This window comes from Haemorhous mexicanus, chromosome 4, assembly GCF_027477595.1.
Source record: "Haemorhous mexicanus isolate bHaeMex1 chromosome 4, bHaeMex1.pri, whole genome shotgun sequence".
Classification (NCBI taxonomy): Eukaryota; Metazoa; Chordata; class Aves; order Passeriformes; family Fringillidae; genus Haemorhous; species Haemorhous mexicanus.
This window is the reverse complement of record NC_082344.1, coordinates 6,977,200-7,121,378: the sequence shown is the minus strand read 5'-3', so window position 1 is coordinate 7,121,378 and position 144,179 is coordinate 6,977,200. Positions and strand designations below refer to the sequence as shown.

The window sequence follows — 144,179 nt, the reverse complement described above, 5'->3', positions numbered from 1 at the left end:
ATTTAGAGTGGATTTGATATGCTGGTACATTAAACATGGCAACTAATGAAATAAATATGAACAAATGTCAGGTTAGAACAGCCACAAAAATAGCTAGAATTAAAATCTTGAAAATCATTAGTAGAAAAATAAGTAATACAAATGCATGCTGTTATTAACCATTTTTTGTAATGAATCTATCAATATTATCAAGGAATTTTGTTCCAGTAATAACATTTCATAAAAATTGGAAAGCAAAAGTTGATGAGGACATTAGTTTTCTAATTTATGATTTTTTACTTGAATAAACACTGGTTTTAATTCTATCCTTTTAGTTAGAACAAAGGCAGTGAAGAAAATGGACGATTTTTAGAGAAAAGCAGAACTTTTGTAAATTTGCTAAAAGTTGTCTGTGACAAATTTGGTACACAAACTTGGAGGGAAACCCAGACAACTAGAAAAATAAAAATGTTTTTTGAAGTACAGAGAGCAAAGAGAGGCATGTACCATTAAAACACTGAAATGGTAAAAGCTTTCTGATATGTCTGATTGAGGCATTCACCACAGAAGGAGGTGAAGTCTCCAAGCTCTTGAACATAATCAAGTAAAGAAGCAAACAACCAGTAGAATTTAATATTTACAACTTCTCACACACCCTCACCTCCTACTTGGAGAATATTTGAAGAGTTCTGTTTTATAAATGCACACTTCAGAAAACTACTGCAACCATAGAAACTGAGCCCTCCTGTGCAAGCTATTTTATCTTCAACATTACAGTTTATAGAGAAAAAACAATTAGTATCAGCACAGCAAACTTATTTCATAAAAACTATTCTTTGAAAGAACAGATCTGGTAATGATTCCATATTTAGGGTTAAAGCTTTTCCCATGGGAGTTATTTTAATATTTTCAGTGTTTTAGGGAGATGGAGGTTATTATTCTAATAAAATGTGAAACATCTTTCTTTCTTACTGTCAACTGTCCTCATCATGATGAAACTTGAACACTGATTTAGAAGTTCTGCTTTGCCACTAATGAAATCAAGAAGATAGTGTTTATAATCTTCCTTTGAACTCTTGATTAAAATACATACATAAATAGATATTTATATTTGTGAGCATTTGATGGTTTTGATCTACACTCCTGACACTTTGATCCCACTTAACTTTGAAGATGATTTAAAAAAGAAATTTCTAACATGCTCCAGTACCATTATTTGCATAGGACACCCAGAACTACCACCAAAACAGAAGTCATTCTACCACAAAGGCAATTATTTTAAATCAATTCACACTTTAAAACAAAATTACAGCAATTGGTGTTTGTGGAGTCCCTTAGACTGCATTTTTTTTTTTCATTTGGAATCCATCACATCTGACATTTCATTGCATTCCAAAATTATTTTAAGAGGTCAGCCAAGCAGCAATGGTGATGCAGGAACAACGCTTAAGTCTTGCTTAATGCAGGAGCAAATAGCTTAAGTCTTCCCAAATATTTACTCAACACTGAGGCACTTCCACACACCAAACATACACATCTATGTGTCTCTTCAGATCTTCTCCAGTGCCCAACTCCAAAGGAGAGATTACTTACATATTCTTGTTTGCTCTTTCAAAAGGTGCAGTGCTCAATAAGCTGAATCCCTAAGAACTGCAACAAGTGTTTGTGAAAAGCCAACGAGCAAGCACAGCCTCCAACCACTGCAGCAAGCTTTCAAAAATGTGATGCACACATTAAATAGCTGCTTCCTGATTAAATGGACCTTGCTGCCACTGCTGTGTGCTGAGGGCTAGAACTAGATTTGCTATGTGAGCAGCATAAAGTTAAGATTTTGCATTCATGAAAACAATTCTGCTTCAAAAAAAGAGTTGCTGACTTATTGTCCTTTGCCTCTAAATATTTATTCCCTACAATGAGAATAAGTACACAACAAAGAAAAAGAATCTAAATACCTGGTAATTGTATGAAAACATAAACCTGAAGTCAGATCACTCAAGAGTTGATCTCAAATTCCCCCAGAGGACAAGAACCTGTTGGTAGTGTGGGGGAAAACTTGATTGCAAAAACAAGAAAGCAGTTTTACATGAGAGTCAACTATCCCTCAAGGCTTCCAAGACTCTGTTGCAGGGAAACAACAACACCCTCCCTGCCACGTGCTGAGCCTTTACTGGGTGTTCCTGAAACAGCCTCAAACAAGGACAAACACTGACTAATTAATGGCTTTCTTGACAGTTTCACTTTTGTAAGACTGCTTCCCTCATATTTTGAACAAAAACTTTGCCAGGAAAATTATATTCTTCATGATATTATCTATGAGCTATAATATAATTTGATATACTACTATATTTACTTAGACTATTTTTTTCTGCTTTTTTACATCTCTATCTCCCTTCTATTTTCTCCAACTAAACAAAGTTCCCAATTTACACATACACACACATAGACTGTCTCAGACATAGAATCTTTTTTCTGTTCTCTTCAAAAATTAAATGCGGAAACTTCTCCTCTGTATTACCCACTGTACTAAGAGCAAAGAAGTAAAGGCAGAAGTGCAGCAAGCCTGTTTTCTCAGAGTGTGTGTCTGAGCAGCCCTGAAGAGAGCAGCATCAGATCCCCTGCAGCCACTGAGAACCAGAAGGCAGTCAGGACTCACTAAGGGCACAGATCAGCTCCATCTTTTGCATTTCAGGCTATCCTCTGCTAGGAAACATGTAATTGGTGATGCCTTTTGCATTATTTCTGATCAGGTTCACATTTGCATTGTAAATAAATCCATTTGGCACTTCAGTTGTTCAGCTCTGAGTCAATGTACAGGGCTGAGAGGGCAGAAAAAACACAATAAATGGTGTCATGTCCAGGTTTTATCACGAGGAGCTGAACTAAATAACTTACAAGTCCAGTCAGTTCTATTGAGTTATGAACTAGCTCTTCCTCCTAGAGTAAATTAAAATTCTTACAGCACACAAAAAGCCCAGTGAACACATTTTATGACTGTTGCAGGAAGTGCAGAAGTAATGAAGGTAGAGCTAAGGTAAATATATAATCCTATGCCTCTCTGGTGAATTGTTTGCTAAACCTTGTAATTTTATTCACTGGTATTTGAATGTTGCATTTTCTGCCTGTGTATCCAGAGGGCTCAGTAGAAAAACAGAAGTTGCTGGGACATGGTAAAATAAGAGCTGTGTGATGACAGAAAAACCTACTGTCAACAAGGAAAATATCCTAAGAGCAATGACAATTTTCTGCTACATTTTCCAATAAGAAATCTCATCCCAATTCAGGTACAGGTATTTTACCTAGCATCTGGGGAAAAGGCAGAGAGCATAAGGTAAGAAAAACTATGTAAATGGCAAAATTATAAAGTTTAGATAAAATGGAAGCTGGCATTTTTTGTGTAATATATATTCAGGATTTCATAAATATACACTCAACTACAATAATATATATTTACAATAAACAGAGGAACACACACTTGAAATTATTACCAAAGAGCAAGGCCAAAATCCCCAAATGGGATGAGCATGACTGTGTGAGACAGGGCTGTGGACTGAGAAGGGTGGCTGCATTATTCTCAAGTTATAAGAAGGTAACAGGCTAAACTTCATCCTTCTGGCTGCAAAGTTCTTAGTAATTTCATCAGGTCTAGGATTCTGGATGAAGAAGACAACTTTGGCCATAATTGAAATACATTGACTCAGTGATAGAGAGACAGAAAAAGCATAAAACTTATTACTTGTCCACTGTAAAAGCCCTGGCCCTTGAACAAAAAAACCCCCAACACTTTTTTTCCTGCAATGAGTAGATGAATCTACCACCATGCCATGCATGAATAACAAAATACATTCAAGTGACTAGTTAATAAATATAGAAGTGAAAAATAGAATTGCTGGCTGGGATCCACAGAGGGGCAAGGCTAGAGGTAATCCCATAAATTAAATAATCAACAAAATAAGATCCTGGAACTCACTGGGCAGGACTTCTAGCCTAGCTTTTGAGGACAGCTCTTGAGAAGAACAGGATAGTGTAACTAATAGGACTCAAATACAGAAAGATCATGATGCCAATTCAAACTCAGCAACACAAAACAAGTTAATTTGCAGATATCTGATCAAGAATGCACATTCACTAAAAATATAAAGCAGCATGAAAAATCAACCTCTATTACATACCTGCAGTCCTGGTTAAAAAGATTTTTGCAATTGGAGTAAATAAAAAATAAATAAATCCTGCATATAGAATAAAGCTCAAGCAAGCCTCAGTAGGAAATAATGTTACAGGTGCCATCTTACAGAAAGTGCTGGAATTTAAGGAATTGAAAGTCTTCTGGATTAAGATAAATATGAATGCCTGTACAAGATGTGAAATTTTTTTACAACCTAAAATGGAAATTAAGACAACTAAAGAAATTTGGAGGAGTGCCTCATGAAAAGCTTTCAAAGACTAAAATGTTTGAAAATGCACCAGAGAAAGCCAAGAAGGGATGCAGAGGATAAACAAAGGTGTTCAAAGTAAACTTTAGGAGGCAAACACAAGCAAGCAGGCAAAAAGTTGGAAACCAGTTCACTCATCATAGAGCAATGTGTTCAGGGAAAAGAGCCCAAGCTATAGTTACACATGCTCACCTCAGAAAGAGGAGTCAAAGCTCAAAATCTAAAAGTCACCCTTGCCAAATTATTCTCCCCAGACAAACCAGCTGAATGTGCAGAACAGGCCAAAACCAAGAGAGACTTTGAGCATTATGAGAAATTCTGTGAAGAACAAGGCAAAGGATCCATGCCTCAACAAATTTTATAGAGAGACCTAAACTGGTCAAAGGCAGCTCAGAAGGATGTAGCAGAGCTGGGAAAAGTAAGGAGAAAGGAGGAGGTAATTAAAATATTCAAAGGGTTGGAGCAACTTCCTTGAGAGAAGAGAGTGAAAAGGCTGGAGAGGAGTTCCAGAGGAGAAGACAAGATTTACCAAATCATGCAAGAAACTTGCAGAACTACATTTCCTCATCTCCCTGCAACACCACAACTGGGAGGTACTGGGTGAAACTGAAAGGGGATTCATTTTAAAAAGATAAAGAAAGCATTTCTTCCCACAGTGGATCCTCAAGTTCTGGGATTTGTTGTTATATGAAGTTGTAGGGGAAGACACTATCAGGCAGTTTGGAAAGGAATTAGACAAAATCATAGACACCAAAGCTTAAATCATGGCTCAAAGGACCAGAAGGATATAAATGAATAATAAAAAGCAGCTTCAAGCACGGAGGAAGAAACTGCAGACAGTCTGTAGTCTTTCATGCTTCATCCAAAGTTGCTTCTCTTTCTGTCATTGGGAAACAGGCAAAAAAAGCTCTGCCACAGAAGTGAATGTGTTTAGAGAAGCATACTTTATAAACAAATTTAACTTTAATTCTCCCTGCATTTTAATGAAAAGGAGAGAATATTCTGCAAACCAATTAAGGAACTGGAGCACATACTCTGACAAAAAGTCTCATTTTACTCTGGGCATTTTTGGTATCATCAACACAGCTGCATCAGTTGTGACACCAGACAGAATGAAGTCTGGGATTTGTGGTGGATGTTTCAGAGCAAGGCTCTGCTGGCTTTGACATCTCCCTCTTCAGTGGTGGGCTGAGAAAGTGCAGCCTTAGAGGGATCCAACATCCCTCTGCTGCGTGCTTGCAGAGTCCTCATCAAACCAAAAAGTGAGAAGGCATCCCTCCACAGAGAGGGAATGAGCCACCATTATCAGAATAGCTACACATGAAAGACTTCATTTAAAAAACCCCAAACCCACACACACACCAAAAGTACACACCAAGCCATGGCCAAGGACTTCTTTGTCAGCTCTTACTCTCTGCAGATTGCAAGACTCCGTGAGGCTCACAGTGTTTGACTCAGCACACAGAGGTTCAGCATGATCTCACAAAGGCTTTCACAAAGGTAGAAATTCAGGTGGCCTGACAGTCACACACTTCTCACAACTGGAACAACACAGATCAGATCTCAGTTTTGGCAAGAGCACTGCCTAGATCTTGCTCTTATAATTGGTCTGAAGAAGGACATCTGTAAATGAAGTCCAAGAATAAGCCCTTACTGCAAACATACTTCGGATTTTTCATCAGTCTAAGGTCTTGCTTATTTCACACATTCAGAAAGAGGATTCCTTCCCAAAACCAGCTAGCTAGCTTGGGAAGTAGCCTACAATCAGGCTGTCTGCTCTCTGGGGAAAAATACTGCTGTGCTTTCAATGTCACACTAACCTAGGAATGCAAAGCCTACTCCCTACTAATTATTTAGGTCACTCCTTTCTGGCTTTGGAATTTTTCATGGACCTACTCATGGAGAGCCTTTTCCTCACTCCTGTGAGCTCACACTCATTTATGCTAACCATGCCTATATCAATCATTTCAGGCTTTCCTAAGAGCTGGACTAAAGGAAGCTGAGATATTCCTCAAAAAGAACCAGATGTAGCATCCACAAGAAAAAGAAATAATTATCACAGTAAGGAAGAATGTCAATTCAATCAGTTTCTATTCAGGCACTGCTCAGAAAAAAAATCAGTCTTAGCAAGTCAACTCCAGGAAATGCTGAAGAATAAAAGATTATACTCTCATAAGACACTTTTCTGTTCTCAGGTGACCCATTAGTCATTCCTCCCAAGTAAAGATTTCCTACTTAGCTATTTTGAAAAGATCCAACCAGGAATTTCTTCTTTCCTTTCATCTTGATAGCTTTTTGTGTACACTAGCACCACAAATTCAGACCCAGCCTAAAATTGATGCTACTTCATTTCCTCTCACCAATTCCCAGTTGACATCAGATTTTTTCATTTTTTCCTTATAGCCACAATTAGGACAAAGGATCAAAAATGTCCCAAGGAGCTGTTCTTCAGGCACTACACAGCTATCTCCACCATATATTGCATTATCAATAAAAGAGGCCAGCAGTAACTGCTATTTCTAAAGGAGAACCAAACAAACAAGCTCTCTTTATAGGACAGCCAGCAGCAAGATGACTTTTCTAATAGGTAACAAATTGCCACTCTGATTGGAGCCAGCTGCCTAGCAAAAAAATTGGAATCATGCATTGATATTTTGGAGTACTTGCTTTTGTAAAACATTGTCTGGGTGCAGCACTATTTATATGCAGCTCTTCTGCATGCTGTATTCCAGATGAAGTGACAGCCACCATCTTCAAGCAGCTGCAAATTCATCTCTGACACTGAATCATATCAATCAGGGTATATTTTTTTTTCTGAATTCCTTTTGGTTTAATTAGGACAGAGAAAAAGCACAGTCCAGATTAAACAGGTATACTAGCCTACCATTCTACATGGCAGTTTTCAGGAAAACTCATTCAGCTCTTATGTTTATGCTATTCTATTTCAACTACCTTGTACCAAAATTGCCATGGCAGAAAAATTGACCCTTTTTGAGCTCTCCCACCTTGAGGTTCATACAGCCTGATAAGGGGAGCCAGGGTGGGGGAAGGAAAGCAGAGCAGAAGGGGCATCATTATCCAGCAAGCTGGAAGGTTCCTTTTCCAGGTTTGCTACTCCTTACCCCAGTTACACCTCTACCCTGCAGATGCCTAAAGAGTTTTCAAGCTTGAAAGGACAAGAGCACAATATGCCCAGTTTGACTGACTCTCCTCATGCCCCTACACAAATGCAGATTCCTGTCTCCATTATCAGCACTAGATTGGGAAGTGCACAGCTTCCTTCCTGCCTGGAGCTTCTCCATCCTTTCCTGCCACCAAGAGATAATGGTTATGCTCCATGCCTACACAGTCTGATAGAGACACCCCATCCTGCAGCAGCCTCTGATCCAGCAAGCAAGAACAAACATCTCCATCTGGCAGCAACTGCACCTTCTGCTTTTCACAAGGGAGGCCAAAACCAAAAGCAATACACAGATAGTGCTTGAGAGAAAAAGTTTTCTTGTCACAGCACATGTCACAGCCCAGACAGCCACAAGACACAGAGTACCATCACACAACTTCAGAAAACTTCAACCCACACAGAGTAACACCATATCACTTCAGAAAGCTTCTAGCTTCTGCCCTTCTTGCCCTTCAGCCCAGCCTTTTATCCCCTCCTGTTGATGCACTGCAGCTGTGTGCCCTCTGCTCCCTTGGGTGGTTGGTCAGTGCCCCTGGACACTCCATGGCTCAGTGCTGTCAGTGCTGCTCACACCTGTAGCCCATCAGCCACTCCCAATTACCACAAACTGTGAGCCTGCACCAAGGTTCAGTCAGAGAGAGCATCTGAGCAATATCTGTATCTTAAAACAACTAATTGTGACACACAGCAAAGTCCAACAAGTGTCTTCAAGACCAGATAAAACCATCTAGATTACAATCCACATGAAAACTACTGTATCTCTTACTAAACCATAAAATGGATACATCTGCCTGGGAAAAAAAAAAAAACCTTATAGTGCAGTCACAATATTCCTTCCTTTTCACCTTATTTACCTAATCTGAATGGGAGAAAAATACCGCAAAACTCTATTTTACAATTGAGGCTGTAATGTGGACATGGCAAAGAAAGCCACTTGTGCACTTAGGGTAGAATTGATCAGAACAGAAACTCAAAGCTTGGTGAAAGGCACTTGTCACAAAATGCAGAACATTAATTACTTTCACAGAAATGCACACAGTTAAACAAATCCAATGGTCAGGATATGCATGCATGCCTAGAGGACAAGTCCCAAAGCAGTGTTGTGAATTCTACATTACTTAATTGATTATAAAGTAACAGTTCTAGAAACACATGCCCTTCTGCATTCCTCTTCCCCACAAATGGCCCCAGAAACAAATCAAGTCACTTCTGACTTACATGTCTGGTAACAACAGCAGCCAAGGGTGGAAGAGGCGATTTGGCTTCCCAGTATTCCCAGCTGGTCAGTGGTGGCACGTGGCACAGTTGAAACGGGCACAACACACAGAGTAACACCATAAAATTCCAGAAAATTCCTACAGAGCAACATCCTCTCACTTCAGAAGGCTGCAGGCATCTGCCCTTCATGCCCTTCAGCCCAACCTTTTATCCCCTCCTGTTGATGCACTGCACCTGTGTGCCCTCTGCTCCCTTGGGTGGTTGGTCAGTGCCCCTGGGCACTTCTTACCTTCAATGCTGCTCACCTGTCCTGCACACCTGTAGCCACTGGGGATGAGGCTCAGCCACAGCCCCATTCCCAATCACCACAAACTGTGTGCCTACACTTTCTGGCACTGGATTTCATTTCTTTTTGGCCCCTGTAGACACATATTGAAATTTGGTTTGTGATGTAGGTGCTTTTCATCACTTTCTGAATAAATAAAAACAAAATGGAAAACAAAAATATTCAAAGCTCTTGAGGTGCACAAAGTAAGAATTTCTAGCTTCAGCAGACTTGTATCTGAGGGCAAAACCAAGGATATCATTAAGGTTCCAGTCAAGTCCAAGAGTTAAGGCCACAAGACTAAGGATGAACAAACTGTCCTCTGAAACATGAACATTGTCTCTTAACCACAGCAAAACCTCTTCTCTCCTGAAATTGTTTTCTTTCCAACAGCATGATATGTAGACATATGTCAGTGACATTACAGGCTTAAATCAAAGTGAAAGGATAAGATAGCCTGAAGAAGTGACACTGGTTTAGTAACTGGTGAGGGTCAAAGGAGTTACAGATGTGCTGCTGGCTTCCTGCGCTCATGGCTCTCGTTTGCCAGAAGAAGACAACTTCTGGCAAACCACTCACTTCTAATAAACTTCATTTAACAGAACAACTGTTCTCAAAAAACCTAGCCAAAAAGTGGGTTGTCTGCTCACATTACTATTTTAGCATTCCCAAGTCAGTTGCATAAACTTACAGCTTTGCAGAAGGAAAACATTTCTTGAGTTAGAAAACAGTCACCATGTTCTGGAATTTTGGACCACATCCTGAGCCCTTGCATATCTGAATAGCCAGAAGTGTCCCATAGACCTAATTTTAACCTTTATTTTTTGTGAAAATTCAGGGTAAAAGAAACAGACTTTTGGAGTAGCAGTAGCCCATATCCTTACCTCTTCCCACCCTCATTGTTATCACCTCGATATCACCACCTTTAGCAAAGCAGTTCTTTCCAAACTTACAAGCCTGGACTTCGAGGACATTTATTTTACTCTTTTCATAGGAAAAAAAAAAAAAAGGTGAAGCATAAAAAAAACCTAAGACTGGCTCAAGGTGAGCTAACAAAAAAGGGCCCACAAGAGGCAACAGTCAAGCACAGAAGTTTTCCCTAAACGTAGGAGCAAGGAAAGCATCTCCTAGCAGAACCATCTTTTTGTTGAAGGTATATCAAGAATGGTGACATTAGTGATGTTGTGCAGTCCTGCAGGATTCAGGCTGACTCAACTCATTCATCACCAACATTTTAAATGCCACCAGTTTTTTCTCCAGAACATTTTTCTTACACTCTCACTAATAAGAGCCAAATTTGAGCTATTTCAGGAACTTAAGGGACTTCCTCACAGTACTAAAATTCAGTACTTACAAAAGGAAATGCTACATTGTTAAAATATAATGTTCTCTGCATTTTTCTAACTCAGGGAAGAGCTTGAAGATTTGAAACTAACAAAATCATATAATATACCAAGGAAATAAGTTCCTAAAGGTTAGTCATTATTTTACATAAAGGTCTTAAAGAAGAGGTGAAATTTCACCCACAATTTGAAAGAAAATAATTTGAAAATGTCACCACTCTCCTGAGCTTTTAGGGGAGCTAAACACATACAAAAGCAGCTGGGAAATATTTCATTTTCCTTGTGCTCAATAATATGAAGATAGGCTTTTGCAATAAATAAGTTAATAAAGGCATTTAAATGAGAGAAAGTGAGACTCAAGCAACAAAATATGATTTTTTAATACTTTCACTCTTGTCATGTCCTCCTTTTGTCCCACACTACACCACACCACCTACAGATTCCAGCTGTCTCTCTACCAGACCCCAATTTGGCAAGAGTTTCCAAGGACTAAGAGTAACTACCAGTCCACCTGCTCTGCAGTTTTGTGCCTTGAGGTTTAGGAGAGCTTTTACTTCACAGAGACAAACATCCACCCCCTAATATCAATCCAGGCTGGGGATGAGCAGATGGAGAGCAGCCCTGCCCAGAAGGACTCGGGAAGGTGGAGGAGAGGCTGGGCATGCCCTGGCCATGGCACTCACAGCCCAGAGAGCCAAATATATCCTGATCTTATCCAGAGAACTGTGGGCAGCAGGAAAGGGTCAGAGGGAGGGGATTCTGCCCCTCTGCTCTGCTGAGAGCCCACCCACAGCCAGCTCTGGGCTCCCAGCACAGGAAGGATGCTGGAGCAAGTCCAGAGGAGGTCCCTGGAAGAATTAAACTTATTCAGTCTGGAAAAGAGAAGGTGACCTAATTGTGACCATCCAGCACCTGAAGGGAACCTGTAAGCATGGAGAAGGACTTTTTGCAAGAGCACAGACAGGAGGCAGGAGAGTAGCTTGAAAATGGAAGTGTTTAGATTGGATATTAGGGAAAAAAAAATTTACTGTCAGCGCAGCAAAGCACAGGAACAGATTGCCCAGAGAATTTGTGGATGCTCTATCTCAGGAAGTTTTCACTGCCAGGCTGGTTGGTGCCCTGGTGTCCCTGCCCATGGCAGGTGCTTGGAACAAGGTGATCTTTAAGGTCCACTCCAACCCAAACCATTCTGTGATTCTGAGATGTAGTAAACAATGACATCCTTTTAACTTCTACCCAGCAGCAGCTCTCCCTCCAAATTTATCACTGCCTACACGTGCCAGGCACTCCTTGAGACACACCTACACTGCAATCCTGGTCCTACAGACATCCCTAAACCAGTGGCTCCCAGCCAGCTCAGGTTCTGCTGGCAGAGCCTCTGTGAATAAAAAACTCAGCACAGGTTGCAACACCCAGCTGCCCAGGCTCAGGCTGTTTGCTTTCTGTACTGGCAAAAAAAAAAAAAAAAAAAACAACAACCAAACAAAACACCAAGCTGCTTTTTTTAAGGCAAGCTAAGCCCTTCTGAAGGAGCAATAGTCACAGTAGGACTGCAATGCAGATATACTTCAAGAAACTGCACCTGCAAAGGCCCCTCAGAGAAAAAAAGGCAATTAATTCCCTACACCAAAATGGATCCCTGAGGGTCTGAGCAGAGGTCAGGAAGTTCTCTAATGCACCTCACAGCACAGTAACACCAACAAGGAAGGAGCAAGCTCTCAACAGCTTCCACAGTATGAGAGGGATTTGTGTGAAACAGAAACCTCACATCAGTGGCACTCAAACTCCTTTTCACAGGATTCCTAAGTAAGGGCAAAAGAGGTTCTACTGAACCTTTTTGTCTCTTACCAGAGAGAAAATGCCTGCATAGTACAACACTTCCTCTGGAGGAAATAACCACTGGTTACACCTTAGCAAAAAAGTTATTTTTGCATACTTGTCACTGTTATATTTTCTGGAAAAATCCCTTCACCAGGAAGCTGAGAAGCCTTAGAAAGAAATGAAAAAAAATAATCATCTGACTGTTTCTCATGTGTTTGCTGCTTTGGAATGTGGTCTGGGCATTGTTTACCAACTGGTCATTGTTTGATTGGTTTCATGTGAATTGTTTTCACTTAATGACCAATCACCAGCAGCTGTGTCAGACTCCAATGAGTCAGTCACAAGTTTTCCATTATCATTCTTGTTAAACCTTCTGTCTGTATCCTTCTCTTTCTTTAGTATAGTTTTATTACAGCATTCTTTATTATAGTATCAAAATAATAAATCAGCCTTCTGAGAACATGGAGTCAGATTCACTCATCTCTCACCAAAAAAAAAAACCACACAGTCTCAATGTAGTGATTGTTCTCTGTGTTGCTGGAGCCAGTTACTTCATTCATTTGCTACCACATAAAAATAATTCTACAGCATTTTCTACATTCAAAAAATGCATATAATAACACTGACAAATATAATCTCAATGCACTAGTAATACAAAGAAGCAATTGCATGTTTTTCTGCCTCCTAGGTAGTTAACACTGCTTTTAATTTCATCTCTGTCCTTTCACATTATCATCTGCAGAAGCTCATGGCCAGGAGTTTGCCCTGGTAATAGCTGACTGTTCTCTTTGATATCGCTCCCTGCTCTTTATGGACAGCCCAATATCCATTGTGATTAGCAGGGGACAGCCCTGTCTGTCCAGATAAGTCAGGAGTGCTTCGCAGGTCACTCCCTGCATCACCACTAATTGCTGTAAGAGAAAATTCTTGCATTACTCTTTTAAACAAACAAACAAAAAAAATACCATAATTATCTCTCCAGGGATGACAATAATGCTTCACCACAGTTGGGAAGAATTTGTTTCCATCTGTAATTCCAGGAAACAACACCACCTTTATCAGCTTTTTTATATTTTGTCTGAGATTTAATGTTCCATGAACCTGTACTGAAATATTACTTCCTAAAAAAGTCTCAGAAAGGTATTATCAGATGGCTCATGGTAATTTCAATCCTAGAGCTGCACAACCATGCATTCCTCCATGATAATCCTACAGGAGAATGGAGCAACAAGCACAGGAATAAGTGTGGGAGAGTGTCCCTGACTACTACTACAAAGATAGAAAGATACTATTTCTATTCTCAGTTTAGATAATGTTCTTAAAAGAAAAAATAACCACAACATATTTAAGCTGGCATGGTTTTAACTTAGTCCATATTTGTGGAAGACGCTGAAAATCTCACTCAAACTTTTAAAAGGTCATTACAGTGGCTCACATGCTCTGAGTCGGATAAAAAACAAGATCTTCTCAGGTGGTCAAAACAAGGAAAAACTTTTTTGGCAAGCCCAGAAAATCAGAGAACTTTGTCAAAAGGTTTAGAGCAGCATTCAACCAACATGAGCTACTTCCTGAAGCATTTAATTTTAACTATTCAACTCCACACACTAAGTCAGTCCCATTTTAAGTGACTCAAAAGTTCCAAAAGAGAATAAGTAGGAGAAAGAGACAGGAGACACCAAAGAAGGAGCATAACTACCAGTCCTGGTTTCCAGCAGTGTTCAGCTAATAGAAATTCCAAGAGGAGGTAGGGTGAAAACACATGCCTGCCCCATGTTCTGCTTGAAATATTCCTTGGCTTTCCCGAGCTCCTCCCCCAGGTGGGATTTCTGGTCATTTGGGCACTCAGGAGCTGGGTTAGGGGCTCCAGAGGAGGGTGTGGAGCATTGCCTCTGCGGTGCCAGGCTGGGATACAGGCTCTGGGGGCAGTAGGGCATGTATGGAGCAGAGCATCTCCTCACCAGAGCAAGGCCCAGCCTGCCCCTTCCCCTTACAGACACACATGAGATGTTTTGAGCCATCAGTCACTCCAGTCACCCACTAATTGGACAGACTCTCTGTGAGAAATTTGTTTTCTCCTCACAAGTTAGATTTATAAAATTTTACTTTGAAGAGACATTTTTAAAACAAGTGGGAGATGTGGATTTGTTCTGTTGACTTTTCTTCTTTGAGTTTTAAATGATCTGCTCTCAAAATGTGTCCATGGCAATCTTTCTGGTTTTGTTTCTGATGGTGACTGACATGCTTAAGGGAAAACATGGCCTATATATACTGAGCAAACTAATACTGAGCTGATATCAAGAGCCTTTTAAAATATTCTTTCATAAATATGACATTTTACATCCCCATTTGTTAAAGTAAAAACAAAATGATGCTATGTGCAATCACTGCATAAATCATGTACATCCCATTTTGCCATAGGATAATTGTGTTGTCTCAGTGAATGCTTTTTTCCATCAGATTTTTTTTTGCAATGAAAGAAAATTTGGCTAAGACTGGTTTAGAAAATTTTATCTGTGAGAAAATTGCTGTTGACTGATACAATCTCCTTCACCAAGAGCAATCCTTCTCTAGGACAGCACTTAAAATTACATTTCTCAGTTGAAGGAATTGTAAATGGGACAAAGTACGTCAGGTGAACAAATATTTTTCAAAAGCCACTGTAGAACCATCAAGGGTTTTACAGACACTTTCACAGAGCTGAAGGCAAGCAAACAGAAAGCTTAATGCTAGGTTCACACACATGCCTTCCTTTGCCACAGCTGCCAAATATCATGACCATGCCAGCTCCAGACAGAAACTCCTGTTCAGGCTAAATTTCTCTTTTGGTGGTTTTGGCATGAAAATGAACTGGTCACAGAGCTGCCATATGCAGTAAATCCTTCCAGTCATCAATAGCTCTCACCCTATCAGCAAACAGTAAAGTCCAGAAAAGTAATTTCTGAAGGGAACATCAGTAAGTACTCAGGAACACTCCTTTTATTCTGCTTTGTGGTTTTGGAGGGCAGACTTTTTTTTTATTTGCCTTTTATTTTTTCCCCTCCAGACTTCCTCTAACTTGGTTCCATGGACTGAATGCTACTTAGTGGTTGTGATATGCTAGGTTCCCTCTTGGACAGCATCTTCCCATCCGGGTTCATCCCAAAGGAATCCAGTTCTCACAAACAAAGATCACTACATGACACAAACCAAAGCAGAATGAGTGGGGACTACTGCAGGTTTCCCTTCTTTATCTGACCTAAACATGCACTCAAAGTGACTTGAAAAAAAAGACAGCTTTTGTTTCCATGAAAGTAGATTTATGCTCAAAATAATTCAGGTGCAGAAAGTTTTTTGTTGGATAAGAACATCTTTTAAAGAACCTCCCTTAGTAAGTTAGTGAGGAGTTAATAACAAACTTTCTGGCAAGACTTTTTTTAGCTTAGCTTTTCACTGAACCTCTGGCTGACACAGCAAAGGGACACTTCTGAAAATGTCTCAGTCAATCAATATATGAACATCTAAAGAGAATATGTAAGGAAGATTTCTGTGTCCCAATTAAAGTTTTGACATGGAGTCACCATTTAACATCCACCATAAGCTATTTTGATCACTATTGTCAGACTCCACTCAGAAGATCCAAGCCATGCAAGCAGAATATTTAAGATCTTTCTGCTGCTTTTATGTAAACCTGATAATGAATTCAACCTGCTAATTAACCAACTTCTAATTAATTCCTGTGCAGTCATTTATGATCTGTCACTCTAGCACCTACATATTACATTAGTACTTGCATTGTTACTTGGCTCCACATTTTTCTAGGAGGAGCACATTGTGAATTTTATTTCCTATTGGAAAGCCTTCTTGGCAGTGTCTTCATGTACAATGATGTCATTGAAAATACACATTGCCTAATCATTTATAAAGTCAAAGAAAAACTTAATTCAGAAATTCAGGGTATTTATTTTTTTGCAGCTGCTTCCATATTGATTATTCTTGCATTGTCCTGTACTCTTAAAAAATCCTAATTGTTTACAATACATCTTTGCATAACTGCTGCTAACTGTAGGTGGACATTAAGTCCATGGACTTGTTTGAAGAACTGGGGCCTTAGAATTCTTAAGTACAGTATTTTTAACTTCAAATTAGGAATTTGATCATTAAGATGGCATTTTTTCTAATTGATACCATGCCTGTAGCCCCTTTAAACCATAACTTTTCCCCCTAAATAACGAAACATGAATTAGAAAATTAAAATAGGGTTTGCCTTTCATTCTAAAACATCTGTTCTTCTGGAAATAATTAAGGACATGTATCTTCCAGCTTCCCTTTTGTTGCTTTTTTTTTTGTGACTATGCTGTAAGATCTATTTTAAGACATTTTCATTGTGAGGATTCTGATCATCAGCATGACAAATTCAGTGAAGAGGTAATTTCTGGGTTGTTAACTGTAAGTTCAGACTGTTACAGGAGAGAGATGGAGTACAGGTGAGACTTATGCACGTTCCTACTCATCTGCCACCAACCATCAGGGTCTAGAAAAAAAAATAACAGGTCAGTCTTCAGCTGGATGTTGATGATGACACCCTTGGTGTGGCTGAGACCTACTAACGAACATTCAGCAGCCCTAACAAAGTCCAGGTGATTTTTACTCCTGTTTTCATCCATTTACAGAGGGAAGAAGCTCAGTAAGAACAAATGGACATCTAGGATGAATGGCCCATGATTTCAGCTCTATTTCATCAGCAGACATTAAGCTGCACCTTAACTATTGACTGCACAGGCAACCAAATGCCCAGTGAACCTGTGCTGAGATTATTCCCAGCTCCAAAGCACAGTTCTTAAGGTGGTGTTTGAGATGCAAGCCTACTTAAAACAAGTATTTGTTTCCTCTCTTATCTTCTCACTAATCAGAGTGCAATTTGGTGGGTTTGGAGCTATAGGGTCACAGAGATCTCTTGGCTACAAATACCTAAGGGTATTTGTATGATAAACTCTTCACTGCATAGCTGGTAATTCTTCCTGTCTGTTCTCTAATTCCTGATTTTTGGAATTCTAATCCAGATCCTTTGGCAGACCTGTGAGTAGATGAGGTTTTGGCCTTCACACCCACCAAAAACTTCTTAATAAACCAAGAACCATGAGAGCATCCTTGATGCAATACTGCCAGGTAATTTGGAAATTATATTGGAGTAAAATAAAAAGCAATAAATGAAGTTGCAGCCTCCCTGTGCAGCTCTTACTACCTATATCACAGCATGGACTGATACAAGCAAAAAAAGACACTCCATGTTTCTGCAGTTCAGGGTTCTAGAAGTGAAAACAGATTTTTTTTTTCCCATATATGTTTTTGAGACCTTTTCACATAAATTGAGTGACACCAAAATAAATTTAAATAAATATATGAAAATCATTTTCCCAACTGACTCCAGTTTCTCTCAGAGGTTTTTAATCACTTATCTCCAGTGCCAAAGAAATGTTACCTGCCCCATTATGAAACCCCAAGGGAGGCACAATGCTCTAGTTTTTCACAAGGAAGACTAAACAAGGTCACAGATATGGAGGCAATGAGGGCTGGAAGGAGTGAAATATATGGCTATGACAGACTAAGAACTAATGGAAGAAACTACTTACTTTTACCTATGCTGTGATTTTTGCAGTGTTGGCATATATCACTTATCTTGCTCTAAAAGATGAAAAATAAATCTTCTTAATGATGAAGACAGTCTAAATTCACTGGGAGTGAGGCACTGTACAGCAATTTGCACAGCTAGCAATAGTTTTAAATATCTTCCTCCAGGTTAGGCTTTCATAGCACACTGCAAATTCACTTCTGAATGGATGTGAATGTGTGACTCCAACCAAGCCTGATTTTAGGGAATTCATTTCTGAGACAAATGACCCAATTGAGTCTAATGGCTCTGTGAGGCTGCCCAGGGTAAAGCATATGAGTAAGAGATGGCATGTTTGAGGCCTCAGACATTAAGAAACTTAGTGCTGCTACCCAGTGATAGCATCATTAATGCAGCCATTTATTGGTTTATTTTTACTTAGAACAGGAGAAAATGCATGGCCCTTCTGAGACCATGAGAGATCAATATACCTCCAGCTTTTAATAACATGATCTAAAACACTTCCTATAGTCTGCAGCAAAATCTGCTGTGGGTATATGATGCCCTTCATTCTCACAGCAATATTATTTCCATTTTAAAAGACACAAGACTTTAGTATAGCCATAATTAAGCCTATGCTACACTGCCTAAAATGAAAATTATAACTATTAAAAAGCCCACAAAGTTCTTTTAACATATTTCTTTTGTAATAAAGAAAACAAATAGTCACCAAAACCTGTATAAAATGTTGTGCAATCACCAACTTGCAGCAGCAAAGTTTCTATAATAGAATGTCATTGACTACAGTGTTTGTAAAAATGACAAATAACCCATTCCATAGCTGCTTATTGGACCCATTGATACTCTATTTTGAGAGGATCCACTGCTACATATTAACATTTTCCCATGTAATTTTCCCCTGAGCATTAAGCTCAGCAGGATGAACACTTTCAGAAGCATTATGCCTCCAGAAGAAAGGGCAGCACTCCTTAAAAACAGGGATATGTTAAGGCCAGCACACATCACCATTCCTGAACCACCAATGCCAAAACCTTGCATAAGTAATTTATGTTTGGCTTTATTTGAAATCATCCTTATCCTTTACTATTCTCACAAGAGCTGGGCTGGAATTCAAAGAAACATCACAGGTTAATTCTGCAGAGCTCATGTGTGAAACTGTGGCTTTGGAGGTATTCTATTTTAGAAGCTAAAAACTCATAAATACATCTGTAGTAAATATAGCAGGATAACTGGTAGTGGCTCATCAGTCTTAAAAAGGATTCATTTGGAAAAGGTGTAATTAAAAGTAAATTGTTTGAAGAGCAACTTGAGTACAACACATATGTTGTACTCATTATTTCACTGAGTACAACATAACAGCCTTCCCCTGCTACAAATACTTGGAACTCACTGTTGAAAGAGCTTTATCTTACTGGCAACATTTATTTTTGATTTACAGCCCAAGAAAAGACCCCTTTTCTACCATAAAGTTTTTTCTGCCTTTCAAGTACACCAAATCAAGTGGACAGGTGTTTTACTTGCTTGTACCAGCTGTTTCACCCCCATTTTTAGGGCTTTTGTAATGTCTCCAGGGTTCAAGAGAACTAAGAAGCTCTCAGAATTCTCATCTGACAAGGTTATCTTAAAACTCTTAATATTCTAACATACTAATTCAATTTCTCTTTGTGCTTATAATTTAATAGCTGACATCCAGGATAATGCAATTGGATTTGTTCATTTTGGCCACAGCATCAAGTGATGATACAAGTGCTGCAAGCTCCACCACTGAGCAGGAAGTCTGTGGGACTCCTCGTGGGCAGACACCATGCTGTAGGAATATATTTCCAAAACCGAGCCAAAAAGTGATAGGAACAACTTGATTCAACCCAAAGACAATGAGTAAGTATCTGTAATATTTATTTTTCTCTCCAGGCAAGTGAATGATGAATCGCCATCACAACTGGCCATCACTTAATCCAACAGATTGAGCAAGCATGCTCAGCATCTCAGCTGCTGCAAGCCCCAAACCTTGGTGCCAACCAGTGACATAAAGGGGATTGCAGCTGACATCAACTCTGAACCACAGGCACTGAGATATTTGCAAATTTAAGACTTGGATAGGCTGAAGAAAACCAGGAGAACAGAGCCATCTTCTGACTCTCATTTGCTGGCTAGACTGGGCTTTGTGAAGAGAGATAGCTGGTTCTATTTGCCTTTAGAGCTGACAGTAACAGTGGTTCTCCAACAGTGGTACTCAATTAGGAGGCACTGTGTTTGTATTGTTAAACCTTAATTGAAACAGTCAGAGAGAAATGCTTTATTACAGAGAGAGAAAGGACTTTTTTAATAAGACTCTAAGGAGACTTGGCTTTAATGATGCTTAGCACAACGTTTTAAGCCACACGTTAAATCTACAGACCATTTCTTGTTAAATGTTGGTTGTTTAACAGCAGGCTGGCATCAGATTGCCTGCTGAGGATGGTTAGGGCTGGCTTGTGCAACTTCTGACAGTCTCAACATTGATGAAAGACAGCACCAATTTCAATTCTTACAATGTTTCCCTTCCTGACACTTTCTTTCTCAGGCTGCTTTTTAGAACAGATGTTCTTCACATGGCACAAGCACAAATACAATCAATTGTATCACTTGAAACACTAGGTAAGAGACCAGGGTTATAAAAAGTAGGTTCATCTGTTCCTCAGTGTTTAACACGAACTTTTGATATGGATATGAAAATACAGAGGTAATTGAAATAAGCACTCTCATCCTTAAAACCTTTTAATCACAAGTCAGCAACTGAAAAGAGAAACCATGATATAGGAAACCAATTTTTGTAGTATATTAGTAAATCAGCTTTTGTTTATAAGGATGTTAAGACTAATAGACATCAAATAAGAATTTTTTTCAGAAAAATCTATCAAAGTATGAGTTTTCAGTTAAGTTCTTTAGCCACAGTTCAGTTATATTTCAAATCAGTTGACTACCTTTATTTTTCCAAGGGGATTTTTTGTCCCTTATCCCACTTGGGGAATTTGCACAGTCTCCATTTAGAGAAGGGGGATGGAGGGGTTGGATTTTGGGGGGGGGCAGCATTTTGTTGTTAGATATTTTTTTTCCTTTCCCTTGCAAAAGAAAATTTCAAATTCTGTCACAGATGAAGACAAATTTTTTTTCTGTAGAAAATTGAAATATAAACAAAATCAGATGGAACCCACTACAAAATTCTACAGCATTAAAATCTGAATCCTTACCCTTCATACAAAGAGCAAATTTTAAAGCACGATCATTTTAAATATCAAAGTTGCCTCTTTGCCAAAATGTACATATTTTTTGTCTAAATGTGGCAACATGTATGCATCTGAGGAAGCTGTTCTATACACACAAAGAAAAGGTGACAGTTCAAAGGGTAATTTCACGGACTGAATATGGTATTTCTGCCCAGCTTTGAATAAGAAAAAGCACTCACAGTTCTGCACTAGTTCTGATTTTTCCCCATAGCCCCTTTCTAAAAGGCAGGAACACCCTCAAGGAAATGGGAAAAAGCCAAATCAGATGAGGTTGATAAGGTGATTCAATCAGTCACAGGGGCTGATATTAACAGTGGCAAACAAGGTTGTCTCACCCAAACCTCAACCTTCAGCAAAGAGGCACAAGTAATGAATTAACCTAAAACCCCAAAAATCCACGAGTGGTTAGGCAAATCTAACAACCAATTACTGTATTATTGATGCTGACTTTCTTGCTGTTGGATCCAACAGGGAAATCTGCATTTTCTGGTAGAAAGAACTATCTATAGGCAGTACATAAAATGAAGTAAAACATCTCAAAAATCCCAGCACCATCAAAGACTTACATGGTGAAGTAAACACAGCATAAAGAGGTAAAAGCAAACAGCTCACATAACCAAGGTCACAAAGTACTTTCTGTCATGTTTTTTGGTGAGCAGAGATGAAAAATTCAATAGCACATTGAAAACAAAAATTCTTTTCAGATTACTAGAAGACACACAAAAAACCAACCAACCAACAACAACACCCAACTGAACCAGCCAAACAAAATCTATAAAGGAAAAGTAATAGCCAAACTTCAAATATTTCAACTATGGAATGCTTGCAATTCCATGTACGGAAAAAAAAGTTAGCAGTGAATGTCCACAGTTGCCTGGCTGGGAAAAGGAATGACTTCTTACTGAAAAGCCAACTGAAAGTCAGCTAGAACCCTGAAATGCATGGAGCACCTGACAATATGAATGAAATACAGAGCACCAGAAGCAGGATGAGGGCAAAACCTTGCATTGCCATCTTGTAGGCATTCTTAAGTCAAACATTTATATTAGCAGACAGCAACCCCACACACAGAACCTATCTTTTTCAAGTATTACTGTGCTCATTCTTGCATAAATACACACAAGATCAGAGCTAAAAACACCTATGGTGCATTACACAATTCTCTCAAAATGCCTGTCCATTCTAGCTTTCACATTTTTAATGCTTGGAAAGCATTCAATTTTAAATTCTCCCCCTAGTAGATTCTCTGCAGTATTTCTGGGATGGCCATTCCACATCCTAAAGTATTTGATTTTCATTTACCTTTTTTGTTCTCCTTTTATTGCTATTCGCAATTTTTTTTTTAAAGTTACTTTTCTGCAGTTAATTTACCCTTTTGTTTTCTCTGAGCTCCATTTAGAATTTCTTCTCTATTCAAGCATTTGAGATGGTTATAGTATCCCTTCAGTCACAGTGTCTCTGATTATGCCTCCCTTTTTTGGTTGGGGCTCCTCCCTCCCTCCAAAACCAAATACATCATCTTCCATTGAATTTTGCCTGCATGAAAAGGGTACAATGAGACCATTTCATCTTCCCCCACTAATTGGTCTCTTCAAATCTCCAATCTCTTTTAATAGGGTTTTTTTTCCCTGAGCTCCTTTCAGCAAATTCACATTTTGTTGTGCCAGCTCCAGCAGCACAAGCACACATCCGGCTAATGCAGGACCCTTTACATATTAAAAACGTACATGCAAATGTTGAGCACAAAATAGAATGACTTCAAAACACATTTTAGACAAAATCACACACCAGTGCAAATCCTTTGGAGAACACCCAAGTGTCCTGGAATTAAACTTTTCCCCCAGGAAACAGCTAGAAGCATGTGGTAATATAGAACACTTGCATGATTTGGGTTGGGAGGGACCTTAAAGATCACCTGGTTCCACCTCCCTGCCAAGTGCAGGGACATCTTCCACCAGATCAGGTGGCCCAAAACCCCAGCCAACCTGGTCTTGAACACTTCCAGGGATGGGAATACATGCCTAGCTTGAGCAAGAGAGGCAGTAGAACAACACCTGTTTATGTCTTAACAAGATCCAAGCAGAATGTTTCCAGCATTTTACAGTTCTGATATAGATAGACACATCATTAAAGACTCTCATGTCTCAGACACAAAAGCCCCAGTATTTAGATTTGGAAATTAGACAATTAATACACATATTGCAAAATGCTCTCATACCAACACATGCTGAATTTGAAACCAGCTGAATGTCTCTGAACTTGCACTACAACCCCATCTTACACTATGAGGTAAGGAAAGAGGGAACAGCTTTCTTCAGAACCAATCTGTTGAAACTAGTCCAAAATACATTTGGATGAAAATGAGCTTAAAATATCACTGCCTGCTAAGGGTACATCCATCCAGAGAGGACAGTAATCCTGTAATTTCTCTAACCCCACACTTGGGTATTTTTAGTTTGGACATATCAAAAGCACTAAAATATTCCAGCTTGGTGCTTGCCAGGTGAAACCTGGAGCCTAAAACCATCTCTGCTCACCATGGACTTTTGGACATCTGCATTTCTGCCCGTTTGAGCTTCTCACCCAGAAAAATTAATTCTGCTGGGAATAAACAAATTTACTGTGATACATATATGCTGCACCTTAACCTTGTGCCACCCTCAGGTAATTCTCCATGCTGATTTGTTCCAGCATGACATCTCTGTGTGCTAGGATTTAGGTTAACCTCTTGCATTTCCCTAACAGATGCTCCATACACTCCAGTCAGGGATTTTGTTAATTTCTCCCCCTAATGGTGAGGACATCTCAACTTCAAGGGATTAGGAAAGAAGGAGGAAATCTACAACAGGTGAATTAGAAGCGGATCAGACGCTTCCCCATTGGAAAAAAAATGTAAATGATAAAAGCTAAGTTTGATCCTCATGTTCATGCATGCTTTCAAAATAGGATTTGTCGATTGCAGATGCAAAGCAATTTCAATTTTATATTAGTCACTTTGTCTAGTTTATATTCTGAAACATTAAAGCTGCATAAATGACCTGCCAAGTATTGATGTAAGCTTATTGACAAAACAGAATGCTTTACAGTAAGGGCATAATCTCACAAGGCTCCACACAGTGACTCTGTAATTACTGTTTCAGTCTCTGCACAGCACATCTCTAATATGCTCTGCAAGGCTCACCAAAACTTAAAAACAAAGAGCTGATTTGTGTAGGAATAAATTATCTGACAGAAATACTCATTGAGAACAAAACCAGAATTACTATAAAATTATCAATTATACTTCTTACGCTAAGGTTTAGAAATAAAGAGTAAACTCAACAATTTCTTTATAAATTCATGAAATCCTTGTGCAGTAGCACATAGATCCCTCCCACATCCTCTAGAAAGCCACAGCAGTGCAACAAAGCCTAAAAAAGAAGCACAAGAGAAGAGCTGTTTTCCCAGCATTCCGTGTAAAATGAGTAAACAAACCTCTGTATGACAGGGGATCAGATACAGCCAGAGCTCCCATTTAGGACTGGGCAGGAACAGAACCATCAGTTATTTCACAGGGACAGGGAGAGAAAAAAAGTAACAAAAATCAATACCAGGTTCAACTAGACTTGTCTATTTTAAGTCCATAAATTATGCCTGTATTTAGTTTTCTTCTCTTGACTTCCACTGTCATCTTGTATGTGCTCTCTGCATTCCCACTTCCCCTGTCCTTGCTTAGCATCTTGCACATTTATTCTATCAGGAATAGTTTCATTATGCTCTTTCTTGATAAGAAAATAAAGTGGAAATAAAACAAAATCTTAAATGTTTTTAATAATCTGTGAAATGCCAACTATTTTATGCAAGTTTTTGGGACTGGATATTACACTTGATTTTTTTATCAGAGAAAACATCCCTAACAATTGGTTTGTCAAACATGTATATTTTTGCCTGGTTCTGGTTGCTTGTTGGTCAACCACTGCATAAACTTGCCCCAAACACAGAGCCCAAATTAAAGACCCAATTTAATTCATTCTGCTGGCATAAGAATGACCACTTTGAATTTTGAAGGCTGGCTTAGCAATTGAGAACTTGTTCTATGAGGATTCTCTCCTCTACACAAAGGGCAGGCAAAAGCTGGATCCATACTTATGGATGCATTGCTCAATAATCTATAATTTTTGATTGGCATTATTTTTTTGAATTGTGTAATCCTTCTTCAGTTGCTCCATTTTAGAAAACTTTTCTTCAGAATTCCTTCAGGTTTGTGCCCTATTAATATTCATCTACAAGAATGATTCCTTTAAATACCAATAACCGCCACTCTTCATCCATAATTTATCAATTTAACACAAAATCCATAGGTTTGACTTTTTGCCCCTTGACCCCAAAAATTAAAGCCAGAAAAAGCTACAGGGAACATCATAGGAATGTAACTATCATTTTCTGCAAAGACATCTGCTGTTTATCTCAAGTTTATCTTTTTTCACATCTGGGCCAAAATGCTATTAAAGGCACCCTGTGGTTTGAGATCAATTTTATTTATTTTATTTACATTTTAACAGTGTTTGACAAGATAAACCTCTTAAGAAATATTGTATCATTTATGAGAAAGGTCACTGAACCTTAAGAAAGAAGATAAATTGAACCCTTATTAAGGCTTCTCTCAAAGGGATGTTTTCATTTAAGTCACTGTTGTCTATCAAAAATGTGGCTTTGTTTATTATGTGGAGACTCAACTTCAAAAGAAAGACTAACATGGAAATATGAGAAAAAGCTTTAAATAAGGATTTATTTAAATAAAGACAAATAAGGATTAACAAGAGGCTGGATAATCAAGCATTTCAGAGAGAAGGCAGAAATCGAGTCTGTAATTCAAGGTGAGAAACTTTTTAGAAGCATTTCTTAATATGGACACAAACTTATTTACAAATTGAAAGATTTCATTCCTTTTGGTGTCTTCCAAATCTAAAGAGCATATAGAGCAGATTATATGGTGTGGAAGACAATGTTAACCAAATGTTAACACTGATTCTGAAAGATAAGGAAGGGCATTAGGTATGAGCCAATGAGCCTTCACAATTGTGTCCAGCACATATAATATTGAATGAGTGCATATATATACACAGTGATATGTGTGAAATACTAGCACAAATATACATATATATATCCCTGCCTGAAATTCCATTTTTACAAATGCAGATGGTCATGAAGGACTGGACTGTTTTTCTGTAGATTCTTCTTGTATTTCCCAAGAAAAGACACATTATCTCACATCTACAGCAGCTCAAAAGCATGCAGCCCAGAGATGCCCAAACTGATTGAGACCCAAACAAACCAGCCTACACTTGGAAGCCCAAAAAGCACCCCAGCCATGTTCTCAAAGCACCAAAACCAACCCTAGAAAGCCCTGCTTCCTGGCCCTGTGCTTACACACATACACATATCCCAACCCAAGCTGGCATTACTAACCCCAGCAAAGCTTTCCTATCTACAAACCATCAATATTTATCAATATCAACACAACTACTGCTGTCTTAGCAAAGTAGAAAAAAACAACAGCTCAATACCAAGCTGTCAATTTCAACATCCTTCATTTTCTTACCATTTTATAGTATTTACTATCAGGATTTCAAGTAGTCCCGTTTTTCTATAATTCTGTCTTACTAACATAAAATCATGCCAGTTGATTTAAATCCTGCAGCCTTGGTTTACAGGCTGGATTTCACTTTCAGCAGCAAAGCTGAACTCAGAAATCAGAATATACTGATTTATATAGAAATTTAGAATATGTACTTGTTTAAAAAGAAAATCAAACAATGAAATTAGCTCTCATGCTCAGCAACAAAGACACAGCAAGAGAAGGGCAAAAGCAGATATTTTACTAACATAATCATTCTTCTTAACTTCTGATTTTTCAGTGACATGTTAAACTATTCATTTTCCTGACCATGCTTTACAAATATGGATAAAGATGGTGTATACAGACCAAGCACCTCTTTACAATGCAAACTGTGCTTAATATAGGCAATCTCAGCACAGCAAACCTTGATAATTCTGAACAACAAAGCACTGCCCAAGAAGACACCACTGAGTAATCCTATGACTTAGGTTTTGATGGTACAGGGGATGGGTATTACCACCAGGCTTGGAGAGGGTAAAAAGGCAGACAGAAATACTACAGGCTTTAATTTGCAATAAAAAGGGGCTGAATGGTATAGCCACAAATACTTTCTTTTATCAAAAATTCATTTTAAATGCCATTTTTTGGGTAGATCAAGTAGCTGTAGAGTGTTACTTTCACAGCTTCAGGTGGGGTATTTTTACAGCTGGTGGATTCAGGCTATCAAATTTAAATAACATTATGTTACTCTGAAGCTTGCCCTGTGTTTCCTCAAAGGGATTGCACAAGGACTTCTAATCAAAAATATTAAATATCACATTTTTCAACCTCTCTCATGGCAATTCTTTGAATTCAGAGATGACCAAGCTGTCAGAAAAGCATACTCTGCAGCTCATGCTGAACATGCACAGATCACAACCTGCAAGGCTATCTGTGCAGACACACACACATGCACACAAAATCAGCCAAATTGTTCCAACAAGGCTTGCATGAAGCCAATTTGTGTGATGTGCACTGATAACACATCCTATTAAATGATTTGTGTTGATCTGATGGATTTCCTCAAAAAGAAAAAGCTCCCCAGGGAAAAGACAATAAAATTTTATATTTAACTACCGTGGACAGAGGCCAGATTCCATCATCTACTGTGGGAATAAGGCTCACAATAAGGATTTCCTACAAGGTTAAAATCCAGATATAATGAAGCACTCTTCAGAAAACACACAGGTAGAAATGCATAACCAACTGAAATACAAATGGATGAGAAGCAGGCATAGTTGCTCTTCATGCTGTTCATCAATTTATGGAGTCTCTTCAGCCCACACTACCAGCACATACAAAATTAATTACATTATTAAGTTGGGTAGAGGTATGTTCACTTACTATTTCACATGTAAATAATACTTTTTTCTTCATATTGGAGCAGAAGGGAGCATTTACCTGGGTGTAGTAGAGGGTTTCCTGATTTCATGACTTCTCTGAAATGCTGGTGTGAAGGATTATCATGTATCAGCAGCTGTCATTGACTGGAACTGGTTTACCAGATCTTTAGCAGTGGTTAAGGGTCAACCTGCTCTGCTTGCATTAATGTCAATAGAACATGAATTTGAATTTCAATATAACACTGAATTTTGAATGTCAATACAACAGAACCCAAAAGGAAGCCTGCAATTCTTGCTGCTGTATCTGAGCAAGGTCTGATTATCTGGGCTGTGGACCAAATTCAGTTTCCATCTATTTGAACTGGAAGTGTATAATCTACAACTGAGGGTCTCACTGCTGCAATTGCCCTCTTTTCTGCACTGTCCAGGCAGTGGTAAGTGCATCTACAAAAGCTGAAATGGCAGGAACCTTGGGTTCCCTGGCTGGTGGCACTAACCTCCCACCAGCTGCCACCATGGGAACGAGCAGCAGAGGTCACACTCCTGGTGGCTTCTATCACTTTGGTGCCTGAGGACACCACTTAGCACAGTGACCCAAAATCCCAGGAAAAAGACCACTTCAGATGCCTTGCCTGTTTTAAGCTGACATCAGAAAATCCAGCCACTGAAGCACTCCTGGCTGTAAAATGGAATTTTGCAGCCTGCAAAATCATCAGATTAATTTAGGAGGGAAAAGCAAAGCAAACCATTGAGTGGCTGTTTTGCACTACAAAGCCTGAAAGACAAGCACCAACAATGAAAATAATTGAGGGGAAAAAAAAAAAAAAGCTGCCTTCCTCTACAGTTGTAGAGGAAGCCTTAATGCAGTCAGTAGTAAGTGCAATCTCCATAACTGTTTGTTTCCACTCTGTTTCACAGTTTAGAACACACTTAACTTCCCTTCTGCTCTGGTAAATTGATTTTTGTAGAGCATGAGGGGATGTGTTCTGCTTCCAACCATAAATTTAAGGAAATAGTACACATCTCCTTACACTAAGTAAAAATCAATTTTCTACCTGTAGGTGATGAAACTATTTCTCACACCTGCTGAGCAGACATATATCTCATAAGGCTTAAAGGCATAAACTGGTGCAATTCAGCAAGAGCAAAAATAAAATGTAATCTTTTTAAAGATATTATTTTACATGTGACTCAGGTGCTCCTTTCCAAAGGTTATCTCCAGTTTTATTTACTGCTTTAATATTAAGCTTTCTCCTCTTCACTCTTGTATGCTCTGCTGTCATCAAGAGACTGGAGTCTTGGTAAAACCCCAAACCACATTACATCTGAAAAATGCAAAGCAGCTGTCTCTCCCCCTCCCCTGATAATAAAGGGCACTCTAGAAGAGCTGCATTAAAAGCTCAGATCTGAATCTGAGCACAACAGAAAGACAGCTGTTAATATTTGGCTGCAGACTGCTACAAAATTACCTTATTTGCAAAGCTTGCTATGTGGTGAGCACATAAATGATAACGCCATGACAAAAGCAGAAAGGTTTATTCTACACATATCTGGCTCTGCCTTCAGATGTGATATTCAATATGCAGCTCTGGACATGTATTCATAATCACTCACTCCAAGCTGTTCTGCACATGCAGCATTTTAAAAGGGGAAAGCAGAACTAAACTATTCCCCTGTATAATGGTACAGAAACAAATATGTTAACATTCAAGTGGAATAAAGTGCTCAACAAAGAAATGGCTGGAAAAAACCAGGCTTGTTTCTGGCAAGTGCATTTCCAGTCAAATGAGAAAAACTGTCTGTCAATCAATCAGCACATAAATTATATTAAGGTGGTGATAATATGGTTTTCAACATTAGGAAATTAAAAGATTATATTCATTTTCCTTAAAAAATAAAAACCCTCCAACAAACAAGCACAAAACTTAACCATCTCTATCAGGTTCAAAATGGAAAAACTGTTCAGAAACAGCATCTGATACTAATTTAAACAGTATAATGAAGCAGAAATAAAAGCCAGATGAGAAGCAGGAATTAGGTAGCACATGTCTGAGTTGGAGTAGTTTATTATCATGGTTTCTTTTGTTAATTCCCTTATTAACATAACCGTGCCAATAAAAAATAAAGGAAAAAATTACTGCATAGACAGTCTCAACCAGAATTTTCCAATTTTAGTACTAAGAAATCAATTCTTAAAAGGCAGATTTAGCACATTAACCATACCAGCTTCATTTTAAAGGTAGTGTCCTGCTTTTGGACAACATAATACCTTGCCAGCTACCATAAAGAAAATGAACTCTTGTGTTGGAATTATAATGTTAATAACACACTGGTGTTTCAGCTTACCCCAAAATCAAGGACTCTTTATTTTCCCTTACCCTGACAGTGAAGAAAAGCAAAAAAGAAGCTGGGAGGGAATATGGCCAGAAAAGCTGACCTCAACAGGTCAGAGAGCTGCTCTGTGAGTAGAGTGTTACCTGCAGGGCTTAAACCACAAAAACCAGGTAAGCACCCACAAATGGACAGCTGCTACAAGTTCAGTGCCCAGAAAACAAAGCAATTTTTAATTTAAATCTCTAAATTTGTATTTGATGTCAGGCATCCATATTTAACAAATTTAGTCCATATTCATCTTCCAGCATGAAAAGCACAGGAGATGTGCTATCCCAGAGGAGACAGAAATTATCTCTGCCATGCTCTGGGCAGAAGTTGCAGCCATGAGGATGGTTTAGGAGCAGAGCTGCTCCCCATGCACAGGTAAAGACAAGGCACTCCAACGGAGGAAGGAAGAGGAGGAAGGAGTTCAAGCTCCCCTTTAAGAACAGGCTCTTAGCCCACCTTCCCATGGGATGGTGACCCAGGTCAGCCTCAGGGCTCCTCCTCAGCCTAGCATCAGGCAGCTCCCCAGGGCTCAGGCAAGGGGATATCTAAAATCCAGCAGGGACAACCTCTGACATTTCCCTGTTTCCCTCACATGCAACACTGTGCTCACTGGTGAAATGTGAAACCACCTGGCTCTAAAAAGCAAATTACTCCAGTAGGATCTTTTGCCACATGTGCTGCTCCTCTCTCTGTACTACTATATCACAAAAAAATGTTAATCCAAAGCCCACTGAAAGTTCCTTTCAGTTTTGCAAGGAGAAACATAGTACTGCATTTTGGATCAGCTATAGCTTCATCAATACAGATAAAAATCATACTCCCCAAGAGAGGATCACAGCTCAAATGAGACAAAGATGATTCTAAATGGTGGCACAAACCCCAAAAGAAAACATGCCTTACAAATGAGTGCAGCAGCTTTTAATTTCTGCATTGTGCAGTCAAGCATACACCTTCTTGTCTGATGAAGAAGAATATAATCACCTAGGGGCATGTCAAAAAGAACTGTTGCTTCTCCCTTCCTATTTTTTCTTGGGAGAGCAGAGTTTGGTGAGGCAATCAAGAAATTAAAACTGACATTTCACAAACTGATTGTCATGTTTTGGGTAGTGTTTTTTTGTTGGTTTTTTTTTTTTGCCTATTTAGAGTATGTATGGCTATCAGGCAAATACACTGGGAATCTGACACAGCCTGCATGGCAGTATGTGAACTAATCCTGAAGAAAATTAATTCCCTGAAAAAATAAAGCAAGACATCTCAGGAGGTCATTGTGACATCTTACATCTTCTAGTGTGAACTGAATGCTTTAAACTCTGATATAGACAATTTCTGCTGCCTACATTTCATTTTTAAAAATTACATATTCATCAGCTAAAAGAAATTTCAAGTTCATCCTATTTCAAAATACAATCTGATGAAGGGAAAGCAACAGTTTTGGTGCATGGGTTGAGTTTTCCTTTCTTAACTTTCACCCATTATCAAAAAAAAATATTTTGCAACCATTCCTTAATGTAGAACAGGATTTTAACACCCTCCTTGAACAAAACAGCCCCAAACTGAAGAGGATTTTTTTCTTTAAAATATCCACAAGACAATATGGATATTTTAAATATTCATTTCCAGAGCAAATTGTATGGTTTGTTGCCTTAGTTGTACAAAACTTTGTTTACAGAGACCCACATTTGGCAGTCAGCTCCAGGATTCTTGACACCTGTTTGAGATTTAAATAAATTACTTCAGGTTACACTACTGCAACAGCTGAAAATCTGGTTATTTCTTAAGTTAGTTTAATTTCCAGAACAGTTCATTTCAAGAACAAATCTGTGTAAGCAAACCAGCCTTGTCCTACAAATCCCTGAAACATGAGGAAGGAAGTGTTTGTACAACTAAATTTTAATCCCTGACACTAAGCCTTAGCATAGTTGCATTATAAAAACTAACTATTAAGATGACATGGGTCTGAGATAAATATTACTGTTTTTTCCATTACAAATTATATATTCCCCAATGATACTGACAGACCTTCAAAAAATTACAAAGAACATTTCCAATACCTGCATATTAGCATCTACACTTGAATTTCTGCTAGAAGGGACAGTTTCCTAGGTTTTGCACTCCTGTATTCATTCCACTGCACAGGAATAAACACAGACCAGAAAATGCTGAGTATTCCAAAAACTCTTCCCAGATATTCATATTGATCAAAGTTCATGGAATCATAGAACATCTCATGTTGGAGGGCACCCATATGTAAAGTTGAATTTCTTTTAAAACTAAAATGAATGAAAGACCACTAAGAAGAAATTTAAAATTCTGAAAATTCAGTTGTATCTTGGTAGGTATCAGTAGTTCCTACACCATTAAATCATTTGTTAAATTAGTAACTTCATGTGACACCAGCAAATTTGCTGTGTTACACAGAAGTGATATTGCTAAATGAAAGAACACAGAATGGTCATGTTTGGAAGGGACCACAATGGGTGGATCATCTGATCCAACCCCCTGCTCAAGCAGGGTCAGCCCAGAGCACAGGGTTGTGTCCAGATGGTTCTGGAATATCTCCAGTGAGGGACACTCCACACCTTCTCTGGGCAATGTGTTCCAGCACAGTCAAGTTCTTCCTCAAAGAAATCAGAATTCATTTAGGTGCTTAAGACTCAGAGAATCAGCTGTTCATTCCTCTCCTGTTACAGAAATATCACCATGATATTCCAGTTCAGTGTAGAAATATTTAAAGGTTCATAGCTTGCCTTGCAAAACTCATGTGAAGTGCATGTGTTTGTGCTGGCAGAAATGCAATAGTTTGCCTCACTATTTTCTAAAACCACAAGTCACCTAAGATTACCATCATCTTCCTTCTGACACAAACTCTAAGTTCCCATGTAACTTAATAGTTAATATTTGCTTTGTGTTTCAAAAATCTGATTCACTGAGATGGTTTCTAAACACGGTAAATAATTTAAGATACTGCAAAGTCTGCATGTGGAAAGGTTCACATGAACCTTGAAAATTCTTTTGTTGCATTATTTAGTATAGTTACAAATGTCAGGTTACTGTTCATAAAGGTATGCCTATTTAGAATGGCATTTTCAGAATAATGTTTGTAAAAGCTCGTATTAGCATTCCTCTCAGTGCTGCTAAACCCAGTGCTGGTTCCTTTCTTTCTTTTTAATTTTTCAACATGGCAGGTGCCTTTAAAAGAGATGCAGAGCTAAAAAGAGAACAAAGATGAAGCATGTTCCATGTCAGGTCAAAAATGTCCCAGAACTGTACAATTGTTATTGCCATTGTCTGGCTTAGTTGTCTGTTTATATTTATTTGCTGCAACACAGGGAAGATCTGATCAAGTAACTGCATTCTCCACTGAGCTCCATGCAGTACACTTAGAATTAAAACAAACAACCTCACCCCCATTAAAAAAACAAACAAAACTGTCTGTTCTAAGGAGTTTTCCCTCAAAATGCAAAAAAAAAAAAACATCTGAAGAGAGGGGAATTTAAGAACAGGAAGAAAACCAAACAAACAATAAAACAATGTACTTGCCAGGATATATCCAAGTGCCCAGAGGAAGATTTAATTTTAATTAATGGCAATGAAGATATAGAGTAAAAATAAGTCAGAACCAATCACTTGGTATTAGCTTCAAATGTACTTGTCTTGTGTTTTCACACTGAAATCCTTTTTCCAGAGCTGGAAGTAATTGCCACATAGATCACTTACACTTGGAATTTCTGATCCTACAAGAAAATCTGATTCATTGAGAATGCCAGCTAAGCTGCCACTAATGACATTGAAGTTTGGGTTAAAAAGTGGCAAACAGGGGAGCTGAAGAGTTAAAAAAGCCCTGTCTGTTCTTTAGGGCTCCTCTACACATCCAAAACATTTGAGCTTTTATGACATGTATTTATTTTTGTTCAAGGGCAATTAGTCACAACATTGTGAAGCATGCTTTTATAAAGCAACAGATCAGAATAAATTAGTTAAAACAAAAATTCATTCCCAAGATAATAGCATACCAGAGAAACTCATTAAGGAACAAGCCATCAAAAATACCCAGCTCCATCATCTTATTGACCACTTCCATGTTTTTCAGCACCAAAACTCAGGTGTCTACCAACATGACATTGCATGAAGCACCAAGAGAGAGAATATCTGCAATGTTTCATAAAGATCTTGCCTAAGTTTACACTCATTTGGCCCAAGGCACAGATTTAAATATTTCTTAAGATACATGCTTAATTAGTGTACAGAACTGAGAACAGGAAATACCACACAAGCATAAAAAATTATCCAGATATCCAACATTGGCAATGTCACGAGTTTTAGAGAAGTCTTCTAATAGAATTTCCTTTTCTTCCAAGCAAAAACACTTTTTCCTATTGAAAATTATTTGAATGATTTCATACAAATAAGGGAAAAAAATCTTTCATTTTTTTAAACATAGCAATCTGGAATCATTGCAAACAGTATTACCACAGCTTGGGATTTCAGACTGAATTTAGTTGCCATGCTATTTAAAATGCAGTTGTTCCACGTTCTTCAAAGAAAAAGAAAACAAAGTCATATATTAGCCACTATAAACATTTGTTTCTCACCATCTACTTCATTCAAAAGCAAACAGAATAGATATTTTGAACCATTATATTTTTTCACCACAGATACTTGTGAAAAATCTAATGTCATGCTTCAATTTGAAATTTTACCTGCTTTACTTTTCCTACAAATTCTATTTCTTCATGACATCTCATTAAAGCATGGTAATTTAAGACACTCCTTTTCTTTCATTCAATTTCTGCTATTTCAATAAGTAACAGCTGTTCCCAAATAGAACTGCAAGAATTTCTTTTGTCAAAGCATTTTCTATTTATATTTGCTGCAACAAAACAAACTTCTTTAAAAACAAAAATTTTCTTCATATGACCTACTAAAAATTTTTTGATCAAAATCCCTCTTTTGATGACAGTTTTCCCAAGGGAAGAGTTCTTAGCTACATAACTCAGAATTTACACCTAGAATACAAGGCACAAATGTCCTAGGAAATGTCTTTCAAAAAAATGTTCAGCTTCTGTTTGCTTTAATAAATGCAACAAAAATTTGCCTAAATGACAAAAGGCAAAGCTAGAAAGTTTTAAAAAGGTTTACCATCCTTTAGCCTGGCTCAATCAGTGACTGCAGAGGCAATGAAGCTGACATGTGATGTATCCCTATGATGTAATTTGCACTATAAACCATGAAGTGCTATCTACTGAAAAACATTGGAGAGGCAGTGAAGCTCCTAAAAGCTAAATTATTGCAAGTAGTAAATATGACACATGCAGTAAGACAAATAAAATGACATTAGCCAAGTTCCAAAATACCAACAGTAGATGTATTCTATATACATTTATAAATTTCAGCAAATGCAGGCTGACACCAATTCTACTCCAGAAGTCTGGGCAAGGCTTTAGCAGTTAATAAAAAATATGAAATAGTGTGTGCATAATGTAAATGAAAGCCTTTATTCCAGGGAACTCACAAACATCACAGTCAAATCCTTAGTCAGAATTTATAGTAAATATTTAGTGATTACTCTCATCTACACTTCAACAACACACAACACATAGATATGTTTGCCAAGTGCTGGATTTCAAGTGTCCACTGGCCAGAATTTGATCTAGAGCACTTTAAGGACCTTTCAGCCTCAAATACTTTTGGTTTGTCTCAAAGCCATCTCAAACTTGCCCAGTAGGAGCAGAATTCCCCACGAAGCCCAAAGCATGATGTTCCTTGAAGGTACTGCCATGGGACTGAGAAAATTCACTGCTAAGTGAACTTATGAATGCTTTGCAAAACTCTTGTTTTGGCATTTAAAAGCCTTCACCTCCTCTTTGTCTGCCACTTTTTAACCCAACACCATCAATACATTTAACACTTTGTCTCTTCCAAAACAAAAAATTGCTTTTGCTGAATTCTTCTCCATAACAAGCAACATTCCTTTCAAAAGAGGGCCCCCAAACCAGCTGGTTTTTGTTTGGGTTTTTTTTTTTTTTAATTAATTCTCCTAAAACACATTTAACACTAGAAATAATAAAACAAAAACAAAAAAAACAACAACAAAAAAATCTGACATAAATTCACCCTCTATTCTGACTGCTTCTCTCTACAGAAGAATTGAATATCACCTCCTAGTTCAAAAACTGTACTTATCAAAAATATTGTTCATTTTCTCACAAAAAGATGATCAAGGAAAGAAAAATTTAACAAGCAGAGTAGATTAGAGTCCTTTAAGTGAAGTCTCTGAAGAAGGGTGAAAGAATAAGAGATTATTTATAGAAGTTATTCTCTGAAATCCAAACGTTAAAGGATTCCTGACACTTAGGAGTCACAGAAAAGCATTACCTGCTTCTAATCTGTGCACTATTTTCTGTCTTGGCTGAGAAAACACAAATACAGCAGTTGGAAAATCAGAAGTTTACTTGCCTTTACCTGCTAGCCCTAGAAAACACTGAAGACTCAAAACAATAAAAGAAAAGCTAATAAAAAGCTATGAACTGCTGATCTTGGCTTTTAAATATGGTGTCATGGTTTGAATAAAGGAATTCCTTTATTCAGTCTTCCAGAAATCAAATTTCAAGAGCAAATGGAACAATGAAGTATCTCATCCTACAGACAAACAATAAAATATCTCTTCCAAAACAAAAAATTGCTTTTGCTGAATTCTTCTCAGGAACAAGCACCATCACTTTCAAACGAAGGCCCCAAAACCAGCTGGTTTTTGTTTTGTTTTTTTAAATTAATTCTCCTGAAACAATTTAAACATCAAACAAGAAAAAATCAGCTTTCTCTTAAAGATTTAGCACACTCCACAAGAGCATTTTAAAACTATATGGTGTAGATTTTTTCATTCAACCCCTGGTTTCCAACAGGACACACTCATTTACATTTTCATTTTTATCTGTCTTCTTAAAAGATAACAAAGTCCTTATTTTTTTCCCCTTAAGATGAAAACAGTTTCTTCTACCCCATCAATTTAACCAGAAAAACAGAAAGCTCCACAAAACTCATTAGTAGTCTAAAAATCCAGGCAACACAGAACCAAAGTACCTATAACAAATCTATGTTAACCACATTTTTCTACCTTCACACTTCTGTGTCTAAGTTATTCATAGCTAAAACTGGAAATGAGAGACCTAGTCTCAGCAGAGCTCCAAAGGCCTGGGAAATGGAAATTTCAATTGAACTGAACATTTTAAGGTATTTTTCTATGAACTAAAAAGGAACTGGTTTGAGTTTTTCCTCCCCCTCTATTTCTCAATTTCTTTACCCCCCAGTGCTTTGGATTCTAGAGGGGAGAGAAGAAAAAACCTTCAGTGTCCTCATTTCTCCCACCCTCTTTAACTTCATCTGTGACTTTAATTCTATTTCTTCTCATAAGCTTGCCTTGACTTTATTTTATTTTTAAAGAGATAAGAGCTTGCAGCAAGGCTCCCTAAAAAGCTCTCTCAGCTCTATTTTTAATGCATACAGTAAAGTCAGAAGCATATATTTAAAAATACAAAGAGTAGTTGATTATTAATTCCAGTTAAACTGAAAGAGACTCACTGATCTGAATTACATTAATTAATTTTATATAATCAGTGTTTTTCTACAAGGGTAGCTTTGTGAGAACTTACAGTCTGTGGGACTTGGCTTAATGTTAAATCCTCACCTTTTGTGCTTGCACACTTTACAGAATTGTTGGGGAAATGTAGACAAAAGTAACAATTAAACTTTGGGTATATGTATGAGCTAAAAATGGAATTGCTTCCTTTTGATATTTAATTACTGCTCCAGATTTCCTTAGTAGGAAAAATGTTTATTAATCCATGTGCAAAGTTCTCTTTAAGGGTGATCATTTTATCACTGTACAGCATGATTCCAAGCCACAATTCAGCACTTGACAGCTTTTGTTCAGCTTGGTTTTGATAATTGGATACAGAAGTGGCTTTTGGCCATTTGGATGAAACTCCTCAAGTTTCATGGAGCTTTTGAAAGCAATCAAACTTAAACACATCACTCATTCTGCTGAGCCAGCCTGACAGCTTTGATAGCCCATTACAGTAGTTTATATTTCATTTCTGAAAGATTTCAGTAGACATCTCAGAATTGGACCAGCTTGGAATCTTGAGTTCCAAAGGGCTCTGAATTTGATCTCAGGTCATCATTTCTTAATGCAAGTAACCCACAGAGTGATTTTATATTAACTGTGAACATCTGCAGTACTATATCCTCACACCCTTCTCAATACAATATAAGTCACTACATTGGAGAGCTCAAGAGGCAGGTCTGTGAATTAACAAGAACACTTTGTTTGAATACAAGCAAGTCACCAAGAGCCTCATGGAACACAAACTTGTGTGCATCTAATTACAGACAAAGTGAAACACAAATGGTTATTGGAAATTCCCTCTGTTCTTTTGGACTGGTCATAGTGATGCACTACTGCCAAACACAAAGATAAAAAGTGGAAAAAAATCTAGTCAGCAACTAGATCTCCACTGGGGCAGATAGAACCCAAAAATGTTCACTAGCTACTCAACTGTTTCTTGAACCATCAGCAAACAAAATCCCCATACTTTAAAATGTACTACTAAAGTTTTCCATCAAATTTGGTCAAGATTTTTTTTTTAGGCACCCCAGAGAGATGGCCCACTGCCCTTTCTGTTGGTTTTTGGAAAGGATGAGTAGGGTTTCAAGATTACTTTTTAAATCTTTATCTTCCCCCAACCTCCCCACCCACATTTTCATTAAATGTAAGCAGGCACTAACTTAACCCATGCACCCAGAGGTAAAAGTAGCAATTCAATGATCCTTTCCCTCTCTTCAGCATAAGAGCAGTACAAACCTTATTTTGGGAGAACCACAGAAAGATTCTAAAAGGGCATATGCCACACCATCCTGTGGTGCCCCATCTTTTCCTCTTCTCAATCAAAATAAAAATTTCTGCAGCATTCACTTATCAGAAGAGCATCTATTTTTTCTTACTTCAAGCCTTCCTCTACAAGGAGAAACACAGCTTGATCAATAGATCTTAAAACTTCTGCCTGAAGTCATTTACTTCATACTAATAAATACATAGCCCAGGGTTGATGAGGGCAGTGTGTTACCAAATCGTGTCCTCCACATATTAATGCAAATATTAATGTCCTCCTTTAATTAATGTAAAATATTATTATTACCAGCAGATGATTACATGATTTTACCAGTAGCAAATCCTACTTCTCTTCCCCAGCATCTTAGAGAAATAGCACTACATGTTTTTTTCCTTCTTATTATAAATATAATGATCCTTGATGCTCAACAGGCACTAGGGAATAAAGCTTTACCATACTCATAACATAATACAGTTGCTTTTCTCATTTATATATGGCAATAAATAAAGCTCAACTGAAATTGATTCATCTTTATCATGAAAAATGTCTTGGCAGAACATGTTAATTATAGGGAAGAAGTAATAAAATGACAGTCCCAAACAATTAGACAGTATCTATACCTAGAGCAGAATAGGAGAGGGTCTGTCAGCATCCCTGGCAGATTTCTGACATGGATTACACCAATGATTCTATTTTTCCCAGAAAAAAAAATAGTGCAAAGTAGAGGTGACAAGGCATTTTCAGGTCTAAGGGGCTACAGTTTGGGTGAATTTGAACATGTGTGTATGTGACTTATTTCAATTTGATTTTCAATTCCATAGACAGACTCATGGGCATCTGTATTTTGTCTCTGTTGCAATGCACCTACAGCATGAAAGACACAAGTAAGCAAAGATGTTACAAATATTTGCAAAAAAACCTCAAGTTTTTTGTGTTTGTGAAACAGAACTCTGTTTTTTAAGTAAAATGCATCATTATAATGGTCAGACATTCAGGTAAACTCATTTTAGGTGTGCCTAAAATTTCTAATATTGGATTTTGCAGCAGTTTATCACCAGCAATAGACACTGAACCTCACAGAACCACAAAAGCTGAAAAAGCTGAGGCACCTCTTGGGACCACCTCATCCAACCACTCTGCTCAAGCAGTCACCAAGACTTGGCTACTCAGGAACACATCCAGATTGAGGATGGAGACTCCACAAACTCTGGCCAAGCTGCTGCAGTCCTTGACCAGAAAGAGGAGAAAAAAGGGTGTTTTGCACCTGTATGGATTTCCCATTTTTCAGTTTGTACCCATTGTTTCTTGCATGTCACAAGATACACTGAGACATTTGGCTCAGTATTCTTCACTCCTCCTGATCTAATTATAGATATTCACAAGATCCCTGCAAACCTTTTCTTCTCCAGGCTGAGAATCTGCAGCTCCCAGCCCCTATCCAATAGATCTGATTCTCTTATCCCTTCAACTCTGCCCTACACTGGACTCACTGCAGTATCTCCATTTCTTCTGTAGGGCCCAACCCAGGTACCATCACTCCAGTTCCATTTTATTTCATTTCACCAGTTCTTTCTGGAAAAGAGGGATCAACTTCCTCTGCCTGCTGACAACACTTCATGATCCAGCCCAGGAGGCTGCAACACAGGGACATCACAGGCTCAGGGACACACTGGTGTCCACCAGGGACCCCAGGGTCTTTTCTGCAAAGCCACTTCCCAGCTGGATGCCAGCACAGGAGGTTATTCCTCCTCAGCTATAAGGCTCTGCATTTTCCTTAGTTTTATTTCACAAGATTTCTGCCAGACCACTTCTCCAGTCAGCCAAAATCCCTGTATTGAATTACACACAGCTTTGACAGGGCCTTCTTCACATTGCCCCCAGTAATTTCACCAAATCTGATAATGAAGTAACAACACACATCACAATATGCACAGTGAAGATTTACTGATAATTTTACCTTATATTTTAAGTGCCCAAATCACCTGGTACATGAAAATTTCTTCACCCTAGCTACAGATCAACCAACTGATCACCATCTTATCAAGATCTTTAAAAAAATCCACAAAACTGCAAAAAGAGCAAGATGTCCTAATTCTCCTTAAGAAACACTCCCACCCCTGCACAGAGAATTATTGTTACAGTTCTTCACTAGCAAATCCTTCTTTACTAAAACCAGACACACATCTCAGCACATGTAGTACAAACCTAACAAACCACTCCAGCTTTAAACTTGGATTAGGTATTTTAAAGCTTCTGAAGAATCACTGGAAAACAAAACCAGCTGGGAGCAATGATTTTGAAAATAATAGGGTTAAATGCTGCATTTTAAAATAACCTTGTTGTATTTTTTAGTTCAATCCATTTCTAATTTTGTGGCATTTATAACATAATAGAGGTTAGTTATCTAGTCTTATTAGCATAATAAAGAACTGTAACCTGTAGCAGTCAGGAAACTAAATTACTGCTTTTGCATTTAAGTATTACATTGACAAATACATTGACCTTGACATTGGAGGTTAGAAAATTGCATTATTGTTCATTTTATTTTCTTTTTGGACAAAGTTTTCTCTGAAAGTTCTGTTGAAGGATAAAAGATTGATATAAATGGGGAGGAGGGAATAAATTATTAATATTGTGGGATAATATGCACAGCAAGCCTTCCACAAGGTCTAAACTAGACATTCCCATGGGAACAAACCAAGAATTTAAGTAGGGAGAAAAGAAACCTCTTTTGACTTTCTGGGAACATTCCTCTGAAAATGACATCTTGTTTACTGTTATTTTTTAAGCTTCATGTTGTACTTACCAGTCATAGTTAATTTCTTTTGGGTTTTAAGCACACATTTGTTCATTTCATTCATATAAAATTATATATAAATTTCCCACAGCTTGTTTTCAGAGAGGTTAAAATGGAAACTGGAAGACCAACCAACTCTGCATGGCATTTCAGAGATGTGCAAGACACAGCAATTCATGGGTCTCTAAATCAAGGTTTATTGCCTTGCACCTTCTGACATGAATATACCAGAAAAGAAGAGCTGTGTTGGAAGAGACCTACAACGATCACCTAGTCTGGGGTAGTTCAGGGAGTAACATTATCCATAATAATCATTACAATCTTTACATTATATTCAAGAGAATATTTAAATTCAATCTAATATCTCGCAAGGCATAAAAACACCAATAACTCAAGTCCAACCACAATCTTGGTAGCTCACTCTCAGGTATGGAAGTTATCAGGATGAATTTGTCATTAGAGAAAATAAAACACCAGTGAAAGTGGTTTAGTCTTTAGGATGGAGAAAAAATTTAATCTTACTTCTGGTTCAGTTTAGGTACTTATCTTTTTCTCATTATATTACAGAGGCCCACTCAGAAGCACAAAGCCATATGAAGGATCATAAGGCTGGGGTCAGTGTCGGGGTTGTTTTTTTTTTTTTTTGTTTTGGGGGGTTGCAACTCTTCAAAAAAGGATGAGCTGCACATACTGCAAAAAAAACCCCACCATTACTTTCTACCTTCTTTCAACACACTTGTGGAAGTGGCACACCAACTCAAAAACACAGGGGCAAACCTGATGGAACTTCATTTTTTGGGGAGGTGGGGGGGAAGGGAGTGCTCAGCTGGCAACTGGCCCTTTCCTTTGGCTCACAAGCAGAATGTTACCCTGGCTGGTAGCACTTGCTGATTGATCTGTTAGGATGATGTTAAACCCACTGTGCACTTTTCACTGACTGTCTGGAGTGTGGCATATTGATTTTGCCCTTCCCTGGTTTGCTTCTAAAACCCACGCAGTCAAAACTGTTACTCACTTGAAGCTCTCTGCTTTTCCAGCCCTGCTCTGACAGATATCTCTGTTATGGCACCATCTGCTATCTTCATATTCCATGACTGAACCACAGGCTAGCACTTGTGCTGTGACAGTTTTTGAGGTGTAAAACACACTTCTCCTGACATCTGCCTCAGCTCATCCATCCTCCAATTAGGAAACCCTGAGAAGACAGTCTTGAGATGCTTTACATTTTAATTTCTCTACAGGGTCCTTCTTCAGTATAAGGAAGCCAAGTCTCTGAAGATTGTCTTTCAATTTTAAAGAGAGATAATAGGTTTGTACACAAAGCAGCATAGTAGGCAGGCAGGGAAGACCTATACACCAAATTAACATTACTTATTCCTGCCCAGTGTCTGTAAAAGCACACAGGAACAGGCACAAGAGGGCCAGGTATTCCAACTCTTTTGACTGCAACAACACACTCCAGCTAGAGAAAACACCTGCTCTTCCAGAATGAAAAGGAAAGCACAAAGCAAACTGATTAGAGGAGTTTTGATCTACTGAATAGGAAATGGAAGCTGTTCCCATGTAAGGCTCCATCTCTGCACACAGTTGTCACGGCCATGTTCTATGAAAAATCCTTTCCTTAGGATTTTTCCCTCATGAGAAGCTGAGAGGCCTCAGGAACAAACTGTAAACAATTCTTATCTGCTGCTGTGGAATGCACCAGGGAGAATCTGTGATTGGTCTCATCTGGTTGTTTCTAATTAATGGCCAATCACAGTTCACCTCTGCAGACTGTCTCAATCAGAGACAAACCTTTGTTATTCATTCTTTTTCTATTCTTAGCTAAGCCTTCTGATGAAACCCTCTCCTCTATTCTTTTAGTACAGTTTTAATATATTATATATCATAAAATAATAAATCAAGCCTTCTGATACATGGAGTCAACTTTCTCATCTCTTCCCTCATCCTGGGACCCTTGTGGACAATACCACATACAGTGAGTTCAGAATTAATAAATTCTTCACAGGTAGCATTTTGATGACATTCACCTGATTTTCTCACTTAGGAAGTGCAAGTTGGTTAGTGCTGAAAAATTACTTTGATAATTCAGAATCCAACATGGAACTTATTCTGCAGACTTTATCAACCACAATGCAACAAAGCTATTTAAGAGTAAGGTAAATTTTTAAATTATTACCTTACCAAGCACATGTCTAATCAAAGGAAGAATGAGGGGTATGTCTATTTATTTTCAAATGATATCTGACCACCTAAAATTCAGCATAATCAAATATATGTGGAACAGGTTAGAATTCAGTGGAAGAAGTCATGGGAAGTAACAGAATGAAAGGCAACCTGTGAATGATGAAAAAAATCTCAGTTATGGAAAATGTAGTAAAATACAAAAAATATCAAAGTTATAAACACAAAAGAGAACATGGAATTGGTGACCTTTCAGCTCTATTAAACACATAAAGAGAATCCATGCTACTGAATAGAGGAGTGATGTTACTTTCCAGATTTGAGTAATGCAGCACAACGCAGAGGAGCCCTCTTAAAACATGACAATAAACAAAACTACAAATCAGATGGGTTATTGCCATTCAGTTCAACAGTTATTACTATGATTCATTTCTTATAGACTCCTTAAAAGCATTCAAACACATTTCATCCATAAATAAGATATCTTACAGTACATGTTCACATCTTACCAGATACAGTCATAACCAGCAAAAGAGTTTGTACATTTTGTACTAAGAAGTACACAGATTTCCACCCCCTCTCAATTTTTTTCTCTCTTGCCTCTTTGTCTTCCATTGCTCATTTATCTGAGCCAGCCCTTTCAAAAATAAACTTGCACATAAGGAAAAAATCCTTTTTCTCCTAAATTCCACATTTATACTCATATCAGTTTCTGTTTTTAAGGAAAGTTTCCAGCCTGACTATTCTGGGAGTCACACTACCACTGCCAGAGCTGGGACCAAGGCCTCTTCACTGCAGACAGCTTCAGTGGCACAACTGGTATCCATTTGACTCCCTGCATACCTGACTCACAGCCAGACCTGCTTCCCTTAGCACAGCCTCAGATATCTCATACTACAAAGCAGTTTATTCACAGGGCAGTAACACAGGAAAAGCTCCAGCTGGTGCCTCCAAAGAAGGACCCCCAGCAGAGGAAGCTCCTCAGTCTCCCCATGCACAGGTCTCACCCTTCCTTCTCAGACCTCAACTCCTGCCCTCTCTGTGTTCATTCACCTCGCTGGAGTCACCCATATTCATCTCCTTTCATTATCCAGAATGTCAGGAATTCTCAACTCCTGCTGTGTTACACAGTGTCCATTCCCTTGGCTGGTGTTACCCATCTTTCCAGCCCTCTGTTATCCCAAAGGTTGGCAGTTCAGTGCCTCTTGTCAGGGGCTCCCACCCAGAGCTCCATCTGCATGTCAACCTACATCTCATTCTGCAGCTCACAAGCCCAGCCCTTGGACCAGATCTATTCCTCATTACTGTCAGATGTATTTCCAAAGCTTGTGCCTGTCTAGTATGCCTTACATACATTGTCCTTCTGTCCAAATAAACATCTGTTCTGCATGAGCTTACTCACTAAACGCTTTATGCCTTCTTTACACAAGGTCCAGGGCTTTCACTGAACACTATTGGCAAACAGTTTGCCTAGAATAATTCCCAGCAGATCTAAGTGTATAGATCCTTCCACATGCCTTTCTTGTTTCTCTGACTCCACAGCACCAAAATCCCCCTGTCAGCACTCATTCACGACACAGACCTCAGCCACACACAGTTAGTCAAGCTCTCTCACTTTTGGCTATCATAAAAATCCCTCATTCTTCCTTTGATTAGACATGTGCAGTTCAAATTTCTTTCAGTGTCCTGTACAACAAAGATCCAAGAACATTTATGTCTGTTACTGTATTTATTTTATCCTCTCACAAGCATCCACATAGTTTATAATGCAGCTAAGAATTTTTTTCCTTCATAATGCCAAGCAAGTTGACAGACTCTCTAGATATTTTACTTGCTCTTCTGTTTTTATTTCTGTGTCATATAATTCTTAATAGAAATTGTACAAAATTATCTGTTACCTCTCACAAAGTGATCTCAACATACTTCACAGATGGTACTACAGAAAAGATCTGTGATTTGGCCTCTCAGTGAATAAAACACTGCAAGTTTTACCAGACTTACGAAACAACTAATTTTCATAATGACAAATTAAAATCTCTCTAATTTTCATTTTGACCCTGCATTTAGTTCAGAACAGAATTTTAACTGCCCTGCTAGCAGACCTAGGACTATATGGAATAACACCTTTTTTTAATTAAAGGCTAGAAGAAAATCACAGACCATTCACCTCTAATTATGGGCACAGATAAAAAGCATAATTTCACCACAGTCTGAAGTGACAGATGTGCTTTCCTGAATGTCACCCAGGTACAAAACCACACAGTTCTTGCAGGCAGCACTCTGCACGTGGCAGATCAGCAAATCACAGGCTGATGTCAAACCAGTGCAGTTCCATTCTGGTCCCTTTCAGCATCACCAGGCTTGGCACAGCTCCACTTTTACACATCTCACTGAAAGACTGCATGCATCTAAGTGAGCACAGATAGCAAGAGTGCCACAAAACCACTGTCCCTTACAGACTCAACTTGCATCCAGCAGGAGGACTGAAAAGGAACTACAAATCCTGATCAGAGATTCTGTGGGATGAAAGAGCTTAGCTGGGACCATAGGAGTCAAGTGATGATGCCTGAAAAATTGGGAGCAAAAATATGCTCCCTGCACCCCTCCTTCCATAACAGTCTGCAACAGCTTCTTTCCCTTTTCCTTCAGTTCCATATTTTTTTCCATCAAAGTCCTTCAACTAAAAAAGAGCAAAAAGAGTTCTGTCCCCTTCCAAATTCTTATGCACACCCGACCTTGTCACTGTTAAGGCAGTCTGAGGAGCAAAAAGGGCCTTGACCCTGTGTCAGGAGCACTGCTCAGCAACAGCAGAAACATCCCCAAATTATCAACACACTTTACAGCACAAACACAAAACAGTCCCATGCCAGACACTGCAAAGAAAATTAACTCTACTGCAGCCAAAACCAACACAAACACATTTGCAAGCCCTGGCAACAGAACAGTGCATTTCTACCCTTAAAACAGACAGAATTTTCGTGACATTCAGTGTCACCAAAATCAAAAATAATTGTTCACCCCTGGCTATAAATTATGTTTATTTTGCCAAGGGCAACATCTACTAGAAATTTTAAATAGCAAGCAAGCCAGAAATCATGAAAAGCATAATCCCAGCTAATTAAAATCTGCATTTAAAGGACTAATATGTATTGACACCTCACTAAAATTAATTAAGAAATACAATAACTTCTTGTGTTGAAAACAACAGTGTTATTGGGGGGTTTTTGGTGTGTCAGTTGCTTGAATTTTTGTTTGGTTGGGTTTTTTTGTTTTCCAGTTTTTTATGGGTTTTTTGCAAGCACTTAGACGGTTATTACAAAATTGCCCTAGGCCATACTGTTAACATAAAAAAGACAATTACTATTCTTTAATCAAAAACTATTCCTATTTATTGGAAAATAAATTGCTGGGGCTTCTCTCACCAATTTTTATTCCTGCTTAAGAGATTGGGGACACTTACTAAATATTGAAACCTAGAAAGGAAACATGTTAGTGAAGCACATTTGCCAGTTTACAGTCTGTTAACTTGTTCTGGTCACTTTAGTGTTTCTGCTCTGTAATTCTTTCTTTAGAAAGAATTACATTCTTTAGAATGAATTACTGTGAACACTTTTTTATTAAACTCATAGCCTTCAAGGCATTTTCAGACCTTGTACTGAGATTTGGCATATGGGTGGCAGATGATACTTAATCTTTACTTGCAATGTACACTGACTTCTGACCTACCCATCCATCCACTGGTTTAAGTTTAAGCCCAGAAAAAGAAGCCAGAAAATTCTGGCAACAAAAAAAAAAAATTATGGACCCAAAAGGGAGAGGCACATTAATTAAATAGAAGGAAGAAGACTCACCATTCTGTGTTAAAGGGTGACAACATAGGCACAGATGAAACAGCAAATGAAAATTAAATACAAATAGGTCTGATGGGAGAAAAATGTGCAGCTGACTCAACACAGCAACGTGTTCTTGAAAGATGTTCTAGGATCAAGAAAAGGTATTTTATGGCACATGCAAAAAGGGTATTATTAAATTAGCTAGGATGCTAAATGCAGGATCTGTAAGTAACCAGATGTGTAACAATGGAGAGTAGACCAAGGTGGGGGAGAAAGCAGCAGAAAAGTCCCAAGAAAACAAGAACATGCTTCTGAGGTTAACAACAAGTAAAGAAAAAGGAGATGTACCACCAGCATCTGAGCTAACTAGTAACTTTCAGGACTTCTCTGGGAGTCTCTGAGGCTAAACTGCAAAGGAGCACAAAAGAAGCAGCCAGTTATCTAAAGAGACTTTTATATCACCAGTGATGGTCAGGACAGAAAATTTACTCAGATTGGAGAAACTACCACTTTTTTATCAACTGTCACAGGTAAGGATCCTCTGTCTCCACTTGTGGACACCAGGCAAGGCACTGCTGCCTCATGCTCTTTCCCCCCATGCAGCAGCAGGACCACGAGGCACCCTGCAAACCACACGTGGAGGAGCAGGTGGCAAAGGGCTGTGACATCTGATGGGAATTAGGTCATGCAGGTATTAACAGCTACAGCAGACAAAAAAAAAAAGTCAGCTTGCAGTTTAAAACCACTTTTAAATATTTTACTACTCATGGTCTGAAAATATCCATATGCAGCAGAAAGCACAAAGTGAGGAACGAATGTAAACACTCATACACAATCACAGTAAATGTGATAATATTTAAACAGAATTTATTTTTTTTTTTCCAAACCCAAGGCCCCAGTAGAATTACACAGAGCTTTGGGTGATTTTCAGTTTCCCCAGTATCTCCAGAAGCAGAGAGTCAATTTCAAGGGGGAACAGGTGAAAATTAGGAGAACATATAGTACTTGCTGGTGCTACACTTGGCAGATAGAAGCTACACATAGCCAAACACATCAGCTTAAAGTTCTGCATCTTTCAAAATCCTCAGCCCAGAGAAGACTTCACTTGGAGAGAAATCCAAAGAAATCAGATTAAGTTATCAAATTCTTAAAACACACGAACTTCCTTTGACCCATTTAACTTAACAAAAACCCTGGCACTTTGTAAAACCCCTTAGGCAAGATCCCTGCATTTTCTTCTTTCAAAATAAAAAATACTACATTTTTCTCTTATTAGTTATTAGAATAAATGTGTCATGCCTTACTAAGATAACCAGTGTGAACAGAAAACACTCTTACACTAAGCAGCTGCTAACCCATGATGCTCAAAAGCATACACAAAGGTTGCAAAGTTCAAAGGATACTAAAGTAGTAAGATGCTCAAATCTCTGAATTAAATTAGAATCTGGCATGCAATTCCTGTGGATTGCTTCTAAAAATCTATGTTGAAAAACCACAAATAATAAATAGAAAATCTACTTTAAAAGCAACCAAGCTATCCAGCAGTAGTTCACAAAGAGAAAGGAATTTAGCCTGGTTCATGTCAAATAATTCCAAATCTGCCCACCCCATAGATAAAATTCCAGACCAGATTTTCCAGTTGTGTTAATATCTGGTGTACCTTTCCATGACATATCAGAGAGATCTGTTTCTCTAAGCCCTTGTATCTCTGCTGTACAGCACAGGCCCCTGTGTTACAGAAACTTCTTCCATTAAGTTCTTTATTATTTACAAATTGTTCTAGATACAAATGATGCTAGCTTTCACAGCTGCCAAAAAATTACTATAATGGAAATTTATCTTTGCAAATGATAAAAAAAGCATAAAGACAATACATGTAAAAGTTAGATGAATTTTGTCTCTGAAAAGCAGTTATTTAAATTAATTCCAAAAGCTTCACAGTATTTACAGCCCCCACAGAAAAAAGGATTTATAATGTAGCTTTCAATTCACTCTTCACGCAAAGAGATTTAATTTTATTACCAAATATAACATTTCAAGGCATTAACAATATCTGATTTAAATACCAATGCGGCATGATTGTTGTTTTTAAGTTTTTTCATACAGCACCATGCTAAACAAATTACAGTTATGGGACCTGCCCCTTAAAGAGATATCAGCAAACATTCATGACAATAGAATTATCCTTCATATTGCTATCAGAGATAAAGCCAAAGGTAAGAAAAGGTTTGACTCTTGAGCACTTATACTGCAATATCATGTAAAAAACCCACCCTGCTACTGCACCCAAACCCCAAAGGCACTCCAGCCATATGTGAACAACTCAAAAGTGAATTTCAAGGAAACTGGGCCAGCACATCCCACTGTGAACATGGGTAACAGCAGCAAGTAGTCTAGAAGTATCTACCCAGCTGATGATACTCCCAAAGTTGGGATAATCCTTGTCTTGATTTAAAGGGTTATATCATCTTGGCCATCACAGAATCAGAAACACCTAAGCATCACAGAGCCTGATCAGCCCCTTCAAACTCCCCTTTCACATTAAAATGTAGTGGCAGCCACAATGTCAGCATTAGAAATTTCAGTGACGTGCTAGAAAACACAAGGCACTCAAGTGAAAAGACAATACTATGCTTTATATTTTACTGGAAAGTGCCAAAATAACTCTTGCCATCATTGTTATTCTGTCAGAGATACAATTTTTTTTCCATTTGTAATTGATACCAAAGAGTTACCTTAAAGTCATCTTTTTGTACTTTGAGAGAAGAAACAATATTAGAGAGAAAGGGGTACATTTAGCTAGAAGTCAAATGTTCCAAGTTATATCAAATTAATATCAGGTCTACCCATGCCAGCAGAAAAATTTGCCTTAGATGTCACCGAATCAAATTTTGGACTGCGGCTTCTGGTCCTTATTTGAATTTTGAGCTCCACAGTCTCTAGCAGCTCAATAAAAACAGCTGAAGCAAAAGAACTATTTCATCACAGTATAGGGCACAGTTGAGATAGCCACAACACACAGAATATCACACCACTTCAGAAAGCTTTAAGCATTCTCCCACACAGAGTAACACCATACCTCATCAGAAGGTTTCAGACATTTACCCACACAGAGTCACACCACACCACTTCTGAAGGCTGCAGGCATCTGCCCTTCTTGCCCTTCAGCCCAGCCTTTTATCCCCTCCTGTTGATGCACTGCACCTGTGTGCCCTCTGCTCCCTTGGGTGGTTGGTCAGTGCCCCTGGGCACTCCTTACCTTCAATGCTGCTCACCTGTCCTGCACACCTGTAGCCAATTAAGGGTGAGGCTCAGCTGCAGCCCCACTCCCAATCACCACAAACTGTGTGCCTACACCATTTCTATCTCACAGCAAAAATTTTGAGAGGAAAAAACCCCACTAAATTTTAATTCACCCTCTCCAAAATACAAGTATACAGAGTAGCAGGAGTCCTCAGTTACTCCAAAGTTAGAGGATGAGGTAGAAAGTGATACACAGATTTCTGAGAACTGCTGAAATTCTGCTCAATGAATTTGAACAGGCTTGCTTTGAGAACACTGAGAGTTTGGAAACATCTAAAACAGTGTCAGTTTGCACAAGATCACGTTCTCTAGGGCCAGATTTCAAAATCTTGCCGTTGCATTTTTCTGAGCAAAGACTGTGATGTCAAAGTTATTAAGTACATCTTTCAGTACTCATTTCCTTAATGTGGAAAATACTCCCCTTGGAATAAGAACCCTGAGTGGTCAATACCATGAAGTGATCAGCATCTTTTTTTCTTCTTCCTCCCAGGAAAAAAAAAGGAGCACAGTTCAGGCTTTGAAAAGATAGGAACAGCTGTTCCCATCTGAACAGCCACAGTGCCTTTGTTATCTAAGATCAGAGGAAAAAACATTACTTTTAAATCTTCAACCAGTAGTTCTCTGGAGAGAACAAAATGCTTTCTGAAGAATAAATTAAGCATTCAATTAAACTCTACAACAGGTAACTACTGTTCTTACACACCGTAGTTACCTGTTGGGGAAAATTCATTCCATGGTATTATTACAGTCCTGTGCAAATAACTCCAATAAATCACATCAAATTGAAAAAAATCTCTTCTCAGATCCAGCAAAATGTTCAATATCAAGAACATGCAGAAATATTAAAATAGCCAGAATACTGGCATTCTATCAGTCCCTGATTCCCCAGTTGCAGGACTAGGTTAGCAGACACATCCATTTCTGTGAAGATCTCTATGTGCATAAGGTCTTCTCGCACCACTTCTGATTCTCTGCTTCCCAGAATTACAAATGCATATAGAAGAATTCTGAGGTATTTCCAAACACCAAATAATGTGGCATTTGTCTCCATTGATGAAGCATTAAATTACTCTGTTTATGAAATAGCTTCAGGATTTATTGTATTTCCATGATAACTCATCAACTGCACTTTAGCTTGAAGGAATATAAGAAGAGAACTTAATTAACACTAATTTTCAAACTGCCAAGAGCTGCTGTAGGTTCAAGAATTTTATCTACATAGGAGCATGACCCAAATAAATAAACAAAAAGGTACTGCTTCCAGACCACTGAGCCTATTACTAAAATTAATTGGGCAATATTGACTTGGATATTCTAATCATCAAGAAAAGTTAAAGGCAACAGTAGGCTCTGAAGATACAAATTCTTTTAACTTTCTATTAAAGCACTGACCATGGTGAGTTAATTAAGCAGCATATTTATCTCTAGATTTGATGTAAATTAAGTAAATATTATGTTGGACACTAGCTGCCATTTTGGAAGGAGTTCTACAAGATCAAGAAGGCAAAATAAAGAGAGGAAAACAACACAGTGAAACAATTAATTTAATAAATTAATTAATTTTTTTTACCTGATTTAGTAAAACTGTTTAGGAATAAACTACTAAGGATAAAAAAAAAAAGAAAACCACAAAATTTTCACATGAGCATAAATCTGAAAAATATTTAATATACTACTAGGAGATAAAATGTTAAAACACAATACCATGATATAAACAACATAGATGTAAATTTGAATTTAACATCTCCTTTTTATGGCCATGTATCAAACTGTTTTTCTTTGTTTCTAAACCAAATATGCTGTGGCCTTTAACATTATTAAATAGCTTATTGGGTCAAAGCCTTCTTGAACTGTAATGCTTTTTTAATAAGATGTCTGAAGTGTTTTCATGCAAGCAAATCATTATTACAGGCAAAAATCCCTTTTCACAATAAGGCCCTTTTAACTGCTAAAACAAAGATTTGCAATAAGAAATGGCTGCAAGTATAAAAACACATCATTTATAGTAAGTTTTTCTGAAAAGAAGCAAATATAATTTCAGAACACCGAGGAATAGAGTGCAGCCACTTGGGTAAGATTATTGGAATGACTAATCAGTGTTCCATGATTGTGCCCACAACCAGTCTAAATTTAATGTACATATCTATAATGTACAGGTAATGAATATGCACACATCTTTTTCTCTCAACAGAACCCCTGCCAGTGTGCCATGATCAATATAACAGGAGAGAGTACTGCTTAAACAGTGTCTCAAATCAAAACCACAGCATTACATTCCTAGCTGCAGTTAGCAGCATCTCTAAAATATGTAAAACACTGAAAAGCAAAGCCATGAGATAGCAGGTGAGGATGGCTTCCAGCTTAGAAGAGCTCTTGAAGCTGCTACCACATTTGGTATGGGATTTTGGTAATTGATTCTGCAGGAACCTCTGTAAGTTGCTCTCTGTTGGAAATCACTTACACCCTGCACCATTTGTCATGTCTGTTCAGAGAATCTGCACTGGAGTTGGCAGCCAAAGTAACTGGCAACAGGAATATTGTTGGCTTCAAAACTTCCTAAGTTTTCCACCCAGGAAATATTAAAAGAAGAGCAAACCTAAGCATCACTTCAGGTTTGTCAGAACACACTTTTTACTTCTTCAGCCAATACAGAAGATGACATGCCAATTTTGTCATTCCAGAAATCATTTGGCATTACCAGAGTTTCTTGTGATTTCTTCCAGTGTAAATATATCACTCAGAAACCTTTTCTGCAAGTAATAAGCTAAAGGACAATACATTAGTCTGACCCCAGCCACACTGATCCTCAACACAGTACCCACTCCCCTGGAGAAATCTCTGTCCCTGGACCACTGCAAGTCATGCAGCATCTTGAATAGGAACAAGAACCAAACCACAAAAACTGCATCTCTGATGTCAAGAGTGAGGAGATTTCAGTGGGAGTCTTCTCAAATCATTAATTTAATCACAGCCATTAAGCCAGTACAATTACATGTCAGTAGGTGTGATAATTGTCAAGTGGAGCAGGGGAAAAGGATTCATAGATAAAAATTACAGCTTGGGTGTTCTGCTAGATTGATAAAAATATGCAGGACTGGATGCAGAAATGTGTTCCAAAGATGACCTAGGCAAAGACAAATATATGCCTTGAAGGCTTGTCAGCTAATTTTCAAGAGTGGATAAACTGTCTCTGAGAAACAATTATTTATTTTTTAAATGTTCATTAAGAAGTGATTTATTGTGGCAGAGGTTAGTAAGTCATAAAATCATTATATATTTACATGGAGAGGGTTGCAAATATTTTACTCCAGCCTTTCAATTTAAAGCCCTTCAGTAAGATATGTACATTCAGATAAGAGTTTGGTCCTCCTTGCAGATCATTTACGTGATGCTACAGCACATATTGGTTTAGAAAGTGTCATTTATATACAATGTAACTACAGAGAGGAGGGCTGCAAATTTTGAAAGGAAGCTTTTTGAAAGGCCTTTTAGGCATTCACACAAGTTTAGAAGGGGATAAATTGTTTGAAATGTATAAATTCACATAGCAGAGTCACAGAAAGAAGAGCCAATTTGGAACAGAAAAGAAAAGGTCTCTCAGAAAAAAAAAAAAAAATCAGCATCAGTAACAGAATTGCAGCTCCTTTTATGTGGTGCAAGCCTTCAAAGTTCCTGTACATCCACATCTTCAGAAAGAGTCTAAAATCTCTGGGTGTTGGAGCAGAAACCTGTGTATGTGTGTGAAATTACATACAGATGATAAAAAAACAGGTAGAGGAAAAGAGGGTTGACATGATGAAAAGCAAGCATAAAAAATAAAAAGGCAAGCATAAAAAATAAAAAGATCATCCACTGGATGTTTGGTATTTACCGAATTAATGAATTTCAAGCCAAATCATATATTTCAAGATGAAATACATAATTGCCTAGTCCAAGAGTTAAGAGTTGCATTTTTTGTTTTCTTTTTTATTAATCCTTTCAGTTAATCTATTTACACACATGAGCTGTTAGGACAAACATAATTGCTGCAAATTGAAAATTTAGGTCCTGTGAAAATAAGGTAAATCATATGCCCATCTCCTATTTGTTTGGCTTGAGAATTTTAAATCTGGTGAGCTGAGGGGCTTTGCTTCTTCTTTATAGTTACTTGGAGGTATTTTCTTTTAATTTGTTTGGGTTTTTCTAGTTGTTTTCTTTTTTTAATCTCTCAGCTTCAGAGGCAAATGTCTTGCTCCACTCTGCTTTCCCACTGACCCTGTGATCCCTGCATTTGTTTTGCTAGAAGGAGACACCCATAGAGTCCTGGAGGTAGAAATCAATTAAAATATCATGATAAAAAGAGTAAACTTTCCAAACAGTCTCTCTTCTGGTTTCTTTATGAAAGAATACTAGAGGTACAATCAGTGTTACATTCTTTAAAATGAAAAAAAAAAAGTTAATAGGCTCAAAGCCTACTCATGAAGAGAACAATTTCAATACCCAAGGTACCAGAGAACAAAGGATTTAAAATTTCACTCTCATATTTCAAGTTTAGGCAGTTTATCATTTAGTACAGATCTTTTGCATTAGCACATAATTGCACCCAAAGAACAATTCACCTGGAAACACCAACAAAACCAAAACAGAAATTTAGCCTAGGCAAGTAAGAATTGGCACACTACTTCATGTCAGGAAAAAATTACAAACCACAAAGATTTCTAGAACAGGTAAGAGCTACTATATCACAGTACAAAAGAGATAAGAATCTTTTACTTCATGTGTCCATTATCTAATCTTTTTTTTGCTTGTTGAGATGATAAAATTTGAAAAACATTTTTTCAATGTATGCCTGAACCTCTTGTTCAAATTGCTGCCCTGGCAGGTGGTTGAAGACAGTCGATAGCCAAGGAAATGGAAAGAGAGTTGTCCTACTAGATATCTCACTAGGCTCTGAGCTGATCAATCTCTGCTCTCTTCTGCTACAAGGGAAAACAAGTTCACCAAAAGAACTCCAGCTCTTATTCCCAGCTAAAGCACAAAGCTTCCAACTCTTTTCCCCCCTTACAGACAAGAGCCAGAAGAGCTCAAATCTCTCTTCAACTTTAATAACAAGTTCATATCAGAGAGGTCATCAAGAGAATTTGTTCAAACCACAGAAAATTTCTGAAAACTCCAATATTTTAAACTTTTTTTTCCCACATTTCAGCTGTAATTGCACAAAACATAAATCACTATTTGATGTGTCCACAGCTGCTCTTGAATGCCATGATCAGGCAAATGGTCATTTAAAATAACACCTACCAACTCCAAACAGTCTAGGAAAAAAGAGAAGCAGTTAAAATTATGTATTTTACCCAATGCCAATGCCACTATGCAGATACTTAGTTCCCCACATGATTAAATTGAATTAATAAGCCTATTTCTTGTTAGAGATATTTTATTTAAAGACAAATATACTGATGGGCAGATATATGCTAAAAATCCAGAAATTAGGTTGCTTTCTGGAAAAAGAAAGAAAGAAAAGAAAGGATTCATAATAATGCTGATAAATTTCCTAACAATTGATAAAGAATTATGGTGGTTAAAGGTGTAAGAAGAACTGTTAACCTGGAGAAAAAACAGCAAGAGGCTGTGGAAGATGGGGTCAGAGGGGGAAAGGCAGACAAAAATGAGATCCAGTAGGAAGAGCACAAAAAAAATATGAAAAGGTAGAAAAAGAAAAGCTCTTATCAGGAAGCATTACTAGAGGAGGGCAAATGGGAAGAATATAGATGTGGCAAGAGGTCTGCAATGCACAAGCTGTTGTGTGCCAACTGCAACAGCATCCCAGGGTAGTGACATTCAAGATTACTTGGGTTTAGCAAAAGTGAATTCAAACCATCATGCTTGTATTATTTAAGACCTTCTTTCAGCTCCTTTTTGCCCAGCTCCCAAAAGCCCCAACATGGGATGAATTAAATCTTCTGAGGAATATTTCTGTTCTGAAGGATACTGTCATCTGTTCCTCAGTGGGAATTAGACTTCATTACCAGAGCTGCAGGGCATGCTGCAAGGCACTTGTACAGAGCTGGGATTTGAGCAAGGTGAGATCAGTACTTGGGAAAACAGCTGCTCATTGGTTGAGTTCTGTCTGTTTCTGTAATTTGTTTCAGGTATAATGAAGACCTGGAAAACAGTTTTGTGCAAGTGAAGCACAGACACTCATCCTGCTGAAACATCTCTGTAGACCTGAACAGGGTATTTTCTTTTTCTTCAAGTTTCATTGCTGCAATGCTCAAGCTATTTACATGGCTTTATATGAAAGTACAGAACTACAGCAAACTAAAATGTGAAGATGTACAGTCCATCAAATCACCAAATTGGTTTATTTATTTTTTGCCAATTAAATAATCTCCAAGAGATTGGGTCAAGTCTTTGGTGTGACTTATGAGGATAACATTAGCTATTAACAAGAAAACTTTGCTAGTTTTAGTAAAGCATGAATGTTCAGCAAATCTTTACACTCAAGATGACCAAATCTGTCATGCATAGAACAGGAAATATTACTACTATTCTACATCAAAAAAGGGATTGAAAAGTAGGAGAGTCGTTGGTACCACATCCTGTGCATTGATCACAAGCATCCACTACACTTCCCTAAAACTTCATGAAAGAGTTTCCAAGGAGAGCATCCAGTTTATCCCACCAGCATACAGAGACAAGCAAACAAAGATAAAGTACTAGTGTGAGAATGCACAATTAAGGTGTGGCTTGGAAAAGGAAGGCAACAGCCTTCATCCACAGAGAAGTTTTTGAACACATTTGCCCCATTTCTTATTTTTAAATGGTTTTTTTTTTTTTTTCATTTATACAAGATCACTGCATCCCATGCTTAAGAATCTGCAAATTCCATAGGGACACTTTTACAAAAATAGCAAAAGCTGGAAGAATTTTTGGTTCTTCTTTCCTTACACACTTTTATAAAAACAAGTATTAGAACAACTCCCATTTAAAATTTGTATTTTGTAGAGAACCATGTATAGCATAGTCTAACCTTTGGTTAGTTTGAAACCTCAAAGAAACTTTTGTGCTTATTCATACCAGCAACAAGATTTGACAACTGCCTGCCAATTACTTGTCTTACAGACTATTTTACTCAGTTTTCATTTAATTTATACTTGTTTTGGAAATTTAATTGGATGACAGATTTTAATTAGTGAAAAATTAAGGGTTTGGTTAACTTTGGTTTCTGGAGGTAAAAAAAAATTATCTTTTCAACAGTTTCTGGCTTTTACAGAGAAGATTTGGCAACCAGCTTAGATCAGACCAAATAAAAAAGCAAAGCATTAGCCCAGAAGGAGACTTAAGTGAAAAATATTAAAAACATATTTTTACATCTCTGCTTCTATCCTGAAAAATAATAAAACAATGCTCTGGTACATAATTTACTATGTTTAATAAGCCAGTCAGAAGTCTAAGAACATCAAAACCTGTCAGTCCCACAAAACATCCGTGGATTCTTCAAGGCAAAAACCTTTGATCTAGTTCATATTTCATCATCACCAAGGAGCAGGACACAGTCCACTCTCCTGGCTCCCTTGTCCCTCTGGGTTTCATGTTGTTTATTAAAACTGAATGTCTTATTAAGACAGCAGAGAGTAAGCAATTAGCTAGAGAAAATATTGAAAAAAAAAGGAGAAAGACACTCTTTAATTTATATGTCAAAGCTTTACATAGACATGTTATAGCTCTTGGGTTTTAAAATTTACTTACCATTCCTAAGTCTGTGTTCACATTCCTTGAAAAAATATCTTGGAGAGTATATCTCATTACAGCTTGTGACACAAGTTATGATCTCCCAGTAAACCTGGGGAAAAGAAAATTTCCCCCAAAGAACAGCAAAGTAATGAAATCTGACATAAAGAAACAAATTATCATTTAAAAAAATCTAATAACGGCTCCTAGCACTTTTTAATAAAAGATACTCAACTGCAGCATCTTGAGGAACATGACTTGTTTTAATTATTCATTGAGAGTTGATGGTTTATTTGAAAGAAAATGCAATTATATCCTGACACTTTAATCACGATCAGTTTGTTTTGTTCACCTGATACTGCTAAGAGGAAGGTTACCTTCTTGTGGAAATTCTGACATTTCTGTAATTGGTTTTGCAATCACTCCAAGAGACTGAATGTATTCCTTTTATTAAAATTGTGCAAAAACTGGAGTTATGGTATTATTAAGATTGATGGAAACATCACCAATAACCCAAACCTCAAATAAAGCTTTTTTTTTTTCCTGTTAGACACAAGCCATATTTAGGCTTTGGGTATCAAAATTTCTACTGAGACAAAACACACAAATCAAACACAGCCCCTTAACAAACCCGTTCAAATCAATCCATTAACCAGAGGAAAAGAAATCAAGGAAAAAATAATCATAGACTAGAAAATCAAAGGCTCATAAGATGGGAAAAAACTCTGCTCCACCACAATAAAATGGAATTTTGCTAAATTGAGCCATTAGGTTAAAGGTTTGTTTGCCAACTGGTCAAAATCAAGAAAAATAAATGACACTCTCACAAACACTGTGCCAAACTTTGGCTAGTTTCAGTATTTCAAGCATTTCAGAATATTCAGTAAGACACTCAGCTGAATGAAATATCTAGCTTCAAACAAAAGTTAACTAGTTCAGCAGAGATTCTAACCTTGTTTATCCATAATTGTGTGATGAACCTGTTCACCACCCCTCAAGGAGCACTACACAGAGACAGCTGTAAGAGAGGAAGAGGAGTGGAAAGGAAAACATGGTAAGCAACAGAACCACATCATTGCATTTTTTAGGCTGACTTCAATACCCATACAACTGCACTTTCATCTTCTTATTGGCCTGTCCAGGGACTTTTAAACACACTAAATTATTCTGCAAGTGAGAGATGGCTACCAGGTCACTTAGAAGTGACCTGAATGTGTCTTGGCCATGGTTCACAGCACAATTTTCAATGGGACTGATGCTCTGACTTAGTGCATCCATGAAGGCTTACCCAGCTCCTGGCCAGCAAGGAGGAAGCTCAGGAGAGGATCCCTTCCATGCTTTTTGAAGAGAAAAAAAGGCTTGCAGGGTCAAGTGAAGCAGATGAAGTGCTATGACACTTAAGAACAGACACACTTCTTTTCCCCCTCAGAGTTCCACCACACCTTTGTACAGTTCAACCAAACATTAAAACACCAAACCCTTATCTGTGCCAGACTCGTTTTTATGTAGCCTTAAAGGCTTACCCAGGTCAACCAACAGAGAAAAAAGCTATCAGGAGCTGCAGGAAATTGGATGGACCAGGTGTTTAAACAAAGCCCAGCTTCCAAAAAGCATGCAGAGTGTGAAGAGTCAACAGGTATGTCAAATACAGCTAAATGGAGAGTTATTTTAAGTTCTCTTTGTGGGATTTGGAGATAAACAAGGAAAACATCAATTCGTGGATCTGTCAATGACAGAGACTCTCTAAACAATCCAAACTGTATGAAACTTCAAAGTGATTTAAAAATCACTGACCTAATATTAAAGTAGCAATAGGTATTTTGAAGAGAAAGATATACTTGTTTAAATTATTCCCCATGGTGCATAAGTACCTCAATTTGTGCCCTCAAAGCTTTCAAAGTGTCACAGTTAGTAAATGATGCTGAGAACTCTGGCCTTTATTTCCTGCACAGGGAAAAAAACCTAAACCTAAAGAGCTGAGCATGAGTAGAATACAAGTTCAGTCATGAAATTGGACAACACCCTACAAGAACCCATCAAAAGTTACTGAAACAGGACTTTGCAAAATAAATAAATACAAATCTACTGCCCCTTGTTTTGGAAGAAAGATCCTCCTCAGATTGCCATGTAAACTTCTCAAACTACATTTTTCTCTGGGTCACATATGAGACCTGAATCAGAGGAATCTTTGCTTGCAATCCCTATGCTGCATCAGTCTTCTGGAGGAAAAAAATTCAAAATAAAACAAAGCAAAGAAACAAAAATAACAATTTTTAAAAATCACCGAAAATCCTATACAAAAACAAAACAAAACAAAAAAGAAAAATAAAACAAAAAAAATCACTCTACAGTAAGGGAGGTAACTCCTTTAAACAAGAACTGGCACCTTTTTCAATATTAAATGTACTGTATGCCTAATTTTGGAACAGAGAGACCCTCAACAGAGAGTGTGTGTGGTTTCCCATAAGGACAAAATTCACCAATATACTTTTCCATGTCCACCATCCTACACAGCATTAGCTTGCAAACAACTTGTTCAGCTAAATTACAGCATTCCACTCATTTTCTAGTCCTCATGCTGTGAGAGGTGAAACATTTTGCTGCAGCCAAAGAAAGGATTAGTGAGTAAAAGAATGAAAGCAGTTGGCTCCCTATCTGTTGTTATCTATGATTTGGATTTGCTCTGGTTGATGTGTTGGGTGTTGCTGCGAGCTGGGAGAGGGGCAGGGTTGAAGACAGGACCAAAAAGAAGGGAGGATAAGAAGGGAGGGGACAGAAGAATAGGTGGTCAGGAGAGAATGTAAATTCCTGAATATCCATCCAAGGGGAAAGGGGACAGGGACCACCCCCAGCTGGGAAAGGGTATAAAAAGTTGCCATTTGGTTGTAAAGAGTCTTTGTTCAGCTCATGGAGGAGAAAGAGGCAGCAGGCTCTGCTGACTCGTCATAAGAAATCTATTTTATTTTGCTTCAAAGACTTTGTCCCCACTGAATTGTATCAGAAGCTGAGTTTATTTCTAACAGTGCAAATGAGATTTTTTCTCAGCACCTGCATGCACACATTCTAAATGTGCACAACTGATAAAGTTCATCAGTTGTAAAGTTATTCTTAAAACTAACTTAGCCTAGGGGTACACAGCTTTCCACTGAAGTTTCACCATTTCTCCTTGAGAAAACAGGCAAAAATCCTCCTTAGCAGAAATCATAGCCATGCCTTGTGCTGAAAAACATTATTTGAAATACACTGCCTGACTTCATGGAAATCATAAAGGGAAAGGGGAAGCAGAAAATCAAAATGTGATTTTTTTTTTAGACTACTTATTCACAAAAAACCTTATGCCATCAGATTTATCTAAATATCTTATAAGGTTTGATATAGCTTCATTTTTCATTCCACCTTTTCATTTTTAAAGAAAACTTTATCATGTAATTTATTGGTGCTCTTATTAGATGATTGTTTTCCAGGGGCAGGTCATGTATTGCCATTGCTTTCAGGATTTCCAGGCCACCAGTGCCTGATGGGAGACAGTGATCTCAGAAGAAGACACATAGAGCAGTAAAACAAAATATCCTGACAATGCAAAGACAGGCTTGTTCTAAATTAAATATTGTTGTGGCACTCTTTCAAGTGTTCAGCACTACATCCAATTGCAATAAATATTGATGTGTATCTGTTCACCTGATTGAGATGAAAGATTCTCATGAAAGCTTATTTCCTCTGTTTGCTAATGCACCACTACATGAGAACCATTTGTTTATTCCCAGCTGCATAGTGTGAAATATCTAGGTCATTCACCTGCATGCTACTCCTTAATTACATAGCTCTTGATACTCCCATGGAAAGAATACATTCCAGTGGAATCTAAGAAGCACAGTGCATAAATAATATACATTGATGAACTGCAGTGGAAAGGTTATCCAGCCTGACAGAAACTTTAATTTAAAACAGAGATCAGAGTAACAGGTAGACACATGGATGTCTACTAAAGGAGGAAAAGCCACAAAAGCCACACAGCTCTCTGCTTACATGTGTATTTTTCATCTCAAAACGCTCCTATCATAATATGAAGTATGAAAGTAATTTATGAGTTTCATCAACAACTTTTTATATTCATTATCTCCTAATACCTAAATAACACAGATCAGCATAATGATGACAATAAATGATAAGTGGTTACTGAAAGCAAAGTGTAGAAACTGTACAAAATGGGCAGTGTACAGAAAATGTACACAACATTCAAGAGTTGGACTCAATGACTCTTGTGGGTGCCTTCTAACTTAGAATATTCTCTGGTTCTGCGTGAAAAAACAAACTGACAAGAAAGTATTTATTTGTACAGCTATCAATATGTTAAATGTCTATTATACCATCACCAATTTCTATGCAGTGCTCTGTTCTAAAGAGAAAAAAAGCTCAGAGCAGAAAAACTCCCCACTCAACTCTTTTGCATAATTTTGGCTTTTTAAAATGACAGCACTCACATAGTGAAGCTATGACATCATAAGTAGAGAAATAATCAAGACAGTGACCACTGCCAGAAATGGAACACAGTCAGAGTCTTACTTCCAACCATAAATCTCTTAAAATGTAAGTTTGTTCCTCAAATATATGATCCAAAGCCATTTCTGTAACATTCCTGGTTCAGTTCAAAGTCAAAGAAGGATAAGGCCTATTTTCTAGATGTACTTCAAAGTTAGCCCAAGCTGATGAAAGCCTTGAGAGATCAGTACTTCTTTCCCTTTTTCCTTTTTTAATCAGTATGACGATAATTTCAGTCTGTCATGTTCAACAGGTTATTTTACTGCAGTTGTTGAACACTTTTTTAATATACATCCTTCTGTATGAAGATTTTTTTTTTTAACCTTCCCCAAATTCAACTTATCCAAAACTCAAAAGAGTGTGTGTGCTTTCACACTGAATTTGCCTTTCTTGATGCACTTCTATTTTTCTGTAAGAAGCATCTGGGACAACTTCAGGCAAAACAATGGCATTCCCTATGGCAGAAAAAAATCCAGAAAGCAAAAATCAATTCTCCTGTTACGGTCATTTAGTTTTGCTTGTATTTAAATGAGAAAATAACCCAGAGTGTTTCTGTAGGCAGCAGCCTGATTTGCTGGCACTGTGTGCCTCCAAGCCAAAAGCCACAACAATAGCCTTCTTCTTGGCCTAATCACCTTATGATGATAAAGACCTGCAATGTATTGTTCCCTTAAAAGACATTTTGCACAACAAAGCCTGGGATCTGCTACTACAAGCCTCAGTCTGTAAGAATATCCTAAATTCTGAACTCCATGATATACTGAAGAAAGGACAACTACCATTAGACTCCTAGTATACAAAGAAAGGAACACGCAGGTTTGGAATGCAGCATAGGTATTTTACAGTGAACACATGTTATCCAGAGCTCAGAAAATCTAGGAAGCAGGACATGACCCCGGGTCTTCCTACTTGCAAATAAGCATCCTTACACCTAGTCAGGATGTAAGGTCTTCTCCTATCTTGGGGCATTCTTTACTTAAAACAGGCAATCTACACTTTTATTATATTTTTGCTGAAAGTCTTACCCACAGTATATAAGCATCATGTTTTAATTGCTAGACTGAAGACAATCTAGTTATTAATAACCCCATCACCATTTCCTTAACTCTGTAAAATAATGTCATATTAAAAGAACATAACTTGATTTTTCTTTTTAAATTAATAATGATCCTGATGCCTTACATTTAAATTGAATTTGCACAAAATCAGTTCACAATTTTAAGTTAGGTGTGCATATTTATTATTACAGTGTCACTCTACAGGCAGATTCAAGAGAAATATTTTACTCAGAGTGATAATTCCAAGAAGGGCAAGCAATTCACAGGCACTAGATTTCTCCACTGTGAGAATTATTACATAGAAGTTATAACTGTGACAGATACAGCTAAATTCTCTGGGCAAAGAGACATGCTGAGATCATACCAGACAGTCCTGAAAGAGGAGCTACACTGGACACACCATTGCAGCAACTCCTTGGAAACACCCTCAAGGCATAATTTTACCTTTAGTACCTTTAGGAAAGAGACATTAGGAAGAAGCTGCTTATAGGTTAAAGACTACTGGTTTTTCTGAGCTAGTTTCCCAGTGGTGTTTGGGGGAGGGAGGGAAGAGGGGAAAAAAAGAGGGGGAACGGCATCAGAAGATGGAACTTTGCACTGCCCACAAGAAAACCCCAAAAAGTGAATTTACAGGAATTACCTGTGCTCTAGGTAGTTCTCTGTCAGCCCTGAACAGACAGGAAGGGTGGAGGTTCCCCTGATATAATCATGCCAACCAGATTTGCCATTTTGATTTAAGGCAGCAAGAATTTATTTCTCTTTATTGACTTTTGTCAAGACCTCAATAGAAAGTGAAATTTCACCCCCCCTCTCAAGTTTCACACTTAGTTGCTATAAATGTTTTCCTGCATCAAAAAACTAGTAAAATAATAAAATGCTAGTCAGCTACTATGTTTTTCAAAGTATGCTTCTAACAGTTACTGAAGAAGTATTGATGCCATTGGCATAGCTGTGTCCTTTACTAGAGGCAGCTGCATATATTACCATCTTTTAATGCAAGAAGTTTCCATGTTTATGATATTTTATGCAAGACATTTCATAGTTATGGAATGCAATCAGTAGACTTCTTTCCTTAAAAGGCTTTTTAAAAATTGTATATGCCTCAGAAGAAATTATGCTGTATCTTGTCAGAGATTTATGCAACATTATAGTAGCAACCACTTAATATCCATAAAAATACACCTCCCTTAATATCCATGAGCAAAATATAAAAGTTAAAAATTCCAGTACCAAGGAAAAAAACGTTTAGTACTTGAACTATGGAGATTAAAAAAAAAAAATTCATCAGATTCATTTTGAACTCAATAAAAGTGTAAAATCTTGAATGGATTACTTCTATCACTGCTTCCCCTATTCTCAGTGGATCTACTAAAGGGCTTTTCTTTTCAGGCTTCTACTACATACTTAATGTGGAGTCACATTAATCAGGATTCTGGCAGGCAACCTTCAGCTATCCAGTTGTACCAATTTGTTTATCAGTCTTGCCCTCCTGCTGAACCCAAGCAAGCCCACCTGTTCAGAAATATCTGCAGGGCACAGTAAATCAAACATCAGGTCATGAGTGAATCCTCTTTCTTTGGAAAAGTCTCACAGGAAAAAGGTTCCACGTGTTGCCTTACCTGGCTTGAGGAGGGCAGCGGCTGATCTGGAGAATGTTTCCTCCAGCAGCAGGTACAAATCAGCTCCCAGCAGCATTTTACTTTCCCTTTTCCAAAATTCTTTCCTCCACGTGTCACATCACTCACAGACTTCCCAAGGTATGGCTGACCAAGCTCACCCCTCCCATCAACTCCATTAGAGATCCACAACTCACAGGCTAAGGTTCATCTGCCCAAAATAGGAAGATAACTGAAAGGGATTTCAGAACCTGAAACAACTAAAAGGTCTTGCACCATGACAGAGGGCTGCTTCAGGATGCCATCCATGAGCAGTATGGAGCCCAGAGCATTATTTAGAAGGCAGGGGGAGCCAGCTGGAAATAAACTCTCAAATACAGGTCATCCTCAAGCAACCAACTTGAAAGTCATGGTAAGCACCTAATCAAGCCAGAAATTGCTTCCCTGGTGTCAGCTCAGATGGAAAAAGATCATCGCCCCAAATAACTAGTTGGAGGTGTATTTCTGCACAAGGACAACTTTAAAGCAATACACGTATAGGACAGCATGAGTCCAAAAATTCTGTCCTGTAGGACTTCTCAGAGGACTCTGACTAGACTAGGAAAAAAATCTTATCCATAAAGTTGTGTTTACCACATGAAATGAAGTGAGTATGAGATACTTCATACATTCTCGAGATACTGAGAAGACTATTGGAAACAACTTTGTGGAAGAAATAAAAGGAAACCAGTTGCAGAGAAGGAGAATTTACACATGAAATGTTAACACATTAAAGACACTTGGAGCTCTGGAAATGTCTGAATCCCAAATGAAACTCTTCTGAAAGAACAGTAACACTGTTCAGTCAGTTAAAAAAGCAATACATTGCTAATATACATAAGAAAGGGAGTAGAATAAAGTGGAAGATTGCATAAAGTCATCATAGAAATCAAATTTGTATTCAAGTGGTATATTGTGTTCACTTCAAGGGTCTTCATTTCAAAAGGAACAGATGATAGCTGATTATTTCAGAGACAAGCAAAAGATGTGATCAGATGTGCTCAGCCTCTATATCCAAGCGACAGGGCAAGGAATAACTTCTTAAAGAATTATAATAAAATTACTTAAAATATAAATTGTTTAATTCCTACAAACCTTGTCTTGAAAAAGAGGCCCAGTCAGAAAAATTTTTAAAAAAAGAAAATTCAAAATTCCTCTTTATCTTCCCTTCTTCCCTTACACATAGCAGTTAGTCTGTGAAAGTCATTGCTACAAGGTCATGACCTAAATAGCAACTGCAGAATACATAAATGCTTAAAGTTAATTTTTGCAATCAGCTAGCAGGAATAACAAACAGGAGCCAAATAGTAACTTGTGAGGTCACCCTCGTCAGCTTCTGAGTCTAGGGAAGAGAGCTTCTTCTTTTTGTCTTTTGGAGGAATGTTTTTGAAACCCTTTTTTCCTCTTTCATTTTGGCTTTTCTCTCTCATCACTTTTTAAGCCATATGTGGAGAGAAAAAATTGTAATACTCAAGTTTCACTTAAGAATCCCAAACATGACCAAGGAGGTTTTTAGGTTTACAGTTGTCCCAAGCATTTTTTAACATATATACATATGTACACACACATTGGACTTAATGATTGCAGACTTTGCTTCATTATTAAATTTTCTGGGGTGGAAGCAGGATGTCTCTCTTTCAAGAGAGCTTTTTTTTTAATCACACAATTATAATTTTATAGTGTGCACTGCTAGGAGATGCTTTTGTATAGGAGATGATTTTATATAACATTCATACCAGAAACACACTCTTTACTGCACATATTTCTTTTCCCCCAGGGATAATGTCTTTAAGCCTCTCTAAGCTTACTTAACTATCCCTGGATGGGAGCCATTCTATTAAAAAATTGATTCCAGAAAACACCACAACAAAGCTGAATTTTTAAAATAAGAGAGACTGGATTGCACTTTCACTAAAGAAAAGTCTTCATTTACACCTGTTCCAGTGTTTAATTTTGAATCCATCTTCCCTCTTCAAAGGAGCATGCTTCACTCATCTCATTACAATGTACTGCCAAAGTATCTAACTTTTTTTTTTCAATTCAACAAGTTTTTCAGTTGAAAGTGATTATCTGCCTTTCCCTTTACTTTGCTTTTTTTCTTTTCCTGGATGGCTACTTTTTTCCCTAGTTGGCATAAGTGACTGAAAGTCCCTGTATGTTGTCAGTGGAAAAGAAAAGGAAATGTGGGGGAGAAATGTTCTGAAGGTTTATTCTTGGGGTTTTTTCCTTATTGTTTTTTCCTGTTAATAAAGTTTTCTTTCTACCCTTTAAAGTTTGTGCCTGCTTTACCTTCCTTCTCCTGGTGCTTATCTCACAGCAGAAAAATGAATAAATATATTCCAGTAAGTGCACTGGCATTTAGGCAACACTAGACCCACTACATAATTGGTGCATTAGCCAGGAAATTGAACAATTAGCAAACCAAAACCTCTACACAAGGCAATAAAAAACTTAAGCCATTTTTCACAATTAAAAATTACTTTTACTGTCAAATGCATCAAACTGATGAACCTGAAACTGAAGGCTAGAATGTATTTGAACACACAGTTTCATATTTACTTAAGAGTGACAATTCTACACTTTGCAACATGAGCCTGAGATCTCTGTTCAATGGCACTGGGTCTTACTCACTTTCCCTCCATTTTATTTAATATGACAGAGTTCACTTGCTAAGGAGGCAGTTCATATTTCCTCCATTTTTTTCTATATCCTTCTCAAAGATTGACTTAGACACGGACTATTGTCTAAAAATAACTCTTCTCAAAATCCCAAAAGCCCAGGCTTTTCACTGCAAAATACTATTTACAAAATATTTCTGGCACTCTGAAAGAATTAGAAATTCTAATTTAAATTTAATGACACAGAAGCCAGAGGCAACATTAAATTTTTTAGGTCTAGAAGGGACATCCAAATGCCATCACAAATTTTAATCATATGCTGCTGGGACATCTAAATCTTCTATATGTAAGTATCTTTTGGCAAAGAGAAAATCCTTTGAGTAAACATCACAACCTTCTTTTCACATCTGGCATTTCTAAATGGAGGGTCACTTTTCAGCTCCTCTCACTTTTTGTCTTACTTTTACCTAAGTTAGATGGAAAATGTAGATACACCTTAGTCTCCTGACTTGCCAAGAGAAGACAGAGAACAAAAAACTGCCATACATAAAGATTTCCAATCTCTGATCGACCTACATCCAAATTTTTAACTGGACAGGAAAATTTCAGTATCAGCTTTATCTTAGGAGTTGCCTCCATGTCTTGGTTCAGATAAGCATTTCAGTACACGTTTAATGCCAGCCTTGTCTCTGAACACTGTATTTCTGCATCTTTGTAAAATGTTCAGACTTAAAGAGCAGCACACTCTTCCACATGCACATCATTGCCTAGTCATCTAGCAAAACAAATTTTGATTTCAGCACACATGTTAATGCTTTCAACTAGATAAGGAATATCCATATACCCAAGAAATCAGCACGTAGGTACATCTTCACCTGCCAGCTCAGATACAGGTTTTGGCTGGGGAATTTCCCTTGCCAATCACAGGTAAAATAGCAAAAGCAACAAGAGGAGCACAACTCATCAGGCGGGTCAAGGATCCGTGCAATAATAACCCACTTCTGAATTTCCTCCCTTTTAAAGTGATTCTTCACTGCCATTCAGCTATTATCACCTTAATACAGGAATTCACAACTTGAGTATTTTATGATTGGCTTTTTGCAAATATTAAAATGAATATTATATGTGTTATGTTAGAAAGTTATGCTGTGTTAATTTTCTTAAGTAGTGAGTTAAATATAGTTTTAGGTTATAACATAATGTTAAAATAGAAACTATGCTGTGTAAGATACTTTTTTTAAAGAAAGTACTTGCACTGAGATAGCAGCCACAGGACACCTAAATCTTTCAGAGAAAAAGAATTTATTGCCCCGTTATCAGAAGAAATGAATTCTTCCCACCTCGATCAGCCCTGAAGACGCCGTCAGGATTCAGAGGAAGAAAGTGACACCGACCAGACAGAATCCTGTGTTTGAATGGAATTTATGCATCATGTATGACATGTATGAATATGCAACAGGTTATTGCTTTTAAGGGTTAATCCTCTGTCAACGTGGGTCCTTTTCCGGGCTTATGTTGCCCAGAAAAAGGTACCCGGACTGTCAGTAACTCTTTGTTTCTATTGCCTCACATTGTCCCAATCCTAATTGTCCAAATTATTATTACTCTAATTATATCGCTATTTTTATAACCACTTTATTATCGTTAAACTTTTAACATTTGAAAAAACAAGTGACTGGCGTTTTTCCACAAAACAAAGCCCATTTTCCCGGCGAGTCATGCCAAGCCAGCAGTGGCCCCGGCCGCTCACTCTGGGCCATGAGGCCGCTCCCGGGCCGGGCCGGGCCAGCGGCGGCCACTGCCGCTCCTGGCCTCGGGGCAGTCCCCAGCCTGTCAGCGCTGGTTCTGGCCGAATGATTGCTTCCCATGCCGGTATATGCTCCTGGCCGGAGCGGACCGGCGGGCTCTGCCGGGCAAGGGGCCCAGCCCCGCCGGGAAGAGGCCCAGCCTCTTCAGGAAGGGCCCTGCGGGCGGCCCGGCCCGGGCCCGGCCCTGCCCGCGGGGAGCGGGGCAGCTGCGCGGGGCCTGCCCGCCTCGACCTGTTTAAAGGCTGGAAGGGAAGGGAGAGTTTTCCCAGGCTTCCTTCGTTATTAAATGTGCTTTCCTACATGGGAAAGCTCCTTCCAGTGCTCCTTCCAGGGGTCTAACCGGGCGTCAATCCCCACCCTTGGCTGATGGCGCCTTCCGAACCAGCCCGTTCAGCGGCTCCGGCCGGTCCCCACAGGGAAGCACTCTCTCCCCTGCCCTCAACTGGAAACCAGGCTGTCATTAAACCACGACAGACTGTGTCAAACTTGTCCCCTCCAGGGGAGGTACCTGGGCATTCCCAGCCAGCCCAGGTGTGTATTAACCCACTGAGCTCCATGTTTGCATGGGAGCCTCAGCCCCGAGATCTGATGGAGAGCATCCATGGGATGCTACTGGCAGCTGCAGAGTGGTGATTTCCACTTAATCTGTCTCTGACACTCTTTTTCTACCCCCACCTCTTCTCTATTTCTATTTCTCTCTCTTATTTCATGTTAAATAACACCCTGCTATTGACTTTGGCATATGGTCTCATTTGCATCTTAATTCGGACAGAGGCATCGTTCTATAAATTTCCATAACAAGATCCTAACACCAATGCTAAAATGCTCTTAGTATTTATTTCAAGTATGGCAGGAATTGAACATGTACCTTGATTAGTTTGGTGAAACTCCTACAATAGTTGCTACTCTAATGTACTCCCTTCAACATGAAAAACCCACCTAAATACAGATTGTTAACACTTTTTAACCCGATAGCTCAGCGTGCTATGCTTTTTTCAAGTTCTCATGTCATAATGTTGCATGATTACCAGCTAATTTAGTTTTATTTCCATTTTAAAAATCTATTTACAGATTTTGATTGAAGAAGAGTTTCAAAACTGAGTTCACGTATTCCCGAACACTCATCTCTGCACCTAAGATCTTGCAAATGATGTATTCAAGCAACTGAAAAGTTTTCTAGTGAATTTCATAATTGGAGAATTTTAAAAGCCAGGACAATACAGATTTGGCTAGCTGTAAGTCGTCAAGCAGAGCAACCAGCCCCTAGTTTGGTTTTTTTTCTAGGCAAGAAGAGTAAATATACACACAGTGACTCAGGATTTAAGAGAAATAGACAAATGAGAGCCTGGTAAACACTGAACATAAATATTTGAGTTTGGATGTTTGAAACAGGTTGTTCTCCAATCACACAGGATGCAGATGAGAAGCTATCACATAGCTACAGAAATGTGTCATGGGCAACTTTCCTAGCACTGTGGCAATTAGAAAAGATTTCCCCTTTCCTCAGCACTTTTAGGATTTTTGGACAAAAAAGAAAGAAAGAATGATTATGTTCTTCTTCCAGGAGTAATACAAGAGAAAACTTGCCTGCATTTAAATTCTATTAATATATACTATGACTCTAGTTTATTTGTACAATTTTATAGAGCCCTTCCTTTGGAAAAATTACTTGGTGGATATCTTTCTTGAGGTTGGCCTCAGATTTATTTCAGAATAGTTCCTTTTACATTCCAGCAATTAAAGCTGGAGTCACAAGGTGCTTCTTTGACATCCTTACAGCCAGGTGCCTCGGGGTTTTGTTCAGCACCAGCAATACTAGACTTGCTGGGTGCTTCATGGTCAAAAACATTTTCCAGGGTAATCCAGGGACTTCATATCCAAGCTCTTGTTTGATTTCCACCATTGCCTGTTTAGATATGCAAGGAATTTTAAGGTCTCAAAAGGAAAAATGGATCCATATCTGAGCCAGACAACTTTGCTAGATCTCTCCACATCTACATCAGTGCCCAGGTTGCCAGGCCAGCTTTTTCTGCCTCATGAGTGAAGCCAGTCACATCATGCACTCCTGCAGATTGTACTTGCTATCATGTCTCAACCCAAAGTAGGGTCTTTCCTCAACTGAATGCTGCTGGAAATCCCTGTGCTCCCTTTATTGTCCTCAGCTTCCAAAGAGTTTCTCCAGTTCAGACCTCTAGAAAACATTTAAACTAAACATTGAAATGTGGGAAATAGACAGATTGCATATTCGGTCCTACTGAAGAATGAACCACTTCTGAAATCTGTCAGTAAGTAATTTAGACACAAAATTAATTAATGTAATGTGACACTTAATATTGATCTGCTTGGTTAATAAGTGACCTGTAATTTATGCTCACTATGAATCAATAACTTTTATCCTTTCACTTTCTATTTTTGAAGGGTTTGAGCAGTTCCAACAGTTTTTGCTCACATCAAAATGTCAAAACAAATAGTGATTTACCAAACTCTTTAAGCTCATTTTTTTCTCTTTGTGTGTCTTCTGTTCTATTTGTTCTCTATACATAAAAACATCAATAATTTCTACATAGCACAGATAAATCATCTCTTATTTTCTTCCTTAGTATTCTCTTTTTCTCTATATAAAAACTCTTCATTTTTGCTTCTCCTTCTGGCATGTGTACATATTTACATATGGATGGCATTTTAAACATTAGTTTGAAGTTACATACAGTAGCTAATATTAATGTGTTTATTACTGTACCCTTAACTGTGTTTTTTAAAAATTCTATACCTATACTATATTCCATCCATAAATTTAGACCCCATTTCATTACAACTGCCCTTCAATACCTAGTGCTCTGAATTTACACCAGCTCTATAATTTTGCCAGCCCCCAAAACATCTTTGTATTTCCTTTGGTACCTATGTCTATTTAAGGAACATGTGCAACTTAAAACATGTAGGTTTTTTGAGTTACCAGTCAGTGTATGTATTAAAACATCTTAAAAAAACAAAACAAAACAAAAAATACACTATCACATGCCTGCATCAGCTGGTTTTGTCCTCAGAATGATGAATTACAGTCTTCAAATTTCATGTTGAGTCAGAGAATATATTTTGATCCACTACAGTGTTCTCTTTTTATGTCCTAGTACACTGAATTTCGTCAGCATTACTCTGTCAGGCAGATGGCTGTGTTTGTGTTTAAAGTGGAAGGGAAGTTGCATGTAAATAAGTTCCTGATTCATTTTGATTCAATGGACTCAAGAGGGGTACAAAAGGCTGCTGGAGAGTCATGGCTCCCAGAAAGCAGGCTCAGGGTTTGCATGCTTGGAGGCACAGCTTCTCCAAGGACCTCAGAGCTACTCTTCACAACACAGTTCAAAAAAAACTGGAAGTACCAAAACAAGACAGGATGCAAACAAAAAGCTGAGCTCCACTTTAACTGAGAGCATCAAAAGCACCAGTCTTTGTCACCAAATTCTTCCCCCAGAAGGAATTACCTGGAACTGACATGATTATCTCTGATAATGCTATAGTATTTACAACAGCTGAAAACCATATTTACTTTCAAACACGTTCCTTATTCACATTTCCACACATGTTGGGAAAGAAAGCTAAAGTTTCTAAGGCCAAGTTTAATAGGCAAAGTACATTAATCACAACTGTGAAGAGACACAACTCCAGCTCTCAAACAGTCCAAGATATAATTGCAAACTGAAGGCCTGAAACCAAACTTGGGTCCTTTAACTGAAGTAATGAGGGAGGAAAAAATAAATCAGTGCATAAAAAATACCTTTTGAAGCATTGGAACAAATGTTTCCTATCACATGAAAACCTATTTAAGTAAGAATAAAAATATAAGATATGAACAAGATTTAAAAACATTCCCAGAAATGCTCATCAACTCTAGTATTTGCTTCTTCATTATTAGAGATACCAATTCCTTTTGTAAGTTACCAAGTGATTCATTTGAAGCAAAGAGCAAAATATCCCAGCTTTTAGGGTAAGAATTAATCTTATCTCCAAGATAAGAAAAAAGCAGACCTCTAAGCTCTCCATAGGTCTGCAAAAATTTGGCATGCTCAAACCTTTAGCAGTCACATCCATAAGAGCAATGTCTCCATGTTTCAAGATTAGAAATCTTTGGTGGTACTTTTGTAGCAAAGATATTATAACAAGGCAGTTAAAAAATACAGTATGGGCAGAAACTTGTCCTGAAGCAAAGCATCCTTTTCCCCAACTAAAACTACATTAGTAGGGTAAATCTAGTCCCTTGCCAATGAAGGACTGTGGTAACACAACTGGTGTAACCTAGGCTGACAGCAAGTGCAGATATAACCTGGGGAATCTAAGCAGAAAACCCCACAATTTTTCAAATCCTCAGTCTGTTTACTACACCATGTTCATGTGACTAGCTTGCTACTGATGAATCCAAGTGCCAAAGCATAGTGGGTTTGGAAAGGTGTTAAGGTCATTGTAGATCACTATTGGCAAATCATTCTGTTTTCTTCTGTTCAGGTTAAGATTCATTGGATCTTACTTGCAGGATGAAGTTGTCACATGAGACACTCACATTTGAGTTACTGAGCTGCTGGGATTCACCACTTGAAAATAGAGAACTTTGGCCTACATTGGCAAAGCTTACCATTTTTGACCATAATAATTATATATATTGGCTACTACAATAATATATAGACTATACTTGGGATCATACAATTAAAATCATTAAAAAAGCCCAATTAATTTTGAAGTGGTTCCTCCTGTCAGAAATCCAGGCTGTCTGTTGAAGGCCAAGAATTCATACAAATTAAACTCATTCATATAAAGAATTTACATCAGGCAACAATGTGCAATTAATTAATGCATTGCTGAATTAGTGTTTACTAGTGATAATTATTCATTCCTAAAGGAACTAACAATAACTCTGCACTAAATATCAGAGAACTCTCACACTTTGGGATCATAAAAAGATAAACATCATCTTTTTTACATCCTTTTTGGTTTGGGAATGTCCTGTTTATTTATTCTTAACTGATGCCCATCTTTCCTTCAGATTCTTCTGTGAGACCCTGCAAGTGATAGGCAGCACATCTTCCTTTCTTACTAGCAAGCAAACTTTTTGAAAAGTGATCAAATTACATGAACTCTTAATTTGTTTTCCAATGCCATGAAACTGTCCCACTATTCAAATATACCCAGTCTATAAGGGACACCATGGTTTGTTATTTGGTGTTTTTTTGAACATTACTTTAGTGTGTGACCTTAACATCCCAGTCTGCTAGCAGAATGAGCAGGTAGACTGGTGCAACTACAAGTAGATCATTAGTAACAGTGACCAGTATTGGTGTAACCCCAAAGTCAGGGAAAAAAGAGACCAAGCTTTTCAAAATTATTAACATTAAACTTGGGCAATCAGAGCTCCAGGCAGCTTTGCAAAGTGAAGCCTAAAAATTCCTTTTATCTTAATCTTTCCTTAAAATTCTCGCCAGAGGAAGAAATTCAGGGATACCTTTTCTGCAGAATAGTGCTGCCATTTATCATTTAGGCTGAGGTGCAAAGAAATTGGAAATCCCTTTGAAACATATGGAATAAAATCTCCTTGAAGTTTCTAACAAAATCTGCATGACAATTCATTGGACCAAGTTGCAATCAGTAGTCCTTTATCCCAAACACTATGATTACAAACCTTCAATTTGCAATGAAGTCTCCTAAAATAGTGTGTAATTCTTGCAGATATTTTTACATGTACTCTAAGACTCATTTTCTACAGCACAGATTTTTATTATTACTATTTTTTCCCTCAAAATGAAATATTCTAAATGTTTGATGTTTTTCAATGCACAACATCTAATGTCAAAGGCTGACATACTTGGTAATTATAAAGTTTGATCAGGTGAAAATGAAATAAGTGGTAATATTTTAAAAATTTTAATGACAATTATAATGACAACTATGAACTGAGCAGATCTTTGATCAAAGTCCAAAAGCTAATGAGATGTGCAGGCAAGACACAAGACAGATATGTGTAGAGAACAACTTGGGAGGAGGACAAGGAATTTTTACCAAAATTCTCAAAATGAAAAAAAAAAAAAAACGGACTCAAAAGACAGAAGATAAGTGGCTTTGTCAAAAGGGAATGGGAAAAAGAAAATGAGAGGTTAATTATTACTCATGCAAGGTGAGTAGAGGTAAGATGGATGATAAGAGAGATTAAAATCTGGAATGTTAGAGGCACAGCAGAGACTTTGAGACTATTAATTATAAGTGGCTGTAGGAAGCTGGCCAGAGATGAGTATGAAGTAGAGTGTGATAAAGCTGGCAGAGCTGTGCACTGCTTGCTTTGTGAGGAATGATCTACAGGCAATACCACCATCTGCCAGGCAAAGTCAGAGATCACAAAATGAAAACTTCATTATATTTTTACATTGTTATTCTTCAAGAATCAGACACTATAAAACTGGTTAGAGTGTGATAAAATATTGCACTGGAAATACAAGAGAGGATTCTGTTAGATGGGAACGGAGGAAATCTGGGTCACAGTGTACTCCTGAGCTGTGACCACTGCATGGTCAGCAGGTTGAGAAATGTGAATTTGGGCAACCTATAAGTCTTCATAAAAACATTACTTTGTACATGCTACAGTGTGATCTGAGTTAATCTCATTATTTGAGTTAAATTCCCTGAAGAATGAGGCCATTCTAAGCATGCTCCAGGAGCTGCAGGATCTAAGCAGAGCTTCTATGTATTTTGCATCCTCTGGACCACAAGGTCTCTTTGGGATGGCTTTTCTCATGAAGAAATCCACAGAACAGAGGAATTAGTAAGATTCAGAAGACAGGTGACACAAGACTTAAACATTAACCACATGAGTGTGTGAATTGAATGGAATAAAATGCAGGAAATTGAATAAATTGAATAGGTTTTTTTTTAAGGACTATTTTAGCAAAGAGACTAAAGGCCAAAGCAGTTCACAGTAGGCACAGGAAACAGGGGCCAGCCTGTCAAGAAGACTAAGTCAGTAGTCAGAAAGGGAGATGAGATGGGATACTACTTTCTAAATAATGAAAAAACTAACAAACTTAAATTTGGAGGGCATAGATAGTTCATGTGAGACATGATAGGTTTTTCTTACTACTAGAAATGTAAATGCTGATGAGAAGGTTAAAAATAAAAAATAATGATTACATGCTGGTTAGTTTGGAAAAAAGGAAAATTGGGGGAAATAAATTGCAAATAATGGTGCACACACAAATGGACACACCCACACATACACAGAGATATTCCTGTAAAATACACATACTGTTGAAATCAACAGGGCTATTGTGAATAAAGACTTTGGGAAGGAAAAAAAACACCATGCCAAGCAGATAAATCCATAGGAACATTTACAACAGATTTTCAGCCCAATTCAGCATTTAGACAGCAATCAAAACAGCTTAAGATTGCCCTCAGATCATGTCAGAAAATGCTAGGATCTCCTAGCTGAAAACAATAATAAAAATTCTTTCCCTTTTTCATACTTCTCCTTGGCCATGCGGCACTCATGCAGCCGCTATTTCCCACCTCAAAGTAAGCTAATAGCATTTTCCAAATGCAATTAGAACCTTTCAAGGGAAAGCTCAAGTTGTGTTTGGATAATATGAAGTTAACTCTCTACTACATTTCCCAGACAGGCACACCAAAGCTAATAAATTCTTCTCATGTCTTCAGATTATTAACACACCTACTGGCAATGTCAAGACGTTAGTTTAAAGAATTTCAAATATGAAACAGTTCAATAATCTGGTTTAGGACAGCTGACTGACAAAGCTAATTAACTGCCTGGAGAAGATTCTTTATAAATGAAGCAACTTCTGTCTGAACAGATTTTCAAGAGCAACAAAATATTTGTTTTGTCTTTGTCTCTTGTCTCCTATTTTCTCCCTTCCAGCCTTCCCCATCTCATGTAATCTTTGATAAAAGTTTCCTTGGTGGTATTTATATCTTGCCCTTCCTCTGACTTGGTGGTTTCTTATTCTCTGTGTCCTTTTATCTTCATGCTGGAAATTTCTTCTCCTCTCCTCCAGACCTTTTCAGGCTCTCTCCACAGAGCACTTTCAGCTTTTGTGCCTTGCATCCCTGTGCTCTCCTCAGCTGTCAGGTTGCTGTTTCAGCACCTCCATCTGCTTCAGATATTTTTTCTCATTGAGAGACTTTCTACCATGCATCATTTCCAAAAAGAAAGGAACCTGTTTGCCTCCAGCTTTAGTTACACAGAAGGAAAACAGTACTCCAGGATTTTTTTTTTCCCCACATGACTCACTGAATATTTCAATCTGGGGCAAATTTTTCTGCAGAGGAAGCTGACCCTGGTAGCTCTGGTTTCTAATAGCCTTTATTGTCAGAAGGCACTATGATGCATCTCAGTCTTGCCCTGAAAGACATCATTTGGCCCATTAGATGATCCCTCCTTAGTGAGAAAGACCTATTTATTAAACCAGATAATATACCAGTTTAATGAAATGAACAGAGCTAGTGAAATTAGCTATTGCATAATATCCATCACAAATTAAGGGCACTGAAAGTACTGAGATTAAAAAATACCTGCAAAATTCAAAACAAAACAATAGCAACAAGGGGAAGAATTATTTTATGAAGATGAACATTATCAGACTTTTATTCCCATCAAAGCCCAACTCTGAATATAAGTATTGCTGCATTACAAGCAGAATAGCAGCAGGACTGGAAATACTTCTTATCAGGCTCTTGCTACATGTTGCCTGTGTCACAGACCACCAGCAGCAGATTAATTTTATCCAGAATGTTTCTTTTTTACCATAAATTCATTTTAAAAATGTAGACATTCTTCTTATGAAGCAACATATTCCTCAGATTTTTTTTCAACACCAACAAACAGACTGAAAAAAAAAAAAAAACCACTGCATCTCTTGGTAAATATCAAAACACTGAGGGATCAGATTTCTAGCTGGACTTGAAGAAGCATTTGCAAAAATTCTGTTTACAAGTCTGTTTTTGTCTGATCCTGCTCAATCCTCTCAGAATGAAGGGCACCCACTGGGGAGAAGTTTATCCTGTGACTCCCTGTGTCGTTCACCCCCTGCCCTCTCACTTGCTGACAGCATATGCAGAAAAAAATCAGGATTTCCCACTGAATCATAACTTTAGCAAATGACCAGCATCATCCTCATGTTCCAGAGCATCATCAAGGAAGGGAGGTGGGTTAAAACAGCTAGAGTATTACTGAGTGCCCTCCCACATAATTTCTCTTCAAGAGGAGTAATTTTGTTGATCTTGCCACATTCCCCCTCTTAGCTTTTCTGTGGAACACATGCTCACTATCTTCAAAAGATCTACATCTCCCACTATTCAAAATACAAGGGGGACAAATGTTTGTTAGTTATTTACAGGAGACTAAATGAGAAATGGAAAGCCACTTGTAACGCTGCAAAATGGAGAGCTGTGTTATTGCCACTGTCCTTCCCCACTCTGCCCTCTCTAGAAGTCAGATGTATTCACACTCAAAGCCCTGCTTAGACTCCACACTTAAATTCATGGAATGTATCACTTTAGAATCAGATCTTTTGCACAGTTTCAATCAAAAATTAAACTGCCCTTTCTGCTGTCAGATCAGACAGATGTGACAACAATTCTTAACAGACCATCTAGGTGTTAGATTTTGGGGAAATAAAAGCACATGAATGCGTGGTTAAGGATGCATGTATTATTCAAGAATAATTGGTAAATAATTTTTATTAATGAGCTTATCAGACTGAAGCCTGAGAGTCCATCCATAGATGAGTCATTCCTCCCCATCCCTCTAAAACTCACTGATTGTGCTTTGCTTTTACAGGGCTTTGCTAGCTAATTAGGGAATTTCAGTAATCTATTTTTAATATGTACCATCTTCTGTTCTGTTTAGTGCAGCCTTAAGATAGACTTTTATCTTTACTGCTGTGCACAGATCATCCGAAAATATAAGTTCTCTGCTACATGACAACTTATAATGAGCCTTAATGAAGCTTGGGAACAGCTGTTAAAAACTCCAGTTGAAGAGGTTTGCCCTAGCAGAAGTAGCTTGTAGTGCTTTTTCCTCTTACAGCACTGTTGAGTCATCTCCTACTGTACACAGAATGAGAAAAATCAAAAATGAAACACCAAAGCTGCTTAATCCTTTTTTCCCAGACATTTTATTTTAATCAGAGTTTTAATAAGTACATTATGAACCATCATCTCTTAAGCCTTTCACCTTTTTAATTATATTACTGCTCTGAACATCGACAAAAGCAAATGTTATTATGCAAATTTTGCTCCAAATTCGTGTCCTTACCGAGAGCATAAGAGAGTTCAAACACCATCTTTAATTATACTATAGCTAAATGAGCTGCAAATCATTAAAAATTACAGTAAGCTCTCATGATTTTACGTGTTCCCTAAGCTAGAAAACAAAAGATTATATATTTTGAGTAGAATAAAGGATTTTGAGAGCTCTGACTGTCAAACATGATTGAAACAAACAAGTTCCCTTTCTTTGTAGCATTTGTCTTAGCTCTTTGACCTTTAAATGCTTAGACACTAAACTATCTGGCATAAAGAACACTCAGTGCTTTTGCATTGCTTTTCTCTGTAGAAGGATGTGTAGATTTCCTGAAGCTCCTTCAATTTACTTTTTAAATACCATTTGCCAGTCATTCATTTAGAACATATGGGAGCAGTTCACTTTCATGTGTCAAATCCAAAGCATACTGCATGAAATATGAGGGTCTTTTTTTTTTCTCCCTCCAGTATCCTTGTTACCTGGTTTTGTTTCTGTAGCACCTATGGGCTTAATTCCCACTCTGCATGGCATGGAACAGCTGCAAAAAAAAACAAGCAGAGATCAAAAGCACATCATTTACTCTAGAGCCTGGCTAAGAACTCAGGAGGAAAAGGAAATAGATGATTGCACTGAACCTGATAAGCAGAATCCACAAAACACCTAGACTTTTTTTCTTCTTTTTCCCTCAGTCAATATTTTCAAATAGAAATTTCAAAAAGCCAGGACTTGTTGATGTTGCCAATGTTTTGAATGATTCATACCAACAGGGCCAAAACCAAAACATATGCATTGGGCTTCACCTCATTAGTTAATGTATCTGAGCATTGAATATTTCTTTATGAAATTCTCAGTTGTTTTGTAGGAAAACTGCAAGAGACAGAGGATTCTTCCTCATTCCGTAAAGATTGAGTATTGTATTTGTGGGGTGCCCCGTGGCAGGAAGGAACAATGAATCTGACTCCATGTTCTCAGAAGGCTCATTTATTATTTTATGATACTATATTATATTAGAGAATACTGTACTAAACTATACTAAAGAATACAGAAAGGAGACTTAGAGAAGGCTAAAAGATAATAATGAAAACTCCTGACTCTCTCCAGAGTCCAAACACAGCTTGGCCCTGATTGGCCAATGAGTTTAAACAATTCACATGAAACCAATGGAACACTCACCTGTGGGTAAACAATCTCCAAACACATTCCACATGTGAGCACAACACAGGAGAAACAAATGAGATAAGAACTTGTTTTCCTTTTTCTCTGAGGCTTCTCAGCTTCCCAGGAGAAAATCCTGGGTGAAGGCATTTTTCAGAGAATGTGAATGTGACAGTTGAGCAAGTCTAGACACCCTGGACCAGGGAAGTTTCACTTTCAACTGCAATGGCATTGGAATTTGTTCTTTCCTGCACCAGTTCTGAACTCCAGTGCAATTTGACTGGCTTGCACAAAGACTAGGAACTTGTTTGGTTGTGGAAAAAGCATTATTTGCAGAGTTTGAAAAAGTTTCAGTCTCATGAATTTTCATGCCAGTTACACCAGTGTTTTATTTTGATGATGGTTTGGAGGACACTACACAATTATCACAATTCCATGGACAAATAACAAAGACATAACTGGAAAGAAATGGATTTGTACAATCTAGACCTGAGCTTATACACTTTCCAAATTGTGATTGTCCTAGAACACTGCTCTTCTAAGCTCTCTGCAAAAAAATAAAAATACACTACATCTAATAACTCTGCAAAAGAAAAATAAACACTAAGACCCTGACTCTTAGTTATAAGGAGCTTATCTGGAGCAGTTGCACTGAAAAGAGTGTAAAGCATCATTATCATAATGTATGATAAGAAGTGCAGTAACAGTGAAATTTTGGAACAGCGCAGGAAAGGGACATATTTTAATTCAGAAGTCATTCACAAGGAAGCTTCTCATGCATGAGAAATGGCTACAAAAATACTTCTCACAATTTGGAGAAAAGTCTTTACACACAATAACAGGGCAAGAGTATAAGTCAGCCCCCCAAAAATGGCATTAAAAGCTCAGAAGCTGCTTCAGGAGGAAAAGAAAAAGAAAAAGGAGAAAGATCTTCCCAGTTTCACTTAGTTATAAACCTTGTCTCAAAGCATGACAGTTTTCTCAGGTCTGTCAGGCCATTTATCTAAGATAATACCTGGTGCCTTTAAAAATTATTTATTAAATAATTTTTAGTTACTCTAAAGAAAATTCAACTTTTTGCATCATAAGGAAATAAAGAAAAAAGAGAGGCAAGAGAAAGCTACTGGTTCCCAGCCTATTTTGCATAACTGCTCTCTTTTTCCTTGAGATATGTAGAAAGGTGTTTTGGATATCTTGATATACACCTCGAGTTTTGGGAGAGGGAAGGGCAGTGGAGGCTGGAAGAACACAAGAGAACAAAGAAGGAATTTTCTGATTAGATATAGCTTATCTGGAGATAATTTCTAATTCATTTTTTTCATAGTTTTTAAAGGGAAGTAAAGGTAGCTACCCCAACTGCCAGTTTTTTCAGAAGCCATAAGTAAAATCTGGCTGAAGTATGGAAACAAGGTAATAATCTCTGACACCAAGTACTCCTTGCCACATGAATATCAGCTGCAGAACAGAGAATAGATATCCTGGCAAGCCCAGGTCTATAGAACTCTACATTATTTTGCAATTTAAATTATTTCAAATTAATCTTCTCATTCAAAACTCTTTCACAAATGAACTGTTGCGTAAACTCATAGCTTGCAGGGAGAAAATATCAAAAATTTCAGCCTTCTGCTTCTAGTCTAGATCTGTAAAAGACATAATTTTGAAAGACAACCTGTACACCTAAGGTAACCTCCTGCCCCAGGAATTCCACTGGCATTTTTCCATTATTTCCAGAGGAAAGGGCTTGTCTCACTCTTTTATTCAGTTTTTTGTCAGCTATCATAACTGTGCATTTGGTAATTTGTCTCTCTTAAATCAAAAGGCATCAATGAATTGGCTGGTGCTTTCCCATTGCATTTTCTGTTTATTAAAGTATTAATAGCAATTACCAGAAAAAAAAGGTCACCTATCATCTTTTACAAAATGTGGCTGCAATACTATCAAGCCACATATGTACAAATAGCCATAAATACTACACACAAGCAAAGTTAATTGGGAGTCTATTAAACTTGTACTTAATGAATTAGGAGTCTATAAAACTTGTACTTCTGTTATTCCCCAGAACTCTGTGCACTATGTATAGGCACTCCTCTCTTTCTGATAAATGCTTGCTTAGCATGCACCCTTGCAATGGCTTCTCAGACCTTTGCAGTGCCATAAAACATCTCTACATCTTTATTGTTTCTTTATTTTTTGGTTCTGCTCACATAAGACCAGGACCATTAGGTAGAGAAAGAATTTATCTCAACAGAGAGAGCAGCACATGAAATGTCCCAGCTCAAGACAGCAGAATACTTGCAGGGTGACAGGCAGTTATGTTTCCTCACCCATCACCACAGCAGTGTACAGAACTTTTATGTGACCTAAACTCATTTATTGATGGAAATCTGACCACTTTAAAAACTATTTAGGCCCACCAAAAAAATCTCTTAAGTGTGATTTATCTCTAACCTGATTTTGGTGGCCCTGATAAAAATATCAGCAATACTTTAAATTACAATTTTTCAAAGAACATATCACTTAAAGCAACAATGACAGATATGTTGTTATTTAAAATTAAAGAAATTATAATTACTTAGTAATAATGGGAATAAGCACCAAAAACATAACACAGTAGCTGTACAAACACTTAATCCTTCTCTTTTTATTTAATGATACTATTATTTTAAATTAAATATCTTTACATAATTCTGATAACAGTCACAGAGTAACCATGCTCTTAATCACCTTATGACTTGAGAAGAATCATAAAACATAGGCCTCCTGCTATTGATTCCCAAACATTTCCCTCTATAGGTTTTCCCACACAGATCCTAGTTCAATTTCAGGGGCTGTACCAAAGCCACCTCCAGAAACTAAAGAAATATTAATAAAACACAATCTGAACACTATTTGGATGCCCAGGATTTTCAAAAAAAGAGTTGGGCTTTAAAGCTCCAACACAGTTAGCAAATATTCCCTAAGGGAAGAATTATAAAAAGAAGTAAACTAAAAAATCTTGGCAAGTGAACCTGATTCTGCAGCATTCATTAACTGTGATACAGCAGTTACATGCCCCCAAACTCTAAACATGCTCTCTATGCAAATAACACAGGTTTAGCTTAAAATAATGAGCCAACTTAAACCTAAATGCACTTCCAGGGAATCAATTAGAGCTAAGCCATTGCTAAATGTGATCCATTGTACACCACTGGCTTAAAATGGGCTGTTTTATATGCCTAAAATTCTGATTTCATGCTGACATTTTGCCAAGCAACCAACTGAAAAAATTGAAATAGTCTTTAATGAAAGTTTCAGTCAAACTATATTCTTCATCAAAACATGTTTGTGCCAACCAATAAACAGAGAGACACCAGCCTCACAAATTCAAGGTACAGCTACTCAGAGCTATTGTCAAAACACCAAAGAATTGTGAATTTAAAACCATGGCCTCATAAGGAGCCTTTTCCTTGAGAGAGGGCATGCTGCCATATGCAGACATAAGACACAAAATGCCTGTCTGTTTTCTAGAACAGACCTTTTCTTCCAACCATAAATGTCAAAAATTTGTGTTTAACAAAATGCATTTTCATAGCTAAGCTTCATAAATTTGTAATGTGATAGAGAGCATTCTGTCAAAAATCTCCCAAATAGTTCTCTTGGCTGTGAGGTCTCAATGTACTATTAAAAGTAAAAGTGTGTGAGAAAGGAGGGGTCAAAATAGTGATAAAGAGCAAACACTTTGGGCTGAATCACTAAAGGATACTAGAGAGCATTTGCTTCACTGTATCAATTAGTAGAGATGGATATGCTAAGCATTGAAAACAAAATATTTTGGTAAAGCACTTTGGTACTTCTCCAACTTTTAAAAACTTTGCAAGAAGTGTAAACTTTTCATTTAACTTGCGCCCTTTAGCAGATAAAAGGTCAGAAGTGTGAACACACCTTAATTCCTCTGGCTAATGCACACCTGACTAAAAGATATCTCATCAAAGAAATCCTGTTTAAGGGAAATAGAACTAATTCTTTGAGCAGCAACGCAGAAAGACCTTTTTTTAAAAAAGAGAGAAATTCTTGCAGCTGCACACTTTCCTTTGTCAGCTGTCATTTCTCTGGTTACAGTTTGCAGATATCCCTTGGTTCCTCAAATGCTTAAGATGGGCTAAATTTCCCAAAGTAAAGGATGCAGGGTAATTTTTTGAATTCTGGTAGCAGTAAAGGGAAAAAGGCAAGGCATTCCCTATTGTACTGCTATAAAAACATGCTTCAATAAGTAGCTGCATGCTGTTGTTTTAGCACTCTTAATAAACTGTCATCAGCAGAGATAAAAAAAGATTAAGTTATGTGATTTCAAATTGTATTTTAGGTCATTTATTTTATTTGTTGTTACTGACTTTTATGTGCAACAGTGGCATACAAAGCAGTCATTTCTGTGATTTAGACACCTAGCCTTCTCATTTGCACTCTTCATAGTCCAAGAAAAAGCAAAAAAAACTTGCACACAATACTGACAGTTTCAATTCAGCAGAGCTGCAACACGACATCTCAATCTGTTGAGATATATCATGCAATTACCACTGTAGGCCACTTCAAAATTATCCTCCTTTCTTTCATAATGCCATGTGGGGAGGGAGACGTGCTGGCTCCTTAAGTTCTTGCACTTCCTCGCTCTAAAGATCTCCACTGAGTCAAAATATCTGTCAGTCTGCAGATTACATTGTCATCTACTTTCAACATACTCATTTCCACTGAGACAAAAATCAGTTTTTTTATTTTTTAAGCTGCCTTATACTTCAACAGAGATGCCAAAGTAGCAGCAAAATTAGACGTGATCCTCTCTACACAGCTAAGTTTTCTTTCTGCTAAATAAATCAGTTTCACTCTCTTCCAAAAGGGTCTTGCCACATTAGATTAGATTACATGTTTCCTCTGCCCTTTCTTCTGCATCTGCTATAACAAATCAAAGAAAACCAAAAAGTGACCTTAGAGAAACAGACCTGTTAACTAGACTTGATGAACTTTCCTAATATTAATGACTGCTGTGAAAACTCTTCACATACATTTTGTCAAAATTTTTGTCCTTCTAATACACAAAAGCACAAGACAACAACTGAAGTACATGGCATCCAGTCAGAAATTAACAGAGATCTTTCATTCCACCCTGCTGAATCCATGTCCTCTCAGCACACCTAGAGTCAAGGTGAGACCCAAACATACAGTTTTTAAAGAGGAAAAATAAAGCATAGTAGAAAAGGCAGCTTTACAAAATACCATAGATCAATTATATTGATCTCTCTCAAGTAAACATTGGGGAGCCATGAAGCTTCATGAAGAGATACAAATTAAAGAGAAGAACTATAAAGGGAAGCAAGTAAATAGCTGCTTTTCCCAATTTTTTTAGCTTCTTTTCAGCCTCTGTTAGGAAATGTAAATAGAAGGTGAATTTATATATTAATAGAAAGGGCATTTATAGATGTATTTATTCTGAGTAAAGCTTGACAGCAAAATCCACCTTGACAGACCAACACCTTGCTAGACCAGCACATTTTCTCTGTTGGATGAATTAGTTTCTGACTATCACCAGAAATGCTTGAAAGATCACATTTTTGATGGTACCTTCCATAGCAAGGCATGTATGTTAACCAGCCTCTGGATTATGATTTTGCTCATAGGAGTTCTGAAAATGCTCTTAAGCAGTATAAAAACTAAATTAAAACTAAAATCCCAACATTAAATAAATAGTTGACAGATGACACCATGGGCATGTTAAACAACCATATTGTAAGCATTCAAAACTTGGCAGATATGTAATGTGTCTGTAGTGCACAGAGGACCTCAGTACTGCTTAAGGAAAGAAGAATTAAAGAGCTGTCAGAGTGCCAAAAAAATGTCATTTTAGGCAGCAGATGTGTATCCTGTCAACAGCTACTTTCACACAACACAGTAAACCAATGGCAGGCCTACTTTTTGGTTTTGTTATTAGCAGATTACTGCAGGGGATGTAAAAAGAGAAACACATTCTTCTGTGACAACTGGAAAGAATAGCATGAGCATAAAAGAAAATGCAAAACTAGGTAACCCCTTGCTGGTGTTGCAAAGGCACCGTGCTGCAAAACAGATACTCAAAATCTGTTTTCTGTATTGCAGACAGAAAATAAATTATTAACAGCTTCGCTACGTGGGCTTCTAAGAGATTATTATGCAAAGTAAAATTTTCTCTCAGCACAGGTGTTTATCTTTGACATCTGCTGGTAGGTATTATTAAATCAAATTGGTGATTTGCAGTTCAGGAGACACCTACAGCAATGTAAGTCCAGAAGAGTCAAGTCCAATGTAATGCCAAGAATTCACCAACAAATACCAACACTTCCTCATTTGCTGTTTGCATGATCTGGAATTCACAAAGCCTTGGAGACTTTTAGCTAATGATCACAGTCTTTGATCTCCAGAAAATTATTATGGCATGTGTAAAAATGAGATTTGTAAGAATTCTCTTAAAAGGGAAATTAATTTTGTGATTATATCACATATTTTTTAAAAAATCAGAAAAAAGAAAACAAAAGAACAGTTTAAATTTCAACAAAATGAATTGATCTAAGTATTCATCATCCATATTCAGAACACCATGAAAGACATTGCTGAAGATAAAAGACAGTTCCATGAATGCATTTGCAGCCTGACACACATACTCATTTCAGCATATTGCACCATTAATTATTCCTTTATAAACTCTACTAAGATCATTTGTCACTCATTTGTGTTTCAAGCCTTCTGAAAGTGACAAATCTCCTACATTTCTAAGTACTATTGAAGGTACTTAAGAAAAAAGCAGCATTACTTTTTCAGGCTCTTTTATACATATCCCACAAAGCAAGAAGACTTTGTCACTGAGTAACTTGGTAAATTTGTGTTCAAATATTCCCAGTCTTGGTTGAAAGGCTCTTTCTTCTCTCAAGACATCATTACAATTAACATCATGATTTAATTCTAGTCTAAAATGTCACAAACCAAGGTATCTTCAATTCGGTGTACAAAGGATCACCTCACTCCTTGTTACAGAAGACAGAAAGCATTAAAGCTTCTGTGAAGTGTTTGGAGTCATTAATATCTGCTGATAGAACATAATTGACTCAACTGCTAAATGAAAGGCAGCTGTGGTGTCTTAGGAGGTGTCATGGACCATCAGATATTCCTGAAGTGTCTTCTGATTCCCAGCATTGCATCACTCAGTGTGAAACTCCCAGCTCCAGGGGAGGTGTATGGGTGTTCCCTCCTGAACCTGAGCAAATACAAACCATGGAAATTTGGTGTTTTGGTGGTCTTTGCTCACCTCTGGTGGACTGAGACTCAGACCTCAAAACTGCATCAAGTGGTGGGATCCAACAGGTGGTGACTATATCCCTTTGTACTCTTATGCCCTGCTTCTACCTCTCTTTGCCACAAAATTTACTGATAAATAAAAATCTGCACTACTGACTTTGCCATTTGCACCTTAATCTGGGCAGAGGCATCGCTGTAAGGATTTCAATAACTGGCTCATAACATTATTAAAACATTTGTTATCTGTGTAGCTCAAATCCTCCGGGAGTTTCCCCCCATCTCACTTATTTCTCTCTGTTCCAGCCAAGCATACAATTCTCAGACAATATCTGATTGTAAATATTCTATAATACGCCCCAGAAAAAAACAAAAGTAAAAAGCTGACCCATGTCCACCATATTTCATCTGAAAGAAAATTTTTTTGGGAAAATTTGTAAGATTTAAATTGAAGCATATCTATATGGTTCACTCAGAACTCTAGTTAAGGATTAGGAACATAACTTGACATTCCTGATTTGAAAAATACCATCCCCCTAAGAGCCTGAGAAACCTGCTCAGAGGAATTTGCTTCTATCTGTATCCTGGTTCTGGCCAGGATGGTTGGGAGGGTTTCAGTGGGAGCACTCACCTGGGGAATACCATTCCTAAACCATGATAGTCTAATCTTAATAACACAGTTTTTTTGTGGGGAAAGAGGTCACTGAGAAGGATTGCAATTAATTATTCTCTCCCTAAAGATGTTTCCAGCATCACTAATTCTATCCATGTTCCCACTGATTTCATACTCATTATAAAAATTCTCAATTTTTATTCTTCAGTGTAACTAGGAAAGAGATTGCCTGAGATCAGTGTCATTAGAAAGAGCCTGCTAGATTTGGTATCCTTTCCTTTCCTGCTAAATCACAAGCAGCAGCTTCAAGCTGAACAAACATGACTTGGTATTGTAATATCAGCAAAACCCCACCTGTCAAAAGGTTTGTGAGAGCTCCTACAAGTGGGCACTTCAAATAAAATAGTTGAAGTAGATTTCTACAGATTTTAGTACCATTTTTTTCCCTGGCATGCCCAGTACTCTTCTTGTGCAGAAGCTGTCCCCTCCTGCCATGTTTTTGTAAATGAGATTTTGCAGCACACCTTCCCTAGCCCTGCACTCTGGGGTGCACTGATCTTCCAGGCTCCTCAGCCAGGACCTCCTCTTCTGGTGCTGTGGTTTGGGCTATAAATTAATCATTACAGAGGCATATAGCACCTGAATCTAACATTAAACAAACCATGTGAAGGTTTTCAAAAACTACACTGTGCTTTAAATAGTACAAGAGATAATACAATAGTAAGGAGAGATAATACAAGTAAACAAAGCAACAAAACTCTTCCACACGTCCCTTATTTAATATCTGCTGGCAACTAACATGAAAAATCTAAAAGTAACCACATCCAGAAGTCATTTACCTACCCACCCTGCAGTAAAATCAACAGGACTTAGGTACATATGTGATTTTGAGAAGTTTATTATTGTCTTTTCATTCAAGCTGTCTTTAAACCACTCATAAAAACAGCAGCTCCTGAATTCTATCTGTACTGAAACCTGTAAAAGAAGTCAAACCTTCCAAAGCATTTTAGGCATCTGATTCCTACTGACTCAACAAGGGTTAGAAGCTTGTTTGACACAGAGCATGGGAACCTAGCTCCATTTAAACAGATGGTTTGTAGAACTCAATAAATAGAAATTTGCCATTTTAGAGGCTTGGAGAGATTTCATTACAATGAATTATATCTGAGAACCTTGATGAAAAAGGAAATGCCTCAGCTTTTTTTTTTTATGGCATTGCAGACCTACTTTTGGATTTTACAGAAAGACAAAAGTAAGATTGTGATGCATCTTTTTTAATATTTTATACCATGTGTTCTGTCTGAAGCTTTTGCATTTCCAGAGTATTGTATACATAGCCTTTAAGTGTAAAACTGGCCCTTTTGGATTTATATCCAAGAAAACTGTCTCAAAAGCTTAAAATTCGCCTCGATCATTAAATAAAAATTCAAAGTCACAATATTATCTGCACTCCAGAAACTATTTCAGTAATATTTAGGGTTACTGAAAATGAGAATTTTAATGGTATAAGAATTTTGCTGCAGTGTGAAGAATATATGGAGATGAAAATTTTTGCAACACGGGATAGCATTTTCATCAGAAAGTTGTATTTAATGGACTCAAGTCTGAAATACTGAAATCACATGAGATATCCTATTTTCATATTATTTGACATCAGACCTAATCACTTTGCTTGACTTGATAAATCTTATAGAATTACTGTCAAGCTATATTTGGCTGAGAGATCTGTTTATATGAATATGATTCGTAGTTTTGCTGCTAAGCAAAAAGATAAATCCATCTGCTCTCTTTCATCTCACCTTTTTATGAAAGCTTGCAAGATGAAGCCTGTGACTTTTTTTTTTTTAATCTTTCTTTGGCTGTTCCATTTTCAAATATCAAAGGAGGGTTTTTCAACAGCCTACTGAAGTTTCTTTCCACTGAGGTTATAAAGCATCATTAATTCTTTGCTGTAAAACTTACATATCCAAGATGGTCACAAATTCAAATGCTCACCAGCCTTCTGCTTCAACCAAAGTGCAAAGAAATGCCATGAGCCAGATTTGCTCTATTGAGTTACTTCACTGCAAAGGCCCTAATACTGAGAGCCCAAAAAGAAAGGCAGGAGCTTTCCCTTCCTTATGTCTTAATATTTTGAGTCTCCTAAATTTCTGGGGCCTGTCCTCCTCTGTGATATACTTTGTAATTTCTAGACCAACAAACTCTTCAAAATAAGGTTAAACCCATTTCATAGCAAGCAGAACCTGTGTAGTTTTCCTAGAGCACAGAGCTACTCACAGGAAAAAGAGATGCTAATGAGATACCCACCTCATCTGCAGCAGGGCGTGGCTTCCCAGAAACCAGATTAAGGACAGAAATAAAAGTAAACCAGAAATGTTCATGGGATTAGAGGAAAAGATCTTTGCCAAGCACAGGAACAGGCACTCAATAGAAGCTGCTCAACAGCAAACAGAGGAGTTGCTCTGTAGTTACAAGAGATTTACTAATGTTTACAGATCACAAAACAACATTATTGGTCATGCATTCTCCATCTTCCCTTGTCAGTCATCTGGTTCCAGCTGGGCAGACAATGCTCACTGGAAATTCCACCTTTGCTGCTCACTCAGGAGATCACTGACACAGTGACAGATTTCTTCTTGTGAAATTCTGTTACACATCACAGGTTAAAATTTATAATAATGCCTGGCAATAGGCTGCAGTTTATATTTTATATCATTTTCACAGAAGTTCCCCTGAATGGACAGAGGCTGATGTAGCAGTTCCTTCACTATATATACCTATATATATATTCTTTTCCTGTTTATTATTCATGAAATATTCAGCAGGAGCATAGGAGCATAGCCCCTGCAGAGAAGGAAACCAGGCCAGTTCTCATGGATCTCCCTCCTAGAAAATTTAGGCAACAGCAATTTTTAAATAGAGGGTTGGGGCTAAAGAGAAAATCTTTTATGACAACCCTAAAATCTTACAGAAACACCTTTTAGAGAAAACTAGGGGGTTGTGCATTCACCCCCATCTCTTCCTGTGATGTTCCTACATTCATAGTTTCTAGATTCAGCTATGGGGTGTACAACACTTGGGATTAAAATGGGAAGACATTTTTTTGTGTTTCAAGTACTTCAAAATGCAGCACCCAGGCTGTGGACATGGTAGGGTGCTAAGCAATCACTTTGGGGTTTTTGTTGGTAAGCAGATTTCTAGGCCTACTTAAGCCTCTACTTAAAATCTAGGTGTTGAGCTTCATAATTTTCTAGGAGTGAGAGCTCTCATAATTTTAAAGCCACTTCCGTTGAGATTGTTGGAATTTGTAAGAACAATAAGTGGACAAATAATGTGGACAAGTACACATTACTAGCCTAGAAACTGTTGGTCCATCAGTTTAGTAAGTAAATCTTTCCTCAAGAATACATATATATTTCCAAACTTGCCATATATCAGGGGAAACAAAATTATTGAAATCTTTCATTCATCTGCCTTTTGCCAGAGCTTTCACAAAGAAAGTTTATAAGCAGAAAAAAAAATTAGATTTAGTTCTTCTGGATGATAACAAAGATACATTACAGACAGATAGCACTTAGGACCAATAAAAATTAACCAGAACAGAGTTGGCTCTTCTCTTGACCTCTGCAAACCTGAGCAGGCTCTCAGCTGGACACAGTAGCTCCAAGAAATTTGCTCCCATTACTCTCCATCTTGTATTTCCATTAGTAGCTAAAAGAATGTATTCCTGACAGGGATCACTTGAAATACAGATTGTGGTGCTCAGAAGAACCATGGTGGACAGCCTGAGGTAACATCATGAACTAGAACTGTAGAGCAACACATATATTTATCCATGGGCTGTTAACTACCTGTTAGCCTTCAGGATAGTAAAAATTGTATTTGTATTTCTTCCTAAAACAAAACAGAACTCCTGCTGCTCTGTTATGGAATATCCAGTCAGGATTTTCCCACTCACTAGCTCAGGAGATTGGTCTTTGTGTGTGACACCTCCTTTGATCCTACCCTTGTCTGTGTGCCATGGCTCATCCAGAAGATAAATTAAGAGCCACATTTACTCACGTTCATTATTTTACCAAGTGACAAGTCTATTGGCCATATTAGTGATGTCACAGATATTCTTTTTATTTCAGTCATCTAGAGTGGCATTTGGAAAAGGGTATTTTCTACTTAAAATCAATATCTTCTCTAGCTGCAATAATATTTCTTCGTACTTAAAAATGTTACTCAGAATATAAAAGTCATTGATTACAAGCAGAAAATATACTTACCAGTTACCAAAGGAGAGTGGAAAAATAAAAAGTGCTCTCTAGTTCAAGTAGTTCCAGCTGGTGACACACCACTACTAATCAGCACATGTTTCAAAAGCACCAGGACCTTCTCAAGAAAATGCTTGGGTTCTCTTCTCCTTGAAGCACAAAGTGTGGCTTATTCTAGTGAAAACACAAACCCAGATTTCTAATTCTGCATTTCTCAGAGATATGCTTTCACAGCAACTGAGTCAGAATATACTGTTCTTGAATTATGGTGGTGAAAAAGCAACTTGGCTTTTTTTATGCAAGCTTTCCAGTCTACTAAACAGAATCTGAACAGATGAAGAGAGCGGATTTAAAGGATTAGAAATTTGTCCTTTCTTCTTTGGGCTGAAGATAAATTAATAAATTGTGTACTTGATTTTGATAGGTTGTGATTACCTAAGAATGGTGTTAGAAATTAGTATAGAGCAGAATATCAAAATATGGAAACAGCATTTATTCCTTTGTTTGTCCTTTTACCTCCAAGCCTGCTGCAACCACTTCAGCACTGGTTTATTTTCTCCAGTGTAGCTGGCTGCAAGGAAGTGCCATGGACTTATGTGGTACCTCTGGTCATGTACTCCTCATTTTCACATTCCCCAGCCATGAGTAGGGTGTGCTCCATAGAATATTATGGAAGAAGAAAAGTCCAAAAATGAGTTACATAGCTTAAATAAGCTTGACATAAGAAACAGCCAAATTGCCATATTCTTAGAGAGCTTGGCTTAAGGAACAATTTTCAGTGACATTATGATATCTATTATAGAAGTTAAATCACCTAATAATATGTACAATAATTTCTTAAATTATATCCTTCTACACTTACACAGTTTAGTTATTTAAGAAAGTAAAATAAACCCTTTCACAGATTTGTGTCCTCTTTGATAGCCTTGATATATGAGAAACAAATTCCAGCTCTCTTCTGAATGTTTCTTTCCTTTGAGTGTCTCTATAGTGTAATTTTAGGTACATTCCAGAGAGTCACTCAAGTTGTTTTGCAAGAAATGCATTTGTGTGGTTTTGGTATTAGTAAAAATATTCTGAAAAAATATTTAGGTACTGGTTTATTTGGCAAACCAGAGATAAAATTTGGCATGATTTTTTTAACATGACCCTTAAAACCAATAAATGTTTTGGCCATTTTCTCTTCCCAACAAATTCCTTCTTCCTTACCCTGACATTATACAGTCATTCAAGCAGACAGAGCTTCTAGGTAGCACTGTTAGTGAGTTATTTACATTCTAAAAGGATGTTTTGGAAAAATTCCAAATTCCAAGCAATTCTTACATGAAACTGAGTGTCATACCTTGGTCAATACTGAACTCCATTTGACAAAGAATACCTTGACCAGTATGACAACAAGGATTAATAATAAAGAACCTACAGGTTCATCCTTCCAAAATGTTTTCTTCTGTCTATTATGAATTTTTTTTTCACCACCTGTATGTGTTGCTCAGGTGACAAAGAAACACAGAAAATCAAAACTCCTACAAGAAAAAAGAAAGTCCAAATATATAAGGTGGCCAAAATAAATTTCATTTTTCCTTATTGAACTTTGAAAGCATGCATTAATGCAGCAAAAAAAAAATATTTTTTTCAAGAGATGGAATGCATTTTGCTATGTTTTGATTTGTTTTACAGTATGGAGACCAGTCACACTCATGGTTTCCTCTGTGAGAGGCTGGCAGACCGTCTGTTTACATCTGTATTCTTATTTTTTAATATAACTTTTTTATGCAGCTAGCAAGTGCCTTTTCTAATAGCATTTCATTCAAGAGGTGTGCTTGTACTTACAGCAACTTCTTGCACCATGAAACAATATAATACAACCACATAATCTTTATATGCATATTGAACAACTTAGGAATTTTTTTTTAAATTCACAATGTTATTGCACTGAATTTGTATTTGGAAAAGTTTCTGTAATTTGCTTATCTATATAATGCAGTAGCAAAACAATACCAATGGATAGTTCAGCAATAAAAACAAATATATAATACAGTAATAAAAATAAGTCAAGTGCTCTTTCATGTGCATCTAAAGACAAGGACAAAAAATTTGACTCTGCTCAAAACCAGCTTCAGGAAAGACAACTCAGCATTGCCTTATCCATATCAAAAGTGCAATGTCCTAGACCTAACAGCACCCTGTTTTTAGAATTCACACTATCTTTTTTATCTTCTTATGTAAGTTTTATTGACAATAGGTTCATCCCCTAGAATTATATCATCTTGTATTACCTAGCAATGATTTCTTTGAAAAAAAAAAGTGATCCTGCCAGATACAGAAGAAAACTATTCTGCCCCTTTAATAAAATCCCAGCATTATGTACAAATTTGAGACAGGAAAATATACAGGGTCCTTGAAAAAAGACAAAAAGCAGAAAATTAGTTGCATTAATCAGCAATCTATACTGAGTAATAAACATTGCTAAATGGTCTCAAAAAATTATATGATTCCCAAATTATGTCTGTACAGGATGAAGCTCTCCTAAATGCAAGATTTCTAATCTATGCTCTAATGAGCAAAAAGCTTTAAATAATAAAATCAACCAGACAACTTATGTCTTCTCTAGAATGAATTTTATTCATTAAAAAGAAAACCTCGTGAATATCATCACTCCAAAATCCTGCTTTGTACTTGTTATAATCTTAGAAAATAAGAGGTTTTTCTCTGGGAAATCAGAGTCTTTCTGCACGGCCTGTTTGTGTTTCAATACCTCTTACCCCCAGTGTGTAACTGGCACCTTTAATCTCCTGTAGAAGTAACCTTATCATCCCACTGGCATTCCTGGGAATAAAAGGAACATCACAGTATGAGTTTGTTAATCACTTCCAAGGCAAACAAAAGCCCATTTTGCTGTCTTTGTATTCTGCTGAAGTTTGTCAATGTCAAGTCAAGCCTCTAAGGCAACACGTCTTCAATTAGAGATGTAAAATCCAGTTTTGCATGCAATTTAAATCCTGCAAACTGGCAATCCTCTCGTGGAAATCACAATTATTTCCATTCTTATGCATCAGTATTTCTGATCTGCCATCATTTTTCTCTTACATGAAGTGATACTTAAATTCCAAGACTGAGCATTTTTGACAGGAGTTTCTGATTTGCTGTTTAGTTACCACATTGCAGTCAGGCTTACACTGATAGATCTTTAAGCTAGAGGAACAAATTATATTCTTCCCTGCCCCACTCTTTACATACCTCAGAGATTCCCACTCCACCCTCCCCAAGAGAAGTTAGTCTTTTCCCACCCTCTCCACTAAAACAACATAGAACAGGTTTATGACCAATTTAATTTTGAAGAATTTCTTATGCTGAACACCGAGAAAAATGTGTGGCCATGAAACCACAGCTGGAGATATATCTCTAAAACCATCAGAATTCCACAAGAGAAACTGAATTTTGATTTAAATGGGTATGGGTGTGTGCATGTGAGGCCATATCTTTGGTTGGTTAAATCAATATATTCCCTTTGCTTTCAGGGAAATTGTGATTTAGATCCCAAACCAGCCCAGCACTGCAATCCCACTGAAGTCAGTGGGTCTGTAAGTGAAGCTCAAAAGCAGCATTATCTTCCTAATATAGTGCTAATGACAATGGATTCCTAAATCACACATTTGCTGTGATCAAGATTATGAAACTTTTCTTTTAGTTTTCTGAAACAGAGCTCGGACACACACCCAGCTTTAAATGACAGAGGAAATGTCATAATTCAGAAAAACCTGACACCTCTTCATGTTCTTTGAAGCAAAAATGTTCTGTGTTGCAAAAATGTTGGAATTCTCTTGTGTTCTGATGAGTACTCATTCAAAATTAGTGCTCTATTCATTAAAGCTTCTCTTGGCTTTTTGTCCCCCTTTTTTTGGTGGCAGAAAATCAGAACTTCTTTTCCATTTTAAAAAATATATCCAAAATAGTCCAAAAAGGTAGAATTTTGAAATTTAGTGTATCTTTGCTTTGAATTATTAGAATGTTTAATTTCCCTTTCTCACTGTTTACCCTATTGAATTTATTTGAATTTGATTGATTTTATTCACCCACTTTTTAAAGGCCTCTTTTTATTAAAAACCCTTTTCATTTCTCTGTCTTCTTTTTGTGCAGAATTCTGCCATTCCTGAATCTCTAGAAGATGTGGAAGAGTGTCAAATTTGCTAGAGGACATTGAGGGTGTTCTGTGATTTACTTCAGAAAAAACAGAGCTCTTGGGAGATAATTCTGAAAGGAAAACTTTTGGAACCTGATACACCTCCTTGTGCAGGGGGTAGAAAAATAAAGAAGCACAGATGAGCTTGGGAGATATGGCAGGACAGGTATTTTAGTAATATTTGTCTTTTTTTTTTCTAATGACTCTATATAAATTGGGAATAAAATAGAAATTTTAGTAAGGCATCTGTTAAGGTCTCTTTTCCTTGCAGTGCTAACTCCTAAGTGGTCTCCTTGTCTTCAGCTTGACCCACCAGCTTTTCCATCCTATTTTTTTTCCTTCCTGCCCTGCTGAGGAAGTGAAGTGAGGGAGAGGCTGGGTGGGTGTTTGCCCTTCACCCAGGTTACCTCACCCCACTGCACTGCACTGGATCACACTTAGAGGACACTTAGGAACTCACAACTGCATTGAAAACTTTCAAAAATCCTGATAAATAGCTCTGAGTCTGCAGTTCTTTGTGTCCAGGAAAAGACACAGGGCTGTGCCCCACTGATTTCAATGTACCTGCCTGCAAGGAGGGATATTTAAATCAAAAAGCACCTGCTTCCATGCACAGAAAACCTGGCTGGAGCCAGGAGGCTCCACCTGCCTCAAAACACCTGGAATCAGGGATGAAATAACAGTGGGATCAGGACCATAGAATTTGCAAAATAACTTGAAGCCAACAGATCTGTCAGAGGCATAGGAACCAAAACAAAACAAAAAAACCCTCTTCACAATTAGCCCACAACTACTTAGCTCTGTGGTCATCAAAACACTTGAGAGAAAACTTGTTGCCAATATAGTCAAGGGCTCTCTTAATTTCATGCACTGTGACTTCAACAATTTATTCATGTCTCATTTTATTTCTCTAAAATTGGCCTCATTTAAAAGAAGGGAAACCACATTTCATGCTCTTCAGTTTCATTAAAGAGATACAAATCCCTTACCAAAAGAAGACTCTTCTAAATTAAACCATTGTAGCAGAAGAAAATATTGATATTTTGAATCTGAAAGGACTCTGACACAATCTATATTCTCTTGCATATCATTCTTTATGGTATTATATAAAAAAAAGTAAGAAAAAGCTCTTGCCTTTAAAAAATTGTTTTCAAACACATGATGGAATATGTAGCACTCAGCTGAGAGTAACAAAAATGAACTATCTCACAGATTTTTCTAAAGTTTGTCAAGAAAGAAGGCCACTGATCTCTTCCTCAACAGTGTGGGAATACAATATTTCACCCTCTGAAACTAACTTTTATCTGCTTGACAAGGAAGGTTTGGTTAACTCCCTTGATTTCTACTCATTCCATAGGAAATGTGATATAAACCCTGCATGAATTACATAAGGTAAATCCAGCGTCATTCAATATGTGGCTCAAAGTGAACTCAATTTCAGGAGTAATTAATGAACTGCTCCAAATTCCAATAGTATTTTGTGTTCTCTTGGCTACAGGACACAGAGATACATAAGAGTTTTTTTCCACATGGGTTAAAAACCATTTCTTGGGCTGACTTGAATGAAAAATTAAGCTCATTGTTTTATTCAAATCTTATTTCATAGCAGATAAGGATCTTCAGTTCCCCTGTACATTCACATTCATTACAGAAAAGAACAGTCTGCTGCTGGTTGCATCATGTGAGAATGACAAAATATTTCCATGAAACTCCCCACTGAAGTTTTTTCCCTTTTTCAGGTTTGTCTGCAAAACAACAACAACTATGGGGGGAGGAGGGGGGGTGAAGAAGTCTCTCCTTTCTGTCTTTTAGATGTGTCCAAGGAAAAGAAACTTTTCCAAACTTACCAAAAGCTTTCTCCATAAACACACTTTCCATAAACACCTTCAATCTTTGATGTTCTCCACCTCCATCCTCAAAGCTGAACTGCTTCAGTCTCCTGTAGGTGAAGCTTCCTGAAAACCACCCTTCAGGGTCCTTCTGCATGGCAAAAAAACAAGGATGGAAGTCCTTTGTGCTTTCTTGGTTCCCATTGACCTTACCACAGTAGCCCAATATCCACCAAAACACACAGACAATAATTTCCAATAATCCATTGGTATCCTTTTCCAATAATCCTATTTATAAGAGGCAAGACACACCAGGAAGCATATTCCAAGGAACAAAAATGCTGTTTCTTTCATAGCCTGAATAAAAATGGAAGAAATATTTTCCAACTGGAAGAGCAAATTAATTAGTGAGCCTTGTCAAGCTCAAAAACCCCCCTCTAACAAAGTAAGGGAAATGAAATATTAATTTTGTTATTTTAAACTCATTTTCCTTACAGTCCACTGTAAATACTGAAACATAAGAAATATTCTGTGAGCACACATTCATAGCTCAGGTCTATTCTCCTGTTTCCAGGGATCAAAGAGACAAGGAGTGCAAATCCATTACTCACTGACTTTTTGCAGGTTTTTTTTTTTTTAATCATAAATCTCTTTTCTACATGACTGTTTGGATTCCAGAATAAAATGCATCTTTTCAGAAAGATTCTGATCTGAGTGGGTCACGAGAAGCACCATGAAGAGTCCCAAATGGTCATGGCCATAAACCATCCTGGGTTCTCTGCATCTGTTAAGGTACAGTGCCTGAAGTGGATCATGGCATCAGCTCGTAAGGAAAGATTTCATGTTTTAATCCTTGCTGTACATCAATACCAATAATTCAAAAGCTTGTAGTTTATCTTTTTCTCTATGTAAAACAGTGGATTTCCCCCACAGTATGCTGGGCAGGAGAGTGAGTTCCCTAAAACATTACACATTGAGAAACTGTGGTCTAACATACCTTGCCAATTTTGCCTGAAGCTGTTTCTGTCTACAACAGAGAAAAGGAACTATCATTTATTTCAATGGATGCTGGCTCAGATGGAAAGACATTATACACAAAGCTTTAGGGACTGGTTTTGATCACCCAGGGTTTGGGGTGTTTTTATTATTGCTCCTCTCTGCATTCCCTGATTTTGCTGAAGTAAAGAGCAACTCTTCTCACAAGCTTACCAATACAAAAGTTGCATCCAAATTTCTTTTTTCCTTAAGAGAGCAGGATAGATGCTGTCTCATTCAATGGAGAACAGAACTAAGTTCATAAAAGGGAGGAAGGGGAGTCAGCCTCACAATTCCACTAACTGTGGGAAAGAATATCTCCCTGTATGTATATCTGGAATTTCTTGCTCCCCAGTTTAACAGATACTGCAGTAACATGGTTCATACATGGAAGGCTGCTCCCCAAAATCGTTCTAGGGTCGTTACAGTGACAACCCTGAGGCCACCTCAGCAAAGCTGGCTTCTTTCCAGGACAATGAGACAAATGTGATTTCTCCACAACGTGTGTCCCTTGCCCTGTGTTCTGTTGCATTTGCAGATCAGTTGCAGACACAGCACAACTGACCTGAATGTGCTCAGTGAACCTGCCCTGGTTTTCTGGGCACTCAGCAGTCCAAAAATATCATGTTGTCTGCCCCAAATAAACCTTCTGCAAGATAAGTAGATATGACAAGAGAAACATGAACTCAGAGTAAGATGTACCACAGAAGCATTTAGATTACATGTGCTGTAAAACCTGCCCAGAAATTTGGTCAGGTGTCTGCAATGTGCAGAAACATTGCCAAAATAGCCCTGCAGTTCCACAGATACAGCTCCTACCTGCCAACTTGCCAACAGCAGGTCTGTCCAGGGAAAACACTTCACCCAGGCAGCAGGATGCATGTTTGCCAGGAAACTGTCTGTCTTTGAGCTGGGCTGTGCAAGGCAAACCAATGTGCAGAACTCTGTGCTCTCTCGCTAGCTCAGGCATCAACAAAACAGCAGCCACTGCCATGACAAAACTTTCCATGTGTGCATCAAGTGGGATAGAGTTTGTAGCTCTAGGAAGAAGAGAGATCCCCATTTGATCCTCCCTTGGTAAACTCAAGGAAGCAAATTGAGCAAATCTCTGCGGCTGCAGAGCAGAGCTGCTGAGCTTTGAAAACAAAAGGATCCAGCTTGGTGGCTGCAGGTGGGGAGGGCAGGCAGTGCACTACACCCACCACTCACTGCTGGGGAGAGGTTTGCCTCTCTGACACACCAGAAAACAAGAGAGCATGACTTTTAGGTGCAGCACTTTGTACTGCTTCTCCTGCTGTCTCAGACACTGAAATGAGCGCTGCTGACAGCTGGCAGGTAAGTCACTACCTGCATGCAAGTCAAGTGCAACACACAGTGTATTTTCCCACACAAGTTAAAGGCCCATTCAGAATCCCAAATAATCATTTACCTCAAAAGAATTTGCTCATTATGTGCTTTGCCTGGCCCTCATGGTCTTGCAAAGCCCTCTGAATAGTCAGGCCTGAAATAATCTCCTGCTGCCTGTAACACTGGCCTTTCCTTCTTTTCATGTAACTGCAAACAGAAACTCCTTATTCACAGAGGAAGAGGTTATTAAACTCGGCAGAGTTATTCTAAAAAAGACAGAAATGAACTTTGACTGCAATCTTAAGTGTGAGTCTTGCCTGGAAAGCTGTTTGCCACACAAAAGACAAGCAGGGAGCACAGATTCAAGGCTGGCCATTTTCATGTGTAGTCACCATTAAGCTGACAAGAGAGTAATCTGCTACCTCACTTTGTTATGAATGGTGCTTTAAATTTGCTACTTTTTTGGAGGGATCCTTTAAGCTGCATGTTCTCTTGACACAAACCTCCCTGTTTTAAACAAGGCATACATCTCAAAATGATTTAGATGTTTGTGCTTGACACTACTCTGTTGCATCACTTATGCCAGAGTGACTCGGATGAGCAACATGAAGACAGATAAATCTAAGCAGCTGCAGTCCTGCCTGATTAAATCTTTAAATCCACAGTGGTTCACCTGTAAAACAGCATCACACTCATGACATGAAAACTGAGCTGGTGGTTAGCCAATGAAAGTGCACCACAGACCTCCAAAGGCCAAGTTTTAACTCACCTGCTTGTTTTAAACAGGACGATGAATGACAGTGAAAAAGGAACTCAGTCTCCCTTCCTTTAATGCCCTTCTTTGTTTAATAGCTGGACTGGCCAGCTACAATATTTCTTTTACACACAAAGCTTACTAACTCCACTCCAAACCTGAAGTATTAAAGCTGTTCTCTCTGCTAACCTTTGCCTGGTGCACAAATTGCCACAACAACCTCGCAGCTACTGTGACAGAGGTACAATGCCTTGAAAAAAACATGGTCTTGAGCTGGTCAGAATGATTATTAGCACCAGCCACACTTGATAATAATAAAAGAGATAATCTGTATTTAACTATCTTGTTGGTAACCATCAAGAAATCAAATGAGCTAATTACTATTTCCTTTCTTTCCCCACTGATCTGCAATCCCTGGATGAATGCTGTGTAAACCAGAAAAATTTTTGTGGCCATCCTTTAGTAATTGACCTTTAGCTCTCCCCATTTCATTTGCCCTAAGTGTTAATTGACTTTGAAAAAGCAGTATATTATCCTTTTAGAAAAGAAAGTCTGATTTGTGCCCGCCAACATCTCACAGCATCAAAGCCCTGTTAAATCATAGAGCAATACAGCTGAAAATGAGTCTCCAGAAGAAATGGAAAGAGGGTGGGGGAAGGAAGCACAATCGTTATTGACAGACCTCCACTGCCATCTAGAGAGAATCTGCACCAGCCAATTTTCTGAAAGAGAGGTTGTTAGTCAAAATATTTCCACTCTTATGTTAGGGGAGGTAGGAACTCGACTCAGGTTCACTGAATCTATTGATTTTTTTAACCAATTTTTAGTAATCTGCACAAAAAGCAGATCATATCCAGGAATATAATCTACCATGAATTCTGTGGAAATCGTGGGAGCAAGCTTTAGAGGCTCACTTGTAAGCTCCCCTGAAATGATGTACAGCATCTGCACAGTTTTGTTTCAAAGCAGCTTCTTTGAAGAGGTAAGTATCTTTGTAGAAAGGTGCTTCATTCCTAAACAATTTACATTTTAAAGGACATGTTATGTCCTTGGCAGCTGCCTTTATGATGTTACCTGTCAGTAAGAGAGAAAGAAACAATGTGGGTAAGATATTTTTTTACTCCTTCAAGTATATAAATTGTTATTTTCTTTGCATTTTGTATGAGATCAGGAGGCGCCCACAGAACACGTTACTAGTAAGAGTCTGCTTTAATCTGAGTGATTTAATTTACTGTGTCTCTGACCAAAAAGCCAGAGAACACCATTCAGTGTATGAGACAGGTCAGCTGCTATAAAAACTGGAGAAGTGTCCCTCACTGGGAGCAGCTAAGCCAATTACAATCTCAAAGCAGCTGACACGACCTGGCTAAGTGCATCTGGAACAAAAGGAATTATTTTAAGGTACAGCCAGCAACTAATTCAACCATGTCATTAATGAACCTCAGAATGGAGGGTTCATTACTGCTGTGTCACAAAAACACTCAGGAGTGACTTGTGGTGCTCTTGGTCTCCATCACTTATGGATTTACCTTCTGATTAAAGAGCAGTGTGGGGCTTTCAACAGCGGTCATCTGTCGACTGACTCTGAAAATTTCAAAGCCAAGACCTGCTTCAGCACTGCTGGTCTGCCTCTGTTAAAAAGGCAGCCAGGATATTTCTCATAGTACAGCATAGTTTGTGTTTGCTCCCTTTGTGAAATCCTATTGGGCTGAAATATCTTAAGATACACACAGTAGTAAATTAGTTTGTGGTTATTTTCTTTGCTAGCTGGTTAGGTGCTCTGTGGTTGCCCACTTTGGCAGCAGTAGTGACTTAATAGTGCACAGAAAATTATAATGGTAGCTAAACTTTGGTTAAATATATGTTAAATGTGATGCATTATGCAATTATGAGAGTATCTGAATTATTTTTAATCTTATTTCCTGACTAAATACAGCCCCTCAAAACAGGTTTATCAGGGAAATTGGATTTATTTTCACTGAAATACACTGAATACAGTTAGGTTTGCTAAGCCAAGAAGTGCTTTCAGTGAGGTGACTGTCAGTCTTCTTGTTCCTATCAGTGCTGACACTGATTATTCCTGGATGGAAGAGCACAGTAGTTGTGAATGATGGGTTTATGAAGAGAGGGAGTCCAACACTTCAATCAAATATTAGGAAACAGAGCACAGAATACTGAATCAGATGCCTGACTGGATGGATCTCCCAGTCCAAATGTGATGCAAAACCCAGGAGGCGTTTCTGCCAGTGAGCACAGCCAAGAGGCTGTCCTGAGGAAAAACCCAAATGCACCTTTAAAAAACAATTTTCTTTTTTTTTTTTTTTTTTGCTGACAAATACAAATAAGCTGTGCAGTTCAGGGGGAGAACAACAGCCATAAGAAGAGTAACTGTGAAAATGCAAACGCTTACACAATGCTAGACTGAGCTTTTTGCTGTTACCCTGTTTCTTATCTTGTCCAGAGACCCCGAAGACAGTCCTGAAATAATGACAAAGATTACCAGCTCACCCTATAGTAATAATGCCTTAAAACTGAGTCAGATAAATGTCAAAAATAAGACAGTTTTAGACAGTGAACTCCTTCTGGTGAAGCATAAGTACAGGCTTTCTTTGCTTTCTTCTTTTATTGGAGGCGAATAAATTCAGCCCATAATGCCTGCAACATGAAAACCAGCACCTCATCTGGTATATTTTTTCACTAGAAGATCTTTTAGGCATTATTTCCAATAGACAGGCTTGTTGCTATCAGACAAAAAGTACATCAGCTTGTTATAGATGGGAAGAGAACATCCATATTGTGAAAATTAAAAGATAGCATCTCTTCTGTGTCTAGAATTTATCGTGGAGTTCAAAGGGCATTGTTGAAATTCTGTTTGATTTGTACTTGCAACTGGATATAATAGGCTAGGCTTCATGAAGATATGGATCTCTCAGCCCTTTCTGAAGGCTGTCTTAAAATATTATATTTCAAGGGACATAAATAAAACTCCTTTACAGTGTGACTGTAATCAGCTTATGTCACATCTTGATGCTTCCTTCCCCTGGCTTCCAGACTTTCTCTTCTTTCTTACTGAAACTCTTTATTTCTAAGGGTAGACTCTGCCCCACTATTTTTTTTTTTCTTTCTTTTTGTAAAATGCCTGGTACAATAAGACCAAGCACCCTCCTTAAAGGTAACTGTCATGTCAGCATCCAGCCCTTGCTCAAAATGAAATTCCTAGAACATATTCATTCATGCCAGGTATTTTCATTCATTTTAGCAAAAAGAAAGGCATACATAAATCTTTCTCCTTCTTTCACAAGCTCTTTTCTCATAGATTCATTGACTGAGAACTCTTATTTGAGCTGGAGCCTGAATTAAGTAGGCTTCATATTAAATGCCAGGTAAAACATGATTACATTGCTGCAACGTAACATTTTATGATTTGTAAGACATTTATTTCTGTACTGATTTTAAATATCTTGGAAAATAGGCTGGGTCTGCTCTGTAGAAAGCAAAAGCAGCAGTTTGATGCTGTTTGCCTGATTTCTTCAGGGATCAATGCAAGGACTAACCACAAGTCTATCACTTACTTGAATTAAAAGTTGTGCCGTGGTCGCACAAATGTCAGGAACCTGCCGTGTTGGTGTAGAGTATCTTGAGCTGGATCTTGACAGAATATCATCATGGAGGCATGTAACCATGACAATTGATATTAAAACCAAACCATCTTTCTCAGGAATAGCCAATATCATCATGCCTTATCATGTATATATATATGTATGTATATGTGGGCTATACAAAAGAGCCTTGTAATATGGAGACAGGAATAAATAAACAGGGAACAGGTGTGCTCTTCTGTTCTTTACAGGTGAACTCTAGGGATAACCCCTCTAAATTTCTCTGCTTTTTAAAAGGCTGCCATAACCTTTTATTCAGCCTTTTGGAGACCTGACTCTAAGCAGCATCCAGCTTCTCATGATTGCTGCAAATTACTGCCCTGTATTCACTTTAACGTGTGAGACATAAGAGATGAGGTGCTTGGGAGCATAAAAACCAGCAAGCACAAGAGAGCCAGAATGTACTTATTGACTAGAGGCAGGCCCAAGTGGAAGGAGCTGACTTGTGGAGCACTTGAATATTAGTATTGATTTTGTTTGCTTTATCAACACGAGAGGGGGAAATGCAGGGAAGCGATGAAAAGTGCTGATCGTACGGAACGGGTGAGTCAACAAATGCACAATGGGGAAGCAATGAAATTCTCATGGATTTGGCTAAGCTAAAATCATGGGCAGATAAGTGGCTTACAAAATTCAATTTGGAAAAGGGTAAGATACTGAATCTGTGGATAAAATAACAGGAAAAGGGAACTCTGTTTTCAATGGACAGGGAGGTGAGTGCTGAAAAGCTGTGCCTTTTAGCATTTCAATGGAGAGAACTGTGTGCAGTAAACTCAGGTTTCTCTAAAAAAAAAAGCTGCCTTCCTTCCAGCACTTCTTTTTCAACAGTTGCTGCTGTGTGGTAAGACAGTAGCCAGGAGAGAAAACTAAAAAGAATATGTGAATTTCTTCAACTTTTATCCAATTGGGTCTTTTTCACATTAAAAAAGAGGGAAGAAAAAAATATTTAAGAACATAAAAATTAAAGGAGATTATGCTAATACCACACTAGATTAGGTGCTATAAAAGTGACATTCATAATACATGTATCACTATGATTACAAAAATGAGAGTTGGGAAAGTAGGATGCCAAGAAGACAACAAGGAGATGTATATTGGTTAATACTAAATACTTACTTAGGCAGTCTGAGGAACAGGGTGTACATTTGGAGCACAGTGAAGAAGATTAACCACATCACTCTTACTGGCTTTACAAGAAGAACAAATCCCGAGATATTGTTGTGAATCCTGTAAACATACTGTTAAGAGGGAAAGGGAAAAATAAAATCCAAACCCTGACATCTGAGACAGGATTTACTAAGGAATGCAAAATCCCAGAGCTGTCAGGATTATATCAGCAACTTTTGTACTACTGAGAGCTTCCAAGCACTGGCAACAGCACTTTGACCCCAAACTTTGTCTGCCAAGCCAGTAATAGTGAGAATCTGTTATTTTTGAATATTTTACTCATCCCTAGCACAGTTATAACTGTCACAAGATTGATTTCTGATTAACTTTCCATTGTAGCCTGTCTGCCTCCCCAGTTTTCCCCTCCTTCATCTAATTCAGAAAGGATAAAAAGGAGAAATACCTTCCAGAATTCATTAAGAAAAAGAGAACCAACATTTCTCTGGCTGTCAAACCAATAGCAGCAGTCAGAGTACCCACAGAACACATCACACAGACAAGATCACATCCTGGAATCTCAACAGTGCAACTAAACCGACTTTTAACAGAAATCAAAACAATTATTAACAAATAAAAGACCCCAGTAAAGTACCAGACATGGAAATGTTTGGGGAAGAAAGAGCAAATGAAGGCTTTTCTCTGCTCCTCAGTTATTTTGGGGGAAAGCAGAGCATTTTTTTCCTCCAAGGATTTCTAGGTCACTTGCACACACTTTTCATGCAAAGGCAGGTTCTGTTTTTGCTTCAAACAATGTAAAGCTTGTTTCAACCAAAAATTCTCTATGAGAACTCTCCATTTAATGGCTAAATATTACTAGTTATGGTTTGTTGTGGTTTTCTTGGTGTTTATTTTTTTCACAAGCCATTACAGTCAAACTGATCCCAAAGTCTGCAATGCCTTTGTAATGTCTTCAGCATCACCTGACAGAAAGAGCCAGTGAAACTTGGCCCCAAAGGCTGCTCATTTCTTTCACACAGCCAGAAGATCTTGGCAGCACACACACACATGGAGTATGGCAAATTTCTTTAAAATTTTGTGGATAATAAGACTACTGCTAGAGGCTGAATACTAATTGCCTGAAATCAAAGTAAAATAAAAAGCAACCCTTGCTGCTGTTAATTTGACAGCTGGTCATTTCCTCAAACCTGAGAGAGAATCCTTGGGCTGAGACAGCTTTTAGAAACATAAAAATGCACATTCCTGTAGGAAGCAACACAGCGGCAGCAGGGCTTTGAGGATGGAACCTGGTCTTTATTTAACAGACTGGCAGCTTCAGGAGAGAAATCCAGCCCATGTGCAAATGTGCCTGCAGCTAATGAGTGCATGTGCAGCTCAGAAGGGTTACAGATCTCCACACAGAACTCTGATCTATGGCTAACCCTCGATTTAGAATCTAATGGGGAGGAGGAGGAGTAATAATGTATAAATAATTCATAAGAACCTTAATTGGTATTTCTTTTGTGAGGCAAGAACCCATTAGCATTAGGGGTGGTCACCTGTTTTTTAATCACAAAAATGGTGATTATTGTTGTGCATTATATCAACTGCCCAGGCCTGACATGCTACACCAATCCAGTGACTGATTCTGCAACAGCACTTGCAGGTGTGTACAAATAGTACAAATATTCCCTCCAGTTACACCAGTAAAGGCATCTTACCAGCAAGAAAATGTTGCACAATACCTTCATACTGAGATAAAATATGCCCACATTTTTTGCACTCTGAAGTCCATTTGGTTTCCAAACCACTAATTACAGGGTTAGATATGACATAATTATATATATATATATCATATAATATGATATAATTCAGTTGATCTCACTGCATTTTCAGATTAAGATGCTTTCACAGCAACAGTGAAGGGATGGCTGGCAGAGTACATCTATGCACATTCTCATCCACCCCAACATTAAATAGAAAATTTACTGGTGTTATGAAGCCTACTCTATTCTGTGGACATACTGTGACCTGTCAATGTCTGTTTTAAGCCCATATTTAGCTTTTTCTTAACCTTTCAGAAAACACCAAAGTGGTAGTTTAATGCCAACTAAAGTTACAATGTTAAAGCAGCTCAGGGAGAGGTAAAGCCAAAAAAGCAGGCAAACCTGGACCTTGATTGTATCAGTTCATCAGGTAAATCTGTTCATTGCTCTCTGGTGTTCACCATGTGGTTTCAGAAGAAGCACTTCCATGTAAATAAAATTTCACTCAGAGTATATAATATACATGACCAGCTTTGCCTCCAGTCTAAAGTCACATCTAGACAGAATGGGAAGTGCATTAGAAAAAGATTTGATATATCAATATATTCTTCCCCCAAATGCCATCATTTGTGTTAATACAGTAACTCTGTGTATCCACAGTGATAGAAGTATGCTGAAGGGTGTGGCATTCACATTCTCTGAAAAAATCCCTTTGCCCAGGGTTTTCTCCTGGGAAGCTGAAAGGCAGCAAGAGAGGCCTCAGAGAAAAGGAAAACAATTCTTATCTCATTTGCTTCTCCTGTGTTTTGCTCCTTTGGAATGTGTTTGGAGATTGTTTCATTGGATTCTGGTGTGAGTTGTTTTCACTCATTGGCCAATCAGGGCCAAGAGAGTCAGGAGTTTTCATTATTATCTTTTTAGCATTCTGTAAGTCTCCTTTCTGTATTCTTTAGTATAGTATTCTTCAATATAATATGGTATATTAAAATAATAAATTAACCTTCTGATAAGATGGAGTCAGATTCATCATTCCTGCCTTCGTGGGGCACCCTTTACAACAGAAGGGTCCTACAGACCAATTTACAAACAATGCCCCAGCCCTGCCCCAAGACCCCATAAATGTACAGATAACTCAATCCATGAGCACCTCCAACTCACTTGCCTGAAGCTGTGTGTGTGCCTAACAGCTTGTAAGAGCTGGGCCTGAAGAACAAATTACATTCCTTATGCTTCTGTGGTTGAGCAGGGAACTGTTTCACCCCCAGCCATCAACACAACGCAGCCACTCAGGCAGGAGGGTGCCTGACCTCGTGATGCTACAGGGAGAATTGCAGGTAGGGTGATTAAAATTACTCAGACAGAATGAGTTTTAAAACATGAAGCTTATAAATTATCTAGTCTTGCCAGTGCCAGGGGGACAGGCTGCGCAGCAACTTTCAGGCACCTGCTCTCAGCTCCACACAGACGTGGTTGGAAGGTAAAAGTTGCAATCTTGGCATCAGGCAGAGGAGAAAGCAGAGGGGTGGACTTCCTGCCAGCACCTTGATAATGAGGGCACAGAAGGAAGCAAAACCGTGGGAATTATCAAGCTAAAAATCATTTCTTTTAGCTCCAGTATTCACTGTATCCAAATTAAAAGGATCATTGCATCAGCTGACTGCGGGTAGAAGCAAAGTACCAGACTGCCATCTACTGGCACCAGCCACATCTCAGAGGTGAGGAAACTGCAATTAGATAAATCTATTTTTGCTGGTTCCTGCAGGACTTGGTCTTGGTGGTACCATGCCAAAAAACCTGTACTGGGCTGCACCACCAAGGCAAGTTCTGCCTACAGCAATATTAATTCAAAGACATCCAGAAGTACAAAGATTCTGATCCTTCCTGGTACGTGCTGCAAACATGGCAGGGACAAGCTGAAGTTCTGACAGAAAACCAAAAAGCAGCAGCAAACTGCAGTCATCAAATGACTGCTGGCATCTGCAAAACTTGAGGCAGGTTCTACCCAGCTAGCACACAAATCCAGCAGAACAAAATTGTATTAATCAGCCTGAAGAGTATTTTTCTCTCAGGAAAACCAACACCTTTTAATATACACTCATGCTGTGTATTCTTATGACATGCCAGAAAGGCTTGTCAGAAGTTGGTGAAGCCTTCAACTCACTGTTTTCTTCTGGAATTATGAATAAATTCTAAGGTGTGTTAACTTAATAAATACTATAACTTAGCTGGCTATTTTGGCCCTAAAAAATTTCATGCCAAGAAAATCCAGTGCATACGTTTTCTTCTGTTATTATTCTTCTGGTATCTCCTAGATCTTCCTTAACTATAAAATCATTTATGGCTAAATATGGACTGTCCAACTGTTGTATTAATTCCTCATCCTCATTACATACTAAAACATCCTCTCAGCATTTTTTTCCTCTACTGATGTAAAAGAAAGTCATCTGCTCAATGAAATTTACTGCTTGCCTTTTTTTTTCCCGTGTATACAAGAAATTGTTGTGCATTTTGTATTAGGTCTTTATTATCTAGCAATGATGGCTTGCTAATTAAATTGGGGTTTAATGGCATAGTTAAGTTCTAATTTATGTTTTTGGAGCTTTGTTTAATTCCTTTAGTTAAAATGTAATCACTTTCTAACTATTATCTGATATTACATAGGAATAGAAAAAGAATATCAACTCCTCATATTCAGCTGACTTTCTTCTATTAAATCTTGTTACTTTTTTAACTGAGAAACTTTTTTAACCACTCTAAGCTGATTTGAGGGCAGGAGGCAGCTGTGGAATTTCTGTGGCTTCAGCTCCTTGCAGGAGTCAGCTTTCTGCAGCTCCTGGGCTCCCACTGCACGCATCGCTTGGACACACAGCAGCCTTGGGGGTGTGACTCACAGCTGACTGACAGATTTTTTATTTTGCAGTTATGCATGAAAACAGACAGGTGAAAAAACAGAACAGCTCTTGACCCTTCCCTTTTTGGGCTGTGAAAAACTGCCCCTAAGCCAATCTGTTTCTAGTGACTTTCCTAGGAGCCACTTTGGGGACTGAAATGAAACTTTAGGAGTGATTGCACCCCCAGCTCTGCCTCAGAGTGATGCTCCTCCCTGTATTCTCACCAGAGCACATTCTGCTCTTAAATCTTGGCTTTTGATGACAGCTTTTGTACAGGCAATCCAGCAGGAGGTGAAAAGGAAAGTATCTATTCCATGCATTGTGTAAAACACAGTCCAGCTATAAGGAGAAAACTGAGTTCTACAGATTTCATCCAGTAATTCATACAGCATGTCTTGAGAAAGATGCTTAATTGGGTTAGTGAGAAAAACACAGAGAAAAAAAAAAAAAAAAAAACCAGAAAAAAAACCCAAAAAAAAAACAACTTTGAAAGCTATACACAAAATGTCTGGTAAAAAAGTAGATCCTACACTTCCCACATTTGAATTTTGAGTCAGTAAGGTTGCCTGTAGCCTGGCCACACCAATTTTTACTTTTCAGTCTATCTAGAAAGATGGCTTTTCTTTTTTTTTTTTTTTTTTTTTTGCAAACTAATCATTAAATACATCTAAGTCAAATGAAAAGGCACAGATATTTAAACTACCACAAAACAAGAACTATTGCATATAACTAATCCTATTCTACTACAAAAAGAGTAAAAAGTTTTTTGATATTGATATTGTTTCATTTCAGCTTCAGTATCTTTTAGAAGCAACCCTCAAACTGGATTAACCCTTTGCAATCTGCTGCTCCTCAGAAGGCAATAAAAGCTCTTTCTGTGTGCATGAAATATGAAAAAAGGCCCTGAAATTCATTATAAGCCTATATCCACTCTAAGGACAGCTGCACCATGTGCACTGTTTTCTGATTTTACAAGGACATCTTCTGTGGTTTCGAACTCATAAGTGTAAATTCAGTTTTGTACAACTCAAAAATAAAAAGTCTAATTATAATTCTTGTTGCAGACATGCAGTACAGAAGACTTAAGGTTTTTATCCTACTCTTGAGTTATTATTAAAGCTGTTCACATGGGAAGAATTTGCATTTTTTAGAACTGTATGTCATTCATCTCTAAAATTATCCAAATCCCTATCTCAGTGACTGCCTTTAACAATACTATCAATAGATGAAAGCTCATCAATGATCCTTTGCTAGCATTATTTTAAAAGTTAAAATTCTCTCAGGAGCAAGAAAATAGGATGCAATTCTTTGAATATATTTTCAATATTATCTTTTCCTATTTTATTTTAGTGTATTTTTTAATTTTAAAATGAAATCAATTATATATTTTTAGTTCTGTTTTTAATAGATACCAAATGCACTTTTAAGATTTAAAACATTAAACATTAATTTCTTTAGTTTTGACAGTTTTAACTTACTTTTAATAGGCATTGTTATTTTCCAGTTGCACACTATGCAGAGAGCATGCAACATTGCAAACTCCTCATTTACCTTTGCAATAGATACCAAAATGACTTGGGATTAAATAAGCTGAAATTTCTTCTAGTGCATGGAGGACTGTTAAGCCCAGAACCACAACTGAAGTCCATGAATGAAAGTTTTAGAGAAGTAAAGGGGAAAATACTTTCAGTATTTTAAATACATGGATTTATCTTAGATTTTCTAATAAGAATTTCTTCCCACCAAAAATTCTCACGGTCCAAATATGTTACTGGAAGCAGCACAGAGTTAAGGTCTTGTGCTGCTGCATCCAAACAGAAATGCTATTATTTTAATCTTAGTCACATCTCCTCTGTGCCTGAAGTGGTCTTCATATTCTGGACTTTAACTTATGCCTTTTAAATATGAATAGTTTGCTCAAAAACGTCAAAACTAAATCTAAAAATGTGAATTTTCTAACTAAAATCTCCCAGTCTACTGCAGTGACGTGGGCTGAAATTATCATGCCATTAATATCTGAATACTTTCATTTTGTCAGCTCTCCCTGTAAATCCTTCCTTTTGAGAGATTTATTGTCATGCATTAAATGTGCACGACACACAATAAATGTGCACTACTTTTGCACTACAAAGATTGGATTTATGGAGAAAACTTGATAAAAAGGAACAGATGACTTTTGTAAACTTCAGGAAAGCATGTTTTAATGTCACACATTATGGCTGGTCTCCTGGATTCTATACTTTTGTACTTCAGAACAGAAATTTACAGGGAGATTTCTCCCTTGGGCAGTGCTGATACTCTGCCATTACACATTCCCTAACCTAATGTTGGCATTCAGTGCACTGCAGCACAGACTTCTTCTCCAGCCATGGAGTATGTCTGGGAAAATAAGAAGCTCTGTGTCAGGCCTGAAGTGGAGCTCCACATGGGGAAAAAGAGAACCATAAAAGAGAACTTCTTCTGAGCTCTTTTTTTTTTTTTTTCATGGCAGTTACTCACAATGCTCCATGAAACTGAAAAGCCACTGCAAATCCTGGAGAGAGAGATTAAAAGGCAAGTGAAGCAGTCAGGGGCACAAGATAAAGATTCCAAATCCATTTCAGCTCCACATGCATGGAATGGAAACAGATATGGGCTTACATGGCATCTATGTTCACACAACAGCACTGGAAATTTAGGGGTTTATGAATTAACTGTGACTTGAAACCAGAAGAATCAGACACACCAACGTAATAAAATCCACCCAACTGAACCCAAGTAAGCACACAAAATGCTTATAAGTAATATATTAAATAATTATAATATAATAAAAGTAATAAGACCAGATGAAGAAGAATTAAAATGAACTGTCAGAGCCATTACAAGGTAGTTCTTTTCTACACTCACCTGTTCTTCTGAGCAATGAGGGAAAGCAAAATGCTGCATTTTCCAAGTGTCCAATGACAACTGTTCACAAAGCTGATGACAAATTAATATCAGAGGCTCCAGTTTCCTGAAAAATAGGAAATCCATGGACAAGAATGTGATTATTGTAACATGTGGTGTTCATGTGTTATTGGCTGCACTACCAACATCTTGCAGAAATCCTACATCAGACCTAGAACCAAGCACCTGTAGGAAGGGACATCATTTCCACTACAAGCTGAGTTTACCAGGGACAAAAAAATACATGCTAGAAGAAACACAGGATGTGAACATACAATCAGAGGCAGAAAAAAATAATAATTTATATTGAAATCAGTCCTAGGCCCTACTTGCAATTTTTTTTTTTTCAACTAAAAAAGGGCACATACCTTGGATTCTGTCAATGAGTTGTAAATAGCATGTGGGTTATCTCAAGCAAAAAAAAAAAAAAAAAATCACACAAACATGACAAGAGCAAATGGCATCATAAAATTCAATGAAAAGTTGGTCACCTCATCATTTTCAGAAGAAGAAGAATCAGAATTTTAAGACCCAAATCTTACTGAAGTCCCCCTCTCTCCATTTTCTTCTGCCAACAAAATCCAGGGTAAATCTGCTCCTGTACTAAGTTCTTTGATAGCAGCAAACATTACAATGACATTATTATATGGTTTTAAATAATATTCTGGATAGTTTCTAAGCCTTTGCATATAATTTAATAATACATAACAAGTCACTGCCTTTTTTATCCATTCCATGCTCTGCTATAGAAACTAATACTCTTCCCACACACAAAAAGACCTCAAAACATATGCAATCAGGCACTCAAGGATTTTTCAAAACCTGAATTACCATAGTAAAAAATAAAAAAAATAAGAAATTACTTTGAAAATGGATGGTACTACTCTTCTAAATCATATTAACAACTAATAAGTGTCAAGGGCCTGCTATAACTTGGTACCAAAAGAGTGTTATATACAATTGCCTTGGACTAATGGGTATTTTATGCTAAAGGATAACTTCTAATTCTGCTGCAGGAAGCACATACTTGCCATGCACTGCAGACATTAGGAGTGTTGGCTAAGATGTATGAATGGAAACCATCCAGAGGGAAAAAAAAATTTTAAAAATGATATAAACTTAAGTGAATCCACGCTGGACATTGGAAGTAAAACTCTGAAGTTTCAGGAATAACCAGTAGAATCCAGAGCTAAAGGCAAATAAATTTTGAGTGTGACCAGCTTTTTTTGTGTCTCAGTAAGAGATAGTATTTGTAGGGATGTGTCAATTCAATCTATCACTACATAAAACAAATCCTAGGAGGGAGTCAGGAAGAATTTTCTCAAAAATAGCATCCTAGTTTGTTAAACACAGTATGCCATGACCCCATTCTCATGTAGCCCAGTAAAAAACAGATTCTAGTAGCAGTGGGAGGTATATGGAGTATGAGATTTCCATTTTTTTCTATAAGACTCAATATAAAAAAAATGGCATTGGATACACTTTAAAAGGGCAAAGCCCATCTTGTTATTTCCATGCTCCCCCAGCCTCTGCAGTTTTTCAAGTCTTACAAACAATATCTAAAAAGACAGTGAAATTTCCTTTGTGAAATATGGAGAACACAGAAGCTTTTTCTTCTCCCCAGGCATGGTCACTGGGATTCAACAGGACAAACATCACAAGTCAATAAGGGTGCAGTCAGAGGCTGTGTCTATTAAAATTATATACTTAATCTCTATCTCAGGATAAAACATGTCTCTGCACCATCCCTCTTGCATTCCCTCTTCCTCCTTAGGAATTTCCTGCCTTGTTGTTTGGAATTTAAGCATTATTTCTTAGCATGCCTGCTTTTACCTGCTGCTGGTTGTGGCACTGTCCTTGCAGGGCTCCAAGTCCTGCAGAGGGGATACTGAGGAATTGAGGACTGTGCCATTGAAAGGAGGCAGCAGGATGCCCTGCACAGTGGCAAGAGGCAGAAGTGGTCAGGGTCAGGCAGCTGGGGCAAGTGTGGGCTACTCCTCATGAGACCAGAAGTGCCAGGAGCTCTGAAAAAGGATTTTATTAAAAGAAAAGAAAAAATTACACCAGGCTTTCAAAATGTCAAAAGGCCACCCCTGTATTAGGATGGACAGACACAGGGTGGACTGGTAAATCCTTCCCCATCCTTAGCTCTGCCCTCAGCCCCATGGTCAGGCCAAAAAAAAGCAGGAAATCTGACTCTGAGGGGTGACTCTAATTCCAGTCATCCCTCTGAGCCCTTAGGGAAAACATCTTTCTTTCCATCTCTTCATCCCAGGCTGCCCGCCGGCCTCTGCAGATAAATCCTCAACATTTTCAGTAACTTGTATTCTGCTTCATATTTATCAGTAATCAAACCCTCAAGGAAGGAATATTGCCATTTTTCCTCCTTTGTCCATAAGAGACAATACAATTCCTGGTGTTACAAAAACAACAGTAATGTCCTGATTGCATTATTTTGCCACTATTTGCCTAGAATAGAATCAGCCCCTTGAAGAAATGTTATTTTTTGAGGATGGAAGGAACAGAGTGAGTTTTAACCATATTTGATATTGGCCTGCATTGCACATAACATCATTTCAGAAAGCTCTGGATTCAATCTGGGCTAAGGCAATGCTCCCACAGTTGAAGTTTCTCTTGCATAATTCAGAATTTCCTGGGTGTAAGATTTATAGGTAAAAACTTTCTTTCATGCATAAATACTGCAGCAATCACTGCTCCCTCAACATCTATTTTTCCAATTTGCTGTTTTTTCCTCACTCAGGCCATATCTTGCCTGGAGAGGTGAAAGAGAGAGAGAGATTACATTATAGTTGCCTCCATCAAAGATGCAAAAACATGCTACAAAGCTAAAATACCTCAGCTCTCCTGGCTGCTGAGTTTCCCATTTGCTAATGACTGATACAGAAGCAGGTGCATTTCCAAAGCCACAGGAAAGCACTGAGTTTGCCATATGACAATAATGCAAAGGCCATAATGCAAAGCTGTTCATGAGAAGGGAAGATGGGAAATTAAACACCTGTAATTAATTTCCTTCACAGAACATCCTCTGGCGACATCTGCACAAACCTCCCTGAGTCAGAAACCCATTTGTGATGTTTTGCAATTGGTTCAAAAGCCAGTTTTGCTCTGCAGACTGACACTGGCAACAGCAATTAAATGAAGATGGAATGCAAAGTCTTGCTGAGCATCCTCTGCTGGGGGGCAGCCCAGCCACTGCATTTGGGAACTTCATGGAGCTTTTATATTGTTGGGTTTTTTTTCTTGTTTTCCTTGCCAATTTGTAAATTGTTCTGTTTGGCTTGCTTCCCATTTCTTTAAAACCGATGCTATCAGTATCAAAATATTAATAATATATTCATTTATTCATTTCTGGATGCTTCCAGAGCCATATCCCAGAATTTCAAATAATGTTGTAATAGAGATGAGGACAAAACAGGGGGTGCTTGACATCTAATAAAGTAAGAGCTGCCAGCCTGAAATAAGTGAAGAAATGTACCATGCATGTGTTTTTCAAATATCTAATGTAACTGCATAACAGAGAATCAGAATTAGGTGTTTTTCTGTGTCTCTAATCTACTACACATTTGCAGAGGAGGAATGCAGTTTGGAACATTCATCTCCTGTGCAGCTATTATCCTGCAGAGATTTTCCAGAAGTGGAACTAAGACCAGGTAGGACCAATTAACCAGACCCATTCATGGTAAAACACTGAAATTACACTTTCAGGGTACACCTAATTTGGCATCTGTCGTGGTTTGAGAGGAAATAGTTTTTTTTGGGATGGTGTGGTCACGCCAATCGGTGTCCAGATTTTAATATTGGCACCTGGTTTGTCCACTGAGGGCATGGATACGCCTCTGAGAACACAGGGGGTTAAAAGCTGTGAACTCCCACTTGAAGTTTCTTTTGAGTTCCGGCCCTGGACCAAAGGAGACCTCTCCCCTGTCCAGCTCCGAGCTGGGCAGGGGGGAGGGGAGCCATGCGGCCGGAGGGAGGTAGGCCAGGCCAGGGCCGAAGGGTGGAGGAGCACTGCACTGCGAGGGCTTCGGGCAGCCATCCCCCATTCCTCCCCCGGAGGGAGAGAGAGAGAGCAGCCTGTGCTTGCGATAGCGCGGCTGGAGTGAAGGAGAAGGGGGGGGTGCCCAGCAGGGCAGCCAGCCGTGGGAGTTCATGAACCAAACCAGCAGAGCCTGGGACTTTTAACCCTTCTTGGGACGATGGAAACCTTGCAAATGCTGATTCCTCCTGGAGTTGGTGAGATTGAGAAAAGTTGAGAAGAATTCTAGGTGGGAGGAGATGATGGAGTGGCTTTTGGCTGGACTTTTCTTGGATAGCTATGGACAGAACCCTTGAGTTCCTGTGACACAGAGACTGCATTCCAGGGGGAGGCAATGGCTCAGAGCCAGGAGAGTGCGGTGATGCGAAGGTGTGTGAACAGAGACGACGGCTGAGGAGGGTGGTGGTGGTGCCCTCCGTCTTTGATGAAGAAGAAGAGGAAGATGATCTCTGTTCGAGAGACCCCTCAGCCCCAGGGGGTGAAACATGGGGGGGACAGGTGTCCCAAAAGGAGAGGGACTGTGCTCTTTTTTGGAACTGGACAAAGCATCCTTAAAGGGAAAAACCCTAGAAGCAGCTCTGGTCCATGTGCAGTGGTGAGAGCACTGGACGTGGAAGGAAGAGGTCACGATGGCAAAATGTTCTCCGGGCGGTGCCACACGTGACACAGAGACACGAGAAGTTTCGACTGTTTCCTGGGTGAAGTCTGTAGTGCAAGAGGGACTCCTCTCTTCTCAAAGAACTGAGAATTGATTATCCAAAGGGTGGCAGCGGAATTAAGAAATTTGGTGGGGGGAGGAGGAGGAAATTTGGAAGGTTTTCATCCCGTGTTCTGTGTTTTTTTTTTTCTTTCCCTGTAGTTCTATGTTAATAAAGTTTTTTTTCCTTTCAATCATAAGTTAGAGCCTGCTCTTCTCTGTCTCTGATCACATCTCACAGCAGATACCAGGAAAAGAGGTTTTCTCATGGAAGCACTGGCATTTCGCCAGGCTCAGACCATGACAGCATCCAGATTAAAATGCAGAATAATTTAAGAATTAAAAATCAAAATCAACAACATCATTGAAATCCTTATTCATACAGCTATGGTGGAAAACAGCAACAAGCCTAATGAACTTTCCTGCAGCACAAATCACTGGAAGAACAAATCCCCAGCTTGGATGACAAAACAAATTAAACTGACAGACTAACAAAGGAGATTTCAACAACCTGCTCGGCCCCCTTATTAAACATATTTCACATAATAAAAGTGTTCAGCAAGATTGGTAGCTTGTATTAAGTGGTTACAGTAACCTTCCTTGGTCTTCTGCCTTCTCATTTTCCTGATACAACCTAATATACAATTTGCCTGTTTTAGTGAAACTGAGTTCAATAAGATCATGTTTTCAACATTTTTTTTCCAGAATAATCCCTAAGCCTTTTTCTTGATCAGTGTGCTGGATGATTGTTTCATTTAGCAGGTATTCCCCAGATTATTTAGTTTCTTCTACTTTTAATAAGCTTACATTTGTGTACCTTGAACTCTATCTGTCTGCTGTTGGCCTAGTCTCAAGAGAAACACTTGCTTCTAATATTGATTGCACTATGCATTATTTGTTTTGCCTTTAATCCTGGCACATGGAATCCTGGAGGTTTTGTTTTCAGTATTCTATTTCAAGTCAGCTTGAGTGATGTCAAAAGAACTGGCTCATCCAGTTCAGAAAAGAAATAAATGCTTTTGGGAAAAAAAAAATCCTTTGCTTCTGTATGAATTTAAGTGTTCCTCAGTAACTAAAAAAAAAATGAAATTCATGTTTCATATAACATAAGAACTATAAATTACACACTGCCATAAATAATCTGCGTAATTATAACATCAACAGTCAGAAAAACATTACCTTGAATCCAGCTCTTACTAAGGAAGGGAGAAACCTGCTTTAGACAGACTTGCTTTGGGTTCCTTTCCAATCTATGTTCTGAGGTGCTAAAGCCTTGGAAACACATGCACTTACACATGCCAGTAGCCCTCCTAAAGAAAAATGCTAAAAAATCCTGGAGGTGACTGCCACTTGAGATATTTTTATGTCTGAAATCTAGATTTCTTTTCCATTAACAAAACTTCACAAAGACACTTAAAGCACTTTATAACACTATGAATTCCAAAGGTTTGTAAAACATATATTTATAAATATATTGTTTTATATCTGCATATAATTGTGGTAGCTTGCAATGACTCTTTGCGTGCACACACACGTGTGCATTTGCTGTGCAAACGTGGGAGAAATGCTGCTCTCTCAAATGGTTAGATTCTTTAGATATCTAAGGAAGTTAGGCCTGTAAGTAAGTTTAATTTAAGTCATAAGCTGAACTAAATGCTGTTAAGTGTTGTTCCTTTATTAAATTAAGTTACAACTGAAGTACTAGTGAGTGCTGTTAAAACTATTGTCAGGCCATATTCCTTTTTATCCTTGCCCTTTCTCTCCTTTTGTCACAGGCACCTAAACACACACAGATAGTTTTCTGTTTATTGCTGCTTGGATTGACTGACTGGACTTCATTTCTTGTTTTTTCCTCTCTGTGAGCCTTAACCCTGTAGTAAGTAGCAGAGTGAACATTTCCAAAGAGCCTTTTCGTGCTGTCGGGTAATATTAAATCCCTTCTTTTGCTGAAACCCTTGCCAGTCATTCTTTCAGCAATCTCAAGCACTCCTTCTCAACAAGTATATTTAAGGAAAGATTGTTCATTTAAAAAGGGCAGTTTGCTTTCAAAATCGAGTTTTTTAACACACTCACAATTGTGAGTGACCCGGCTCCATCCGGATGGTTCGGTTTCGAATGCATCTACCTACGTGGCCTAATGGAACATTCTCTTTCAAATCACAGCCTCCTTTGCCACTCCTATTTCAGCAATGTTTCCTGATAGGATGAAGCAGTTGCTCATCTCATTTCTGAAGGGCTTTACTTAGCTCAGTGACAGCGCTGATTATGTGCAAAATTATCAGTTATCTGGTATTATTATTGAGCAGCACCATCTTCATGCATATTTACAGAAAATTCTCTTTCCCTGGCTGTTCTCCTGGTTTCCACAGAATGAGTATGTTTACTTGAACACTGCCTTTTGAAAAACAGCAGAGCAATCAGTTCTATGCAAAATCATTGTGACTAGGCTCTGTGAAAGCTACAGAAGGGTTCATGCTCCAGCAGCCACCTTAGCAGGGCTTGAATTATGAGCAGGAACTCTGCCCTAGTGGCACAAAGGAGTTGGCACAGAAGCTCGTCCCTCTCCCACTGCTCTCCCTTATCCCTCAGCCCTCACTGGCGTGGTTTTCCAGGAAAAGGAGGGCAAGTGAGGGCAGTCAGTGCTCTTCCAAAATCAGCTTTAGTTCTCCATTAGCTTCCTGCCAAGAAATCTGCAGGGTCAACAGGGAATGTTGTAAGGAAGGCAAAATGCTTGGTGCTTGGGGTTTAAACTTTACTGCAGTGTGAACTTTGTTAGACATTTAGAATACCCTAAGAAATACACTGTAAGCACAGAAAAGGGGTATCTGCACTGAATATTCCTCTCACTCCTTTAACAATGGACCAATACAGTGTCTGTGTAACTTTACTTTCCTCCTCGAGAAATTCCTTATCTTTCTATTTCCACATTATCTGCTTCAACTGTGAAATTTATTTCTTCATTACTCTCATCCTGGTACCAGCTCTCCACGAGTTGAGACCTATTAGAGAAATTAGGGCATTCTTTCCCTTTCAGTGACCTGTACATCAGTTTACATTCATAAATGTCTAAATAAAAGAAGCATTGCCTTTTGTTACATTCTGAGCCTCTAAGAAGCCAATTCCTTCAATAGCTTCTTCAAGGAATGTACACTGTCTCAACTGCAAGATCCATGATGGCTTCCTGGAATTGCTTCAGGGTACAGAGTCTGTACTAGATTAACTGCAAAATTAAGTCTCCAGTTAAAGCTACTTTGCAAATTCTGCTAGCATCTTCATCAAGCTCTGGGAAATACTATGCATTTCCAGGGATTGTCAGAGTACATTTATGGAGAAGACTATCATTCTGTGCAAACCCTACTGTGTTGAGATTAATCACACTCAACCAAGGTAGCAGAGGCAGGTGTGCAGTAACCATAAGCTCCCCCCCTAATCCTTAGAGATCACTGGCAGAAAGCAATTCAGGTTTTCAGAGGAATGAATGACTTTTGGAGTGTGCTCAGCTCCTCTGAGTGACTACAGAGCAATGCTGACAGAACATTCTCCTGTTGGGCATATCAGCATAGCACTGAAACTTCAGTAGAAGGAAGGTCCAAGCTCTTCCTAGCGACCAAATACTGCTCCACTAGATAAAAATAACATTCCTCTCTCAGCATCAAACAGATCAGGGGATCAAATACAAGAACCTCACCCAGCTAATTGACACCATTTGCATGTAAAAGAGCTGTGGCCTGTACAACAGCCAACAACTCTTTATCCTAACCTCATTTTGAGCTCTCATCCCCTTTGCAGAGCTCACCAGAACAGGTATGCAATTGTTGTATCATACAATTGTTCCTAACTTCACTGAAATACCTGCATCTGGATAGCAAGGTCCAGCAGTATAAAGGCCCTCTAGGTTTTCCTTAAAACCTTTGCCCATGGCACTTGAGTGTAAAAGGAGGAATGACTTTGCCCAGGTGTTTATTCAGGAATGTGCTGAAAAAGATCAAATGTAGTTAATTGTAATTAAACCATTACAATCATTAATGCCACTTGATGTTCATAGAGAAGTGGACTCATCAAGAAGAAAAAGTGGTGGTGTGTCCACACCCTTGTAAGGAAACAATGATTATTGTAAATCAACCAAGCTTCCTAAGCAAAACAGCAGCATTAGTGGCTCAGAGCAGCACACTAGCTTGTTTGATCCTGTTTTAAATTCTTTAAAACTTCAACTGCAATTTCCTGCAGTGCAAAGTTTAAACTGCTTACTGTAACACAAAATCACCTTCCTGAATGTATAATTAAAGCATTCAATAAATGAGGCAAGTAATGGAAAAGCGGGTGCTATATACAACAGTAAATATTTGACTGGTTCTTCAAAAGCAAACTGCAGCATTTCAATATTTACTTGCACTCAGAATTGCTGATGGCTTCCCTGCTGTGCAGTAAAAGAGAAAAATTATAAGTGCATTCATAATCACTTGACCTTCCTTCTAAAAAATTATATTTGCCAAAATATTCTCTGTATCCCCATTGTTTGTGAAATAGAAAATGTGAATTGCAAACACATTTGGAAGAGCTACTGGTTTGAAACAGAGTCTCAAACTTTGATTTTCCTATCTGCCTTCTGCCCTAGAGCCAACAGCAATTTCTCACTGTGACAAGACAGATCTGGAGTACTCAAACTGTAGCAGCATGAACTATCATCAGCACTTGCTGAGCATCCATCTCATGTTAGACACAGTTCCTAGCACGTTTATGCTGCAATGGAATCCTAAGAGTAACAGGGGCTGCCTGCAGATGGCTCTTGGATTTGTAACAAAAATCAGTCCTCTTGTTTCTCACTTTCACTGGTGTAAAACCCATGGAAGACAGATAACAGGTATCTTATCTCTTTAACTGTGTGGTCTCTTTGGTGCCTTGTGAAGGCTGACCTAGAACAGGGACTAGAGTTAAAGAATAAAGCAGTTAAAGAAAAAAGGCCTCAATGGATCCACCTTGGGCAGCACAAGAGCCCAGCCAGGGCCAAGAAGAACCCAAAATGGTCACAAAATGGAAGACCGGTTGTCACCGACATGTTTTATGAAAAATCCTTTCCTTAGGATTTTTCCCTCCTGAGAAGCTGAGAGGCCTCAGGAACAAACTGTAAACAATTCTTATCTGCTGCTGTGGAATGCACCAGGGGGAATCTGTGATTGATCTCATCTGGTTGTTTTTAATTAAGGGCCAACCACAGATCACCTGCGCAGACTGTCTCGGTCAGAGACAAGCCTTTGTTATTCATTCTTTTTCTATTCTTAGCTTAGCCTTCTGATGAAATCCTTTCTTCTATCCTTTTAGTATAGTTTAAATATATTATCTATCATAAAATAATAAATCAAGCTTCCTGAAAGATGGAGTCAACTTTCTCGTCTCTTCCCTCATCCTGGGACCCTTGTGGACAATACTACAACCGGTCACAGGGTCTCAACTTTTATAAGTTCTGGTCCATTTGCATATTGGACCAGAGTAATAATAATGGTCCAATTACAGCTTTAGATTATGAAGTCCCATCATTCTTGTTTTTCTTTCTTCAGTACACCGTTGTTTGTGCTCTTGGGCCTGAAATTTGGATCATTTGTCCTTGGTCCCCAGCTAGAAAAGGAATTGTTTTTTCTCCCTACTCTGTGCAGAGAGCTCACTGTCCCCTCATGTGAAGCCCAGACCCACCCACTAAAGCAGCACAGAATCTGAAAAATATAAAAGCTAAAACCTGAGGCATCATCTGATAGCAACCCCTCACCATTCACAGGGGTAAGGGTACTGCAAAACATCACACCATTTTTATCATTCAAAATATTTGGAAGAAATCTCATCTAAAACAGTACTGATAGCCTGCCTGCCCAAACCTTTCTTCAGAATTAAATATCTATTTAATTCAAGCAGGTGACACAAAAATTCACCTCATTGTCTGCCCCCAACCTGTCAGGCATGCAACTGGTACCAAGTGATGAATTACATCTTCATCTCCACCGCGGAAATACTAAACTAGACAACGAACTCTTCCTAGGATTGGTAGTATGAAATAGTTTATTTTCTTTTAAAGGTTCAATCTGACTCTTATTCTGAAATACTTGCTCTAGAAATGAGGGGCCAAATCCTTGGTTATGCCTGAAAGCATCTCTTCAGCATTATCTGTATTTTTCTGCATCAAACCTTGAGTTTTTCATGGTGAGAAGTGAACAGAGAGGGCTGGTTTTTTCTCACTTTGAGTGCCAGAAGTTTGACCAAGTGGCTGAGCAAGACTCCTAGGCTGTCCTTGGAGCCACTATTGAGAACCATCCATCTCCAGAGGACACTCCATCCCATTCCACAACAAATGCCATGATGCAGAATTGCAGTCACCTGTCTGCTCACCACTGAATAAATGGAACAGATGCTTTTGGTCAGATAACTAAAGATGAAGAAATCATCTCAGGGGGTGTCTCTGACCAAAGAAAACCATGCAATGCACCAATAAAAGCAAACCACAACCTGTATTTGTGGAATGGTGGCTACAGCAAAACAGTAATTCCTGGCCTAATTGTACATCAACAGTTAGAGTGTTTTAGAGGAAAATAAAGAATATATTATGATTAAGCATAACTATGCTGCAGATATTTACGTTCTGCTAAAGATAAAATGCTATACAAATGTAACAGTATTTTTTTCTCTATGATCAGAATACTCTTTTAAAAGCTTTATGAAGGAAAACGTGTTCTTTTTCAAAAGCTTGGCTGAAACCCTTGGCTGAAAAGCATTAGCCCATCACTTACCTGAAAGACTGGGTTTTATGGATGACTATGAAAGGAAAAAAAATTTGTTGAGCCTAATTTTATATTTTCTACCTTTGTCAGCTTGCATGAGTTACTTCCATCCCCGTTTGCACAGCTTTCAATATATTAAAAATAATGAATAAAGGAGGCTCTAATGGGAGAAGTCAAATATGGCAAAATAATTAAATTACTAAACATCCAGAAATCTCTTGCTTTCCAGATCTATGAGTTAAATATATGGCAATTCAATTTCCTTAAACACTTGACAGGACCTATTTTGTATGAGATTTATTTGCTAACAGGCTTTCAGTCACATTAAGTGCTCACAAAGTGCACAGAAGCTGTATTTTACTGCACAGCCCTAATTGAGCTGTCTGGGCTAAAGCAGCTGAATGTTACAGAAATGTTTATTATACAAATCCATTTACTCTCAAACTAGAAAAGGACATTCCTGTACATTTGAGTGCAATTTATCCTAGAAAAAAAGAAAGCAAAAGATCTTTTATCACCCCCTCAGATCAGTGAATTATTCTTATGGACTTCTTTTACAACTCAAAATCGGATTTCGCTCCAAACTGCAAAAGAGCAAAGTCTCAAATGCCTCTCAGTTATTTTTCAATTACATTTAATATCTCTTTCTCAACCAGAAGTTGAACTTAGTGAATTGCAGCAATCCATAGCTACCTCAGCAGCACACTCTGAATGGGGAAATAATATATTTTTGTTTTCACTAAACATCTCGTTGTCCATTTTTCCTGTTTTTCCTATAATTTCATTAAGCATTTGTTTTTTCCAATTCTTTTGAGCATCTAACCATCCAATTTGAGTTAAATGTTTAGACACACAAAAGTCACACAGAAAACAAGAAGTAAAAAATCCTAAAACCTGCATGTGAAATACAACTGTGGCTGAAACGTCACACATCCCCAGAATCCATACCTGTGTATCCCACAGGTTTTCCTCATGGCAGCAAAGGAAGTAGATGATGGAAATCAACTTGTCTCAAGCAGGAGATTAAAACCCAACTCTGGTACAGAGTAGGGATGTGTTGCAGGACCCAATTCAAGGGGTAAAAGCTGTAGCAAAGGTATTTTAGATGTAAGAACCTTAAATAAAAACTTGGCCTGTTGTCCTCATTTCCAAATACTTCTGTAATTTCTTATTAAATAAATAAAGGGGCTAAAAAAATAATCTATTTTGGCTTAAACTCAGCTTTTGCCTCAATCTGGTCCTACTAAGGCAACCTGAAAAGACAAGAGGGCAAAGAACACAAACAGAAAGCAGAGTCTGAGAACTGTGTTCATTTGTAACCATAAGGATCCAAAAAAAGTAATCTAAAATACATTTTTCTAGTAGGCCTCCTTCCCAGCACACCAACACTGCAATTACAGGCACAGATATTAGACCACAAGGTGGAAAGGAGCTTGCACACAGGACTATAAAGTACAGGAGACCTCTGCTCTCCTCTCAAATCCTCTTTCCCTCCTCTGCTTTTCCAACTGATTTTATTTTATTTCATTTACTTTTCTCAAATGTCCTTTGATTGCAGTTCAGTGTCTTCCCCAGAACTCGACTGATTTTTCCCCTGTCCATGCTTGGCATGCATTTAATAGTAATTAAAAAATCCTCTATTCAGATATTCCTCTAAACAGATAATCAAGAGGCATTGACTTTGATTGATAGTCACTGTCATGGAAACTGGAGGATAACATTTTTTGAGTTTCCTTGAAGGAATGCTGGGTAGATAATATGTTCCAAACTATCACTGAGACATATTTTTGCCACATGCCACGTTGCTTAGAAAGATGGTACAAATACCAGTGATTGGCACAATGAAGGAGATTTGCTGCAGGGATCTGAATTCCTTCTGCATCTCATTTGCTCTGGAAAAAAAGCATCTCCTCAATATTCCCTGACCCTCCCTGGTGGCATGACATACCAACAGAATGAGCAATAAAACGACAGTGAAGCAACTTTCACTGCAGAGAAATTAAGAGAGGAACTGAATGTGATGGAATTCCAAATAATGAGGAGATGTGTGAGCAAGGAACAGTGTCACAGGGTCTTCACAGGATGCAGATGTATGTGGAACAGAAGAACTTCATGGGCTGCATCTCAAATCCCAGCATGGAAATTGTTAAGATAATTCTGACACATACTGGTGCCAGCAAAAGTTTCAAAAGGGAGAAAACATGAAAGCTGTCTTCCTTAAATATTAAGGGGGGTGAGTTAACTCAGTGGATCTGAAACCATTTGAAGTTGAAATCTACCATTAAGTGCACCTTTGAACAAATGGGAAAAAAACCCTGAATACAAGATTAGTCACCAGTAAAAAAGAGAAATCCTGCACAAAAAATTCTACTTTGCTGAACACATTTCTGAGTTAACATTATTAATAATGTTAAACAGCATGACTTTACATCTGAGACAAATTTGGTAATTTTACCCTTCCCTCTTTTCAAGGCTGGACAGGAAATACCTCTTAATCTTCAGGAAAATATTGCCTGGGATTAATTTGAATCTTACTTCCAAGTGGGTTTAGCAAAAGTGATGTGAACTACTTAATATAGGTGATCTTAAACATCACATGAGCTAAACTAAATGGTAATTATAAATAACACTTTTAAGAACTTCAGGATAGATCTCCCTTAGATGAACATTTTAGTTGAAGTGCATATTTCAGGAAAAATTGAAGTGTTGGTTTATTTTTTTTAAACACAGATTAACAGATTATTATGAAGAGAACAGCATAATCAAGATGTATTCCATGAAACAGAGTGTTTTGAGATACACTAAAACCTCTACTCAGTGTTTCTTTTGCTAACTTTAATATATTCTTGCTTTAAGGTTATTGCTTTAATAAAGTGCCCTCTGCCATTTTATGCTACAGTGGCTTTAGCTTTTATGCTGTGTAATAAGTAATTCTGATTAAAATCTCCTGTCTGTTCACTTGCCATAATAAGTAATTCATCTTTTATAAATGTATCTGCTTTGCCATCACTAAAACTTGAGGGACAAAGCTGAAAACTTAAACCTTAGGCAATCTTAAACCCCTTAAGCAAGGGGGACTTCTCAGCACCTCATGACTCAGCAGCAGGAAAGCTTCTTTAATAAACTTTGTCTGAAGCTACCACTCTACCCATGGCATCACCTGAACAATAAAAATTTAAATCTTCTAAGGAGATCTAAAATACTTTTCTAATGGCTTTACCCTGGTATTTTAAAATACAGGGATTTCTTTCTGCTCATGCACACTAGCTACAATGTTTTCACATGTTGTATTATGGTAGTTATTCTATTAGCATTATTATTCCATTGTATGTAAGAACAGTGTTAATAATGTTTGGGATTCCTCTATTTCACAAAAAGCCATTTTTGGATGAAACAGTGGGTGGATAAAATAGGAAATAGTGCAAGAAGCTGTTTATGGGGAAAGAGTAGCAGAGAGATGCTACTTGGGTCACACCTGCCACCAAAGGGACAGTTTAGAATCACACTGTCATTGCTGCTGCCACACACACTGGGCAAGAAGACAGAGCAGAGATAAAATCCAACTTTGCTGCACTTTCTTCAACTCAGCAGGAAAGAAAAACTGCCTGGCAAAAACCTCCACAACTGCTCAGCTTTTCCATTACACATTCTAACCAACCATACAAAGCTGCCAGGCTTCCTGCTTCCTTCCTCTTCAAACAAGAGCTAGGAATACCTTTGAATACCTGGGAACACCTAAAGATATTCCTTTAGGACATTGGAAAATATCCTAAAATGGACATTGGGAAAGGCCACTGAGCCCCTACATTGCAGGGAATAGGCTCTGCTTACTGATTTTCATGGAAGCTCCAGCAAAGAGGTCACAGTTGTAGGGGACAGCTCCCTTCCCTGTCACACACACCTCTGCTGGCTCTGCTCCCATGAAGTTGTTATTCCAGCATTCCCATCACTGAAATGAAAGGAGGGAAGCAAGGCCTCAAAGCTTGTTTTTTTCATGTTAGGCAGATCCCTCTTTCCCTTAACACAAAGTTTTAGTGTGCTTATTATTTCACAAAGAGCAAACATCAAATTTCTCCTGGACTTGGCATCTTCTGATCCCCTGAAGCCTTTCACACAAGCTGGAATTTAGACACACAGGTGAAGTGGGAGCTGAGAAGTTGCTCCACCTCTGCCTATATTGTGTCTATGAATAAAATGAATAAATGGCTTCATACTGCCAGGCCTGTTTTTTAAAGCCAAAGAAAAAACCAAACCCAAAAAAACCAAAACAAAACAAAAATCCAGCTGTGCATTTGCAAAACCTTACACTAATTTCTTTACCAAAAAAACCCCTAAACATTTAGACAGATCTAAAATGAACTTTCCTGCTTTGGGCTGCTACCCTGTAGAACATTCTGGCCACGGCTTTTATCAATTCCACAAACCAGCATTTTGACAAACAAGTTGGACATTGAAACCAACAGCTGCAATTTGGCAGCCACGGGTTTTCTGCTTTTCATTTTAATAATGTTTCTGCCCAGCACTCCCAGCTCTTGTTATTCCAGCTGCAGCAGCCATAACTCATGTCTCTGGGGCGTTTTTGTGTGTATGCTTTGGAGTAAAGAGGCCTCACAGGACGTCTAATATGATGTCCTTTGCAATCCATTATTAGAGTATGAATCACCTTGCCAGTTAATCACACCATTATGAATGCTGAAGGCATAAAAAAACCAAGAGGGATTGAAATACTAATATTTCCAGATTAAGGAAAGCTCTTTAAAAAAGAATGCAGGCAGGCTAGTGAATATAGGTTTTTGAACGGTGCCAGATTGGCACACAAAAGTGAAAAATTTTAATCAAAAGGGCTTTTTGTCTCAGTTGCTTGAAATGATACTGGAAAAGAAAGGGGAAAATATGCAAACTTCCATCTTCTGCTAAAAATGGATGTGCTGAAGTGGGAATTTCAGTGCAGTTGGAGTAAACCCAAGATAATTTCAAATAATAGATAAATACATCAACCCTCTGTTTACCTGCTCTGTCATTTGAAGCTAGCAGAGGCTGATGCAGTTAGTCAAAGTCATCAGCAGCACTGCAGAGCAGAATTAATCTCTCACTCGTTTCTGCATTCGTGGCCTCCCTCCTTCCCTTGCATGTACTTTGCTGCCACCTCCAGGATACACCGGATTTTAGCCTCGAAGTTTAAAAAAACCTTTCCACCAACCAAAAGTTATTTTGCTCTGAGGTGCAGTATTTCAAATAGTAAGCATGGTTTTGGTTACATTTAAAAAGGAAACCCCCAAAACTCTGTTTGCAGACACCATTCACAAGCACGGGTGTCAGGACAGCTTACAGATGCCTCTTCCTTGGAAAAATTAAATGTTGCTTTAAAATAATAGCCTGTTCAGCAAATTACAGAGCAATCCCTAAAAAAAAAAGTATGGCATACACTCATTGCAGAGTCTTTTGTGAGTATTATTGTCCCTAATTTCAAGACAAGAAAAAGTAAACAGATAGTTCTTAACTGGAAGTACTTTTTAAAGTTAGGGGTTTTTTTCTTTTTTAAAGCTGTGTTAGGTCATTCAAGACACACTCCTACACCCTCAGAAGCAGGCAATAATTGCCATTTTAAAAAGGTTCCAAATCCTCTACAATGAGAAGGTAGTAGTTTCATCTTTCTCCTCTTTTATTAATGAGAGGATCAGGTTCAAGTGGATGGAGTATCAGGCATCATAAAGAAATTCATTCTTCCAGAAGCCATAATGAGGTGTCACAGTGCAGAGCTGTGCACTATGGACTATGGAAAACTTGTCCTAAAATTAAGACTAACGTTAAGACTGGAGGAAGTCCTTTTAAGATGCTATACAATTATTAATATCTGCTAAACATAAACAATGCCAAAGGATTCAGAAGTTGCTAAGGCTAATTTTATCACTTTATCTTTTGGTATCTTCAAAAACATAAAGATTCTGAAGTAATCATTTACAATACTAAAGAAAAGCTCAGCAAAGTGAGTCATTAATTTCTATTTAAAAATAAGATTCAGAGAAAGCTAGGTCATACCCTACTAGGACTTTCATTATTATTAAGAACCTTTCTATCTCAAAAGTACAGGATGAATTCCACTGTCTAACACCTAGATTCCAGGGGGTTTTGTGCCTGATTGAAGATAGCAAGGGGGAAATGAACATATGACACACCTTGGCAGAAATGGGCTGTGCCACTCACTGGATTCTTTCTCTGCAGAGATCAGCTCAGGTGTGGCATTCACATTCCCTGAACATGATTCCTTCACCCAGGGTTTTTCTCCTGGAAAGCTGAAAGGCAGTGAGAGGCCTCAGAGAAAAGGAGAACAATTCTTATCTCATTTGCTTCTCCTGTGTTGTGCTCATGTGGAATGTGTTTGGAGAGTGTTTCATTGCATTCTGGTGTGAGTTACTTTCACTCCTTGACCAACTGGGGCCAAGCTGTGTTGGGTTGGGACTCTGGAGAGAGTCAGGAGTTTTCATTATTATCTTTTTAGCATTCAGTAACTATCCTTTCTGTATTCTTTAGTATAGTATAGCATTCTTTAATATAATAAAGTATAATAAAGTAATAAATTAGCCTTCTGAGAACATGGAGTCAGGTGCATCATTCTTCCCTGCCACAAGGCTTGCCATGCATTTACAACACACAAGCAATATACATCACAGAAGTTATTAAACAAATTTAGTGACACTTAAGCAGGGTCTGTAATTCATTAGACTTTTGCAGAATTCACCAGCACAAACCACATCTTGCCTGGCTTTTGCCAAAGCCTGTGGAGAAGGAAGCTGCAACAGAAACATCTTTCCATGCTGTAGCTCAAGCACTTTGCCAAGCATCATTAAAAATTAGGTATTTAGGGCAAGCTGTCTCCATTTCTACTTTATTCTTACACTTGTTAAAGACTTCTGTTGCTTAAAATGAGGTGTGTGTTCACTGGGTTCTTCTAAAATTGCTTTGCAATAATCCTACCAGAAAAAAAAGTATTTAATATGATTTCCATTGATTTCCTGTACCAATCATTACAAATTTATCAAAGCATAAAAATGCATAGAATAGGCTCTCACTGGCTTCACAATAATGCTGAACTACACTTACCTTTTGCAAGTCAAAAGGCTCAATTACTTTTCCTCTATTTTAGATAGAATTCACCTGCTTTCCAATGTGACCAGAATTTGAAGCAGCTATTAATTTGTACACAGTAAATGTAATAGTCCTTTATAGCTGAGGAGAGCAGTGTGAGAGGAAAAAAAGATAAAAAATTCAGTGAAATATTTCTATATAACCTGGTGAAATTTGTCCCTCAATCCAGAAAACAGTCCATTACATGTCAGTATTTCAGAAAACTACAGAAATTATAATAAAATAAAAGAACTGCACTCAGAGTAAAGACTCAGTTGCCTGGAAAATCAATCCATATTGAAATACTGCTCTGGGACCTTGGACTACCATGATTATTTCCTGAAAATCCCTTTAAAAAGACTAACACTTTGAAGATACTAAAATTTAACATTTATTTATTTTACTCAAAAGGAAAACCTCTGCTAATTCACAGCATGTCAGCACCTCATTGATGTGGCACGTTGGGAAAAGGGTGTGTCTGCTAAAGGAAAAACCATGAAGTAACAAGGATTTTTGGGATCGTTTTCTTCTTGGTTGGCTTTTTTTGTTTGTTTGTTTGCCTTTTACATGCTCTGCAAATATTAGAATTTACACTGAAAAAAAAACGTGTAAATTGAGAAAAGGTATAAATCAAAATTAAAATAGAAAATAAACTGAGACTTCCTGAGAAAAGACAAATTTTTTTTGTTATTTACATCAACTTCTTTTTCCTATATGGAACAGATAAGGATATCAAGATGCTTTTGCCATCCTCATTAAAGGGTAACAGACTCTCTGGAATCCCTAACAGAGTTTATACACTCCATTACTGTGCAGTATCATCAATGTCCTCTTTTTCAGGTAAGCCTTCTCTCATTTGTTAAAATACAAAAATGCAACTTTTTTTTTTTTAACTGCTGTTGTGACAGTACTGCTAATTACACTGCTAATGTAAATAAGAGAGAGTCTGCTGTGTGGAGCATTAATCCCAATTTCTGACACATTTAAACCTTGTCCTCCTCACAGGAGGTTGAGTGGAAACAGTATTGCTTTGTGCTAAAAGGAGGAGTTAATCCTTCCTTACCCTTGCTTTATAAATAATGTTCATAAGAGTACAGCTGCTCCAAAAACCCCAGGGGTCATAATTTCTAATTTCACACCACTGCAGCAAAAGCTGGTCAGAGTCTCTAAATTCTCTGAACACAGGCATAAAATTCATGATGTCAAAGAACATGGGGAAAAAATCCACATCAAGATAAGCCACAAAGGAAAAAATTAAATTAGTGACCACTGTGTGCATGGTGCAACTTTTATTTCAGGCTAAATCTCATTGAGATGAGAGTCCCAAGACAATCCTATTTAAACTAATTTAGCATAAAACACCACTCAATACAATGGTGGCAATATCTAGTCTCAACTGTCTCCTGCAATTTACTTTTAATCTGTAACCTTCCCCACCTTCTGTGCAATTTCACAGCAGAAAAAATAATAGCTATAAAGGCTACTTTAAAATAGCATTTCCAGTTACAGACAATTAGTTGTAAAGACATTGAGGTACCCTAGTGCTTCTATTGAAATGTAAATATTTGTGATTTTAACAGCTTACTATTCAAAGCAAGACAAGCTACTCATTTACCACACTTCTTTTATTCAGAACACTTTGAATAATATTTGCAGTAGAACACTTTGAATAATATTTACTGTCAACATTTTATTTTTTTTTCAAGGAAAGTAATTTTTTTCCCATTAGTTCCAAATTCATTGCCTTTCAAATGTTCTTATCATTATTGCTACTAAATACTATGGCATCTTTTTCAGAAATTATAACAACTGCAGGAAAAGAGAAAATATTTCAACCTCAAAAAGCACATTGTAAACAATAAATTGGCCAATTCATAACTGCTGTGCCTGAAATAATTATAAGAATTTCCTTGCTACATTTTTGCCTCAAGACCTTGATCAGTAACAGGTTCTTCACATTTGCCACCCCTTACTCATGCCCACCCTACCTAGTATCAGTTAGAAAGGCCAGGACAGCAAAAGCTACATTTTAAGTGTCATTTCCCACTTCTCCCAGCTCACCTCATCCAGCAAAAGCAACAGACACAAGAGCCAGCAGGAACAGGCAGCTGAGAGAAAGAATCACACAGGAGAGTGCCCTGAAGATCTCTTACTCCCTGGAATTCTGGCCCTCAGCACCCATGGAGGTCAATGCTGGATATTCCAGTAAGATCACACTGTTTGAGAAAGCAGATTTGGTAGAACCTGTACTTCAGCTGAGAGAAAATGATGCAGCATTCTGTTATTTACAATGACAAGTGATTTATTAGCATGCTTTTAATTCCCCAGAAGTTGTTTAGGTGCTAAACTTCTCCACAACTGTCCTGGCTTTCCAATTCTGTGCAATTCCATGTTTGAACAGTGGAGCTAGGTATCCTTTTTTGTTAGTGTTATATTGGAACAGTCCATTTTCTCCCCAGTATGTGCTTCCTTAGGAATATTTTTACAGCTGCTCTCCAAATCTTGAATTTCATTTTTCATAACAGATGTTCTACTTGTGTCTTGTTCCCCCTTCAAGATTACAGACAATCAAATGAGACTGGAATACTTCTCTATCAATATTTTGCACTTTAGCATATAAAACAGGCAAAACCATTTCAGATGGCCTCTAGGACACTATCTAGCTGAATATAAGAAAACAATTTTAGAGATTCAAAATTATTCAAGATTCATTCAGATTATTCTAACATATTTCCCACTCACTCCCAGTCATTTTTTAAACTATCAACATTTTTTTCAAAAGTCCTTAGCATTTATCATCCCATGGTAGTCCAGAAATTCTACTGATTTGCACAGGAATAATTGGTAATGGGGCAAATATTTTACATCCAAGTATTGTTAATGCACTGGGCAAATTGCATTGACTGGAATAACTCTTTTCTCACAGATATTGGAAAGGCATTTTTACTGCCTTAACAACAATTAAATAATAATCTGATGTGTAATGGTAAAAAAAAAAAAAATCTAAATTTATTACAAGAACGCAAGAACTGAAGTGCTGTAATGGAAAGGGAGAGGAAGGGGAAGTAAAAAAGTTCCCCAAAAGTCCCAGGTTTCATAGTTACTCTTATGCCTCTGCCTTGTAATTCTTTTCTCTTCTTTTCCTTCTTACTTCAGGAGAAAAATCCAGACTTTGGACAGTCCCTTTTTCAGCCATTCAAGCCAGATTGCTTCCAGAAATGGGAATGCACAATAAACAGCATTCTGGTTTCAAACTCATTGAATATTATTTAAAGATGAGAAGGTGCTACATAACACCAAAAAATTTAAACAACCACCAAGCACAATTCTCTTTTTACTAAAAAAAAAAAAGGCAGGTAATCTCTGCAAAGTTTCTAAATGCAAGTCTTGATATTTCAAAATATTTCAGCTCTTAAAGGCTCTCATTAAAGGAAACTGCTAAACCTGTCCTATTGCTGGGTGTGGGAATATGTACATCCATAAACACATAACCTAACCAGAGAGAGTAAATATCTCAGAAAAGCTCTGTTTTCATTTTCTAATGTGTTCCACCTTTTAAAACTAAAGGGATATTCATGAAATGACACATTTTCAAAAAAGCAACAAGATCAAAATTTGTTGATGGTATGGTCGTAGTTATATATGAACTGATTTTCTGGCCAGAAATTAGTCATGGGTGCATTTATACTTTCAAACAATGAGTTTTGGGTAATCCTTCTCACAAGTTTCACAAAACCACACAGTTTCAAACTCAGTGGGAAGGTAATAAGATCTCCCTTCTGTTCCAATTTAACAGAAGGCAAAGAGATGAAATGAAGAGCTGCATGATGATACCCAAAGTCTCCCTAAGGAAAAGCAAGTTATTTTGTTGCTGGGGCCACAGCAGCATGCCAAACAGCATTTGTGAACTTGGATACCCTTCTTAAAATTGCAGCAGTGCACTTAATGAGCCATACTTCAGAGGTGCATAAAATTAGGACTGAGGTAGACTGCAGACCTAATAAATCTTTCATTAGAACTCGTTCAGGTATCACTTTTCCCAATGTCACAATGAAACTATGACTGAGGGAAGGCCCATTGATTCCAAGGAAGAGTCCCACTCCATTCCACACTGACCCTACTGCTTGAGAGATGCTACCAAAGGCTTAGATAAAGCTCTGCTTTTGAAAACAGCCCGTTTAATACAGGCTGAACCTGACAATCATTGGTTCACCCTCCCAGCCAGGGATACAGAATGCTCCTCAGGAACCCACAGGAATCAGCAATTAACATGCCTGCAGGTATTTCCAAGGGTATCATGTTGAGCATTTTTCACAAGCACTAAATTCAGTGAAATGGAATGGGGTTTACTAAAAGAATTGGCAATTATGAAATTAGCAGTGGAGTGTTGATAGAACCTGAGAGTTTTGCTTTCAAAGCAGCAACAAAGCGTTTAACTAGAACCTAGCTTAGGGTGAACTTGCAAACAAAATTAATTTATTTATAGTAGAATAAGCCCCAAGAGCACTCAAGGCTCCTTCCACCTGCTGTCCTGTTGACCTTTTTCACCAGTACGGGGACAACTGGTAAATGGCAGAGACCTGCCAAGGAACTATGGAGCTGGTCTAGGAGTTTGAGACATATCACCATATCTTATTTTCTCACTTGAAAATGACCAGCCATGAATCAAAGCTCCATAATTTTGAGTCATTAGAAAGACATTCCATTCCATCATCATTATTTACTGTGACTTGACAAATATGGTGAACTGCTAAGAATAATGGAATCTATTTTCTTCTAATTCTTCTGGGAAAGAGGGAAGAAATGTACATCCCTACTGTGTCATATCACAGTATATGCTACACATGAACACTCAGAAGAAGACAAATAATTTCAAAGTGAGAGTTTTGGAAGACTTTAAAGGTCTTACTGTAGTATCTTCTATGCCACTCAGGTTCAAGTCATTTAATAAATTCACCAGCTTAAAGCTTAAATGATTTAAGTAAGGACACGTAGTAGGAAAAGACACATTAAAAGTAAAAGCCATATTCAGATGTAGCCATGTTAAAAAATAGAGAAATTGCAATGAGCCCAATGCTTAGGAGAGAGTATTGTGCAGTTAATGTAAGTAATGAACCTTTCATGTGAAATGATGTAGTGTCACAACTCATTTGCATCCCACTTAAAGTGTAATTAAGTTTCCCTGACAGCATGGCTTATGGCTGAAAGAACAGACCTGGCTGCTAAATTAATCCAGAATCCCTCTAGTTAAATAACACTCTGCAAAGAAAACTTAACACACTTTCATTTAAAGTTCCTCAACTTACATTTAAAGTGGCACTACACAGAGTTTCAGACAATGTTTTCAAGGACTTCAAGATGCCCTCAGTCACACAGCTGAGTTGAAAACAGGTGTGCTGAACCCACACCAAGGTTTGGCCCAAACCACACTGCACAAGACAATGCAGTAATCTGTCTAAATGTTATCATTTTGGGATTTTCTTCAAAGCAACCTATTGCAGGAATTCCATTACCAGGACAGGGTTCTCAAGTGCGGAGAAAGGTCAAAAACACATTAAAATGTGCTACTAAACTAACTACAGCAAAATAGATGACCATCAGTTGGATCATTACCTGTAACGATACCAATGTCTGATTTTTTGATAGAGTAGCACCCAGCAATAATAAGCTCAATATTAGACAGGTTTTTTGGTTCTAATTGAAAGAAGCCAGACTATTAACCACTCTTTTCAGCCACCTACAAAAATCATTCCCTAAAACCAAGTTACTAAAAACATGATAGGAGTGAGGAGTGAGTGGCTTGTGGTTTGGAGAGTCTCAGAGGGAGCATTAAATTGTGGAGTAGTACTCCTAAACCACAACAGGGAGTAGCATCTTATGGTTTATGACTCAGTTTATTCTTTACTGATTTCATCCTAAAGATTCTATTTAGAGCAAAGAAAGTTGAAACTATCCAGAATATATAATCCTGTAAAGTCCATATGGATCTAAGGAAAGTTAACTTGTTACCATGAACTATAAGTATGGACTGTCCAGAATAGACACTGTCATCCTATTTTCCATTATATTCCTACCTGCATGTTACAAACAGTGAGGAATCTGTGCAGTCTCTCCATGGTTCTGGAAATCTCCTTAGAGGGAATTCCATTTTGGCCACTGGAAATAATCCAATTTTAACAGCATCACAAGATCACTCCCAAGAGCCACCCTGAAACACACAGCATGAAAATCTGCAAAGTCTAAATCTCTGTATCAAAAAGAAACAGGTACATCATGGCTGTAATTAAACTGTAGCTCTTGCAAAGCTCTGAGTCCTTTCCTACAAGGGGAGAAGTTGCAGCAGCTTTTTTGACTAGTGAAAAACAAAAATCGTGTTTGGCAAAATGATCTGGTGTTCTGGAAAATTATTTTACTCCATAAAATTATTTCACTCCAGTTAAAGAAAGGGTAAGCTGGTAGCAGTTATTTTATACATAAAGAAATGTTCAAAATAGACACAAAAATCATGGATTTAGAGACAGTAGTAACAGAACATGAACAACCACATCTCTGAATTTGAGAGATTAATCTATAGCTTTTTAATAGAAATACCATCACTACTTAGAAGATTGGGAAAAATAATTTCAAGTATTTTCCAGTAAGGCAGTGTTTCAGGAAAGCTTTTTCTGCCCAAGAAGAGAAGTTTACAGCCCCGCTTATCCCTCTGCAGTCAGAATTTATAACAACACAAAACACAAGAAGTATTCAAGTGTAACCCCTTAGAACTTGAACATTTGCCTGTGATTTTCAGCATGAGACAACACAGTTTAACAAGCTGGATCAGATGGTTATTTTCATGTAGTTTCAGTCTTTACTTGACAGTAGGAACTGATTTATCCACATCCACAACAGTAAGGCAGTTGGCTCCCACATCCCTCCCACTTCCATTTTTGACTTAACATTTTCAAATACACCAAATGGCAGCTAGTGGTGAAAACAAGGAACAGGAAAACATTCTGCAAGTAAATGCTATGAGTTCCACTAAAAATTTCCACTTAAAAATTAAATTCTCTTAGGAGTGGTGAAACCAGAATTTTGTCTCTGGCTTTCATATGAAGCCACTTGGAAGTCTACCACAGTACTCCAGGCCTTATATGTATCTTGCCAAATATTGCTGTGTATTGGACACACATTTCAGGGCAGCAAAATTCAATTTTGCTTCAAATGCAATGGGGTTTTAAGTTAATTTAGCAAGTAATTATAAGGAGTTAATTGGCATTAACCAAACCAGAATTGTAGAATAACAATTGTATAGTAATTTTGTGTAACATTACAAATGGAAATGCTATTATATTCCCACCAATCAGCAATCAGGTAGCTACACATCAAAATACTTTTTTTTTTTTTTTTTTTTTTTTTTTTTTTAGCAGCATAAATATGGTTTTTTGATTGGGACTGAGCAGGAAATGGTGTTCTAATAGAGTTACCCAGAGACCACCTAGAGTCCTTCAGGGAGACAGAAAATTCTCAGGTTCTATGCAACCACCAAGTCTAAAATGAAGGAAAAGCTCCCACAGTAGCTTTGTCTTGAACAGCTTTCTGTTTGAGCTCTGAAATCAGAGCCACTGCACACTATAAATCAGCCCTGGACCTTTGAATTCAATGGGCTCTCCCATGTAAAGAATATAGCTAAATATATTTATTTTCTGCCAGTTGTTTGTATATACCTCTGTATTTCCTCTAAAACATTCATTCCTTGTAATTATATGCAAATAATCAACTTACAAAGGATGTTGTGTATTCTCATTAGATGAAAGGTCCTATTGCCATTGACATTCCATTCTGAATTTAACCCAAAACACATTCTAGTCAAAAGAAAAAAAAAAACTTACGTTGGCCTTAAAGCCCAATCTTGCTTTCTTGACAAAAAGAAATTACTACTCACAAATCAGGTCCACGAATCAGTTTCATCTCTTCTTTAAGTATTGGATAAAATGGTTATATATTCTTCCACTCCCATTAAATAGTGTAGAATTCGTTCTTCTTGGGTGGCAAAAGCTTGCAATGAATAAATGAAAAGAGAATCACAGAATAATTTGGGTTGAGAGGGATCTTAAAGACCTTCTCATTCCAAGACCTCTGTCAGACAGGTTGCTCAAAGCCCAATCCCACACAGCCTTGAACACTTCCAGGGCTGGGGCACCCAGAAGTTCTCTGGGCAACCTATTCCTGGGCCTCACCACTTCCCAGTGAAGAATTCCTTCCTTCCATTTAATCTAAATCTGCCCTGTCTATTTATAAACTGAGAAGTGCAGGCCTCCCATCAAAGCACTAAGTGGTACCATCAGTTTTTCCATTTTTAATTTCCATTTGAACTTTTCACAGTGAAAACCACTGATTTTTCAATCAAACACTGATGCAAGGGTACAAATTAGTTTCTACATTTTAAACTTATAAAACAGTGTGTGTGGGGACATTTTGGGTCAAGACAGCCATGTCTAAACCACTACCTCCCTGAAAGATAACTGCTTTTCAGTGTTTAATTCACTCTTACTGCAGACAGTGCTCATAAAGGTAACACCTCTTTTCTCCTACAGCTCTCTCAAAGTCTCATTAAAAACAAAGGACAATCATGAACTCGTCCAACTGTGCTCTCTAATGACATACAAATATAAAACATTAAGATAAATCATGAAAATTACTCTCTTTAGCCTTGGTTACTGCAGGGTTAGGTGTTACAATACCTACAACAACATAAATGCTACCCATTAGGACAAAAAGCCAGGGATGATAAAGAATATTTATGTGCTTATAAGAGCAGTGGGCTTCAATTTTACTCACTTCATGTGCTTGCACAGACACAAAATGCTGCAGACATGCCCTCCACATAAATCTAGGGCTAAAGAATACAAGGGAAAAAAAACCTTTTAGGTGAGATCAAGTACTTTGTTGGAAAAGAAATTCTGTTACCCTAAAAACATTAAAAGTGTGCAGTTCACTGAAAGTCTGAACTACTGAAGAAACATGTTTGCATTCTGCACAATGTGCCACAGTGAGGTTGGACTTTGTGACAATTAATAGGGGAAAATCAGCTCTGTATTTCATGGAGCTTAAGTGTAAACTTGAATTTAAAGAGATACTCACAGAACAGTTTTCTGGTTTACTGGATAGCCTGAGCCAATTTACAGAGGTATTCTGTTATTACTCAAAAGGCATCATTTCAGTGCTTAATTTTAGCTCAGTAGAACAGATTTAATGAAATTTACAAGTTTTAAATCCCAGAAGGAAATAAAGATCACAGAGGAGAAGATGGTGAAAAGAACAACAATGGTCGATTGGAAAACCTCTCTGTACATGAAAAACTAGGAAAAACACTAAAAGAGATACTAGAAATTCTAGAGAAATTAATTTTTCCATTATGGTGTTCACCTATTTTTACATTAATCAAAAATCCACCATTATTAGAAAACCAGATTGCACTTTTTCTGATCACAAGATTATCCAATGATGCCCAGCAAGT

General features: G+C 37.9%; 2 long non-coding RNA genes across 3 annotated transcripts; both read right to left on the bottom strand.

The window, feature by feature from the left end:
* Positions 1–81,086: 81,086 nt before the first annotated feature.
* On the bottom strand, positions 81,087–96,993 carry LOC132326073 (uncharacterized). The gene is made up of 3 exons (XR_009486123.1): positions 95,064–96,993; positions 94,560–94,721; positions 81,087–81,765 (listed from the first exon to the last, which is right to left on the bottom strand). It is a non-coding gene; the product is annotated as an uncharacterized LOC132326073 (long non-coding RNA).
* A 10-nt stretch (positions 96,994–97,003) lies between these two features.
* LOC132326072 (uncharacterized) lies at positions 97,004–142,053 on the bottom strand. Of its 2 annotated transcripts, XR_009486121.1 has the most exons (6): positions 140,755–142,053; positions 115,999–116,104; positions 108,468–108,589; positions 102,411–102,629; positions 100,575–100,707; positions 97,004–97,373 (listed from the first exon to the last, which is right to left on the bottom strand). It is a non-coding gene; the product is annotated as an uncharacterized LOC132326072 (long non-coding RNA). The 2 variants fall into 2 exon arrangements; XR_009486122.1 differs by lacking the exon at positions 102,411–102,629 and having other exon boundaries at positions 140,755–142,047.
* Between the last annotated feature and the right edge of the window lie 2,126 nt (positions 142,054–144,179).